General features: G+C 42.1%; 3 protein-coding genes across 3 annotated transcripts; 2 read left to right on the top strand and 1 right to left on the bottom strand.

Moving 5' to 3' along the window:
* Nucleotides 1-53,297: 53,297 nt before the first annotated feature.
* rnaseh2b (ribonuclease H2, subunit B) lies at nucleotides 53,298-73,546 on the top strand. Its single transcript, XM_034186961.1, has 11 exons — nucleotides 53,298-53,507; nucleotides 55,419-55,484; nucleotides 56,325-56,432; nucleotides 67,510-67,586; nucleotides 70,174-70,288; nucleotides 70,377-70,441; nucleotides 70,545-70,650; nucleotides 72,473-72,554; nucleotides 72,650-72,695; nucleotides 72,949-73,026; nucleotides 73,361-73,546. Exons 1-11 carry the CDS (start codon nucleotides 53,444-53,446, stop codon nucleotides 73,469-73,471), a joined length of 918 nt encoding a protein of 305 aa, XP_034042852.1. The 5' UTR covers nucleotides 53,298-53,443; the 3' UTR covers nucleotides 73,472-73,546.
* A 9,185-nt stretch (nucleotides 73,547-82,731) lies between these two features.
* Nucleotides 82,732-102,067, bottom strand: LOC117525261 (uncharacterized protein C13orf42). The gene is made up of 5 exons (XM_034187102.1): nucleotides 102,057-102,067; nucleotides 100,231-100,233; nucleotides 84,618-85,084; nucleotides 84,407-84,542; nucleotides 82,732-82,964 (listed from the first exon to the last, which is right to left on the bottom strand). Exons 3-5 carry the CDS (start codon nucleotides 85,026-85,028, stop codon nucleotides 82,738-82,740), a joined length of 774 nt encoding a protein of 257 aa, XP_034042993.1. The 5' UTR covers nucleotides 85,029-85,084; nucleotides 100,231-100,233; nucleotides 102,057-102,067; the 3' UTR covers nucleotides 82,732-82,737.
* LOC117525260 (protein CXorf21) lies at nucleotides 88,502-89,528 on the top strand. The gene has a single exon (XM_034187101.1). The coding sequence runs from the start codon at nucleotides 88,529-88,531 to the stop codon at nucleotides 89,435-89,437; it is 909 nt and encodes a 302-aa protein (XP_034042992.1). The 5' UTR covers nucleotides 88,502-88,528; the 3' UTR covers nucleotides 89,438-89,528.
* Nucleotides 102,068-144,179: the final 42,112 nt, after the last annotated feature.

The following is a 144,179-nucleotide window of genomic DNA, read 5'->3' as shown; positions in this document are numbered from 1 at the left end:
AGGAAGGTCGGCAAAAATGGATGTGATTGTACCAGGTGTGGACATGCCAAATAAGAAATAGTCTTTGTAAATGGGACGAGATGGGACGTCAAGCAGAAATGTTTGTTATTGGATTGTTTGTGTGATACTGTCATGGTCATTTCTACCTTTGAGTACCACAATAGCCGCTCTGACTATTCTGTTATCACATGGTATTATAATCATTCCTGTGTGTGTGTGTGTGTGTGTGTGTGTGTGTGTGTGTGTGTGTGTGTGTGTGTCTGTGACTGAGTTGTACAGAAAGACTTTAAAAGTTTACACATGGTGTCAGTGAGATCGATGCCAGATTCAGATTTATTTAACATATTGACCTCTGTGTGTGACTTTTCACCTTTGACTGGAAGAGATTAAACAAGTAAACATCCTCCCGGCTCGTTACCCCGCAAACAGGCAAAAGCAACAATATTATTTCAAGTGTGTCTGTGCGACTGTGGACAAGATAACTCAAAAATGGCTGGATGGATTTCCTTCAAACGTGGTGGGAATGTTTGTTAGATGGATACCAAGAGGTGATTAGGTTTTGGAGTAGTTTGGTCAAAGGGCACAGGTCAAAGTTGTTTTTTTTTTTTTTTGTATCTCAGCAACCAAGAAGCCTATGGTTGGCATGGTTACCTCCACTCCACCCCTTAGTGGTGATGTTATAAAAATAGGGGTCATCCTTTCACTGCTATCAGCCAATGATCTGGACTAAATGACTCAACTGGCTCATTTTCACAGGCATCCTATTAAGTGTGTTATATTGACTTTACAAAGAGTTGCTTTGTGTTTTTTGAGCAGGTGATAAATGTGGCGACAGCACTGCACTGTGTGCAACACGTTTTGGACCTGGTGTTTTTATTCCACTGCAGCTGTATATTATGTTGTGTGTGCTGCTTCGCTGACATCTGCACTTTTGCAGTGTTTTTTTAAAAGTCAGGGATGGGAAACCATGCAGGCTTTTTTTTTTTTAGATAAATTGAGCACAACCAAAAGTAGCTTAAGTAAATGCAGAGAAAGAGGAAGTAACCACTAAACTCATCTGCTTCCCCTTCTGTGTTGTAAGTATGTTTTCAGTTTAGTTTAGTGTATCTGATTACACTAAAAGCAAACTTTTTCGAGAAATGAGACAAGAAAATGTGTGCAGGCTGAGCAGGCATCACATGGAGAGATGTAGGTCCGTGTGATTTCACAGGTTCATCTTTATTACCCTGCACGCTGGTGAAGCAGCAATAGAAGAGTATTATTTGTACTGGTCTGTGTGTGTGTGTGTGTGTGTGTGTGTGTGTGTGTGTGTGTGTGTGTGTGTGTGTGTGTGTGTGTGTGTGTGTGTGTGTGTGTGTGTGTGTGTGTGTGTGTGTGTGTGTGTGTGTGTGTGTGTGAGTTTGTGAACAAGACAACTCAAAAAGCACTGGATGGATTTCCTTCAAAAAAAAAAAAAAAAGTAAGGCCCTTCGGCTGCTCACTGGTTTTACACTCTGGGTCTCTACAGCAAATCCGAGGTGGATCTACATGTTGATTTGGCATCAGTTTTACGCCGGATGGTCTTCCTGACGCAACTCCACATTAGATGGAGAAATGTAGCAGGGGTGGGGTTTGAACTGGGAACCTTCCGCATTGAAACCAAGTGCACCAACCACATGGCCACCACCCCTGTCAACTCAGTAGAAAAATTACTTGGACAGATATCTATCTATAGGTGATTACATTTGGGAGTAGTTTGTCCAATGCTCAAACTTTTATTTATTTCTATATCTCAACAACCAAGAAGTTGAGATGGATCAAACTAGATGGGAATATTACTTCAATAGATATTTGGAGGAGATTAGAGTTTGGAGCAGTTTGATCAAAAGTCAAGATGAAGGAAAACATGGTATATCCCAATAACCAAGAAGCTTAGATGGATGATTTCAAGCAAATATTGATCATCAAAATATTTGTTCTTGATTGGTATGAATGATTTTACAATGACGTCATTGCCCATGGTATATGGCTACAAAAACACCATTACAGACCTATGTGCATTTACTTGTATATTTATATTATATAAACTGGACACAAAGCTGCTGCTGGCCTTCTACCACTCCTTGGTGGAGAGGGTACTGTCATACTGTCTGGGTGTGTGGTACCCAAGCTCCACAGCTGAGGACAGAAAGGCAGTGCAGAGGTTCATCAACACTGTCCTAAAGCTCATCGGCTGTCCTCTGCCCTGCCTGGAAACCATCCCCACATCTGGCTGCCTTAGGAAAACCAAGCCATCACAGGAGACCCCTCACACCCTGCCCACCTCCTGTTTACCCTGTTGCCCTCTGGGAGATGCTACAGGTCAACAAAGTCCCACACTAGCAGGGTAACAAACAGCTTCTTCTCCTGGGCAATACATACTGCAAACACCCATGGATATACACCCCCTCCACACACACAGAACCTTAACCCCCCCCCCCCCCCCCCCCCCCCCCGGACAACAACCAACCCAATCTACCTCCACCTCACTGCCTTAAATGTTTACAGCCACATTTTAAACTATATTATTCATATGTTTACTCATTATATATATATATATATATATATATATATATATATATATATATATATATATATATATATATATATAACATGTTATGTTATACATAGCATACTTATACATGAATTGAAATGTAATTGAATATTGAAGTGTATGTCTGTGATGATATGTAGTGTGTTGTGAATTTGTGTATATGTTGTTATGACTGTTAGAATTGTTGGACTCATTCTTGCAGGGGTGGGCGTTGATAAGCTTTGCTTCTGCCCACACCCTTTCGGACTCACAGGCTTGTTTATATAACATTCATATTATTGGTATGTTTCTGTTCTTTCGGATTTGTGTGTGTGCCGAATAAATCCATTCATTCATTCATTCATTCATAAATGGGAAAAAAAATCCTTTTGTACAAGATATTACTGTTGCATATGATAATATATTCACACAGTTCATAATAATGACTGACATGGTGCATTTGGATGTAACAATAAATAAACAAGAATATAAAATTTAAAAAAATAATAAAATAAAATAAAAAAAATCACAGAGAAATTCTAGTAATTATAATGGGCTGATAAAATATTTCCATATTTATGTCAAATTGGGTGACAGGTCTGGACTGCAGGCAGGCCAGTCTAGTACCTGCACTCTTTTACTATGAAGCCACGCTGTTGTAACATGTGCAGAATGTGGCTTGGCATTGTCTTGCTGAAATAAGCAGGGACGTCCCTGAAAAAGACGTTGCTTGGATGGCAGCATGTGTTGCTCCAAAACCTGGATGTACCTTTCAGCATTGATGGTGCCATCACAGATGTGTAAGCTGCCCATGTCATGGGCACTAACACACGCCCATACCATCACAGATGCTGGCTTTTGAACTTTGCACTGGTAATAATCTGGATGGTCTTTTTCCTCTTTTGTCCAGAGGACACAACATCCATAATTTCCAAAAACAATTTGAAATGTGGGCTCATCAGACCACAGCACACTTTTCCAATTTGTGTCTGTCCATTTCAAATGAACTCGGGCCCAGAGAAGGTGGCGGTGTTTCTGGATGTTGTTGATGTATGGCTTTCGCTTTGCATGGTAGAGTTTTAACTTGCACTTGTAGATGTAGTGATGAACTGCGTTAACTGACAATGGTTTTCTGAAGTGTTCTTGAGCCCACACTGTAAGATCCTTTACCCTTTACACAATGATGTTGGTTTTTAATGCAGTGCTGCCTGAGGGATCGAAGGTCACGGGCATTCAGTGTTGGTTTTTGGCCTTGCCACTTACGTGTAGAAAGTTCTCTAGCTTCTCTGAATCTTCTGATTATATTATGGACTGTAGATGATGGAATCCCTAAATTCCTTGCAATTGAACATTGAGAAACTGTTCTTAAACTGTTGGAATATTTCTTCATGCAATTGTTCACAAAGTGGTGATCCTCGCCCCATCTTTGCTTGTGAACGGCTGAGCCTTTTGGGGATGCTCCTTTTATACCCAATCATGACACTCACCTGTTTCCAATTAACCTGTTCACCTGTGGAATGTTCCAAACAGGTGTTTTTTGAGCATTCATCAACTTTCCCAGTCTTTTGTTGCCACTGTCCCAGCTTTTTTGAAATCTGTTGCAGGCATCCATTTCAAAATGAGCAAATATTTGCACAAAAACAATAATCATATCAGTTATCATTATCAGTTTGAACATTTAATATTTTGTCTTTGTGGTGTATTCACTTGATTATAGGTTGAAGAGGATTTGCAAATCATTGTATTCTGTATTCTTTACATTTCACACAACGTCCCAACTTCACTGGAATTGGGGTTGTGTGTGTGTGTGTGTGTGTGTGTATATATATATATATATTATACATTTATATGGTGTATATATATATTTACACCATTTTTGTGGTGTATAAGATGTGTTGTTTTGCACAGTACACTGTACAATAACAATAAAAACTATTCTGTTCTATTCTATATTGCGGTGTGTAGAACATGCAAGTTATGCATCAGCCTTCTGATGCCTTTCATTTTGTTTGTTTGTTTCTTTCTCCACTGTGCAGATTCCCGCCCTCACATCACGACCATCTGTCCCCGCATCCTCTGTCCCACACTTCATGCCTCTCCGTTTATATAGTTGAGTCAGTTTGCCGCTGACAGCAGGAAGTGATATAGAGCTGAATCATCTCATATTAGAAACACCAGCTTTCATCTATCAATACGCTGCAGTCTATCACAAAAAAAAAAAAAAAAAAAAAAAAATGCTGCTTACTGCAAAGAAAAGTTGATGCATTGCAAATTTGCAGTTGTGGAGATGAATCACACACATGGGCAAGCTTTTGCAGCGTGCACATCAGCGCGTGTGCAGAGTGGAATACCCTGAGCAGATGCTGGTCCAGAGGTGTCTGCTTTCAGGCGGCAAGCATGCTGGGAGCATGCTGTGGAGCACAGCGCAGCCAAGTGGATGACAATGGAAGCACGCAGAGACACAGGTGTTGCTCCAGCAGCCTATTGTCTGTGCAGATGTGCTCCTGCACATCTGTCCATTCACATATAGGTATTTAGAATGTGTCAGCGTGGTAGGTGCAGCTCGGAAATGTATGCTGCAGTGTCAGAGAGAGACAGAGAGAGAGAGAGAGAGATCCCTGACAATTGGTTTATTGTGTGTGTGATGTGTTTGTTTGCATTAAGTCACTGGTATTGATTCACTTGCACTCTGACTGCACTTTAGCTGCACTCATGCATGCTTCCCTCAGGATTCTAACACCTGCAAATGGAAATGAAGCAAGTAATCCTAAAAGGAAAGAGCTGTGCGGAGGCTGTGAGAGCATGAAATGTTCAAAGAAAAGAAAAACAAAGGATGGAAACACAGATCACACATGGTGTCCACTCTCTCCGCTCCTTTCTCCTCTTCTTTTGCCCCCCCCCCCCCTCTCTTTCCATCTCCTTCTCTCTCTAACTCACTGGAGGATGCCAGCCCATCAGGTCCCTTGGCTCCCATCCACCCGATGATGTCATTTAGGATGACATCACCATGCAGTGTATGTGTGCATGTGTTTGTGCATATGTGTGTACATGTCTTCCCCACCCACTCACACACACACACACACACACACACACACACACACACACACACACACACACACACACACACACACACACACACACACACACCTCCTCCTACAGCCCTCCCTCCACTTTTTGCTCTGAGGGGAAGGCGCTGTTTGACACGCAGCCGCTACACTCAGACCATAGGCCAAACTTCCGTGTTAGCACAAGTATTCCAATGCAGGCGGACGCGGACTGACAGACAGACAGACAGACAGACAGACAAACAGAAGAACCGCATTTCAAGTACTTTCATTTGAGTTTGGATCTCGTAAGGAAAACACAAACAAACAAAAAACAAAAACAAAACACAAACAACAACTGATGCAAAGTTCAAATAAATGCACCAAGAAGGGCACTCAGTTCTGCCGAAGCGCAAAGTACTGGGTTTCTACTCCAGCAAGTTTCATAAAAAAAGCAGTTGTCATGAAAAAACAGACTTTCCCCTTTTTTTTTTTTACAGATTTGTTCCAAATTAGGTTTATTGTTTTGCTTTAAATGGCTCATTGAACAAATGTGCTTTTTTGCATTTAAGACAAAGGGGATGAGAGGTGGAGATGGATCATTTGTCTGTCTGGGTGGTTGCCATCCAGGACCTGGTGGATGTGATGACAGTAACGCATGCTCTCGGAGGTGACTTGGCTGACAACTTGGTTGACTCTTTAAATGCCAGTTAAATGCCACTTGTGTACACAAATGGTTGTGGCGACAGCTGTACGAGGCGTTTGAGGCAGCTCCGATTTTTCACATGTGGCATGCAATTCCTCCTTCATGCGCCAGTCAGTTTCAATAGTGTTATGGGTCAAGAGGCCCTAAACACTGTCTGCTGTGTGCTTGCTGTAGGGGTTGGTAAGGTTTTAAATCTTACTTGTGTGAAGCGCCTCGTGACAGCTTTTTTGTGATTTGGCGCTATATAAATTAAATAAATTGAAAATTGAATTGAACATATGGGCAAAACACACTTAAACCTACACTCAGTATAGCGTTCCTGTTTGTTTTTGGATTGTGGGATTATGGCAGAGATTTAAACCCTGAACCTTCCTGCTGTGATGTTTTACATCTACAGTACAGCTGCACCAGATCAGATCAGGTTGTGTTTGTGGACCTGATGAGCGTGTGCTGTTATGTGCAGACGCGAGTTGAGGAGCGGACCAGCGTCTGACTAAACCCAGCGCTAAATAACCAGAAAGCGGTTCCAAAAACAAAACAAATTTATTTCCCTTCAGTGCAATAATTGTGTACAACATAAATATGCGGTTGTCTGGCGAGGTGAAGGACGGCGCGCTCTCCAGTGCCCAAATGGATCGAAGCCCAACGCTTCTGGACCCAGACTCACCGCCGAACACCCCCCAGGTGGACACGACAAACTGACTCTGTGAAGGATGGAAAAGGTGAGGTAAGTCAACAGCTACAACAAATATCCTAGGCACACACTATCAGCAACACATTCAGGTCTGAATTTAAGCTTTATGTAAATGAGCATCTTCTCACAACAGGTGGAGGATCATCATTCCGTACGCCACGGCAGTGAGAAGCGAGCTGCACAATTCTCATCAATGTTCAAATATACTGCGTAACAAAATGCCAAATTACTATTAACGATCATTCAGACAATAATCACCTCTGATGTGTGCTGACAGCATGTGTCCCTCACCCGTTCTCCTTCACAGGCACGATGTGTCAAACCCTGGTGCGGTCCTCAGCGTCTCACAAACGAACGTCACAAGGTCGAGTTCCCGGCAATTCTGCTTGAACCACTCATGGCTTAAATGCAGAACGCCATCTCATTATCTGCTTCAGCTGAAAGTCTTTAAGTTTACACGTGAGCATCATCCACAGGTGCTGCGAGTCATTAGGCCTGCACGTGAGCATCATCCACAGGTGCTGCGAGTCAGTAGGCCTGCACGTGAACATCCTCCACAGGTGCAGCTAATAATGCTGATGAGGGTGAAGGACTCTTCTGCCAGCACCTTCTCCACAGACAAAAACCAGTTTGCATACCACCTGGAGAGCAAAGAAAAGAAAACAACACAAAAACATCCAGCCAAACCCCCCAACACACAACATGTGCAGAACGACGACACTGCTTGCCACAGTGCTGTGCATTGTTGCATTGACTGTTCTGGTCTGGTTTGATCACAGAGATGAGCCTTTTGACCACTTCACCAATGTCTTCGCTAATTTGTATTGGCAGCTACACAGCAGGACAGCAAGACAGCTTTGTGGTTAACACTGTTGCCTCACAGCAAGAAGGTCCTAGGTTTGCTTCCACTCTGGTGCTTTCTGTGTGGAGTTGGTATGTTCACCCCAGGAGCTCCGGCCTCCTCCCATATCCAAAGACATGTACGTGAGGGGAATTGGTGACTCTAAATTGAAGGTGAGAGTAAGAATGAGTTTGTCTGTCTTTATGTGTTGGTCCTGTGATGGACTGGCGTCCTTGTCCAGGGTGTATCCCAACTCTTACCCAATGACCGCTGGGAGGGGCTCCACCTCCCCCGTCACCCTTAACAGGAGTAAGCGGGTATAAGAAATGAACAACACAGGAAAATCCAGTCTATATCCACTTACTCCAGTAAAGGGTGACACGGGGGGGGGGAAGCCTATCCCAGCAGTCATAGGGTGTGAGGTGGGGCAGGTTCACCCTGGACAGGATGCCAGTCAATTGCAGGCCCACATATCAACCCAGTCTGATGTTTTTTTTTTTGTTTTTTTTTTTAAATGAGTCATATTTTCATAACGGTTATTTTTTTTTTAACTCACTATTACTAACCCTACTCCTTCCCCCAACCCTAACCATAAACCCCCCCGCTTCACTTTTAATTTCGTGCAGCCATCACGGAATGAATTAGAATGAATTCGTGCTGCTGTGACGAAAATGAAGCGCTTTTCGTCACAATATCACAAACCAATAGATTAATGTATATTTTGTGCTGCTGAATCACGACTTGCCATGAGACCAGGTTGTATATATAGACAGACAAGCACATTCACACCTGCATGCATATCTACGTTCAATTCAAAGATTACAGCAAAATCACCAGTTAAATTAGCACAAAATTAATTAACGCTAAATCAAATGAAATGAATTACATTAAATTAACACTTTTCTAATTTTAAAACTAGAGACTGTTAAATGAATGCTGTGCAGTGCCTATATTTGTGAACACTTCAAATTTTAGTTAGACACTAGCATGTTAAATTACCAGTGTTAATGAAATTAATGAATTAATTAACAGTGTTAATTTAACACAGAGGGCAGTGTTAAATTAACAGTGTTAAACTAACAGTGTTAAATTAATAATAATAATAATAATAATAATAATAATAATGATTAGGATTTATAGAGCGCTTTTCAAGACACCCAAAGCTTCATTATTCATTCACTCGCACATTCATACACCCTGGTGGTGGTAGTAGGCGACTAGTGTAGCCACAGCTGCCCTGGGGCAAACTGACATGGGTGCCCACTTGGCTGCCATTCTGCGCCTACAGCCCCTCCGACCACCACCTCATTCATACACAGGCAAAGTGGGTTAAGTGTCTTGCCCAAGGACACAATGGCAACATGCAGATTTTTTTGATTGGCTGGGAGCTGCTTCGGTCACAAGACGGCTTGCTCTACCAACTGAGCTATTGCCGCCCCAAATTAAAACTAGATCATGTTAAATTTAACAATTTTAATAAATAACACCAAACATTTGAACCATAGCTGGTAAAAACAAACAAACAAAAACTTTGCAATTAAATTGGAAATGTCTTATAAATAGGTCTCCGTATTTTTCTCTCCACGTGGGCTTTTCTGCAGGAAGGAGTCAGCCTATGATGGACTGATCAGATCTGTTCTTTCTCCACTGTTCTCTTCCATAGATTGAGAATGCACAGATGCAGGATTTTGAATATAAATAGGTTCCCCACCTTGTGATTATTTTTGGAGATTGATTTGTGGTGACTAGTACTGGTAATTAATGTAATGTAAATGTAATTAATGCCTGACAAGCATGTTATAAGACCAGAACTCCTCACTGAGAAAAAAAAAAGTTTCTGAAAAGGTTAATAATAAGGGACATACTGATTTCTCACTGCACCATAAAAAAAACAAAAAACAAAAAACTTTCTAACTAGCATTCTGTGGCCTAGAAGGGTGGAAGTGAGAGTCAGGACTTCGAATGTTGGCAGTATGACTGGTAAAGGGAGAGAGCTGGCTGATATGATGGAGAGGAGAAAGGTAGACATACTGTGTGTGCAAGAGACAAAGTTGAAGGGAAATAAGAACAGGAGCATAGGCAGTGGGTTCAAGTTGTTGTCTCATGGTGTGAATAGGAAGACAAATGGTGTTGGGGTAATTTTAAAGGAAGAGTATGTTAAGAGTGTGCTGGAGGTTAAGCGAGTTTTTGACAGGGTGACGAGTGTGAAGTTGTAAATTGAAGGGGTGATGATGAATATCATCAGTACATATCCCCCAATGGTAGGTTGTGAGATTGAAGGAGAAAGAAGATTTCTGGAGTGAGTTAGATGAGGGGGCAGTACGGTGGCTTGGTGGTTAGCACTGTTGCCTCATAGCAAGAAGGTCATGGGTTAGATTCCCACCTGTGGCCTTTCTGTGTGGAGTTTGCATGTTCTCCCCATGTTTGCGTGGGTTCTCTCCGGGTGCTCCGGCTTCCTCCCACTTCCAAAGACATGCAGGTTAGGTGGATTGGATACTTTAAATTGTCCATAGGTGTGACTGTGAATGTGTTTGTTTGTCTATATGTGGCCCTGTGACAGACTGGCATCCTGTCCAGGGTGTACTCTGCCTGAGGGTCTTTGGCTGCTGGGATAGGCTCCAGCTCCCTGTGATCCTTAATTGGAGAAAGCACTTGAAGATGAGTGGATGAGATAGATGAGGTGGTGGAGAGTGTGCCCAAGCATGAAAGAGTGGTGATAGGAGCGGACTTCAATGGGCATGTTGGCAAAGGGAACAGAGGTGATGAGGAAGTAATGGGTAGATATGGTATCAAGGATAGGAATGTGGAAGGACAGATGGTAGTTGATTTTGCAAAAAGGATGGAAATGGCTGTGGTGAAGACCCACTATAAGAAAAGGGAGGAGGACAGGGTGACATAGAGTGGAGGAAGGTCCACACAGGTCGACTACATTCTTTGTAGGAGATCCAAGCTACAAGAAATTGAACACTGTAAGAAAGTTGCAGGAGAGAGTGTGGCCAGACAGCATAGGATGGTGGTTTGTAGGATGACTTTAGAGGTGAAGAAGAGGAGAGTGAGAGCTCAACAAAGGATCAGATGGTGGAAGCTGAAGGAGGAAGTCGGTTGTGTTAAATACAGTGAGAAGGTGAGAGAAGCACTGGATGAAGACAGCTACAAAAGTTACTGGGTGTGACATCTGGAGAGTGGAAGGAAGACAAGGAGACTTGGTGGTGGAACAAAGATGTCCAGGGAAACATAAGGAGAAAGAGGTTGGTGAAAAAGTTTTGGCATAGTCGGAGAGATGAAGAAAGTAGACAGGAGTACAAGGAGATGTGGCATAAGGCAAAAAGAGCAGTGGCAAAAGCTAAAGAAAAGGCATATTGCGAGCTGTACAAGAAGTTGAATAGTAAGGAAGGAGAAAAGGACTTGTACCGATTGGCCAGACAAAGGGACAGACCTGGAAAGGATGTTCAGCAGGTTAGGGTGGTAAAAGATGCACATGGAAATGTGCTGAGAAGTGAGGAGAGTGTGTTGAGAAGGTGGAGGGAATATTTTGAGGAGTTCATGAAGAAAATGAGAGAGTGAAAAGGCTGGATAATGTGATGAGAGTAAATCAGGAAGTACAAGAGATGAGAGTCCTTTCTTGTTTGCAGTGGTGATGAACAGGTTGACAGATGACATCAGACAGGAGTCTCCATGGACTATGATGTTTGCAGATGACATTGTGATCTGTAGTGAGAGTAGACAGCAGGTTCAGTGTAGCCTGGAGAGGTGGAGGTATGCTCTGGAAAGAAGGGGAAAGAAAGTCAGTAGGAGCAAGACTGAGTTCATGTTTGTGAATGGGAGGGAGCCCAGTGGAATAGTGCAGTTACAAGGAGTAGAGGTGGTGAAAGGAGATGAATTTAAATACTTGGAGTCAGCTGACAAGAGTAATGGAGAGTGTGGTAGAGAGGTGAAGAAGAGAGTGCAGACAGGGTGGAGTGAGAGGAGAAAGGTGGCAGGAGTGATTTGTGACCGAAGAATATCAGCAAGAGTGAAGGGGAAAATTTACAAGACAGTCGTGAGACCAGCTATGTTGTACAGCTTAGAGATGGTGGCACTAACAAAAAGACAGGAGGCAGAGCTGAAGATGTTGAGATTCTCTTTGGGAGTGATGAGGATGGACAGGATTAAGAATTAACATATCAGAGGGACAGCTCAGGTTGGGTGGTTTGGAGACAAAGTCAGAGAGGCGAGATTGAGATGGTTTGGACATGTGCAGCGGAGGGACCTGGGGTATATAGGGAGAAGGATGCTGAGGATGGAGCCACCAGGCAGGAGGAGAAGAGGGAGACCAAAGAGGAGGTTTATGGATGTGATGAGGGAGGAAATGCAGGTGGTTGTTGAGACAGAGGAAGATTCAGAGGACAGGGTGAGATGGTGCTGTGGTGACCCCCTAACGGGAACAGCCGAAAGAAAGAGAAGAAGAAGAAATAATTGGAAGCAACGTGATCGTGAAGTCATTACACTCTGTGAGGGCTCAGGGAGGATATTGGGACTGGGCCTGTGCCTTATGGTCACAAGCTCATCTCTCAAACCTTCCAGCTATCACATGTGTCACATGTACCCCCCCCCCCCCCCACCTTACTAACCAAATTCAAATAAAACCTTCTTCATTTATGCAGATAAATGTCCCCTAAAATGTAATTGCTTCTGTTCTCATTTTTCTCCAAATCACTTTCTTACTTTTTGCAGGTTACACTTTGGTGAGGGTAAGAGCAGCATATATTTATTTGCTTTTTTCTTTTCACAAATATGTCCGATTGCCAGTAATTGTAGGTACAGGGCAAAACACTAGTCTTACCTCGTATTTAGGCAACCCAGCAATCTGTGACTTTTTCACCACCAGTCTGTGGATGCTGGCCAAACCGCCAAATATAAAAAAAAAAAGAAGAAAAAAACCCCCAGCAGTTTACACGAACAACTGAGCTGTGGGACACCAGCATTAATTAGAGCCTGATACCAGATCTTTGGGAAGGAAACACCTCCTCTGTGGCTGTCATTAAAAATACAGCCCACTTCCAGAAGTGGCACCTGTTTGCTTTCTGGACTTGACCCAGTAACGTTTGTACGTGAATCCGTTATCCTGGTACAACAAACGGCAGGGGCGCCGCCAGGGATTTTGAGGCCCATGAAAAGAAATCTTACTGGGCCACCCCATATTATTTTGTCAGTATTATAATTGTATTAGGGGCCTCTCTGGGCCCCTGTCAATCATGGGCCCCTAGACTCCTTCTCCTTATTCTCCCTTTTCGGCACCCCTGCACAGATATTCAGTTTGTTGGGGGGTTCTTCACAACCAAAACGGGCATGACGTCAGAGCGGAGGCGCGGCGGAGGCCTCTGCAGCCACCGTAACACCGCAGAGGAAGGCACACACTGTCATTAAGATGAAAACCAGCACATGGGCCGGTGCCACAAATTTTGGCTTTATTGTCTCTTCCATTCAAGGCTCCACGTGAGAAATCATGATAAGAAAAAAATGCGTGTGAAATTAGTGACCGCACCACCAGGCCACCTGAGCTCCCAGACTGCGGGGGGGGGAACAAACCATGTAAGTGTAAAAGAGTCCATTTATTTTAGAATTATCCGGTGGGCTGCTCCACTCTCACAGTTTGTGCCATGACTAATTCGGTGCAGAGATCTTCTCGCTCACATCCTTCATGCGTGTCTCAGTGCAGCAGAGGCACTCCCACACTCAAACACGCCTGTGAGCTTTATTGAGCATGGGGCTGGCACGAGCCGAGCGATGATGTCATCCCAGCAAACGGTCCAACAACGCGGGGATCAGCAACTTTCAGAGATGGCATGAAATGTAGGCGAAAGTCAGCATGTGTCGGAGTCGATGTCAGATTTATTTTGGCAAGGGGCGAACCTGCACTAATTTGATGTTCTTTGTTTCTTTAGCGGAACAAGCGTCTGAGGCTGCGCGCCCACAAAAAGCTGCTCTCAAATTGCACGTTACAAGTCTCAAAATATTGAAGTCAGACTGGAGGTTTTCATATGGTGGTGCTGAAGCGTTTTGAGAAGTGGTTTTTACACCAAACAGAGTTTGGCAGGGGGAGAACTGTTGCACACTGTCGTTTGTTTCTGCAATATTTTAAAAAAGCAAACAAACGTCACATGGGATTTTTCATCACTCATCATTGGATAAATGAGGATGCTACTGAAGTTCGAGCTCATACTGTTGCTTTCCACTAGCTTTCTTTTTGCTTCACTGGAGATAATCAGGAACAATGTTACTGCTCTATCTTTTGAAAACACACACACACACACACACACACACACACACACACACACACACACACACACACACACACACACACACACACACACACACACACACACACACACAAATTACTCAAACATCTTTGGATAATTTATAATGCAGCTGAAGTTCAAGGCCATTGTTGTTTTATCCTTTCTTTTTGCATGCTCAAAGGTCCCCAGGAAAAATGTCACTGCTCTATCTTTTGAAAAAAAAAGCACACAAATTACTCAAACATCTTTGGATAATTTATAATGCAACTGAAGATCGAGACCATTGTTGTTTTATCTTTTCTTTTTGCATGCTCAAAGGTCCCCAGGAAAAATGTCACTGCTCTATCTTTTGAAAAAAAAAGCACACAAATTACTCAAACATCTTTGGATAATTTATAATGCAACTGAAGATCGAGACCATTGTTGTTTTATCTTTTCTTTTTGCATGCTCAAAGGTCCCCAGGAAAAATGTCACTGCTCTATCTTTTGAAAAAAAAAGCACACAAATTACTCAAACATCTTTGGATAATTTATAATGCAACTGAAGATCGAGACCATTGTTGTTTTATCTTTTCTTTTTGCATGCTCAAAGGTCCCCAGGAAAAATGTCACTGCTCTATCTTTTGAAAAAAAAAAGCACACAAATTACTCAAACATCTTTGGATAATTTATAATGCAACTGAAGATCGAGACCATTGTTGTTTTATCTTTTCTTTTTGCATGCTCAAAGGTCCCCAGGAAAAATGTCACTGCTCTATCTTTTGAAAATAATATTTCACTTTTCATCATTCATGGTTAATCAGTGCTGGATACATGAAGACATTACATAAGTTCAAGATCATACTGCTGCTTCTCACTTACTTTTTACTTCAAAGATAACTGAAAGCAATTTCACTGCTCTGTATTTTGAAAAAAAAAAAGCACACAAATTACTCAAACATCTTTGGATAATTTATAATGGAACTGAAGATTGAGACTGTTTTTATGCTTTCTTTTATCCATTCAGCAATGGATTCAGCAATGGATAAATGACAACATTAGAGAAGTTCACGATAATATTCTCCCTTTTCACTTATTTTTTTTACTTCATTAAAGATAACTGGGAACAATATCACTGCTCTGTCTTTTGAAAAGAATACTCCACTCTTCATCAGTTTTGTTTAATCGCCACTGCATAAATGAAGACAATGACATTCCAGATAGCACTGCTGCATTTCACTTCGTTACAGATAATTGGAAGCAATGTCACTGCTCTCTCTTTTGAAAAGATACACAAATTAGTAATTTAAACATTGTTGGATCATTTATGATGCAGTTGAAGATTCAGCAGGAAAAATGTCACAGCTCTATCTTTTGAAAATATTATTCTGCTCTTCATCATTCATGTTTAAACAGCAATGGATAAATGATGGCATTTAACAAGTTCAAGATAATAGTGTTCCTTTTTGCTTACGTTTTACTTCATTAAAGGTAACTGGGAACAATGTCACTGCTCTATCTTTTGAAAACACACACAAATTACTCATTTAAACATTTCTGGATAATTTATGATGCATTTGAAGGTCAAGGCTGATGTTGATAGTTAAACTTTGTTTTTGATCGTTCAAAGATTTCCAGGAAAATGCCATTGTGCTAGACTTTGAAAATAACATTCATTAGTAATGTTTAATCAACATTATAAAAATGCATACATTAGCACAATTCACAATCACAGTGTTGATGATGACTTACTTTTTGCTCAGTCAGTGGTAACTTGGTACAGTCTCCCAATCTCTAGAATCTCGTTTGACTTTTTTGCTAGCTCAAAGGTTGCAAGAAAAAAACGTTACTGCTCAGTCTTTTGAAAACAGTATCCTACACTTCTTCACTTGTGTTTAACTTGTGTTAGATAACTGAAGACTTTACCAAAGTTCAAGTTCATACTGCTGATTTTGACTTGGTTTGTCGCTGCTTCAAAGGTAACTTGAAACAATGTCATTGCTCCAGCGTTTGAAAGGAAAAAAAAAGCCTCTACTTTTTTATTTTCTGATGTTTAAGTATATTTGGATAAGTAAGGATGCTATTAAAATTCAAAGCCATACTGTTGTTTCAGACCAAATATTGGCTAGTTCTATCATTTGCAAAACTAGGCCATGTGATTTTTAAACACACATGTTTAAGCATGTTTGGATAAATTAGGCTGCTATTGAAGCTCAAGATCACGCTAGGTCACTGGGTCACTTGGCTGGAACATGTTACAGCTGCATGAAAAGAAATATATAAAAAAAATCATGCAACACTATAATACAGAAAATCAATGTGGTTTTGCTGAATTTACGAGTATATGAGCTTTTTCCAGAGCAAACGGAATAATGTCAATGCTTCAAATTTTGAAAACCCTACCCTTCTTAAAACACTAATGTTTAACTGTCTTTGCATAAATCATGACAAGCTGATAAGACTGTTTATGAGTTTTTACTTAAGTCACATGCCATGTTAAATCTCTTTCTTTGGAAAAGGAAATCACACATTACCTTGAACCACAAAATGTTTAAACCCTGTAACAAACAGCACAAAACACCATTATAAACAACACCTCTAATGTTTTCAGAGTCTGTCAGTGAAATTTGTGGTATTACTACCCTATCCTACTACTTATCAAGGCATGGACACTCATATTTAGGGGCGGCATGTGATGAAGGTGGCAATGTCACCATCGCATTTCCAGTTAGATGAGGTCTGGGGCTTTGGTCGTGCCGCTCACCCATCTGTCTCTTGAGTAAAGGCCAGGGCCCCCGTCACCTCAACCTGCTCCAGCCCCAGAAGGGGCCGCGGCTAATTTTACACCAACAAGGAAGCTTGTGTGCGGACACAAACAGGAGAGAGATCCTCCAGACTGCTGGAAAACTGGAGCCCTTATTGGTTGTGATCATAAATTACATTTTAAGACCATATTTTCAACATTTTACCTCATGGAATGCCGGAGGTGGTGGGGGGATCTGAACTGCAGCCAGTGATGATCTCTTACATTAAATAATGCGAGCATGGTGTTGGTTTGCTGACTGCAACTGTAATTATTGTGCAAATCATTTAATATAGCCCTACTTTACAGATCCTGTCATCTCCTGAATGTGGTTTAAATTGTTCTGTCGGTGAGGTTTAAGTACCTGTCTAATGTACACACACTACACTTGCAGAAAAGCTTGCTTTATTACAACCCCAATTTTCAATGAAGTTGGGACGTTGTGTGAAATGTAAATAAAAACAGAATACAATGATTTCCAAATCCTCTTCAACCTATATTCAATTGAATACACCACAAAGACAAGATATTTAATGTTCAAACTGGTAAACTTTATTGTTTTTGTGCAAATATTTGCTCATTTCCTGCATGGAATGGATGCTCCTTTTATACCCAGTCATGACACTCACAATTAGTGTCCTCAATTCCCAAATGCTTATTGAGTGTTGTTAGAAGGAAAGGTGATGTAACACAGTGGTAAACATACCACTGTCCCAGCTTTTTTGAAGCGTGTTGCAGGCATCCATTTCAAAATGAGCAAATATTTGCATAAAAACAATAAGTTTATCAGTTTGAACATTAAATATCTTGTCTTTGTGGTGTATTCAATTGAATATAGGTTGAAGAGGATTTGCAAATCATTGTATTCTGTTTTTATTTACATTTCACACAACGTCCCAACTTCATTGGAATTGGGGTTCTATTATATATATATATATATATATATATATATATATATATATATATATATATATATATATATATATATATACATACACACACACACACAGGGTGGTCCAAAGGATCATCCAAAGAGATCTAGTACCAAAGACAATCACCATCTTATGCCACTGGTTAGTGTCCAAGTTTCACATCCATACAGTTTTACTATCATCAGCACAAAGGCTGTAAAAAAGTTCATTTTTACTTTAAAGAGGCTGTCTAACCTTCACCACCTTAAAAATCCACCCTCCCCAAACAATTCCCCACCCCCTGGGCCCTAACATTGACATGTTTTGGGTCATTTCGTCTGATGGGGTCTCCTGGGAGGAATTATCATGTGCAAGAGTAAAGTCCACACTTTTAAAAGCTCAGTGTTTCCAATTTGCTGCCACATGCTTCAAATTAGCCACAATTTTTCTAAGGTCAGGCAATAGGCAAGGAGCCCTTCAGGGGGGGGGGGGGGGGGGGGGGGGGGGAGAGAGAGGGAGAGGTAATTATAGTTAGTATGATTGTAATCCAATGCTGCCACCATCATATCACAGCAGTTGTTCGGTCCGTCTGTATTACCATCAAAAGAAAAACAAAACAAAGAAATAGAAAAAAAAAACAAAACAATTCAAAACAGATAATACTTATTGGATTTAGGGGAATTTATACTTTGGTGGTGGTGGATGGTGGAGGTATTTCTGGGTAAGTGTGCATCAGACATATATTAAAGATAATTCATTTTTGTGGCATTACTGTAAAAAAAAAAAATCTTAATATTATCCCTCAAAACATTCTTTAAGACAAATGTGTACATGTTTATTCCTGTCAAAACATACTCAAATTTTATTCAAACATAATCTTCCATATTCATGTAGAATGTAAGTTGAAAGTAAATACATTTAAAATCCTAAAAGATGGATAATGTTGGACTGTAATGAGTGCCTTTTTAGTTTAACTTGTTATAAAAAGAATAGGGGGAAGAGACAAAGCCATCTGAAAAATAGGACTCCAACTGAAAATTTCCTAATTTTCTTAAGTAATCTTTAAAAAACAAACAAACAAGCAAACAAACAAACAAAACTGTGAAATAGCTGTTTCAAAATTAAACAAGTAGGGTAAAACCTCAGACGTCAGTAAAACTGTTCCACAGATAGACGCGTATAAAACCTGATGGTAAAAGACTCATGTTTAAAAGATTATTCCTGTAACTTTACAAGAAAATTCAGAAAACAGTAACACCTGTTCAAACTGTTATTTCCATCTATCAAATTGGTCACCGCTGAGCTCTGGTGACCTGTGGGTTCATTACCAATTACACCCAGTTAGACGTCAAGGTGTGACCTCACCCAAACATCCACACGTGCCAAAGTCACCCTGCAGAAATGACATCATGGACAATGATGTCATCCCTGCTATCCAGAGCACCCCCCCACCCCCCAATCTCCCGTCCCGCTTAAATGCTTTTTAGGCTGTGCTGCACCATGCACGCATGTGCACGGGGCATGTGCACACTCGTACACGGACACACACACATGCACGGGTGGTGGTACAAACAAAGCAAACGCACAACAGATCCGATAAGGATGTCACTCTGCCTCAGAACAAATAAAGCAAGTCTCCAGAACTAAACCCGCCTAATAATAAGCTCGTAAAGCATCAGCTTTCTGACAGAAGCCAGACCACAGCTTCTCATATTCTGGGTTGCCAGGAAAAAACCTCCAAAAAAACAAAAAGAAACTACCCCACTCAAAATGTAATCACTTTGGAACTACTTTAAAATGGCTAAAAATAGTATTGTGGGCCATTGTGTTAATTTTCTTAGGCGTGCATACAGAGTTCCTCACCAAAAAAAAAAAAAAAGCAGTGAAGAAGGACCTTGCCCCAAATGTGAAAGAGCCATATGGGCTGAGCGCAACTGGCAGAGTCTCTGGTCTTCTGAGTAAGCATTAGTGAATTTTCACATCAAGCACACGGCAGCTTTTATTTCTTAGCAAGAACACAGTTTGGTGGAGAGGTGGAAAAGATTTTGTAGAAGTGTATATAAAATCACTGATTATTAAGCATCTTTAGATATATCTGGACAGTTTAGAAGCTCAAGGTCTTGCTGCTGCTGTTGCCCAAGTTCAATCAAGGTCAAAGGTCACAGGAAATTATATTACAATTTTCAATTAAAACAAAACCTGCACATGCGCATATTGTGCAAAACCATGCAGTTTTCAAATTGCTTATATTTAAGAATCTGCAGAAAAATAAGGCTTATTCTGAAGGCTTATTACGACTGCTTTTTGTCTTTCTACTTTGGTCCAGGTCAAAGGGAAAATTTAAATGATGTTAGCTGCACATGCTTACTGTATTTTCTGGAGGTGCAAGTGTAAAAAAAAAAGAAGACAAATCTAAAAACCATATATACCGTTTCAACACATCAGAGAGCTGTGAGATATTCTGCCTGAAAAGAGGGCGTGGGCCGATACATGAGTTCGGCCGAACAGGTGTTCGTCGGAACACCTGTTTCAATAAAATGTGTTGTGGTCAACCTTTGCCCTTGCCCTGTCTGTCCTTTTGTGTGTTGTTTGTCTGTTTTCCCTCCAGGTGGCGCGCTGCTTCAGGTGCACCTGAAACTCATCTCCTCGCACCAGAGATTCATGAGCTCCTGATCATGAGCGGGTTACTTAAACCCCGACTTTGCCAGATTCTTCCATGAGTGCCAGATTCTATACCTCATCATACCAGGCTTCCATGGCGATGCTTCCATGCACTCTGACTTCTGAGAGATTTCCCAGAGACGCCCTGTGTACGACTCTGAGCGTTCCACAGCTCCTCTCAAAGGTAACTTGGCCTCTCTATTTTCCCCAGTAGAGTACTTTGGCTGTTGGTGTTTCCAGACACCTTCCCGTGCAGCTTCGAAGCTGTGACGTCTCCTGTGTTGTTTGGGCCGCCAGAAGAGGAGGTACTGCTGGCCCACCACCAGAGGGCGCCCTGCCTGAAGTGCGGGCTTCAGGCACGAGAGGGCGCTGCCGCCAGGGACACAGCCGGGAGTGACAGCTGTTACTCATTACTTCCTGACAGCTGTCACTCATTCTTCATCACCTCACTCCATAAAACCCAGACGTCATCTCCACCTCATCGCCGAGATATCGTACTTCATTGAAGGTAATATCCTCAGCCGTTTTGTGTTACAATATATCTGTATATTGTGAGTGTTTGTAGGAGTACCGGTTCCTCTATCTGTGGAAGGTGAGTGAGTGCAGGACGGCACTCTTTTCCCCTGAGGAATCACTGCGGTACTCATCACATATTGAGTGAGAGGTGGAGGTGGCATTCCCACCGTTGTTGTTACTGGGTGTACACACACCCACACTTGACTGTCTTTGTTCTCGCCAGCAGTACCAGATCCGACAGTCGGAGACGGTGATCACCTGGGAATTCGGGACTTGGCAGCTCCAGTATTCACCAGGTTCGGTGGTGGCAGAAATCGTGTGGTTCCGGCCCTTCTCAGGACAGACGTCTTCTATCCTCGAGCCTGCCCACACGTCACCTTTGTAATTTGACTTTAATCATATTCTGAGATTGTCTGTATATTCGTTGTGCACATTTCACAACATTAAATTGTTACTTTTTGGCTCATCTATTGACCGTTCATTTGCGCCCCCTGTTGTGGGTCCGTGTCACTACACTTTCACAACATCCTGGCTTCCACGCTGCACTACAGCGTCACTTTGGAACTTGCAGCTGTGCCGCTGCTCATCTGCACTCAGCCTCAGAGCATGCTGCTCTGCACCATTCAGCTAAGCTCCTGCCATCTCTGACTTTGTGAGATTCCACCTCTAATTCTGCTCTTGCCAGTGACTGTGCATGTCCATGAACTGTATGAACTGTTCTGCAGAACTACTGAGAACTTCCAAGCCCTTTCTGAAGCCAAGTCAACCTTAATTGAACTGCGTCATAAGACGTGCTGCTGCTGACCTCTGTGAACAATTCCTGAACTGTGAATGTTCCTGCTTTAAGCCTCCTGTGAACATTCTGTTGTCCAAGGCTTCCAGTGTTAGGAGTGCATTCTCTCACCTTTGTCTCCTCATCTTCTCAGAGCGTTCCTCCGTCCTCAGCTCTGTATGTTCCACCTGGCTCCGGTTCCTGTCCCATCTATCCTGGATTTCAACTCTGTCTCTGTTTCCCAAGCCTGTCTCCGGTTGCACTGCAGCTCCCGACTTTCCACCACTACAAGTGTGCCCTGTCTCGGCTCTGCAGGCACCATCTCCAGCTTCAGCACATTTAATCCTTTGTTATCCATTATTGTAAATAAATCTCCTTCCATTCACACCTGTTCTCATTATTGCTCCCAGCATTTGAGTCCATCGCCTGAACCAGTCCAGTCCCATCCGGACCTCTAATCCTAACAAAATGCCTGATTTAATCACAATTAAAAAATAAATCACAAATAGCTCACCCGTTTGTGTCCGTTCTTGTCCTGTATGAATCCTTTTTTCATTCATTAAATGTGTTCCTTGTCAGCTGATGTGAAAAAGAAGAGGAAAAACATTGCGAAAACTAATTCTTTTTTTGCATTTTTCAATGTGTTGGGGCTATGAAATGATTACATTTTGGGTGTGTATTTAATTAACGTCAATAAAAATCTATTTAATATTTGGTGGGTGTTTAAGTTTTTGTTAAAAAAGGGGATGGATACTGGTAAGCAAGGTTGGGTAGGATTACTTTGAAATGTAATCCAAAAGTAATCAGATTACAAGTAATCCAGATGTATGTACATACATACATGTAATCCACATGTATTCTTTCAAAGTAAACCTACACAACCTTGCTGGTAAGCAGCACCAGAGTATAAGTCACACTATTTTCCTGTATTATCAGCTCTTCACTTTGGGGTATTTGTGCATTGTTGTAGTGTAGTTGTTTTTATTTCTTTCATTACTGGAGTTAATTTTGTTTAGTGCTTTGATTCCTGTGAATGTCCTTCATAAACAGTCATTATAACAGTCATTATAATTACTACTATTATGATTTTATACTGTAAGTCACACCAGAGTATAAGTCGCAGGACCTCCCTAACTAGTAAAAAAACAACAACAAACAAACAAACAAAAACAACATACAAACAAACAAACACACACACAAAAAGTGAAAAAACAAAACAAAAACTAAGCCACAACTTACACATCTGAAATACTGTGTATTATGTGAAAACATACAGTTTTCAAATCACTTATGTTTTCAAATCTGCAGAAAAATGAGGTTTATTCTGAAGTTAAAGGTCTTGTTGTTTTTTTTTACCTACTTTGTTCCAGGTCAAAGGTCGTAGAAACGTTAATACTACTTTCTACTGAAAAGAAAGCTGCACATTCGTATATTTTTTTGAGAGCATACAGTTTTCAAGTTGCCGATATTTGTAGATAAATGAGGGTGTTGTTGAATCTCAAGGTCTTGCTGCTGTTTCTGATTCCATGGACAAATGTCACTGCTTTCTTTTGAAAAAAAAAGCCTGAAATTTGCTATTATGACTTATGTTTAAATATCTTTGAATAGATGCTCCATCTTAAGGTCATACAATTGTTTTTCTCATGCTAACGAATTTTGATTACATTAAGATCTTAATTAAAGCTCTGTGTCATTTCTCCAACTATGTGATGAATGCAAAAAGAAATGTATGAATTAATAAGATCATGCATCAACATTCTGCATTATTTTATGGCATTTTTAATGGTCTGCATTTCTACAGCGCCTTTAAATCTGATGACGAGGCTCAAAGTGCTTTCACACATTTGTGTGAATGTAATAGCCTTTTCCTGATGAATGAACGTGATCACGATGCAGTTTAACTCATTATTAAAAAATTTACAGGTGTTGCTTATTGTTTCTTGAATTCCATTCAAAGACTTTTCTTCTTTTGCAGCCCTGAGCCCAGCATCTAAATAGCATCCGATCCAGGGTGGGTCGGAGCCTCTCATCAGCATCATGAAAAAACTGGACAGATGCTCAAACTATTTTATAGTTTATATGTAATATATAACATTTCCACTTTCTAAAATAACTGATTAAAAAAAACTATTGAGCTTTTTCACAAAATTCAAATTTTTGGAGATGCATCTGTGTATGTGGCATCATGATGATGTCACCAACGGACACAATGTGACATTAAATGGTTAAAAACATCACATTTTTCACAATAACCTCAATACAAAGAAAGCTTGAAGAGTGATTTCAAGTGCAAATGAATCAGCAAACAAAATACCGCCTGCAAATCTATATGTGACATTATGGTGACATCACCAAATGATGCCACATGGCATTAAATGATTAAAAACATTTTTTTCGCAATAACTTTGAAAGCAGGAGCAAGCAGGATGATTTCAAGAACACACAATTCAGTAAGAAGATTGCCTTATATTGATCTACATATACCATTATGATGTCACCAAATGTCATGTGACATTAAATGGTAAATAAAAAAACCTTTTTTGACATATCTTTGAAACAAATGGAGCTAAAAGAATGATTTCAAGAACATACAATTCAGTAAACAGATTGCCTTATATTGAGCTACATATGGCATTATGATGATGTCACCAAATGTTGCCATGTGACATTAAATGGTAAAAAATAATAACTTTTTTGCCATATCTTTGAAACAAATAGAGCTAAAAGGATAATTTCAAGAATATACAATTCAGTAAGCATATTTCTTTATATTGATGTATACTTGGCATTCTCTTGACATCACCAGATATTTTGTATGTGATGTCATCATGTTGTCACATACAAATTTATACGTGTGGGGAGATGGGTTAGGGCAAGACGAGGAGTTCTCTGAATGCTTGTTTTTGTTTTTTGATGTCTGCTGATCGTGTTATAAAAGCTGTAAAATATGACCCCATTAAAGATATAATTTACTTACAGTGGCTGTCAACAACCAAAAATTGGGCTCTCGGTTCGTACTGAGTTTTATACTAACAAAGAGCACAGAAGAAACTTCGACCTCAAAGAGGAGTTGGCGTGTTAGTGGAAAATAGGCTGCAAGTAAAGAGATTGTGGTTCGTGCACACCACAAACTGTAAAATGTGGAAATAGAATGACTGAATGTTTGCTCACTCTGACTCAGTGGTTTTACACTAAAACTCATGCGATGAGTGATGTTGCTCCATTGTGCTTTTCTTTGCTTCGTGAGACACTGGTGGAGAAACAGCAAGAGGTCAACGGAATCATGGAAAATAAATCAAACAGATGTAATACTTCAAGTAAAAGTAGGAACAGAATGTCACCCAAGCCTCTTCAGACAGATGCTTATGAACCTTCTGAGGAACATCACGATTACTTGAATGCTGCTACACCGAAGGCAACATTTCTTTCTTTTTTTTTTTTTACTCAAAATTTCTAAGGGTATAAATGGATTCTCCAAAGTTCCAAGTTCAGTACTTGAGCAAAATAAAGTGAATTTTCTACTTTTAAATTTTTTTGGAGCCCCAACCTCGAGTGTTGAAAAAGGAAGCCAACAATGAAATGCCAAATTTTGCAGTTCCTTGAAAGCCACTGGCTCCAAAAGCGAGTCACTCATCACAGAACCCCATGTTAAAGATCTCCAAGTTTCCAGCAGAATTAAACGCGTACAGCCCGTTACAAAAATGGTTTTGATCTGTTTTGCTACTTTCTCTGCTCACAACAGCTGCGTGTAGGGAATGGGAGGCGATTTAAAAAACAAACTAACTAATCACTCTAAGCTATTTTAAGTCATAAAGTTATGAATAGTTAGAAGCCTACTCGCTTTGAGTGACACCTGTGCACTGCCAAGATGAGTCCAAGGCCCTGCTAGCACCAGACGCTAGCTGCTGTGGACTCAACAGCATCTGCCTTTCTAAGTATTTTGTTACAAATATGTGTGAAAATATTGCTTCTTTTGCAGCTATTTGTACAAACAGACCATCTAAGAAATCTGTGCTCCAGTATTTCTGTTAAGTGACATTTTAGCATTATTTAATTTCCATATTTTTTATTTATATTTGAATATTTAATTTCAATATTTAGCATGAATGAGCAGGTATCAAGGGCTTGGTGAGGTTATCCGCACGGTTACTGAGGGAATATGCTAATCATAATTTTAATACCCGACCAGTGAGAAGTTATAAATATAATGCAAGGCTAAAATACCCTCGGCCATATGAGTATTGTCTTCTTTATAATTTACAGTTGTTTATTTGGTATCCCAGTGCAAAGTGTGTGTATATATATATATATATATATATATACATACATATACATATATACATGAGGTCTGTTAGAAAAGTATCCGACCTTTTTATTTTTTCAAAAACCATATGGATTTGAATCACGTGTGATTGCATCAGCCAAGCTTGAACCTTCGTGCGCATGCGTGAGTTTTTTCACGCCTGTCGGTTGCGTCATTCGCCTGTGAGCAGGCTTTGAGTGAGGTGTGGTCCACCCCTCTCGTCTATTTTTTATTGTGAATAAATGTCTGAACGATTTGGAGCTTTGCTGCATCAATTTTTTTCCAGAAACTGTGAGAGACCTCCAGGTGGACACCGTTCAGAACATTAATATGGCTTTCAGGGACGATTTTATGGGGATTACACAGATTAAGGAGTGATCCAGCCGGTTTAAAGACCGCCCACAGCTGCTGAGAGTGCGCCGTGCTCCGAGCGCCGATCGACAGGCTGACACCCCGCTGAAACAACCAGATCATTTCCAACATGAAGGCTTTGTTGATCCGGGACGTCGTCTGACTTTCACAAAAAGGCAGAAGGCGTAGATATCAGCACTTTTTTGGCACATTCCACTGTTACAGGAGTTTTTTTCATGGAAAGAAAAGCGGAGGGACGCGCCATGGAGCCATTCATTACGCGGCACAAAATCACCTCCGTGTTGGTCTCACAGGATGGCTTAAAGGTGGATTTCAGACGGCTGTCGGTTGCTTTTCAGTCGTGTGATTATCCGAGAAATTGAGCATGAGCTGGAGTGATCCAGACGGTTTAAAGACCGCCCACAACTGCTGAGAGCATGGTGCGCTCCCAGCCCCCATCGACAGGCTGACACCCCGCTGGAACAACCAGATCATTTCCAACGTGAAGGCTTTGTTGATCCGGGACCTCATCTGACTTTCACAAAAAAGGCTGAAGATGTGGACATCAGTACTTTTTCGGTACATTCCACCGTTACAGGAGTTTTTTTCATGGAAAGAAAAGCGGAGGGACGTGCCACGGAGCCATTCATTACGCGGCACAAAATCACCTCCGTGTTGGTCTCACAGGACGGCTTAAAGGTGGATTTCAGACGGCTGTCGGTTGCTTTTCAGTCGTGTGATTATCCGAGAAATTGAGCATGAGCTGGAGTGATCCAGACGGTTTAAAGACCGCCCACAACTGCTGAGAGCATGGTGCGCTCCCAGACCCCATCGACAGGCTGACACCCCGCTGGAACAACCAGATCATTTCCAACGTGAAGGCTTTGTTGATCCGGGACCTCGTCTGACTTTCACAAAAAGGCTGAAGATGTGGACATCAGTACTTTTTCGGTACATTCCACCGTTACAGGAGTTTTTTTCATGGAAAGAAAAGCGGAGGGACGTGCCACGGAGCCGTTCATTACGCGGGACAAAACCACCTCGGTGTTGGTCTCAAAGGACGGCTTAAAGGTGGATTTCAGATGGATTCCGGTTGCTTTTCAGTCATGTGATTATCCGATTGTGATTGTGCATGAGCTGGACCTGCCCCAACATGTCCTGGACGGCTTCATCACGGCATTGCTTTGCGCCATGCAGCTCCACCGCGACGCGCGGAATTCCTCCGCACGTCTGTGTCAATGTGCCGAAAAAATGCTGATGTCCACTCTTTTCACAATTCCTGTGCTAGTCAGACGACATACCGGATCAAGACAGCGTCCAGTTTAGAAATGAACGGCACATTTCACTGTTACATGAGTTTTTGTCAGAACAGAATGGAACAGAATGTGACATTTTAACCCCTTAAAATACCTCTTAAAACAGATCAAGGTTATCCATCTCTGAACTTGTCCAAGGTCTGTGTCCCAAGAATGTTTCCTGTGAATTTGAAGACTCTGGCATTAATAGGACTGGACCTATGCTGAGCACAGAGAGACAGACAGACAAACGGATGCAAAGACTTTGCAAAACTTGATGGCTGTATTTAATGGCCTCGGTTAAAAACCACCACCAGCCCTCAAAAAATACACTTTAATCAAACACAGAGCCAAGGTTAGCCTGTTAGCTTTAGTGTATTTAACTCCAATGCCATGTTAGCAATTCATTCATCACACCCAGGTCTTGCCTAGGCTCCACCATTTTTCCCATTTATGGGTTTGCAGGGAGTTCAGTGGAATCAGGCAGTACCAAGATGGTCACATTTGGAATCGCTCCATTTGAGCTTCAGCCCCATTGCTCAGAAAACCTGTGAGTGATGTCATAAAGAGTGTGTCCAGAATATATTCAGTCTACCCTCCTACTTTTCACCTGGATCCAGCTATTCTTCGACAAGACGCGGGTTATGACGACACCCAACCAAGTCAGTTGGGTCCCCAACTTGTCCCCTCTGTGGGCGGGGCTGAGGTTATTTATGAGCAATGAGTTCGAAACCCAGAACTTTTCCCATCTATCCTCTTTGCTTGTGGAGCTCATGTTCTCTAGGTCATTTCCCTCACCTCCCCCAACTTCACTCGATTTTTCAGTCGATAAACTATCAGGTAATCAATGCATGAACATGGGAGTTCTCTCTCGTGCACGCTCTGATAGCTCAACGCAGGCCGTCTATTCTCATTAGCACCCTGTCGCGGCCAGATGACAGCAAATGCAGCGTGTGCCAAAGCTGTAAACCTACACACACCCTCACGCCATTACTTCATAATTATGATATCACACAACTGTCACATACTGATGACATCACGTCGCCAGATTCATGAGCTTGCCTTTTGGATTACATCATACTTGGCCCATTTGCACCAAAACTCCATGAAAAGACAAGGACAAAAGCCAGGCTGAGACACGTCTGGTCAGGAGAGTGATTACTCATTTTATTACGGAGATGGTCGCTTTTGGGTACGGCTGAGATGACTTTGTGGAAAATGAGCGGTTGCATAGGGAGACTCGGATGAGGTGTACTAAGTACATTGTCAGGGAAGGACAGCTGCAGTGCTGCAGCCATACTGCCCGCTTCCTTGAGCAGCTGGAAAAGAACAAGGGCACGCCCACATTTCACCTGGCTGCAGCAGACAGAGCAGCTTTCTGCTTGAGTGGTCACCAAATCGGTCCCAGGGCAGTGGCGTAGGCATAGACAGTGCGACACGTGCCATCGCACTGGACCTACAGTGCCCAGGACATACAGGAGGCTGTGAATTTGTCTGAATTAATTTACATTAACTCAGCAAATTAAATGTAGTGTGTAACGAAGGCCAGCAGGTGTCGCTGTGCAGATATAGTTAGTAAACCTCACTCCCAACAGCTCAAAAGGATTCTCTGGTCACAAGGCCAGAGCCCTGGGTTTTGGCCTTCTGGTTAGAGAGTCCAACTCCCATGCCGGAGATCGTGAGTTTGAGTCCCGAGGGGAGTGAATGGGCGTAGTCATAACAACACAATGCAGAGTGCAACCGCTACATATGTATACTATATATACAGTAATGGATTGGTAAAACAGTTGCATTTTCATTCCTTCTTTTGAGTTAGATAATGTATCTGTAAAGTTATGTTTATTATAGATGTAACATCTCGTCATAATATCAATTTCAAGTTCAGATGCACCGTGCGCAATGACATGCAGTGGCATGCAATGACATGCAGTGTTTCTGAAAAGAGAGCACAATGTTCACGACTAGTTCACAAAATTAATGCGTGTCAGAAGTTGTGAAGATTTCAAAAATGTTTTTGCACACTAGCATGCAAAGAATACTTATGTACATGTGATTGCTGTTTTTATTTTTAATATAGTTGCAAAAAAAACTTTTTTCATGTTTTCATTATGGGGTGTTGTGAGTAGAATTTTGAAGAAAACAATTAGTTTACTCCATATTGGAATAAGGCTGTAACATAACAAAATGTGGAAAAAGTGAAGTGCTGTGAATTGTTTCTGGATGCACTGTATGGTAAATCTGGCTAGACCATGCAGTTCTACCAGAAAGCCTCAGAAAGCAAGATGAAGTTGAATATATCATACATTAAGAAAATGTAAATACTGTTGTAGGGTGTGTAGGACTCCATATCAGTAGAAAGTCCTGGTATGATGATCTCAGATCCCGTCATTGGAAAAGGCAGAGGCAGAGCCTACCCCCAGGCAGTGGACAGGGAGCAAATGGTGGTGGTGGTGTGGAAGAATTAGCATCTGGTCAGCGAGCTGTAAACAGCTAGAGGTAGGTTAAAATGTTAATGTTTTAAAATACGAGCCTATTTCTAACAGAGTTGATTACTAACAGGGATTACAGCTGTGCTAATTAACTGATTCTGAATGAATATTTAAATTTAAGTGTTCTGGTAGAAATGATGCTGTGCTGCATTTTTCAAAAATTGAGTAACTGTTCAAGAATGAGACTAATGATGAAAACCACCAACACAGTCATGACAATTGTGAAGCAGTTCTGGGTTTCTGTGGCTGTGATGGGAAAGAGTGAGCATAAAGCACTTTTCCTTTGTTGTGCCACCTGTGTAGAGCAGGTAGCTGAGTGGATAAGAAGTCAGCGTGCTAATATGTAGACCTAGATTCAAATCCCACTCCCTCTCTGTTTCCTTCAACGACAAACATTTCCTGCATTGTCTCAGTCCACCCAGGTGGAAATGGGTACCAACCTTGGCTAGGGAAGTAACCTGCTGGTGTCCCATCAAGGGGGGAGTTATAGACTCTCCTCTGTGCAAGAAGGAGACTAGTGAGGGAAGCCACCAAGACACCCATTATATGAAAATGGAGAGACTGAGTTGAGTAATGTCTGTAATTCCTAAATGGTGAATACTATATATTTTTTAAACCTCTCAAATTAAAGCTGAAAGTTTTCATGACAAGCACATCTTGATAGTTTCTTTTCAGCTCCATTGTCTTGATGTACAGACACAAATTTACAAAGATACTGTCACTGTTCAAATACCTATGGACCTGTCTGTATTTGCAGAAAGTAAAAACCATGCATACCGTCACAGATAACAGCGTTGCCTGTAGATTAGTAAATGTGTCAAAACGTGTATGTCACACAAAACACTTTTATTGTGTTTCTGCTCACGAATGATGAAGTCATCAGTAAACCCCCCCCCCCCCCCCCCACACACACACACACACACTGCTGTTCTGTTCATTTCGGTGTCTGTGTGAACACTACATAAACCCCAATCATGCATGACTTCAAAATGTTTAAAATGCCAATGTGTTTATTGAATACTTCCATTGGGTCAATAAGGAACTCTAAACTGCTTTGATGTTAAGATCGTCACGGCACATGAAGTCACATCAAGTTGTTTTAGTTTGGAGGAAAAATGACAGTAGCAACATAAAAGCATAGATCCATCATGAGACCAATTTTGCTAAAAGTCCGACTGGTTATTTTATGAAAGTGTCAGATCAATCTGTCTTCTGAGGTAAGTTAAAGGGTGTACAGAGTGCTTGCGGCTATCAGTACACACCACTGCCATGTTTGCATGCAACCTGTCATGTGTTAACTACACTGTCTGCTCTCATCCTCAGGGATGATCAGAATATAACTGAGATGATTTCACAGAAGAAAAAAAGGAAAAGCATCAGATACGGTAGTTCAAATGCAAAGATGATTAGAAACACTCATGACTCTCCAAAACATCGTAGTCACACGGTTCGACATTCTGGATAAGAGATACTATATAACGGCTGAATCATTTGACTGGTGTTTTGTATGTAACATGACATGGATTATTTGTCCCATTTGTGTTGCATTGTGTGTAGAGTGCAATTTGGTTCCATTTAGAGTGCAAATTTGGTTCCATACATTTGATACCATTCCGCTCTGCACACACACATGCGCGCGCACACACGCACAAACACAACACGTGCGCGCACGCCCACACAAAACAAATCCACTGCGCTGTCTGGAGACTGTTAGCAGGAAGTTAGAATGAAAAGCTGGACTAATTTCTGACGTGATTTTTTTTTCGCTGCGCTGAGGACGTACACAGTGTTTTTTTTTTGTAGTACACGCGTGCTCAAGCGCCGACTCGGTTGTGTGAACGTGTGCATGCACACGTGCGGGACAATGACACAAACAAGACGACGATTTGATTGAGCTTACTGACGGTGCTAATTCTTGTAACACACACACACAGATACACACAAAATCCACTCCGCTGTAAGCTGTCTGGATGTATGGAGAGCTGTTCAGATGAAAAGCTGACATGATTTTTGGCTGGACGGAGGAACTACACAAAGTCTTTTTTTTATGGAAGTCTGAAGTCAGTGCACAGCATCACCGGACTACACGTCACAATTTGGACTTTAGCAGCAGTGGAACACTGAAATGTAAGGCCCTTTTCTGTTGTTTATAAATTAATAAAATATCAAATGACACGGATCTATCTTCCAGCTCTTTTTGTATCTATTTACTTTCGACTGCAAATTCTCTGTCAGGGCTGCCAGTTCTTTTTTAAAGTTTTTGTCCAGGTCTTCCATCTGTTTGTGGTAAATTTGCTCCCTTGATTGAAAATTCTGTTCCTGGGCTGATCGCTCATTTTTATACTTGTTGTTTCAGCTCTTTTTGATAGCTGCCTTCCTTTGACTTTAAATTTTCTTTCAGGTCTCACCATTATGTTTTGAATCTCTATCCAGATCTTCTCACTCTTTTTGATATGATTTCTCCTTAAATAATAATAATAATAATAATTCTTCCTGGATTGAGAGTTCTTTTTTATATTTGTACTCCAGGTCTTCCAGCTATTTTTGATGTAAGCCCTCATTAAATTGGAAATTCTCTTCTTGAGTTTGTAATTCCTTTTTGAATTTTTGGTACAGGTCTTCCAGCTGTTTTTGGTGAGCGTCCACCTTAAATAGAATACTCTGTTTTTGGGATGCCAGTACGTCTTTAAACTTTCTCTCCTGGTTTTGCAGCTCTTTAGTAAAACATTCTTTCAGGTCTCCCATCTGTTTCTAGCGTTGAGCCCCTTAAATCAAAAACTCTCCTCCTGGACTGCCAGAGATTTTTTTTGTAACAGCCACTCTGGTCTTTCAGCTGCTTGTTGAAGTTGAACTTCATGGTTTCCATCTGCTCTCTAAAACACACGAGCATCTCATCCAGGTCCTTCTGAGCAGATTGTTGTTGCTCAGACTGGTGGAACCACTGCACACTTTGACCGCTCTTGCTGTTCCTTGCTGAACATTTTCCCCTCCGCCTTCAGCATGTCTTTCAGATGAGTGATTTTCTTTAGAATCTGCTCCTCTTTGTCCTGATAAACAGCTCTGTTGTAGTGCTGTAATATTAATTACAAGAAATTACATTTAGCTACCATCAAGTGTGATTAATCAAGATCATTTTTGATGTTTAATCAGTTCTAAATTGATTAATCTAAATGAATGTGTTTTTTTTGACAGCCATAGCAATTAATCATCTTTTGGACAATTTTGAAAACTTTGATATAAAATACAGGACATAAAAAAACATGTTGAAGAACCAAATGCTGACAAAAACCTTACTGCCTTCATGTTTTCCTGTATCATTCTGACTGATAAATTTTCTTGGATTTGTCACAGTGTGATGTTTGCTGCTCACAGCCACCGGAAGAATAACATTGTGACCTCTGCACACGCTTGTATTTACACTTTATGATGATTAAGGATCATGAAATCAAAGAGTACTTTGATCTCTGATGGAACTTTGTGATATCACATGTCCACTTCCTTCCAGTGGTGTAACAAAGTAATCATACTTTGTGACATACGTTGTATTTCATATAATTTTTCTGAGCAGCTATATTGAAGTTTTAATATGAATCTTTTTCCACTTTTTACATGCCACATGCACAAAATATCATAGCTGACATTACCTCACAATGTAAGTGGTGTGCCTCGTCCGGGATTTTCTAATTACTCATTATTCCAGTGTAAACCCAAGGATCCTCTGAAGACACATCCAGTTTTCCTTAGATCACACTGTGGTAGCCGGGATAAGCCCTGACATCAGTTATATACCCTTTTCATGTGTAGATGTACAAGATGATGTCATTTGTTTTTGAGTTATTGTGTTAACAAAGTAGAGGGGAGGAGATTTGTTTATTCACTTACTGCACTTTACAAAGCTTTGCCAAAAGCATTTTCTAAAGCCCAGAAACTTGCAGTTGAACAAAAGATAATCAGGTTACATTATTTAAACACAATTTTATATTTTGAAGCAGTTAATTAGAAATTTTGTGGGAATGTATTTTAAAATAAGCCTCCTAATCCCGATGACCAGCTTAATCAAAAATCATTTCATTAAGTTTGTGAGATACACTGCATAATGTTCCTTTTTTCAATTTCTTTCTTTCCGCTTCAGAAATGTGATATTTCCACAAAGTCTTGTGCACGTCAGCTCTAACATGCACATGTCCGGTTTAAGTTAAGGCTCGTTTCCCAGCGTGTCCCCGTCCACCTTGTAGATTTATATGGAAACACGTAATGACTTTGCACCCATATTATCCCAGTATGCCAGTGAAAGATCAACATAATCTCCTAACGGTCCGAGTTGTCAACCCTCTCAGACTGCAGCTCATAAATCTGGGAGTGGTGGAACACCCCCACTGGTCCCCTTAGACTCTTTTGTGCTTGAAACTGAATCCATTCGATGTGAAATGCGAGAAGAACTGCTGTCAGCAAAGAAGATGAAGTAGTGGATTTGATGATTTGTGAAAGTTCCAAAAGTCTGAGGAACTACTTTGTGAAGGTTCTTGCAGCTGAGAACAGAAAACGTCAAGTTTTAAAAAGAACAATACACTCTAAGCAATGACACACAGGGGTTTTAAATATAATTAATACTATTATTTTCAATATACTTGCAAGTGTTAATTTTACAGATTTAAGTAATAATGTTTCATTTGATTTAATTAATTTGAACGACAACATTGTTTTACACTTAACTGACAATGTTATGTGGAAAAAGTTACCTTCACTTTATCACTTAAATTCAACATTTTATTTCTTAGAGTGTAGATCAATAGAGCACTTTACTGTTCCACATTTTGTTACGTTACAGCCTTATTCCAAAATGAATTCATTTTTCCCCTCAAAATTCTACTGACAACACCCCATAATGACAACATGAAAAAAGTTATTTTGAAATTTTTGCAAATTTATTAAAAATAAAAACTAAGAAATCTCAACACGAAGGTGTTGTGTGTTGGGGGGTGTGGCTGGATATTTTGGTGTTCTTTTCTTTTCTTTGCTCTTCAGGTGGCATGGAAACTGATTTGTCTGTGAAGAAGGTGCTGGCTGAAGAGTCCTCACCCTCATCAACATCATGTGTAGCACCTGTGACTGGTGCTCACATGCAACCTTAAAGACTTTCAGCTGAAGCAGATAATTGGATGGCGTTCTGCATTTAAGTCATGTGTGATTCAAGCAGAACTGCCGGGAACTCGACCTTGTGATGTTCGTTTGTGAGACGCTGAGGACCGCGCCTGGGTTTGACACATCAAGCCCGTGAAGCAGGAAGGGTGAGGACACATGCTGTCAGCACACATTAAAGGTAATTAAGTGTTTGATTAATTGTTGATAGTAACTTGGTGTTTTGTTACACAGTATACTTGAATTGTGATGAGAATTGTGCAGCTTGCTTATCACTGCTGTGGCGTGCGGATAAGTGATCCTCCACTTGTTGTGAGAAGCTGCTCCTTTGCATAAAGTTAAAAAAGATACAGACCTGAATGTGTTGCTGATAGCGTGTGTCTTTTGAAAGATATTGTTGAACTGCTGACTTACCTCACCTCTTCTTTGCTTCACAGAGAGTCAGTTTGTCGTGTCCACCTGGGGGGTGTTTGGCGGTGGTAGTGGGTCCAGGAGCGTTGGGCTTTGATCCTTGCGGGCGCTGGAGAGCGTGCCAACAGTCACTCCACCAGAAGGACGCTATTTTTGTTTTTACACTTTTTATGCAGCGGGTGAAATAAATATATTGTTTTTGGAACCGCTTTTCTGGTTATTTGTAGCGCTGGGTTCCGTCTGACGCAGGTCCGCTCCTCAACCCGCGTCGACACATAACAGAAGGAGCAGCAGCTCTACTCCAAGCGCTCCACGGATGACCGAGCTTCTCACCCTGTCTCTAAGGGAGACCCCAGCCACCCTCCTGAGGAAACACCATTTCAGCTGCTTGTACCCTTTGATCGAGTTCTTTCAGTTATGACTCAACCCTCATGACCACAGGTGAGAGTATGAAGGAAGACTGACCAGTAGATCGAGAGTGAATGCAATACCGCCCCTGTTGCACCGATCCTCCGGCCAATCTCACGCCCCATTGTTCCCTCACTTGTGAACAAGACCCGAGGTACTTGAACTCCTTCACTTTGGACAAGACCTCATTCCCTACCTGGAGTAGGCAATCCATCGGTTTCCTGCTGAGCATGGCCTCAGATTTAGAGGCGCTGATTCTCATCCCAACCACTTCACATTCAGCTGCGAAACCGATCCAGTGAGTGTTGGAGGCCACAGGCCGATGATGCCAACAGGTCCACAGCATGTGCAAAAAGCAGTGATGAAACCCTGAGCCCACCAAACTGAAGACCCTCCTCCCCCGACTATGCTTTGATATCCTGAATATCACAGACAGGATTGGTGACCAGCCGCATCCCTGGCAGAGGCCAACCCCCACCAGAAACGAGTCTGACTTAACTGCCGGGACATGAACACAGATCTCACTTTGTGATTACAGATTGGATTGGAGGCTGGATGGCCCTGAGAAGGGACCCCCTCACTCCATACTCCTGCAGCACCTCCCACAGTATCTCCGGGTGTACCCGATCATACGCCTTCTCCAAGTCCACAAAACACATGTAGACTGGATGGGCATACTCCCAGGCACCCTCCAGGATCCTTGTGAGAGTGAACAGCTGGTTGGTTGTTCCACAGCCAGGACGGAACCCGCATTGTTCCTCTTTAATCAGAGGTTCAACGATCGTCTGAACCTTCATTTCCAGCACTGTGAAGTAGACTTTACCAGGGAGACTGAGTAGTGTGATGCCCCTGTCATTGGTACACACACTCTCTGGTCCCCCTTTTAAAATATTGGGACACACCCAGAACCTTCAGCACTTCTGGACGGATCTCATCAACCCCTGGTTCTTCACCACTGCAGAGTTGTTTGACTACCTCAGTGACTATCACCAGGGAAATTGATGATGATCCACCATCAGCTTCCAGCTCTGCCCCTACTATAGCGGGCACTCCAGTCTGATGCAGGAGTTCCTCAAAGTGCTCCTTCCTGCAACCGATTACCTCCTCAGTGGGGGTCAACAGAGTCCCATCATTACTGTATACAGCTTGGATGGTTCCCCATTTTCATCTCCAGAGGTGCCGCACAGTCCTCCAAAAGCACATTGGTGCAGACTGAAAGTCCTTCTCTATGGTTACTCTGAATTCCTCCCACATCTGCTGCTTTGCCTCTCCCACCGCACAGGCTGCCATCCTTCGGGCCTGTCGTTACTTTGCAACTGTCTCTGGAGTCCTCCGAGATAACATATCCTGGACGGACTCCTTCTTCAGTAGGATGGCTTCCCTGACCACCTGCCCATTCTGGTTCAATACCCCCAGCTGCCACAGGGATGCCAGAAAAACAATGCTGGAGCTGTGAGTTAAAGATCTGTCAGACAGTGGACTCCTCCATATGTTCCCAGGTCACCCACACTATCCATTTGGGCTAACCAGGTCTGTCCACATTCTCCGCCACCCTCTGATCCCGCTCACCACCAGATGGTGATCAATTGACAGCTCTTCCCCTCTCTTCACCTGACTGTCCACAACATGCAACCTCAGATCAGATGATACAATCACAAAATTGGTCATCAACCTTTGACCTAGTGTGCTCTGGTACCATGTACACTTATGAGCCTCCTTATGTTCGAACATAGTGTTCGTTATGGACAGTCCATAACTAGCACTGAAATCCAATAACAAACTACTGCTTGGGTTTAGATCAGGGAGGCCATTCCTCTCAATCACGCCTCTCCAGGTGGCTCTGTCATTGGCCATGTGTGCATTGAAGTCTCACAGCAGAACAATGAGTCCCCCACTGGAGCCCCATGCAGGACTCCAGTCAGGGACTCCAAGAAGGCCGAAATACTGTTGTTTGATTCAACATCAGACTTCAACATGGATCAAGCTTGGATCAAAGCCATTTACACCTTCCAAATATCACCAATACAATAACTATCACCTAATATGTATAAGACCAACACTGAACTTATGCCGACGTTGTCGTACGTAGAGCGGCTCTCCTGACCTGACCCGACCTTAGATAGTCAAAGCAAAGAGTAGTGGAATTCTGGGGTCTCATAAATAAACAAATAAACACATTTCATACACAGGGTACTTATTCTAATTACAGCCCTGGACATGTGCTGTGCAGTCTTTAATTTCTCTGCAAGCAGAGAGACTTGCGGAGCCGTCTGTGGCAGACCAGCAGTCGGCAGATGTAATTACCACATCATCTCTGGTTCCTCGTACGCTGTGAGTGAGAGATGGAGAGAGAGAGAGGGAGAGAGATCCTAGTAAACAATAATTAGGGTTGGGGATGATCTATTGTGGGACGTCTTCTCAGAGAGGAGTGGAGACATGGCGGGAACATGAACAAATAAACTAATGTGACTGGCAACCCCCATGAAATGCCCCAACTTTAAAGTTTAATTTGACCCCTGAACCCCATAAGAATTCAGAAGAAAATATTGATTGGTGCATCAATACACATAACAATGTCACCACAGATGCTTCGATCCTGGTGAATCTTAGTTTCACTGCTCGTGACCTGATATTTTGGCTCTGCATTGGTCCAATATTGAAGAAAATGGCTGGATCTTATGTCGGAAACTTAAAAAAAAAAAAAAAATCTGATCTGCACATCTAAGTTATGTATATTTTCTTTTAGTGGAGCAGAATATTTGTGCCACAGTTTGTGCTGGTGTTTTGTTAGATTGGCAAAGTACATACAGACAAGTGCATTTATTATTAGATTAGTTAAGATGGGAAAAAAGGTATCAGATTGGTTTCAGTATCTGCAGATACTTAAGGCTCCAGTACCAGTACCAGTATCAGTATCGTATCTGACATGAAATGCCATCCTACTCCTGATTGAGTAGCTCCCTTCAGAAGCAGCGCCCTCTAGAGGTTAAATGACACCAAATTGTTGGTGCTTTTTCACAAGGAGGTTATGAGCCTGCATATAGAGTTTGTTTTGGATACATCAAAGTGTTGTGAAGTTGCACCAGAAAGAGCATCTGGCGTGAAACTTTGCTGAAGCGACCCCGAGTGAAACAAGGGAAAAGCCAAAGGTACTTATGTAATATCCCCCAACTGTGAATTTAAAAAAAAATCATCAAGAAGAGACATGGAAGCAAGAGCTGAAACGTTGTAGTTTCAGGAAGTCTCTGTGACATTTACTTTATTTTTTATTAGCAAAAATATGATGAAAAATACACTTAGACGCACCGGTGCGTCTATTGACCCCACCTGGCCTAACTGATATCCACTGAGTGTGTGAGGTCACCATACGAGTACAGTAAGACTTAAAAAATCAAAACTCCGAAGACTTGAACCTTAGTCATCCTGCAGAAATATCAGAACCACCTGAAGCCCAGTACAGGAACTCCATGACTTTCCATGACACAGATTCTTTCCAGATGTGTCTGGACCTCATAGCTGAGCTTCTGAAAGCATAACTGCCACCACCCTTAACAATGACCTGAGCCAGTCCTGTTAATCAGACAAAAAAAAAAATGGTTTTAATCATGAATGTCAAAAGCACCAAGAAAGTAGTCTTGGTCAGCTCATGTAGACTTCTTACCTTGCGTGTTAGCAAAGTGGAGATGCATGGTATTGTTTTCACTGGCGTATGCTTGTGCCTGTGGGCAAGATAATTCAATAAAAGGCTGGACAGATTTCCTTCAGACATGGTGGGAATATTACTTGGATAAATATCTAGACGTGATTAGGTTTTGGTGTAGCTTGCTCAAAGGTCAAGTAAGGGACACATGATTCAAAAAACACATTTATTGTATATCTCAATAACCAAGAAGCCTAGATGGATGATCTAATGCATATATTGATCTGTAAACTATTTGTGATTGATTGGTATGAATTGTGAAATCACACAGAAGTCATATATAGTTAAAAACACTATTACAGACATATGTATTTTTACTTGTACATTTATATCATGGTGTGTAGCATGCACAGAGTATGCATCAGCCCTCGGATGCCTTTTATTTGGTACTTAATTGATACTCTGCTGGTTACTTCCAACCTGTGCACCTTATTTTATGAGCTTATTGCACCTTTTCCATGTGTATCATACACCCATTTAAATCAAGGACTCTGCTGTGGAGATTGTGCAGCAATCAAAATTCCTGGAGGTTCATGTCTCCGACAACCTGACCTAGACTTTGCACATATCCTCTCTGGTTAAAAAGGCAACCAGAGTCTACACTTTCTCTGCAGGTTAAAGAGTGCCCATCTGAGTTCGGCTGTCCTCATCTCCTTCTAAAGAGGAACAATAGAGAGTGTACTAACCAGTAGTATCTCTCTGTGGCATGAAAATAGAAGCCTTGCAGACAGGAAGGAACTGGGGAGGATTGTGAGGGCAGTAGAGAAGATGATTAGGGCCAGGCTGCCAACCATTGGCAAACTGGCAGAACAGCGCTGCTTCTCCAGGGCAAGAAGGATAATCAAGGACACTTCACATCCCTTTTACAATCTGGTTTCCCTCCTGCCCTCAGGTAGATGGTACTATAGCCTGAGTTGTAAAACAAGCAGATTCAGAGACAGCTTTTACCCAAATGCCATAAGACAGTTAAATACAAATCAACAGAAACACCTGTGCAATATAGAATGTAGGACATACACTGTAGCATCTGGTAGCAATTTTATCCTTGTAGCATCTTCATACGTGCAATATCCCTTGTCCTTTATTTTGTTTGTTGTATGTTGTATATATACAGAGACAGTTATCAACAGCTTTTTTCATGTATTTATCACTATCACACACCTTGAACTGGTATTCTATGCTTTTATGTATTTGTGCAGTGCATTGATATTTCGTTCTGTGAAAGCATCTGTGATTTTTTTTTTACTGAATGACAATAAAAATGAGGCTAAATCCAAGTCTAAATGTATTTGATATTTGTAAAGTCACCGGGAATACCTCAAAAAGTATGACTAACTTATTCAAGTTAGAAAGTAAATTAACTTGGATTCACCAAATAGGCAGCAAGTGGTAGTAATGTGAATTTGTGCTTTCAAGTAAGAGATGAATACCACAAAGCAGAAGACTCACACGGGGGGGCTAATTCTGGGAATCAGGAGTCACCATCCGGGAGTGTGGGTGGGAGCAGACTTTACGGGAAGTGCATAAGCATGTGCACGTCGGGACACACGTGAATCTGCGCTGGCTCAGATTTTTCAAATATGCATTAGGTAACAGCATTCCAGTGCTTTTTGCATTCCCGGCATTCCTTCCTGAGTATTTCCCGGCAGTGTAAGGCTTTGACATCATGAGGGGGGTTCCACTCTGCTTTCTGCTTTCCACTCTTGCACAATCCCACCCATATTTGGAAGCGAGAGGAAGGGAATCCCACATGATGACTCAAAGGCTTGTGCTGCCAGGGGGAACACTCTCCACATCTGTTTCCAGGAGTATGGGTGTGCACATGTGTGTATGTGTGTGTGTGAGCATATCTGTTAAAAGTGCATCACTGTGCACATCACTGCCTCCTCCATTTTTCAGATAAACGCGTTTCAAGATGGGATTGTGGCGTTCACAGCTACAGAAAATAACAGGCTGTCTGCAGCTATATTGAAGAAAGTCGTGTTGTCTTTCTATTTATAACCTGCTTCACGTGGCGGCTGCGATGGCTATAAACACTTTGGTGAATGATGTTTACTAGTACTGTCCACTCATGGTTTGGTCAGCTATATGACACAGACCTCACGGTTTGGATTCCTTTGGTCTCTGCCTCCCTCTCTGGAGGTCTCTGGTCTGGGCTCCGTTGATGTCTGTTTCCACATGAATACTCACTCCGTTGGCGTTTGCATCAAATCCTCTTCCACTCCTGTGGATGTAGATTTTCTGGGTCTTTTGTGTTCCTCTCTGGGAATTACTCCAGTGCTGCTACTCACCATTATGACCCTGGTCCTCTCTGAGGATGAAGACGTTTGGACCTAGACCTTGGCATATGGGTCTTGAGTAGAATCAGTACCTCCATGCTCTCTTCCCAGGTGTGGCCCTTCCAGCAGGACACCTCTGCTTTTCCTCTGAGTGGCTCCACTGCCATTGGAGATCATGCCATTGTTCACCATGCCCCAGCATCGGGATTCATCGACACCTTAGAGTTTTAATTGAACAGTATTTTGGCACAGAAGGCACAAAAACTGCTTTCAAACTGTCTTCATACTGTTTGCACCTTTTGGAACCATTGGGTTTGTGGTCTGCTTAAATGTTCAAGGTCTCCAGGCTTTAAAGCAAACAGCATATTTTGTCTATTTAAATAAAGGATGATATAGGCTTGCTAAGTCCTATATAGGCCTTGATGCTCGTTGGTGCCAGTGCTTATCCCCAGATCCCAAAGCGTGAAACAGCTGAAAGTTTACGATTCTTCAATCACAGGTCACCAGTCCAGTGGAGGTTAAACACAGGGCACCAGACCAAGTTACAATCCCAGCCAAGGCCCGTACCAATTCACAGCCAGGTGGATTGAGAGAATGCACATGAAGTGTCTTGTTCATGGACACAGGCAGGTATTATGAGTGGGAATCGAACCCAGGTCAACATATTGATATCCCAACACATGTATCTGACACTGGTTGAACAACTGTCACTAATCTGCAAGACAGCTGAGTTTTGCAGATTATAGAGTCCACCACTGTGGTGTAGGTGCAACAGAAATGGACTGTCCATATGTAGTACATGTGTGCATCTAACAGTCTATAAACCCACCCTAGAGTTTCTTCTAGCAAGCCAGTACCAACAGGTGTTATATGTTCCAGTGATATTTACTGCTGCTTTTGCACTCTACAATTATATTCAAGCCATTTCTCCAAGTCCTACAAATTGGAGAAATGTATTTCCAAGATATTGTGCATTTAAGGAGTTGAGGCAGAGTTGTTGGCCATTGTGGAAGGTTCCCGCTTCAAATCCCACACCTGCCCATTCTCCATGTTATGTGGAGTTGTGTCATAAAAGGCATCTGGTGTAAAACCTTTGCCAAATCAACCCAGACACTGAAACAAGCCGAAGAGACTTACTATGCATTTGAGACGTTCGCCATGTGATTACCCAACACTAACAGCAGATCCAAGATATTCTCATCAACGGGCACTGACCTTGACCTGATCTTTGAGATTTAAATTTTATCACGTGCCTGAACACCTGTTGCTCTACTCTACAATACCAGTTCATCAAGAGCTACCAGACCTTTCTTCATCCTGTCTTACAATCAGGTCTAATATTTTGGACAGTGACACAGTTTTCTATTTGTGCCCCTGTACACAGCCACAATAGAGATGAAATGAAACAATCAAGGTGTGACTGTATTAATAATAATAAAAATATTCTTAAAATAATAATAATAATAATAATGCACTAGAGATTGAGGAATTACACCCATTTTCATCCACAGTACCTCTAATTTCAGGCACCATTAGTAAATGGATGAATGAAACATTATTAACCCTCATAGCCCAAAGAGTATTTTCTCAATTTTACCATACCTTAAGATATTTCCATTTCAAGGTGCATTCTTTTAGCATAATGCCATGTGTTGCATATCAAAATGTTCAGAACACTCCCCTCCGTTTAAATGCCAGACAGATATTTGTCAAGAACACTGCATAAAGATATGATCTATTAATATATCTCTGGAGGTGGCGGAGAGGAGGGTGTTAACCAAGTTCAAATCCATCGTGGACAACTCCTCTCACCCTCTGCACCGGACTGTAGTGGAGCTGAGCAGCTTCTTCAGTGACAGACTGAGGCACCCTCAGTGCAAGAAGGAACAATACCGCAGGTCATTCCTCCCTGCTGCTGTCAGACTGTACAATAACACTGTGAAATAACCATATGCAATAATATGTCCACAAATCATGATATTAATATGTCCACAAATCATGTGCAATAACAACTTGTTTACAAATCCCAGCACTAGTGTCACCTTATCACATCTAAATTCCACTTCACATACGAGGTCTGTCAATAAAGTATAGGTCCTTTTTATTTTTTTCAAAAACTATATGGATTTCATTCATATGTTTTTACGTCAGACTTGCTTGAACCCTCGTGCGCATGCGTGAGTTTTTCCACGCCTGTCGGTGACGTCATTCGCCTGTGAGCACTCCTTGTGGGAGGAGTCATCCAGCCCCTCGTCGGAATTCCTTTGTCTGAGAAGTTGCTGAGAGACTGGCGCTTTGTTTGATCAAAATTTTTTCTAAACCTGAGAGACACATCGAAGTGGACACGGTTCGAAAAATTAAGCTGGTTTTCAGTGAAAATTTTAACGGCTGATGAGAGATTTTGAGGTGATACTGTCGCTTTAAGGACTTCCCACGGTGCGGGACGTCACGCAGCGCTCCCAGGCGCCGTCGTCAGCCTGTTTCAAGCTGAAAACCTCCACATTTCAGGCTCTATTGATCCAGGACGTCGTGAGAGAACAGAGAAGTTTCAGAAGAAGTCGGTTTCAGCATTTTATCCGGATATTCCACTGTTAAAGGAGATTTTTTTAATGAAAGACGTGCGGGCGGATTGCAGCGTCGGCTCGCAGCCGCTGCGACGCTCCACCACAGGAAAAACACCTCCGTTGGAAGCCTTAAGGACAAGTTGGAAAATGTCCAGCTGTTAAACAATTTCTCATATTTCTCATAACAATTTCTCATCATTTTCCACTGAAAGCCATCAAAAGCCGCCTGGATTTTACAAATGTTATCAACACGGAGGTGTTTTTCCTGTGGCGCCGCACCGCGCCGGCTGCGTCCCGACTCGCGGACCCATCCGCACGTCTTTCATTGCCATTGTATATATATATATATATATATTCATTCTATTTCTACCTAATTTTCTTATTTTATTGTATTGTTACAAGTATTATTATTATTGCTTATCTTTGCACATGCTGTTTGATGCACATTTTCCTCTACTCGCACTCATCTTGTGTGTTTTTAAGAGCTGACGTAACGTGAATTTCTCCACTGTGAGATCAATAAAGTCTTATCTTATCTCTTATATATATGTTAAAAAGTTGTCCAGGATGCAGGATAGCATCATTAGGGCTCATACAAATCGTTGCTTTTACAGCCCAATTTGTTTAGACATCACAGGGTGCATACATGAACATTTTCAAGTGACTGAATGCATCTTGAACTTCATTTATATCAATCATTAAAGCTGCTGTGTGTAGGATTAAAGCGTCATCTAGCTGTGAGTTTGTTTAAATTAAGCTATTGCTGCTCACCATTTTGTTTTCCTTTATGGTGATTGGTGATAGAGATACTCCCTTGACTTCTTTTGTGATAATTCAATATGTATGACCCTCCATTTTACAAAAGTTTCCTGCACAAGCAACTAGTAGGCAGTGCATAGAACAAGTATTGACTCCTCCACTTTTTTCTTCAGTTTTTCAATCACACTGAAAAATGTGAAAGGTGGAGTACGTACGTATGTCCCTGTCAGCTGTGCAGGGTATATGCCCTATTTTATGTATAAAGATTAACTTTAAAGTTGGCTTTGGTTGCTCATGTGACGGTGACAAACATATATTCGACAAGCAAACACTTCATCTTGGGCATCTGTGTCGATACAGATGAGTAATACGTTAGCGGATGTCAGTTAGCAGTAGGTATTTTGCCAGCAATGAGGTATGAAAGTGTTTCACCAGGGGCAGATCTGGATTTCTTAGAAGGGAGGGGGGTTGTCTAGGGAGGTGCAGGGGCTTGCCCCCTTGGAATATTTTGAAATGAACCATTTTTGCCCCACTGGCAACAATTGTTGCTGAAGTGTATCACTGTCATTTTCTACTCACAATAAAAAAATCTCAAAGGTACTAATGCAACTTTTTCCACTTTAAAAAAATCGGGGCATAAACGGGTTAAGGGTGCATTTTCCTGCAAGCTCAGGTTATTCAAGCATGTATTTTGGACATTTGGAACAAGTAATTGCTGTAACTGCATTAACAAGTTGAGATGGTCCCACCAGGGACAGACTAAAATACCAAAACTGCCTCCAGGTGGACAACAGGAGCAGTGACACTCCTCTTGTGGGTCAGGACTGTGTTCACTCTGTCTTGATGGGAATTGTTTTTTAGTGGCACAAATAATTTGTGTGGCATCTTATTGTTTTGTAAATAGTTGAACAAAAATACCTGAAGCATTTCCTGCATTTTATTGTAAATGTATATAACTTTGTTGTTTGCTACATTCAGTGGTGGGCACAGTTTAGCTAATCTGATAACAGATAATTATCAAAGCTAATGTTTTTGCTAGCAGATTAGCTTTTCAGATAAATTTTAAAGCCATCATCGGACCAATTATCTTCGGATAAATTTAGTTCTGATAACTTTCAGTCCAATAGCATTTTTTTGCTGGTAAAGTGAGCAAAGTTTAATGGTCAAAACATTTGTAAACCCTAAAATCAAACATTTTAGTCCATCTGTTGTATGTTTGTAGCAGACTGGCTGCCTTTCGCTTGCTGGTGACATCATCATTAAGCGCAAAACATTACTGGCCGGTCGACGCAGAGAGCATTGTGGGTAGTGTAGTTCAGGTTCACTTTGGACGTTACAGTGAGTGAGTCTGCTTGACACAAAAACAAAACGGACTAATTTTAACATTATTTTATTTTATTTCTTTGTGGCTGTAATTAATCGCCAAGACTCGGTGGGGGAGAGGAGCTCTCACTGAGCAGCTGTGTGTACAGAGGGACTTTTCTTCATGTTTAGACACTGTTTTGGATTTTTTTTAAAAAAAGGATGCTTTATGTGGATTATTTATTCAGATGAATCCCACTGAAACTAACAGGTAAGAATTTATATTTACTATGTGTATTTTACTTTGCCAATCAATGCATTAATGGATGTTGCTTAAGCCACATGGTTAAAAGCGTGTGAAAAAAGCATCAGCTTTTTAGTTCGTAAATAAGGTATATCTAATACTGAGATAAACTGTGACTTCTAATACTGTGTTTTACTGCTTTTGAAAGATGATGACAGTGTTTGTGGTTTTATTTTTTATTAATTCCTTTTTCATGCGTTCTTATCTGTTTGTGATCCTTGAATTTACCAGGAACAGCGAAAAGTGAAACTGGTTTATCAGAAGCCGACAGTGTAATCTGAAGTGACTGCGTCCGAACCAGTACTAAAAGCTATCGGTTATCTGTAATAAAGATTTATTTATTTTTTAGCAGTTTTTCATTTTGCGTCATAAAAGACAACTTTTTAGTTATCAGATTAATGGTTATCGAAGCTAACTTTTTGGTTAGCTGTGCCCACCACTGGCTAGATTTGTACATGTTTTTGAAATTTACAATTTATATTTGCATTCTGTTAAAAAACAAAGGTTTGTTAAACATGTTTCTGGTTTTCACAGTAAAAAAACAAAACCTTTTTTCTATTCGGGTTTTTTGTTTTTGTGTGAATTTAGGTTCACCGTGTTAATGCAGTATGTCAGAATGAAAGAAAAACTTGTAAAGTTACACAGATGAGGTTGTGCTGGAAAAAATGAACCCAAACAAGGCAAAGTAAACAGATTTTTAAAGCAGACCTGCATTGAAATAAATGTGGTCAGATCTCAGAAAGAAATAGCTGATATGTATTTATAAGACCCTTATGAATGCAGTAAAGTAAATCCGCAAACCCAAATTTGTAGTTCAGTGGAGAAATCTTTGTTTAAAAATGACAAATTTCCAGCTAAAATTTGGCCCTCCGCGAAAACTGTTTGTACATCCGGGACATTGCCATGACGCAAGGGAGAAGACAGAGCACTAGCGCCTTCAGTCCAATCCGGCGCGTTGAGTGAATGCAATACTAGCTATTTCTCAGTTGAAATTGATTTTATCTGTTAGTAATGTTACTGTTATACACATCCTGGTTTCAACATCCAAAAGTAAGCTGCAATGAATGTGAGATACAGCTCTGCATGCTCAGATCAGCGGCATCGACAGCGGGCGACGTTCTTCCCCGACTTGCTCTCACTGCCTCCGATGTGCTTACCGAGTTTGCGGGCTCGGTAAACGCCGCAGCGGGCCACTCACACTGCCCCCGTGTCTGCTGTGCAGAGCTGCGGCCAACTCCGGCACCACCTCCCTGTCTACTGAATGGAGGTGCGCCCAACTTGGCAACAAGTCCAGAGACTACGCTCGCTGTTTTGATGCGGAGCGCTCCTGCAGCCCAAAAGGATAGACTTCTTGCGTAAAAATCTGCAGCACCACACGGTCTCGGTAACCGCAGCTGCAGAGCTCTGTGGCTACTGAGAGAGGTTTGTATCTTTTTAATGACTTGGATTCTTTGTGGGTCCTGCATCCGTACCCCGCAACGGTAACACCGGAGGCAGTGTGAACGCTGCACCAGCCCGCTCACTAGCGCAGCATGCGAGCGGGTTGTCGCGGTAACCCCGACCCCAGCCCTGCCCTGTGAGAAAATATTGGCTTGCATGGAGTGCCTCTGTCCGTTCACTCATACTGCAGCTGCATTGATTATGCAGATCCTACTTACATTGCAAAAAGTCCTGAAAATATTTTTATGCAGTCCACAAACATTCAGTCTTAGAGCAAGATAATATAAAACTCACTAATAATTGTTTTTTACAGGGAAATATGATTGAATATAGATCTAGTCTAAAGGCAAAACAATCATAAACAACCTCGAAACATCGGTAGGCTAAAGACAGTAGATTTTCAATGCGACACCACTCAATCAAATGGGCGTATGGAAAAAATCCCAAAAAATAATTTTCAGGCAAAAATAAAAGAAATGTATGAGGTACGAGGACAAGTTGGGACAAGCCTATCTCGGCTTTCAGAGCTTACCAGTCGAGAGAGTATAAGAGAAATTGTGGAGAGCTGGACATGTCCCAACTTGTCCTCTAACACTCCGAAACGGAGGTGTTCCTTTGTCTCGCTTCATCAGCGAATCAGTCATGACGCGCAAAGCCTCCGTGCGGCTTTCCATGACAAAGTCTCTTGTTAAAAGTGAAATCTGCCGGAAAATGGCTGATGTCCAGCTCTTGTGATAACTAGAGAAATTGCACACGATGGTCCCGGCTCCACACAGCCATCCGTTTAGAAATGATGTGGTCGTTTCTGCCTCTTGATGGCAGCTCGGAGTGCGGCGCGCCCTGCGCCATTGTGGGGCATCCTTAAAGATGTAGTAACACTCTTTATTCTCTGTGAAGCCCGTAAAATTTTCACCGAAAGCCAGATAAATTTTTCGAATGGTTTCCAGCTGCCTGTCTCTAACAGTTTCTGAAAAAATTCTGATGGAAAAAAAGCCCAAATCATTCCGCCATTTCCTCGCAATGAAACAACGACGAGAGGGGTGGACCAGTGCTCACTCAAAGCCTGCCCACAGGCGAATGACGCAACCGACAGGCGTGGAAAAACTCACGCATGCGCACAAAGGTTCAAGCTTGGCTGACGTAAAAACATATGAATCAAATCCATATATTTTTTGCATAAAATAAAAAGGTTGGATACTTTTCTCACAGACCTCGTATACTCACCAAATGTACCGCAAGACAATATGAAGTTTTAACAAAAGTCGATCCTTCCGTATAAGACAATAAAAAGGTGCTTTTGTAAGAGATGCAAACTGACGTAAATCCACAAATTCCAGTTGGCGCACGCAATGCATGCTGGGATAGTGTCTTCTCTCAGATGTCTCGGCAACATCCTGGATGTGATGACAGTTTTGCAGAGGGCCACATTTTAGCTGTAAATTTGTCATTTTTTAAACGAAGATTTCTCCGTTGAATGACAGATCTGAGCTTGCAGATTTACTTTACGACATTCAGAAGGATCTTATGTGTAAATATAAGTCATTTTTTGGTCCAAAGATCTGACTGCATTTATTTCATTGCAGGTCTACTTTAAGGTAAATTATGAAGGTAAAACCAAAAGTAGTAAAAAAAAAAAAAAAAAACCAAAAAAAAAAACAAAAACGAAAAACAGCCAATTATACCATGGGCCCCAGAGGGTTAAGCTTTTTGCTGGCAAGTTGTAACATAGCCATTTAATTTTTGCCGCAGCTCGGGGGGGTTAAACCCCCTAACACTCCCCCTCCCCTTAGATCCGCTAACGTTCACTGAAGTGTCTAAGCCTCTGCACAGGTGCTAGTGTGTGCTTGCACTTGCTGCCAAAGAATGCAGGAAGTGTTGGCATTGGTCAATACTGGACAGAAACATACATTAATTTATACATAGGCTGAACATTGTTTCGATATAACAAAACTGTCACATGTGCAACTAACTGGACACGTCTATTTCCACCAGACCACTACTGGCAGTAAATCCGGACTGCGGCACTGTGCAGGTTACTATTGCAATGTGAATGCAACCACAAGGGCGTTGATAAAGTGCCACAATCTGATGCCTTTAGGATGAGGCCTGAGTGTTTGGACACGTTGGTGGAAATATGAAATTTCAGCCAACAATTACAGAATAAAAAAAAAATGGTTTAAATTAGAAAACCTGCAACCTGAGATTAGACTTAACAAATTTAGGCCACATTAGAGGCTCACGTTTCCCCTCAGCAGCGTGCCGCTCCCCACAGGGGCGCCGAATGGTGGTGCTTCAGAGCTCAGTCATCCGCTGCACAAACCCTTCCTTTCCTCATTAGCAAAACAAGCTAATTACAAACTACCAAATGACTGTGGTGTGAGAGTCAGTGGAAAAAACAACAGACTAAAGCTGCACAAACACATCAGAGGGACTCCTGGACGCTGAAACAATCTGACGACAAAGTCAGAGTCATCGAACCCTTCAATGAGAAGGAACATGCACACACACAGAGAGGGAGAGCATGCACGGAGGGACAAATAAGTGACTCACTGAAGACCAACTGGGACACATTGTCATATCCTGCATGAGACAACCACGGCGTGCATGATGGGAGAGAAAAACAGAGAGAGACAGAGAGAGCGAGAGATACCCTCCTCTTATTGAAGGACAGATGGGTTTTCCAATCTGTTGAGTCCCTGCGTGCCAAAAGACAACTGGTCACCATCATCCTGCACCTCATAGCACAACCACCATACTTTAAAATAATAATCATAAACTGCTGTGAAAACAAATTTCATGAGGAAAACCGCATAGTAGAGAATGCATCAGTCGCATACATGTGAGAATCTGAACAACAATCATTAATAATAAAAATTAACTGCTCTTTCAATGTTCAGCAATGAAGTGCTTAAAGGTGTAGTCCCTTTTAATTATTATTATTATTTTTTTTTTACCATTTATGTTCTAAATATAACGCAATGCTAAAATATCCTCGGCCGTATGATCACGTAATCATTGAATGAGTGTGTAGAAAGAATGTGACCTTTTGACCCCTTAGAATAGGTCAAAGTTAGCCATCTTTGAACTTGTGCAAGGTCTGTGTCCCAGGAATGCTGTCTGTGAATATGAAGACCCTGTCAGTAATAGGGCTGGACTTATGCTGATCACAGAAAGATGGATGGACAGACAGACAGACAGATGGGCGAATGGATGGACACATCTTCGCAATACCCGATGGCCATATTTTGGCCTTGGGTAAAAATTATTTTCTTTGTCACTATCATAAATTTATTCTTTAGTATTCAAATAAAGGATTTAGACTCTTTGATCAAAAGGTGATGTGGAAAAATCTACTAATCAAAGTTCTTGAAATAGAGCAATATCTCCACCTGGTGGACATTTATAATTAATGCAAGAACAGTATAGTTTTGCCAGGAGTTGCAGCAATTTATGATTGTGATGGTTTCTGTAATGACAGCATACATGATGTGGGCAGCTTTTATAACCCTCTAATGGAAAATATGTTCAGCGTCAGCATCAAAGAGCTGACAAAATGCAGTATACTTTCAAATGTTACTAAAAGTTAAAACTTAACAAAAAAATTAAATAAAAACAAAACAACACAAAAGTGTAACATTAGAAGCAGAAACAAAGCAATGGGCTCAGTTAGTAAACATAAGTAACCAGAGAATCTATTATGGAACTTATTTCACCCCAAGGTTTTGCTGGATATCTGCTGGACAGGGGATGCAAAACTCACACAGGTCTACTATCTTCTCAATGTGTCATTGAGGAGACTTAACATTTTATCATAGCTTTATTAGTCTCTATATCCATGTTCTTTTCCAAGTGGGAAGGCACAGATTGAGTTCCCAGATTCTATGAAAGCAACATAAAACTTCAATATTCATGTAGTCTGCACAACAACAACAACAATAATAACAAATTTGGTCAAATGAGATACAACACAGGGGAAATTTGTGAGTTTATAACATGGTCTGCCAGAATGCAATCCACACCCACACCAGATAATTTTATTAGTTTTTAATGCATCAAACTGATAAAACTGCATGCATAATTCAATGCTAGATCAGCACCCAACCAGGATTATAACCAAACTCTGATAATCTCCAATATATTTAAATTAGGTTTCTTTGCTTTATTTATTAATTTATCTTCGAAATAAACAGCGAAATTATTGTTGCGTTGCCCCGAGTAGCAAAAACAAAACAAAACAAAAAAACACACGCACTGAGCGACCTCTAGTGTTCATACGTCAAAAGTGCACCTGGAGATGACGTCATCTCAGAAAAAAAGAGTGAAAAAAATCGTATCAAAATGCGCTCCAACATTATCTTGACTTATATCAGACTCTTTACACTCAAATAACGATCGCTGTAACGTAAAAAAGCTCGTTTTACTACATGCTGCATACTGAAGAAAGATATAATGACGGCGCAAATGTAAAAATACAAGAATGCAGGAAGTTCCGAGAGAGGCGCCAAAGAGTCTTTATGCGTGATTAAAATAGTTCACTCAATTTAAAAAGCCGATCGAAGCATGTTGAAGGAGGGTAACAAAAGTTGATCACGGATTTTAGTGTGATTACTTGTATACATGTACTTTTGCAGTTAGTCTTGATTCCCAACTCTGTAAAACATGAAGACGTCTCTCTTACCTTTCCTTCTGCAGTTCGCCGAGTATTTGGACATTCCACCCGTCCACCCTCCAGTTCACTTGTGGGCGGTAATGTACCAATAAGCAAGAAGGACAGTTAGAGGAAGGAAGTAGGTCAGAGTGAGTTCTCTTGTTTCCTTTTGGTTCAGAGTCACTGGAGGCGCGTTTTCTGAGCTGCGCTCTGTTATGTCTCGCACTGAAAAGTAGTATTTCACTCTTTTTCGTTCCAAAAGTATAATAATTTTTCAACAGCGTAATTTTAAAGCATGGCTACTAAGAAGAAACGCGCACCTAATGGTGAAAATGACAGTTGGGTTGCCATGGTTGCAGGTAGGTTAGCTCATCATGGCTTAAAATGTAAGATAATTAGCATGTATCTTGTTCTGGATTCTCTTCCTTCGAAATAAGGACTTATACATGCATGTTTTTTTTACATACTGCGCATGATAAGTGTACAGTCACTTACCAAAGTTTCTTCCTTGATGTCACCTCGGATTATGTAGCGCCCTCTAGAGGTGAAAGAAGACAATTTAATCCCAAGTACCAAGTTTGGTTTTGATGCATCAAGTGCTGATGATATATAAACTCACTTACTATTTGGCGGCTTCGCCACTGATTTATCCTAATTCATTGTGACGGATAAAGACTTTTAAAAATCCAGAAGACTCATAGATAGAATTGTGAGGTTTGGTCTGAAGAACAACTGGGGCCAATTTTTGTGAATTTTCCAAATGTTTGGGTTTTGAAAAATTGTTCATACTGTTTTAACAGCATGATGGAATATCTAATAGGGCTGGCTGCAGTGAACTTGGCTTGATCCAAGGATTCCAGTGGTACATCTGATTAAAAAAAATAAAGTATTTCTCAAAACATGCATGCATATCCACACACCTCCAAATTTGAGCTATTGGTGGGCGAGATCACCAGACGTGCAGATAGAAAACTTGGTGAAAAGAATAACAGGACTGTCCCCATTACATTTGCTAAATTTCACAAATTTTTCCGTACTGTCACAGTGTTACAAATAGGTATGGGGTTTGATGAAATTTGGGACCATAGCAGCTTGTCTGAGACTGAGTCTTTACACCCAAAGCGATCAAAGGGAATAATGTAATTATTAACCATCAGATGACAAGATAAAACCTCTTAAATAATTCTAAAGTCAGTTTGAAGTAGAAATGAGGCTGTTTTAAGCAGAAACAAGGCAATAATCGGTGAGTAGCTACTGATGCTTTGAAATGACAGCGGCACAGTGAAGGCAGTAGCAGCAGCTCATCTGGCTGCTGCGCTCTGATCACTTCCTCCATCTGTTATTATGAAATAATGCTGAATTTATGTAGAAATGAGTGTGGTACAAAAGCTTCAGATACCTGTCGCCGAGATAGAGGATGAATGGAGTGCAGTTTTAAGCAGAAACGAGGTGATAATCGGTGAACCGCGGCTGATGCACAGAAATGACATATGCGCAGTGAAGGCAGGGCGGACTGTTTTTTAGGGGGGACTGTTCGGTGGGCGACACAGGTTCTCCATTCCCATCCCCAAGTTATTAAACCTGAAGGATGCTTTCACTGATGTATGGACCTTGCGGTGGAATGATTAGCTAGATCCATGATATGATACATATCTCAATGCACCTATTGCAATTTGATACATATCTCTGTCCATAATTACATCACTGTTCACACTACGTATGTAGAAAGTAATCTGTAGTCAATGTTTATTTTCAATTAAACAAATTATTCTGAAGTATAAATCATAATCCTTGATGTTATCTGTTACTTGTTTGCATATTTTATAAATCATTTATGATTCTTGTGCAAGAGATCATTATTTCTTCTATGCAGTAGTTACAATGGCATCATGAGACTCATTAAAGACGATACGATTCGATACAGGCCCCATGATACGCTATCCTTCCAGCCTTACAAGGAGCACGTGTTTATTTTTCTCATCCTGTGCCTGGCTGGGAACAAAAAACAAAAACTTGATTGATCATTTGAGACATGCTACAGTGAGACAAGGACAGATAAGCAGTACTGCTGAAAACCTGCTGTTGAATGAAGTGAAATCTAAAGAACAGTACAAATGATGTTGCTAAGTGAAACTTTAAAATCGATATTGGCCGGTTTTGCAGGTACAATCCATGAACAAGTTCCAAAAGACTCATCTTTTACTTCATGAGAAATAAGTAGTGGTCATATTTTAAGAATGATTTTTGACATTTGTTTTTGGTGTCCACAGACTCCGTCATTGACACACAGAACAGCGGTGACCCAACTTTTGTCAGATTAAAGAATCCATCGACAGGTCTGAGTTTTAGTATTTTATATACACATAGTTTAAGTATGAAAATGAAAAGATATGTTGCTGCTTTCAGGGACTTTTTCAGATAATTAAAATTCTTTAAGTCTTTCCCATATTAAAAACAAGACTGTTGATAGAGGAAACAAAAAAAAAAAAAAGTACAAGGTGTTTCAAACAATTTAATACAATTTGAGATGTAAATATCTGAGTAACTATACAGTTTAGCCAAATTAAACAAAACAGTCTTAATGTTCAGCACAGTAAGATTTATTCACCCAAATCTGAATGAGGAATTAATTCAAAGGTATGTGGATTTCATGAACGATTTCACAAGTTTTCAGTATGCGCACCGCCTGTGATATAGCACACCTTCCTCTTTGAACTTTTTGTGCCGTGCCCAAACTTGCGTTGCAGTTGGTGCATTGTTAGTGAGTTCTTTCACAAATGCATGCTGCACAGTCTTGTTTGACTGTGTTTGAGCATACTCTAACACACAAAACGCTTTTTCTTTTCCATAATCATAAAACATTAAACATAGAATTTTGAGTTGTTTTTACACATGCTATTAAAATTTGAGATAATTTTAACAAAAATTGGTCAAGTTATTAGATTACAAAATGCTATCATCTATCAGTTTTTCTGAAACACCCTGTGTTGTCATGTTCCTACCAAAAGTTACACAATGTTGATGTGTAAAATAAAATAAAAAGTCTATTTTACCTAACAGACAAAGTGAATGTTGTTCAACTGTCGACCTTGTGTTTTTATGCTGGCACAGTTCTCTATATTGGGATTTTTGTAGATGTGGTAGTGAAAGTGACTGTTCCTCATCTTGTCTTGCAGACACAGCTTCCCTGTACATGCTGGGTAAAGGTGACCTACAGCTGTATGAGGTCAAAGCGTTTGAAGAAGAATTTCACTCTTGGTTTATTGGTCAGACCGTACAAAGAGGTGTGTCTTCAGATCACAACTGCTCAAATCAGAGCTGTAGTGTCAGACATGAAAGTTTTCTGGTCATTCCCGGCCAAACTAATATAATTCTCTGAGAAAAGGATATGTCTGAAACTAAGTGGGGGTTTGTTTGACCAAGCGACAGACGACCCAACCTGAAATTCAGCCAGTTCAATTTCTAAAGCTGGTCAGGACTGTAATGTTCGGTATGCGTGTAGAATAAAAGGTCTCCCCAACACGCTAAAAGGTCATTTCCTTTCTGTCATGGAATTTTGGGCTTTGTTAAAAATCTGGAGTCATTGTGTCATGTTGGCTAAGCTAATCTTGTAGCTGTCCGCTTCAACATCTAGACATTGTGATAATAAAATTTGAAGCAATGTTGACAAATGTTGCAGTATCCAATGCAGTTTTCACTATTATAAATTTAACAGCAAACAGACACCGGTTTCTTGATAAGTTAGCATGTCGTTAGCGACACGTTATTTGAACTTTAATGCTGATAAGGAAACCTGGACAGGAGTGTCGCAGCACAACGACAAAGCAAAAAAAAAAAAGAAAAGAAAAAGTAACAGTGCTGCATTGAAAATGTTATTTAAGCAAAACTGCAAACATATTAGTATCAAAATATACTTATAACAAAGTACTAATTTTGTAGATTGGCCCGTTTCAGTATTATATATTATTTTATTGGGTTATATTTCTGATATTACTCTTTATTTTCATATGATGTTATACCATGTGAATAAATCTAATAATGCTATTTATATACTGTTTCATATTTATCTCTTTTGGTATAATTTCTGACTTTCTGTTGATCCGAAACCAGACTGGATTTGACTGTTAGCGTGCACCAGAATGCATCTCAGTGCATGTAGAATTTCAACATTTTGCTGGGGTTCCCTTTAACCCCCTTCACTGGCTTCATGCCTTCATCCACTTTGTGGCCATCCCTTCGGTCTCACCAACTCACCATAAAAAAAGTGTGTGTTTTTTTTCCTCAACTCACTTTCATCACTGTAGTGCCTTGATGGCAGCCTTTGACCTGAAGGTATCCATCTTTATCCAGGCCTTGGCCTTGAGGGTCTGAGCCTTCATTACAACACAAGCTCAAACATTAAGGCGTCTTCACGGCAAACACCTCTGGCTCGGGCTGCAGAGTGTGAGGAAAATATCTAATATCCCATTGCTATGGCAGACAAGGCCATATGGCAAAGAATTGTTCAGGAGATCACGGCCGCAAGATGATGGTGATGAGTCAGGGTTTGCACTGACGCCGTCCTGAAAACCATCAAGACTGGAGGCAAGATATAAAATGTACCATGCCCATGGGATGCACATTCCGGGAGTGAGGTCCTGCACATTGAAAAATAAACTGTATAATGACATTTAAACTGTATAATTACTGCAGAAAGATTGCAGTTGTGGTAGATAGACTGTCAGACGGTTTGAAAACACTCCAATTTGACTGCTGTAGTGTATATATTTTCACTAAGACCAGCGGTGTACCACAGAAAAAGCATATATTAAGAAACACAAGCCGATGATTTTTGTTTTATGTGTAAAATGAATTATTATCAATAACACTCACTAAATGTTAAGAAAAAAAAATCTGTCACACATGAAATAGTTAAGTGTTCACAAAGCACCTAATGTGCAAGCTTTTATACTCCTCAAAGCGCTGTATGTAAACTATTAGATTGTGTGGAAATTAGGGGCGTCAGGCTACACAAAAGTCACGGTTCGGTTCATATTTGTGTTTAGATGTCACGGTTTAGTCCAAGTTTGGTTCAGTATCTTTAATCTGAACAGGACAGAGCTGCTGTCAGACCCATTAGCACTGAGAGACAAAATGCAAATGTAAACTCTCTTTTTTCATTAAATGTGTATGAATTGATTACATCTCTTGTCATTTGCATTGGGATGATTTTACTGTGCGGCACGTGTTTTGTTTTTTGTCCGATGTGGAGCCAGACTCCCTTCACTATTTTGTCCGCTTTAAGTTTGTTTTACTTTTGCACAAATGATGGCATCTCATAAAACCTCACTCTATACCGATTTGAAAGCATTCATCCGGGGACAATGATTCAATACAAATACATGTCAATTCACTTTCAGGTTCATTTTTTGGAAGAATAAAGGTAAATTAACCAATTATGTTTATGGTTTCAACGTTTCTGTTTGGAATAATCAGTTCACTCGCTTTAACTGCCTGGTTCGCTGTTTCCTCTTGTCACCTCAGAAACAGACAGCAGACTCGGGTGTGGCCACACCCGTCGCACTGAGGGTCTGACCACGCCTCCTGCACAGAGCATGGAACTAGAGTGACAGTCTGTGGAAATGAGATGAGATGTCAGTGACTTACGGAAACAAATTGTCCGTGTGTATTGTACCATGTATTCTGCGTGCAGTTCTGTGAACCGAACTGTTGCGTGTATTCCGTACGGTTCAGTACAAATACGAGGTCTGTCCATAAAGTATCGTACCTTTTTATTTTTTTCAAAAACTATATGGATTTCATTCATATGTTTTTACGTCAGACATGCTTGAACCCTCGTGCGCATGCGTGAGTTTTTCCACGCCTGTCGGTGACGTCATTCGCCTGTGAGCACGCCTTGTGGAAGGAGTGGTCCCGCCCCCTCGTCGGATTTTCATTGTCTGGAAATGGCAGAATGAAAAGGACTTTTTTTCCATCAGAATTTTTTCAGAAGCTGTTAGAGACTGGCACCTGGAAACCATTCGAAAAATTTATCTGGCTTTCAGTGAAAATTTTACGGGCTTCACAGAGAATAAGGACTTTAACTACAGGTTTAAGGACCCCTTTAAAGGACAGTCGGTGCGCCGCGCTGCGAGCTGCGACGATGCGGCACAAACCACTGGATCATTTCTAAGCTGATGGCTCTGTGGATACGAGACCGTCGTGTGCTCTTTCTCTGGTTATCACAAGACCTGGACATCAGCCATTTTCCGGCAGATTTCACTTTTAACAAGAGATTTTGTCATGGAAAGCCACGCGGAGGCTTCCCGCGTCACGACCGATTCGCTGATGAAGCGAGACAAAGGAACACCTCCGTTTCGGAGTGTTAGAGGACAAGTTGGGACATGTCCAGCTCTCCATAAGTTCTTTTATACTCGCTCGACTGGTAAGCACTGAAAGCCGAGATAGACATGTCCCAACTTGTCCTCTAACACTCCGAAACGGAGGTGTTCCTTTGTCTCGCTTCATCAGCGAATCGGTCGTGACGCGCGAAGCCTCCGCGCGGCTTTCCGTGACAAAATCTCTTGTTAAAAGTGAAATCTGCCGGAAAATGGCTGATGTCCAGGTCTTGTGATAACCCGAGAAAGAGCACATGACGGTCTCGTATCCACAGAGCCATCAGCTTAGAAATGATCCAGTGGTTTGTGCTGCATCGTCGCAGCTCGCAGCGCGGCGCACCGACTGTCCTTTAAAGTGGTCCTTAAACCTGTAGTTAAAGTCCTTATTCTCTGTGAAGCCCGTAAAATTTTCACTGAAAGCCAGATAAATTTTTCGAATGGTTTCCAGGTGCCAGTCTCTAACAGCTTCTGAAAAAATTCTGATGGAAAAAAAGTCCTTTTCATTCCGCCATTTCCAGACAATGAAAATCCGACGAGGGGGCGGGACCACTCCTTCCACAAGGCGTGCTCACAGGCGAATGACGTCACCGACAGGCGTGGAAAAACTCACGCATGCGCACGAGGGTTCAAGCATGTCTGACGTAAAAACATATGAATGAAATCCATATAGTTTTTGAAAAAAATAAAAAGGTATGATACTTTACGGACAGACCTCGTACACCCCTAGTGGAAATACATTATTTAAAAAAATTACGTCAAACAAAACTTTAAAACATAAGTGTGTCTTTAATCGTGAAGAAACTTGTTTTTTAAAATAAAGCATCAAAACAACATAGAAAGTATTTGTGTAAGGGAAATCCACACTGCTATAATAAAATTGTATGATCTGACATGAACTGTACTGCATGCCCTGTGGCAGAGGGGGTTTAGACCGGTTTGAACAGGTCTGATCTTGAATTGTCACATAACCACACGGCAGGTGTGTGGCCTTCAGTCTTTCTACCAGTGAATTGCTACACGCGTAGCCTTGAGAGATTGGCACATAACCACACCGCAGGTGTGTGGCCTTGAGAAATTTTACTCAGCAACTGTGTTCTACAATGCAGGGGTGGTGGCCAAGTGGTTAGTGTGCTTGATTTCAGTGTGTAAAGTTCTTGGTTCAAGCCCCTGCCACATTTCGCCATGTAATGTGGAGTTGCGTCAGGAAGGGCATCCGGTGTAAAACTTGTTGTTGTGTGGGCCGCCAGAAGAGGAGGTACTGCTGGCTCACCACCAGAGGGCGCCCTGCCTGAAGTGCGGGCTTTAGGCACGAGAGGGCGCTGCCGCCACGGACACAGCCGGGGGTGACAGCTGTCACTCATTATCTCTTGACAGCTGTCACCCATCCATGCTTCATCATCTCACTCCATAAAACCCGGATGTCATCTCCACCTCATTGTCGAGATATCGTCGAACCGTTAAGGTAACGTTCTCAGCCTTGATCTTTGTCATATTAACTTTGTTTAGTGAACTCGTTTTTGCAGCTGTTTTCCTGCGGAGTGTTATCTGGGGATTGGCGTGACCGGCGACAGCTTCGCTTTACTTCCCCACCAGATAAGTACTGAGGCAGGAGCTGCACGAGTGTGTGTTAGAGGTGGAGGTGGACTCTCCATCGTTGTTGTTACTGGGTGTGCACACACCCATATCTTATTGTCTCTGCTCCCTGCCAGCAGTACCAGATCCGACCTTCGAAGACGGTGGCCACCTGGGGACTCGGGACTTGGCGGCTCCAGTATTCTCCGGGTTCGGTGGCGGAGGAAATCGTGTGGTTCCGGTTCATCTCAGGACAGACGTCTTCTATCCTTGAGCCTACCCACACGTCACCCTTGTGATTGACTGTTTGCAAAATTTCACATTCCTCTGTGTTGTGGTTGTGCTCATTCACAACAGTAAAGTGTTCATATTCGACTCTTTCATTGTCCGTTCATTTACGCCCCCTGTTGTGGGTCCGTGTCACTACACTTCCCCAACAGGATATCTCGGCCAGCGTCATGGATCCCGAGGGGCGTCACCCATCTGTTGGACAGCCAATGGAAGAGCAGGGTGCACAGGCGTCTGCAGGAGGCGTGCTCAGTGAGTTGCAGAAAATCCTCACCGCCTTTACCGCTCGGCTGGATTTGATGACAGAGCAAAACGTCATCCTTAATCGCAGGATGGAGGCTCTCACCGCACAGGTGGAAGCGTGCGATCAGAGCGCTGCTGCGGCTCCTCCTCCTGCTGACCCGGTGCCGGATATAAACGTTCCACTGGTCATTCAACGAACCCCCCCCACCATCCCCTGAAGCATACATAAGTCCCCCAGAGCCGTACGGGGGTTGTGTGGAGACGTGCGCGGACTTTCTGATGCAGTGTTCGCTCGTCTTTGCACAACGACCCGTGATGTACGCGTCTGACGCCAGCAGGGTGGCTTATGTAATTAACTTGCTTCGTGGTGAGGCACGCGCTTGGGCTACAGTGCTTTGGGAGCAAAACTCACGGCTCCTTACCACTTACACTGGGTTTGTGAGGGAGTTCAGAACAGTGTTTGATCACCCTAACAGAGGAGAGACTGCTTCAACAGTGCTGCTGTCAATGCGACAGGGGCACCGGAGCGCAGCCGAATATGCAGTCGACATCCGCATTGCGGCTGCGAGGTCCGGCTGGAATAACGTTGCGCTCCACGCCGCCTTCATAAACGGACTGTCGTCGGTCCTGAAGGAGCACCTGGTAGCTAAGGAAGAACCGCGGGATTTAGATGGGCTTATCGATCTCGTTATACGGTTAGACAATCGGTTGGAGGAACGCCGTCGGGAGCGAGACGAAGGACCTGGCCGGGCACGCGCCGTCCCTCTCCCTTCCGGGTTCGAAAAGGTTCTGCCCTCCCCACGCTCCACAGCCTCAATGCTCCGTGTGGCTACAGCTCCCCCTGCTGACGAAGCTATGGACACGAGCAGGGCCACATTTAGACCACCTATCAGACAGCGGAGGCTGGCCCGCGGGGAGTGTTTTATCTGCAGTTCAAATGAGCACATGCAGAGAGACTGCCCCAAGCGGTTACACACCAACGCCCGCCCCTAGAAACTGGGCTAAGGGTGGGCCAAGACATTCACGTGGGACATACACATATTTCCACACGACTCCCAGTTACAATTCTAAGCGGGGATTTAACCCTTCAAGCCCCAGCACTGGTGGACACGGGGTCACAAGGGAATCTGCTGGACAGCAGATGGGCAAGGGAGGTAGGGTTCCCTCTGGTGGCGCTCCCTTCGCCATTGCAGGTGCGGGCACTAGATGGCACCCTTCTCCCTTTAATCACACACAAGACACAACCAGTAACTCTGGTGGTGTCTGGAAATCATCGGGAGGAGATCGAGTTTTTTGTGACTCCTTCTACCTCCCGAGTGATTTTGGGCTTCCCGTGGATGTTGAAACACAATCCCCGGATTGATTGGCCGTCTGGGGTGGTGGTTCAGTGGAGCGAAACCTGCCATCGGGTGTGTTTAGGATCCTCGGTTCCTCCCGGTTTACATGCTAAGGAGGAGGTCAAAGTCCCTCCTAATCTGACGGCGGTGCCGGTTGAGTACCACGATCTTGCTGACGTCTTCAGCAAGGATCTGGCACTCATCCTTCCCCCGCACCGTCCGTACGATTGTGCCATTGATTTGATTCCAGGCGTTGACTTCCCGTCCAGCAGGCTGTACAACCTCTCACGACCTGAGCGCGAATCAATGGAGACCTACATCCGGGACTCATTAGCTGCCGGGCTGATCCGGAACTCCACCTCCCCGATGGGTGCAGGTTTCTTTTTTGTGGGCAAGAAAGATGGCGGACTCCGTCCATGCATTGATTACAGGGGGCTGAACGAGATTACGGTTCGCAACCGATACCCGTTGCCGTTGTTAGATTCCGTGTTCACCCCCCTGCATGGAGCCAAAATCTTTACTAAGCTGGATCTTAGGAATGCGTATCACCTGGTTCGGACGAGTGGAAGACGGCATTTAACACCCCGATAGGTCACTTTGAGTACCTGGTCATGCCGTTCGGCCTCACCAACGCCCCCACGACGTTCCAAGCCTTGGTTAACGACGTCTTGCGGGACTTCCTGCACCGATTCGTCTTCGTATATCTGAACGATATTCTCATCTTTTCTCCGGATTCCGAGACTCATGTCCAGCATGTACATCAGGTCCTGCAACGGTTGTTGGAGAACCGGTTGTTTGTGAAGTGCGAGTTTCACCGCACTTCTTTGTCCTTCCTGGGGTTTATCATCTCCTCTAACTCCGTCGCCCCTGATCCGGCCAAGGTTGCGGCGGTGAGAGATTGGTCCCAACCAACAAGCCGTAGGAAGCTGCAACAGTTCCTCGGCTTCGCTAATTTCTATAGGAGGTTCATTAAGGGCTACAGTCAGGTAGTTAGCCCCCTGACAGCCCTGACCTCTCCAAAAGTCCCCTTCACCTGGTCGGATCGGTGTGAAGCCGCGTTCAAGGAGTTGAAACGACAGTTCTCTACTGCGCCAGTTTTGGTGCAGCCCGACCCTAGCCGCCAGTTTGTGGTTGAAGTGGACGCCTCTGACTCAGGGATAGGAGCCGTGCTATCCCAGAGCGGAGAGACCGATAAGGTTCTTCACCTGTGTGCCTACTTTTCTCGCAGGTTGACCCCGGCTGTACGGAACTATGACGTCGGCAATCGAGAACTCCTTGCGGTGAAAGAGGCTCTTGAGGAGTGGAGACACCTGTTGGAGGGAGCGTCTGTGCCGTTCACGGTTTTCACTGACCATCGGAACCTGGAGTATATCAGGACCGCCAAGCGGCTGAACCCCAGGCAAGCCCGCTGGTCACTGTTCTTCGGGCGTTTTGACTTCCGGATCACCTATCACCCCGGGACCAAGAACCAGAGATCGGATGCCTTGTCCCGGGTACACGAAGACGAGGTCAAAACTGCGCTGTCGGATCCACCGGAGCCCATCCTTCCAGAGTCCACTATCGTGGCCACCCTCACCTGGGACATGGAGAAGACCGTCCGGGAGGCCCTGGCACGGAGCCCGGACCCGGGAACTGGACCAAAGGACAGACTATACGTCCCACCAGAGGCCAGGGCTGCGGTCCTAGACTTCTGTCACGGTTCCAAGCTCTCCTGTCATCCGGGGGTGCGAAGGACCGTGGCAGTTGTCCGGCAGCGCTTCTGGTGGGAGTCTATGGAGGCCGACGTCCAGGAGTACATCCAGGCCTGCACCACCTGCGCCAGGGGCAAGGCTGACCACAGGAAGTCCCAAGGACTGCTCCAACTGCTTCCTGTGCCTCATCGCCCCTGGTCCCACATCGGCCTGGATTTTGTCACAGGCCTCCCACCGTCCCAGGGCAACACCAACATCCTCACGATAGTGGACTGCTTCTCCAAGGCGGCCCACTTCGTGGCCCTCCCGAAGCTCCCTACGGCCCAGGAGACAGCGGACCTCCTGGTCCACCACGTCGTCCGTCTGCATGGGATACCTACTGACGTCGCGGATCGTGGTCCCCAGTTTTCCTCTTAAGTCTGGAGGAGTTTCTGCAGGGAACTCGGGGCCACCGTGAGCCTCTCGTCCGGGTACCACCCACAGATGAACGGACAGGCAGAACGTGCCAACCAGGAGTTGGAACAGACCCTCTGCTGTGTGACATCCGCGCACCCGACGGCCTGGAGCAACCACCTGGCCCGGATCAAGTATGCACATAACAGCCAGGTGTCTTCTGCCACCGGCCTCTCCCCGTTTGAGGTGTGTTTGGGGTACCAGCCCCCATTATTTCCTGTGGTTGAGGGAGAGGTCGGTGTGCCCTCGGTCCGGGCCCACCTTCGGAGGTGCCATCGGGTGTGGCGCACCGCCCGTTCTGCCTTGTTGAAGGCCCAGACGAGGGCCAAGACCCATGCAGACCGCCGGCAGTCCCCAGCCCCTGCATACCAGCCCGGGCAGGAGGTGTGGCTATTGACGAAGGACATCCCGCTTCAGGTGGAATCACCGAAACTGATGGACAGGTTCATCGGACCCTTCAGAATCCTCAAGGTCCTCAGCCCTGCCGCAGTGAAGCTCCAACTCCCAGCTTCACTGCGGATCCACCCGGTATTCCACATCTCCAGGATCAAACCACACCACACCTCACCCCTCTGTGCTCCCGGTCCGGCGCCACCTCCTGCCCGGATCATTGACGGGAAGCCGGCCTGGACAGTGCGCCAGCTCCTGGACGTCCGTCGAATGGGCCGGGGGTTCCAATATCTGGTGGACTGGGAGGGGTATGGACCCGAAGAACGCTCCTGGGTGAAGAGGAGCTTCATCCTGGATCCGGCCCTCCTGGCCGATTTCTACCGTCGACACCCCGATAAACCTGGTCGAGCGCCAAGAGGCGCCCGTTGAGGGGGGGGTCCTGTTTTGTGGGCCGCCAGAAGAGGAGGTACTGCTGGCCCACCACCAGAGGGCGCCCTGCCTGAAGTGCGGGCTTCAGGCACGAGAGGGCGCTGCCGCCACGGACACAGCCGGGGGTGACAGCTGTCACTCATTATCTCTTGACAGCTGTCACCCATCCATGCTTCATCATCTCACTCCATAAAACCCAGACGTCATCTCCACCTCATTGCCGAGATATCGTCGAACCGTTAAGGTAACGTTCTCAGCCTTGATCTTTGTCATATTAACTTTGTTTAGTGAACTCGTTTTTGCAGCTGTTTTCCTGTGGAGTGTTATCTGGGGATTGGCGTGACCGGTGACAGCTTCGCTTTACTTCCCCACCAGATAAGTACTGAGACAGGAGCTGCACGAGTGTGTGTTAGAGGTGGAGGTGGACTCTCCATCGTTGTTGTTACTGGGTGTGCACACACCCATATCTTATTGTCTCTGCTCCCTGCCAGCAGTACCAGATCCGACCTTCGAAGACGGTGGCCACCTGGGGACTTGGGACTTGGCGGCTCCAGTATTCTCCGGGTTCGGTGGCGGAGGAAATCTTGTGGTTCCGGTTCATCTCAGGACAGACATCTTCTATCCTCGAGCCTGCCCACACGTCACCCTTGTGATTGAGTGTTTGCAAAATTTCACATTCCTCTGTGTTGTGGTTGTGCTCATTCACAACAGTAAAGTGTTCATATTTGACTCTTTCATTGTCCGTTCATTTACGCCCCCTGTTGTGGGTCCGTGTCACTACACTTCCCCAACACTTGTGCCAATTCAAGCAGATCCACCTAGAATCTGCTGTGGCGATCCCGAGTGAAAATAAGGGTGCAGCTGAAGGGACTTTCTTTAACTGTGTTCCACAGTGCTTAGAGGCTGTTAGTCATGGCCCCAGAATAGTATAAAAGATGAGCACACATTGTCATACGTTTAGAGCACACTAAAGTTCAGAGAATTTTTTCTTGGTTTGAACTCGGTTCTCCTTGTTGCCAGTGTCGCGGACCGAACGTGCCCTTTAAAAATTGGTCCGCCTTGCCTTTACTGCGCATGTGTCATTTCGGCACATCAGCAGTGATTTTTCTGCTTAAAACTGTACTCCAGTACTCATCTATCTCAGCTTTTGTACAACAATCAGTTCCACATAAATTCAGCATTATTTCATAATAAAAGACTGGGGAGTGATCGGAGCGCAACAGCAGCACATCTGAGTCTGACTGTCTGAGTCTGACTCTCTACACCCAAAGCGATCAAAGGGAATAGTGTGAGGTTCTCCATCTTTTGCATTCTGAGAAACCAACATTTCTGGAGAACGTGTAAAGTTTTGACTCAGTGGGTGCAATGTTGAGAAATGTTGGTTTCTCAGAATGCAAAAGATAGAGAACCACGCCCTACTTTTCCTGGGTCAGGCTCAGAACTTCTCAAATACCCCTCGTGTATGGAATGTCTTATTTCAGCGTATGTCATCATAATATTGAAAGTGATTTTTTTTTTTTTATTTCTTTGTAGGTTAAACCTTGTTCCTGTCTTTCTGATTGTCCTTCTTTTCTTGAACAGATGGAAAGCTTCTCTTTATAACGCAGATGGATCCACTCTATCTTATTTTGCCTTATTTGGTCAAATCTGGTAAAGAGGTAAGAAACTGATGTTTTTATGCAGGTCAGTGCAGCTTCTCTGCAACTCCAGCAACTTTGCTATGAGTAGGCTTGGGTATCGAAAACCAGTTCTTTTCAAGAATCGTTAAGAAATGATTTGATTCACTGACATCACTAGCCTTTTTGCTTAACGATTCCCTTATCAATCCTTCAGACGGCCATTGTTTTTGAGGGTATTTATTCGGAAAATGATCATTTGTATACGTTGATTGCAGACCCTGCAGCGGGTCTGCACTTCTGAAGCAGCTCTGCTTGAAGCTTGAACCAACTAAGCATTGCTCCGATCCGCTGCTTCGTTAGTTCTCTGCTTCGCTGCTTTTCAGAAGCGGAAAGTCCGCTTCTTTATGGCCCAGTCACACGGCACACGACGATTCCTGAACGAAGGGGAAAAAGTAAAAAAGTCACAATTCGTTGAGAAAAGGTGGACGAAAGAGCTTTATCACCGAACAGTCTGCGAAGCAAGAGCGCAAAAGGGACGAAAGAGGAAATTAACAAAACCGAAGCTCACGACCTCGACGAAATGCACCTGCAGCCACAGCTGGAGCAGTGTGTGTCTGCATCTCTGAGTTCCAGGACTCGGCGCTGGGACGGCGCTCATAGCGCCGAGTCCTGGAGAAACTTCAAACAGAAGCTCTGGAGATCTGTGTGCATGTCGGTGGACCACCTGCTCTGGTTCCTCGTCCAGAACAAAAGAGGAATCATCTCCATAATTATCAGAATCCACACTGTCTGTTGACACGCTGCACGCCCAGTCTTCCTCCTAAAAAAAAAGTGTGCTGTGGTCACTGCTGTATCACTGTATGACGTTACTAAGCCATATATATTTATTTATAACAGAAAACTGTCAAAAGGGAGAATAAATATAAATATAAGTGTAAAGATGATTGAATATATCAGAGCAGTAAATTAATCAGCGCGCATTGACTCACGTGCAGTTATTCCACCAGATGATCACTGATCCACAATGTGATTTCTGCCTTCCAGAACAGCTCTATATAATCATTTTGATTCATCTACCTGTTGCCACATGTACAGAAGGACTGGATTATCATTCCTACACTCATATTGTTACATTTAATACAAAATAATAAGCGAACGCAGCAGCTGCTCCTGCCGCTAATGCTGCATTGAAGTACCATCGGAAATTACACAAATGTTTTGTTGTTTCAAATTCAACAGTTGCTTGTGGCAAAATAATTAATTATATCCACACAAAAGATTCATTCTGGCCTATGTAAGGTGCCTGAGCCCATTGAAGCTGCCCACACACGCAGATAAAAAAAAAATCCAAGCAAGCAGGCTGAGTTTGCCCTGTAATTTCCGACGGTACATGAAGCAGCAGCAGCCTCCGCGCTCACAAACCGGCTTCTGCAACGTTCAGCTGCTCCAACAAAGTCAAATTAAACAATAACGTGAGAAAAACTAAACAAACGATTAAAAAACCGTCAAGAACGACAGTAAAACGAGACAGACGAATTGAGGTTTTCGTTGCCCTTCGTTCAAATTTTTCAACAGTTTAAAAATCCTGACGTAGCGCCAGCTGCAGGAACGAGGCTGCGTGAAAGTTAAATGATGTCGACAGTCAACGAAAGTCCAGATTTCTTGTTTCATCAGGGCTTCGTCACCCTTTGTTAAGTGCCGTGTGACTGGCCCTTAACCCCTCTCAAAGCCATTTAAAGATGTCAGTCATGAGTCAGTTTTGTGTGGCTTAAAGTCACTAATTGGGAAATTTGCCTTGTTGCTGGCAAGAAACGAGAATCGTCCTCTGTTCCGTTCACACCGCGCCGCCCTCTGCCGAGACCGGTTGGAATTAACTTCAAAGCAAATCACCATTTAAATCAAATGACACCTCTTTCCAAACGTTGTAATACAGACAACAAACCAAAACGGGGTTTTTTTTCTCCCAAAATAAGACGTCCTGCGTTCTTTATGAATTACATCCTGACGTTCAACTCAGCCAGATGCAAGAATTCAGCTTGGAGGTATGGCGTTACATTTGTGCCATTAATATCTGAAAGGAAATGCATTTGACAAAATCTAGGATCTAGGATCCACCATGCACACCATTTATTTATGTCCAGAGATCAAGGATCCAGGATCAAGGATCCATTGACCAATCCCATATTGATTTACTCAATATGGGATTGACTCAATAAACATAGAAAACCTGTAAAGCCTACTTTTAGTACACAGAAAATTCAGGAGGTATTGATAAGGGAATCGATAAGAATCGGATCGATAAGCGGAATTGATAATGGCATCGATATCGATAAAATCTTATCAGTACCCATCCCTAGCTATGAGTCACACAAAATTTAGATTAATTTGAATTAATAATTTGAAATATACATTGAGGTGCAGTATTGGGATGTTATTGTAAACTATGTTTCTGCTTAAAAGACTTTTAAAACAAAGGTGTATCCATACATGAAACCATGACATGAGGAAAGCAGATTATTTTTCTTTTATTTTTTGCATTATTTCACCTGAGCAGTTGACAAGCTGATATTTTCCATCTCATGTAGTCTGTATATCTCAGTTTTAACTGATCTCATCTGTTGCTCAGGGGAAGTTTCAGCCTGTCAGTCAGCTGCTTATGGATGAGGAATTTCCAGCTTGTTCAAGGCTGCTTAGCTGCACGAGTTCGTCAGCGTCACTGCACCATGTTACAGATGAAAAAGGTTATAAAGATTCCTGTCCAAGCTGATATCACTGAAGTTAAAGGTTACAGATCTGCTTTAATAAAATGTTGTGTCTGTTTCATTCCAGAGGTGGGAAGCCTGAAGTTTCATCGATACAGCCAAGAGAAGACGATGAACTGGTTAAAGAAAAAGGTACCGAGCTTGTACGCTTTGAACAGTCGTGGACTGTTGTGGGTTAAAATTGCAACTTTTTGTGTCTGTGGAGTTTATCTGGTTTTGCAACATGTTACTGTAGGTGGACCGGACAGTCGTTGCCCTTAAGAAGAGAAATATCTCTGTGGGGGGAGGTGTCAAATCATCGACATACATCAGAGTGAAGTCTGAGTCACACTGCAGTGAGGGTACGTCACCGTTAGCAGCTTCAGCTTTTTACTGATTATTTTTTGTATTTAAGCAGTCAGATTCGGGTTTGTGGTTTTTAAGAAACTGATGAATTAAAGGGGATTGCTGTATTTTGAAGAGGAAATGTCACAGATTTGTTTTGCTATTTTTATTTATTTATTTTTATTTTTCAGTAAATGCACAGAATTCCTGCACATTTACTGCTCTTCTCTTATTTGTAGTTCGCTTTGTTTCATAAATATCCAGTGTTGAGCAGTTGAAATAATTTCATGGATGTAGTTCTTCAGCACAAAAAACAATTGAAGTCTTACTATCTTAAGTTATTTCAAATGGTTGAGTAGGTTATTATATATTTGTTGAAATTAATTATAGAATTTATATACACCCCCCCCCCCCCAATCCATTGTTAGTTATGCTGTCAAGTAACAAAATAAAGAAACTGTTGGAGAATAATAAAAAAAGAAATACCATCCCAATTTTTCAGAAGCTGAGCTGATGTCTTTTGATGTCTAGTATTGTGTGATCTAATGTCAGAAAATTACATTTTTTTAATTTATTGTAACAAACAGAACAATCAACAAACTCGCTCACAGTTGAAAATTCAGAGAATATCAGATTTTGCTTTGAAAAATAATTAGAAAATAGATTATTTTCTATTGTTTGACCACTTCATTATGGAAACAATAATTACTGGTTTAACCCTTTTATTTCGGTGAATATTTAAATTAGGAGTAGATTTGTTGACCACTGGGTGGTGCTGTTTGCTTGTTACTCTGCCGTCACAAAACGTTGAAACAATATTTCTCAACTTTTCAGTTTTAATATTTAAATCCCTTAAACTTGAACTACATGATCCATGAGGTAAATTGGGATTTTCATTTTGGTAACTGATTGTTCAAAATAGCTGAGAGACTTTTTCTTTTCAAGGGGTGGCTTAATGCTTATATAAGCATTTTTTAAAGTGTGATTTAAAGTCAGATTTTTTAAATTGTTCTTGAAAGGAAGAAAATGAGACTTTCAGTTGCCTGATGTATAATGTAAATAAAGGAATTCCAATTTAAAGAATGAAGAAGGCTGACTTGAGGGTAATTCTCCTGTAACTGAATTATAATCGGAGTACATTTTTAATAGTAAGGTTAAATATAGAAAGATTTTGTTGTCATTGTAATTCAATCACTGTAGAATTGCCCATGTATTACATCATTTTCCCACATAAAGATTTCCAGAGAGGGGATCCATCTACCAGGAAGCAAACCATAGTCAAACATTAACATTAAAAATTAATTGAAACTGTGCAGAAGAATGTCAGGGTTTTTTTTTCTTTACATTGCCTGCAAAATATGCAAGCTTATGTTTTAGGCAGCACGTTGGCCTTTTGTGGATCAGATTGACATAATCAGACAGCTGTCCAGGATTGATCAGCTGTCTTGGTTTCTTAAGAAATAATATATCAGAATTCCCAAGATTTATGTTGAGAAACTTTTAACAAGATGTCATGCTATTAAGAATGGTTGGTACTGGTTGACTTTGCAAAAAGTCAGGGGCTTTAGGTTGCTGGGTCCTGGTTTTGGCATCCAGAAGTACCACCTTTGGACATGGTCCTCTAATACCAGTGGTGTTGCCAAGGAGATTGATCATGTTCTCGTAGGAAAACGCTGGAGAACTCTGCAGAACTGTAGGGTCTGTAGAAGTGCCCTGTTTTTACATTCTGACTACAGCCATCTGACCAAAATGAGTTAGTTTGCATTTATTTCTCAATATATTTTAAATACTGTACATAACAGTTTCAGTATGTTAATAATTCTCCTCTCCGTGACACAGAGGATTACTTGCGCTACGCCCATGGCCTGATATCGGAGTACATCAGTGACGACCTGAGCAAAGCTCTGCTCACACACCTGCAGTATGTTCACTCAGTTCAAAAATGACGATGATAAAGTTAAAAGTGCTGCTATGTGATTAATAACGGGGCGTCGCCGCTGTCATCGCACCCCACAGGTTACCAGAGCTCACCAGCCCAAAGGAGGCGGAGCCCCCTTCAAAGGTACGTCGGCTTCCCTCTTCTGCTCTCAGCTGCTGCACGCTCTTCCCACTCCTGCAAGCTCCTCCCACTCCTGAATGCTGTCAGAACCCCAGTGCACATGTTGTTTCATCCAGCTCGCTGTGCATGTGTCTGTCCTCGCACCCATCCTCCCTGTTTGTGTGTGTGTGCGCTGGTTTTCATTTGGGGTGTTGTTCTTTGCTAGGAGTTTTGATGTTTTCTCATGGAAAGCATTTCTTACTTCCTCATTTGGCAGAAGCGGAAAATTTCCGACCAGCCCGTGGAGGCCGGAGAGGACTACAGCAAATTCAACAGTGCAGACTTTGCACGGAAAGTGAGTGAATACGGAGCAGTCTGCCTGAAAAGACCAAACATTGACTGGATTCATTTAATCAGAATTATAGCTCACTTTATATAGCCTAAGTCTCTGATTGGCTATGAAGCTGTTTCCTTTGGAGAGCGTTAGCGGGTGTTGACTGTGGGCCACGTCCTCCTTTATCTCCTTGTAGACTGCAGAGGATCCTAATGAGTCAAAGGGCCTCACCTTGGGGAAGCTTTTTCTTGCTCATTCTAAAGCCAAGTTTACGATGCAGGATAAATTCTCCACCGTCTTTGTGCAAGGTTGTCCAGTTATACATTTTTTTTTTTTATCCTCTTTCTTATTCCAGCCGCCCAAAAAGATGACTGCTGCTCAGAAAACCCTGGCCAAGGTGGACAAATCTGGCATGAAGCCCATGTCATCCTTCTTCAACCCCAAGGTCAAAGCAGAAAAGAAGTGAACAATGTCGCTGGATTGTATTTTAGATGAGTGCGTATGTGATAATTTTGTAATAAAGACAACAAAATATGTTTCATAATCATTTTAACACATAAATGAGTTAATATAGCTGCTTGCTGTGCGTGAGCAAGATGGAACGTGGGTCAGACTAGTCTGGATACAGTGACAATATCAATTATTGCGGACTTTGCAAAAATGCAACGTTGACAACGTCACTAATCTACTAATGTAAGCAACAGGTTGGTCATCATTGGCGGTTTCCCACAGCAGCCTATATTCAAGGTTCTTGAAATGCAGCAATATCTCCACCTGGTGGACATATAAAATTAATGCTGGAGCAATAGTTTCACCAAGAGCGCTAGTATATAAAAGTGCAAATATATCACAGACAAAAGTAAATGATTAGTTACAAGTAATGCAGTGGCATTTCTAATATTCCTGTTTCAACAGTGAGGACACTGTGATTGTAGTTACAACCCCTGACAAAAATTATGGAATCACCGGCCTCGGAGGATGTTCATTCAGTTGTTTTGTTTTGTAGAAAAAAAGCAGATCACAGACATGACACAAAACTAAAGTCATTTCAAATGCCAACTTTCTGGCTTTAAGAAATACTATAAGAAATCAGGAAAAAAAATTGTGGCAGTCAGTAACGGTTACTTTTTTAGACCAAGCAGAGGGAAAAAATATGGAATCACTCAATTCTGAGGAACAATTATGGAACATGAAAAACAAAAGAAAGCTCCAACACATCACTAGTATTTTGTTGCACCACCTCTGGCTTTTATAACAGCTTGCAGTCTCTGAGGCATGGATTTAATGAGTGACAAACAGTACTCTTCATCAATCTGGCTCCAACTTTCTCTGATTGCTGTTGCCAGATCAGCTTTGCAGGTTGGAGCCTTGTCATGGACCATTTTCTTCAACTTCCACCAAAGATTTTCAATTGGATTAAGATCCGGACTATTTGCAGGCCATGACATTGACCCTATGTGTCTTTTTGCAGGGAATGTTTTCACAGTTTTTGCTCTATGGCAAGATGCATTATCATCTTGAAAAATGATTTCATCATCCCCAAACATCCTTTCAATTGATGGGATAAGAAAAGTGTCTAAAATATCAACGTAAACCTGTGCATTTATTGATGATGTAATGACAGCCATCCCCAGTGCCTTTACCTGACATGCAGCCCCATATCATCAGTGACTGTGGAAATTTACATGTTCTCTTCAGGCAGTCATCTTTATAAATCTCATTGGAACAGCACCAAACAAAAGTTCCAGCATCATCACCTTGCCCAATGCAGATTCGAGATTCATCACTGAATATGACTTTCATCCAGTCATCCACAGTCCACGATTGCTTTTCCTTAGCCCATTGTAACCTTGTTTATTTCTGTTTAGGTGTTAATGATGGCTTTCATTTAGCTTTTCTGTATGTAAATCCCATTTCCTTTAGGCAGTTTCTTACAGTTCGGTCACATACGTTGACTCCAGTTTCCTCCCATTCGTTCCTCATTTGTTTTGTTGTGCATTTTCGATTTTTGGGACATATTGCTTTAAGTTTTCTGTCTTGACGCTTTGATGTCTTCCTTGGCCTACCAGTATGTTTGCCTTTAACAACCTTCCCATGTTGTTTGTATTTGGTGCAGAGTTTAGACACAGCTGACTGTGAACAACCAACATCTTTTGCAACATTGCGTAATGATTTACCCTCTTTTAAGAGTTTGATAATCCTCTCCTTTGTTTCAGTTGACATCTCTCGTGTTGGAGCCATGATTCATGTCAGTCTACTTGGTGCAACAGCTCTCCAAGGTGTGATCACTCCTTTTTAGATGCAGACTAACGAGCAGATCTGATTTGATGCAGGTGTTAGTTTTGGGGATGAAAATTTACAGGGTGATTGCATAACTTATTCCTCAGAATTGAGTGAGTCCATATTTTTTCCCTCTGCTTGGTCTAAAGAAGTAACTGTTACTGACTGCCACAATTTTTTTTCTTGATTTCTTATAGTGTTTCTTAAAGCCAGAAAGTTGCCATTTGAAATGACTTTAGTTTTGTGTCATGTCTGTGATCTGCATTTTTTCTACAAAATTAAACAACTGAATGAACATCCTCCGAGGCCGGTGATTCCATAATTTTTGCCAGGGGTTGTATTACATCAAGTTAGATAAATCAGAACGCTGCATTTCCGCTAGTTTCAGACCAGAACAAAAAAAATATCCGACCATACACAAAAATAGGTTTTACCTGAGGTAGAGTTCATAATTTCTAAGTTTACTACATGCCATGAATGTAGCGCTGTTCTTTATGTATGAGCCATATGAGCGAGCTGTGGCTTAGATATTGCTTGAAGGTGGCTCAAGTGATATTTGCATAGCCACCTTCACCCAAGGTGTCTCAAGTGAACTGGAAGCTAAGCTTATGTTTTGAATTGCGAACAGGCTGCTAGCTTCACCAGCCTGAAGCTTTCTGTGTCTGTGGTCGTGTCACACAGACTGCCGACCTTCTCAGGAGGAGTTCCTAACAACAGACATGATGCCACCTGTGGAGATGTTCTCCAACTGGCTTCTGCTTTGATCTGGATTCATAAGAACTGCTGTTCTGAAATGAGGAATCGTTTAGATCCTCTTAGCTTCTGTTGTTTGTCTTTGGTTGTTCATGCTCATTTGGTTGCTGCATTTTCAAGAGCCTTGTGAGTTTTTAGTGTGCGGGCTAAAGATACGCAGGTGAGAACCTATGAATACACACACACACACAAAAAAGATGCTGTCAAAATCATGAAAAGCTCCCTAAATATTAAACCTTTTTTTTCTTTTTTCTTTTTTCTTTCTCATCATGATAATATAAATCATTAATGAGGAAAAATAGCATGGGCCCAAAATTTAGCTGTAAAACTTGGTTGTTTTGGATGAGTTCCAATTCCATAGTTTTAAAAGAGCATGAACAAAATATCTTTTTTTTTTTTAAAGAGTTGATGGATTTTCACCAGAGTTGGTGGGAATATTGTGTTCGTATCTCTTGATAATTAACTTGTGGAACAGATTGGTCACAGGTCAAGCAAAAAAAAAAAAAAAAAAAAAAAATATATATATATATATTTCTTAACCATAATATCTGTCTGGCAAGAGATTTGATCAAAAGCTCATTGGTCAATACAATATTTGTGTTTGGTATAAGTGACTTCAAAATGAAGTCAGAAAAAAGTCATATGAAGTTATTTACAGGGAAAATATGTGTGTGGTCCCTTGAAGCTCACTGCATGTATTGCTCACAGTAAGTATTCAGAATTCATAGTATAACCTTAAAGCTCAGTGTGCAGGACTCACAGTGTTAACATCAGCTTTCAATGCCTATCATTATCCGGTGTTTTTATGCTTGTGGAATCATGATTTCTGCTGTAAATCAATAAAAGTCTTTTTTTTTTTTATTAGAAATGGAAATTAATATACTACATTTTATGAATAGACAAAATTCTCTAACATTTGAGACACATATGCCATTTTCAATAGTCTGACATTTTAATAAGGAACTATTAAAACTCATTTCTCTAGAAACACTCAGGTGTTTCAGATTTTTGGACAGTACTTTCCCTAAAATCTTTTTGGGCTTAAATTGTGCATGCAGCAGATGCGTTTCTACATGTCGTATGGTAATCTCCCATTGCCTTTTTTTTCATACCAGATTGTCTTAAATTTTTGCCACTAGGTGAATAAATAAAATCACATGGCCAATCAAAGCATGAAAATGTCTATAATCTGTGATAAAAGTTTTGCACAATATTGAGAATTTGGGAAAGTTTTAAAGGTGTTTACAAAAAATTGTAACATCTGGATAATTTGAGATCCAAAAAGAATAATCTGATGATCTGTAAAAGAAAGTGAAAGTGGACGAGTGGGTGCAATATGCAGTAATTGAGACCTACCATGCTGTGAGCAGAGGCCTCCTTCTGATCTTCCTCCACAACATGAAACCGCTCTCTTCAACAGAAGATAGTGTTTGGGGTTTTACCAGAAAAAAAAAAACAGTAGCATGTTGTGGAATGCACAAAAAGAATTGTGTAATGAGAATTGCACATTCCTCAGCTATATTCAGCAATAATCTGTTACACCCGTATGTAAACAAATATAAAATAATAGTTAATATGAATTGGATTACTTTGAGAAGAAAATAGATGACATTAGGTTGAACATATCCCAGCATGCCTTAAGCCAGCCACTACACCCTGCTAATGAGGTGGGTGCCACTACTGAGGTATTACCTAGATTTACAGAATTTGCTAGTATCTCTCTAGGCATGCTGACAAAACTTGTAACCAACAAAAAGCACAACCTGTTTGTTTAATCCTATACCAACAAAATTTTAAGGACCTGTGGTGTTGTGAAAGTGTAGGAACACGGACCCACAACAGGGGGCGTAAAAACGGGCAATGGATAAGCCAAACAGTAACAATTTAATGTTGTAAATTGTGCACAACGGAATACAGACAACAACCAGTTTGGAACTACAGTCAGTTACACGTTGGGTGACGTGTGGGCAGGCTTGAGGATAATCCAGAACCGAGCCGGATCCCACACGGCCCTCACCGCCAACGGATCTGAAGAACACCGGAGCCGCCAAGTCCTGGGTCCCTAGGTGGTCACCGTCTCCAGCTGTCAGACCTGGCACTGCTGGCAGAGAACAGAAACAGCACAGGTGAGTGTGAGTACGCACACTCAGTAATCCCACAGTCTGTGTTCTTTTGGGAGGGAGCACCTCCACCTCCACACACTCGTGCAGCTCCTGTCTAACCACTTATCTGGTTGGGGTGTGAAGCGAAGCCGTCGCTGATCACACCAAATGCATTTTGGGATTACCTTTCACTGCTATGCAGATGACACTCAGTTATATATACCGATAACTGCTGGTAATCTCGTTCATATAAAATACTTGAAATGATGAAATGACTGAAATGATGGTTCTTGGTCCAGTGAGACATCTGCATCAATTTGACCAGTTAACACTCAGCCTAGGCTCGTGTGTCATACATCTCACTGACAAAGTGAGGAACCTTGGGGTAATTTTTGATTTTTCGTTGTCCTTTGGCCTCCATATTAGAACTATTACTAGGACTGCTTTCTTCCACCTGCAAAATATAGCAAAGATTCGTCCCATCCTGTCTATGGCTGATGCTGAGACTCTGATCCATGTGTTCATCTCTTCTAGATTGGACTACTGAAATGTTCTATTTTCTGGTTTACCGCAGTCTAGCATTAGGGCTCTCCAATTGGTTCAAAATGCTGCAGCCAGACTTTTGACACAAAGCAGAAAGTTCGACCACATTACACCCATTTTGGCGTCTCTTTACTGGCTTCCTGTCCCAGTGAGATCAGATTTTAAGGTTCTGCTACTAACCTATAAAATTATTCATGGACTGGCACCTCCCTACCTAGCAGACCTAATTAAACCTTACGTACCGTCCCAGGCTTTACGTTGTCAGGGTGCAGGACTACTTTGTGTCCCTAGGGTGAATAAGAAGTCTGCGGGTCACAGAGCTTTCTCTTATCGTGCCCCTGTTCTGTGGAATGGTCTCGTCAATAAAACACTCAGATTCTGTGGAGACTTTCAAGTCTAGACTTAAGACGCACTTCTTTTCCCTTTCATATGGCTAGCATACTGGTACAGTTTTGTTTTACGCTTTTTTACTCTTTTAATTCATGTTATTAGTAACTGGAGCGGGCCGTGGCCTCAACTTTACCTAAATTCTGGGTCTTTTAGTGAAGCTTAGGGCTAGCGGCTGGCGATCACCTTAGTATTTCTTCTGTTTTTCTTGTTGAATTGAATAATTCTGGCAAATTATACAGTATTTTTTGTCTTTCTGATGCCTGATTCTGTTTTTTCTCTGTTTAAGGTGCAGCTCCATCCAGAGATGGGAGTTGTATTTGTCTTGGCCACCCACCTGTCCTTTGCACCAACAGCAATTCTTGTATATTCGTCCGTGAATTGTTCTGTGAATTGTTTCTGTAATTTATGTTTGTAGCATGGCCCAAGCAGAGGGTCACCCCTTTGAGTCTGGTCTGCTTGAGGTTTCTTCCTCAGAGGGAGTTTTTCCTTACCACTGTTGCTCTGGGGGTAGGTAAGGTTAGACCTTACCTGTGTGAAGCGCCTTGAGGCAACTCTGTTGTGATTTGGCGCTATATAAAGGAAAATAAATTGAAATTGAAATTGAAAAATGAATTTTGGCTGTTAATTAATCTCACGTGTTTTCCTCAATTTTACAATTGGGACAGGAATTGGGCCCAAAAATCAGCAAAGGGAGATAGATGGCTCTAACTAAAAAATGTAACATAGTTCTGACTGCTAGTTATGATTGTCAACAATCCTCAATTTGAAATAGGGATGGAAATTGGCACCAAAATACGGCAGTGGGAGATTGTCCTTAGAGTTGGAGAAGCTTGGAGTATGCATCATACAAAAAAAATTTGCACAAAATGACCCCATTTAAACAAGCTGAATAGACGTACTGTCTGACAAAATAATAATATACAGTGCCTTGCAAAATGATTCAGCCCCTTGGTATTTCACACATTTTAATTTATTTATGGCATTTCAAACACAAAAAGTAAATCAGGCATCTCAGTATAAAATTTTCTAAAATTATCTTCCTTAGACTCAAACTGAAAGTAAATCTGTACAGCTTGATATAAATTAATTAAAAATATAAAAGCCAAGATGATGGGTTGCACAAGTGATCAGCCCTTTTGGTATAATACCTATAAATAATCAGTTTAATTGCCAGTTTTCTTCAGACAAGTCCGGGGATGGATACATGAACATTTCCAAGTCACTGAATATGTCTTGAACTTTACATCAGTTATGAAGAAATACAAACAGTATGGCACTCTGTGGTAAATCTGTGTGGAGTAGACAGTTCTCAAAAACTGAGTGACTGTGCAAGAAGGAGAAGAGTGAGGAAAGCCACCAAGACACCCAGACAACCCAGAAGTTGTTACAGGCTTCTCTGGCTATGATTGGAGAAATTGTGCATAGTGCATGTTTTGCATTTTGTATCCCCACTTCTTCATCTTCATGATGAAGTGGTACAGAGGAGGGTTTTATTATAAAGAAGATTTGAAAGTTCAGCTACAATTTGTCAGAAGGTAGAGTAGTGTTCAGAATAATAGTAGTGCTATGTGACTAAAAAGATTAATCCAGGTTTGAGTATATTTCTTATTGTTACATGGGAAACAAGATACCAGTAGATTCAGTAGATTCTCACAAATCCAACAAGACCAAGCATTCATGATATGCACACTCTTAAGGCTATGAAATTGGGCTATTAGTAAAAAAAAGAAAAGGGGTGTTCACAATAATAGTAGTGTGGCATTCAGTCAGTGAGTTCATCAATTTTGTGGATCAAACAGGTGTGAATCAGGTGTCCGCTATTTAAGGATGAAGCCAGCACCTGTTGAACATGCTTTTCTCTTTGAAAGCCTGAGGAAAATGGGACGTTCAAGACATTGTTCAGAAGAACAGCGTAGTTTGATTAAAAAGTTGATTGGAGAGGGGAAAACTTAAAAAATTATAGGCTGTTCATCTACAATGGTCTCCAATGCTTTAAAATGGACAAAAAACCAGAGACGCGTGGAAGAAAATGGAAAACCATCAAAATGGATAGAATAACCAGAATGGCAAAGGCTCACACACTGATCAGCTCCAGGATGATCAAAGACAGTCTGGAGTTACCTGTAAGTGCTGTGACAGTTAGAAGACGCCTGTGTGAAGCTAATTAATTTGCAAGAATCCCCCGCAAAGTCCCTTTGTTAAATAAAAGACGTGCAGAAGAGGTTACAATTTGCCAAAGAACACATCAACTGGCCTAAAGAGAAATGGAGGAATATTTTGTGGACTGATGAGAGTAAAAATGTTCTTTTTGGGTCCAAGGGCCACAGACAGTTTGTGAGACGACCCCCAAACTCTGAATGCCACAGTTCACAGTGAAGACAGTGAAGCATGGTGGTGCAAGCATCATGATATGGGCATGTTTCTCCTACTATGGTGTCCTACTATATGTCGCATACTAGGTATCATGGATCAGTTTGGATATGTCAAAATACTTGAAGAGGTCATGTTGCCTTATGCTGAAGAGGACATGCCCTTGAAATGGGTGTTTCAACAAGACAATGACCCCAAGCACACTAGTAAACAAGCAAAATCTTGGTTCCAAACCAACAAAATTAATGCCTCAGAGATGTGAAGAAATCATGAAAAACTGTGGTTCTACAACTAAATACTAGTTTTGTGATTCACAGGATTGCTAAAAAGTAGTTTGAACATAATAGTTTTGAGTTTGTAGCGTCAACAGCAGATGCTACTATTATTGTGAACACCCCATTTTCTACTTTTTTTTTTTTTTTTTTACTAATAGCCCAATTTCATAGCCTTAAGAGTGTGCATATCATGAATGCTTGGTCTTGTTGGATTTGCGAGAATCTATTAAATCTACTGGTACCTTGTTTCCCATGTAACAATAAGAAATATACTCAAAACCTGGATTAATCTTTTTGGTCACATAGCACTACTGTTATTCTGAACACTACTGTACATCCAAGATGCAAGCCTAGATTTAATGTTTTGTGAAAGAAAAGGGGCTGATTACGTATGCAACCCATCATCTTGGCTTTTATATTTTTAATTAATTTATATCAAGTTGCAGAGATTTACTTTCATTTTGAGGAAGATAATTTTAGAAATGTTTATATTGAGAAGCCTGCTTTACTTTTTGTATTTAAAATGCCATAAACAAATTAAAATGTGTGAAATACCAAGGGGCTGAATATTTTTGCAAGCCACTAATAAAGGAATACTTGTGTTTTCCTTTCTGTATGTTTTCAAGTTTTCCTTTGTGGACATTTGTGCTTTTACAGAGATGTGCCAAATATGTGAAGTTACTGTGAACCTTCCGCTTCCACAGATCTGAATCATCTTGCACCTCTAACTGGCTTTGATGCCTCAAATGAAGTAGTTTGCAGTGAGTCTCTGCATCTCAACACGAACCATATTTACAGATTTCTTTTAATCAAAGGCAGAAACATGCTTAACACTTTCATCACAGGAGTCAGAAAGTCTTTAAAAAATGTTCTCATAGTGATGACAATCTCTAATATCAATTTTATTTCACCAATATTATCCTCTTTGTGTGTGTTTTAATCCACAACATAAAATGACTGAGCTCGACATCAGCAGTCTGACAGTTTTCACAGTCTGAAGCATCACAGCTTTGTGTTTTTCATTTGCGTTTGATGCGTAGTGTCTGGAATGCGCTCTGCACCACTTTGGGCAGGTGGATTGGGTTCCTCTGCAGCCTCATTCTGCTTTTTGTGGACCCGCTGTGGTTCTTCAGGGCGTGTTTATTGGCACCGACATTAACCTCACTGTCCTTGGAATCATCAGTGACCCGAGGAACTCGCAGAACCCAGTTGGAGTGGAGGTCATGCTCAGTGGAACTGGAGGCCACTGTGGAGGGAAGGAGCAGAGAAGAAGAAGCTGAAACTATCATATCATCTGCAAACATGGTGTCAGCAGGACTCCAGTTTTCATTCTTACTGCACAAATATGGTTATTATGATGAGTGCCATTGCCCAGGAATTAATATTTTTCCCACATCTATTGGTTTATTATTGGAATTACAGAGGGGGCACTGGGGCAGTCTGACAAAAATATCAGAATGACCAATTAAGAATCCCATCCATTTGTGCACATAATCCTTCCACTGAGAAAGAAAGAAAGAAAGAAAAAAAAATCAGGTACAGTTTGCCAGAAAACATGCAGTGCTTCTCTATATTAAAATTCCTAAAATATCCTTAAACTCAAAGCAAATCTCTACAACTTGATATAAATTAAATTAAAATATCAAAGCCAACATGATGGGTTGCATAAGTAATGGCGCCCTTTGGTATAATGCATGTAAATCATCAGTTTTATTGCCAGTTTTCTTTTGACAACTCAGGATGGATACATGAACATTTTCAAGTTACTGAATATGTCTTGGACTTTATTTACCTCAGTCATTAAAAAGTACAAACAGCGTGGTACTCAATGGTAAATCTGTGTGGACGATGTGGCTCTCACAATTCGTGTGACTGCAAAAAGGAGAATGATGAAGGAACCCACCATACTGTTTGTATTTCTTTATGGTAGATGTAAATGAAGTCCAAGACACATTTAGTGACTTTGAAATGTACGTACATGTATCCATCCCCTGACTTGTCTAAAGAATCTCACTGTAAAAGTGATGATGTACTTTGGTTACACTAAATAGTGCCATTACATCTTATGTTGGATATTTTTATTATATCAAGTTGGAGAGATTTGCTTTCAGTTTGAGTTTAAGGAGGATAATTATAGAAATTTTTATATGGAGAAGCCTGAACTACTCTTTGTGTTTGAAATGGCACAAACTAATTAAAATGTACAAGCCCAAAAGGGTAAATACACTGCATGTAGGCACTGTATTTGGCATGTTCACAGTACTCCTAAGAACACCGATCTGTCACGTGATGAAAAAGCGTTTCAGGTCAGTTCATCTGCAAATGTCAAGTGACCCAGTGTGCTGTATCTGATATCTGCAGATTAGACACACGCCACATGAGGGTGACCTGTCAAGATTCAAAAATAAATAAATTCAGGTCACTTCAACCACTAACGTGAACACAGACTTAGCGATTTCTACAAAATAATAATGATGATAAAGTTTGTTTCACTTTCAGTCAAAATATTTCAAAGTACTGTTTGTAGTAAAAATATCAGCATATTTTAATATGAAGATGAATTTTTAAAAAGCATAAAAGATGAATCAAAATTCCAACACCAAATTAAAAACATCCTGCAACAGAAAATAAATGTTTTAGGATGAACCTTAAAAGATATGATAGTACGTAGTGGACCTTCTACCTCACCTATGAAGTCCACGTCAGCGTGACCGTCATCTTTAAAGGGTTTGTGCATCAGCTCACTGTCACAGCTGGCGATGACATTATCAAAGAACTGTAACGTTTCCTCCTCAGAGGGGATGTCAGCGCCAGATGGTTTGATCTGCAAAATAACCCCCCCCCCCAAAAAAAAAAAGTCATTGATTTCTCTGTTTTCTTTGAGAGTTTTCATTCTTACCACTTGTTCCTTTGAGGGCGGAGGCGGCGTCGGCTTCTTTTTGGAGGAGGTGGTGACCTTGGGGTCACTACTCTTCAGATCTGTCACACTCTTCGTGTATTGTCGCCTCAAAGCCACGAGTGCCTCCAGGTACTCCAGACAGTTCTGCTTCTGAGAGTACAGCCAGATCCTGTCTTCTTGCCTGTGGTAGTAGTACAGAGTGGACTCGATGCTCACGGTGCTTTTGCTCCGTTTTAAAGTGGAGCTCAGGGATGTGTGGCTCTTCTCTCCCACCACGAGCATGGAGGTGCTGCGCACCAGCCTGATCGTGCAAGCGCTGTGGTAGTCCTGCTCGGTTCGGAGGCCTCCACCATCTCCTGTTTTGTGTCCATGATGGTTGGGACGGAAAACATTGTTGATCTTCTTGAACATTCCTCTAAATGGAATCTTTCAGAATGACCAAAGGTTCCTTAGATTCATCCATATTCCTCTGGAGGAGGTGGGAAAGGCCCAAAAAAGAACAGCCGCTGTTCAAGGTTCTGAAATGACTAATTCTGCTCTTTGCTTGCTGTAAGTTGCCCTTAGCAACAGGTTCGTAACTCTACACCCATCCTGCTGTCATTGTTGAGCAGCACGAGTGTGTCGGATGTCACCACTCAAACATACTGAGCAGCAGCCAAAGCATCCAGCAGGCTGCAGTGGATGGAGATCAGCTTCATTCAGAAATTCATGTTAGAAAGGACAGGATGTACAATTCACTGTGTACCTGAATATTGTGCCGTACAAACAGACCAGGTTACCGAGACTATACACCAGGAGTCTCATTTATAACCATTGTGCACGATCAAAACAAGACCTAAAACAGGTGCACAACAATTAAACACATGATTTATAAAAAGGGCAAATAGTGTGAGTCTGTACAGAAACTGACCTGTGCATACAAATATTTTAGAGATGATGAATTGAAGCCAGATTATTGGAAAAATATGAGTAGCAGCATTCCACATGATGATGTCCTGTGCTCCTGAGTCTGAACTTGTTCATTTAATTCCACTTAATAGTACATGTCATACGAGGGGATATCAAAACGTTTTGAGCCTCAAAAGAAAGAGCAAGATATTTGGATTTACAGTATAATGTTTTATTTTTTAACATAGTCCCCTTCCAACTCCATACACTTGTTCCATCTAGTTTGCCAGTCATTGATACTTGATTGGTAGAACTCAACATCTTGGTTCCCTAACCAGCTCATCATCATCCTCAAATCTCTGGCCCGGAAGGTATGTTTTCAGTCTGGGAAAGAGGTGGAAGTCGCTAGGGGCTAGGTCTGGAGAATAGGGTGGGTGAGGAAGAAGTTCATAGCCACACTCGTGCACAGCGTCTATGGGAACCCGGCTGGTGTGGAGTGGTGCATTGTGTGGTGAAACAGAATGCCACGACTGACACTGGAGGGTTTGTTTCTTCCACACAGTGTTATGACTCAACAATTGAAGTGAGCACTATGATCCTACATGAAATAAGTCGCTAAGGTATTGATGTCGATCAGGTGTGATGCATTGTAATATTCGACTGGGAAAAATGTGCAAGACTCAAAACTTTTTGACATCCCCTCGTATATATGTACAGTCACTGGCCACTTTATTAGGTACACCTGGCCAATTATTTGTTAAACACAAATAGCTAATCAACCAATTACATGGCAGCAACTCAATGCATTTAGGCATCTAGATCTGGTGAAGATGACTTGCTGAAGTTCAAAGTGAGCGTCTGAATAGGGAAGAAGGGGGATTTAAATGACTTTGAACGTGGCATGGTTATTGGTATCAGACAACTGGTCTGTGTATTTTAGAAACTGCTGATCTACTGGGATTTTCCACACACAACCATCTGGTACAAAAAAGAGAAGATATCCAGTAAGCAGCAGTTGTGTGGACAAAAATGCCTGATGTTAGAGGTCAGAGGTGAATGCGTGACTGCATGATGCCATCATGTCGATATAAACCAACATATCTGGGGACTGTTTCCAACACCTTGTTAAATCTATGCCATGAAGAATTAAGGCATTTCTGAAGTCAAAAGGGGGTCCAACCCCAGTACTGGCAAGGCATACCTAATAAAGTGGCCGTGACTGTAGACCACAGAGAACAGAATAGAGAGACTTTATTGTCATTGTAATAAACAATCACACTTCATTGGTGATAACCAGTCAGTAGCAGCAAAGATTAAATATAAAAAATAAAATATAAGGTGCAAGAGACAACAATAGACATGTTTACAGTGTAAACTAAGATGTAAAAATTGCAGAAGTGTGTGTGTATATATATATATATCACACACACACACACACACACACACACACACACACACACACACACACACACACACACACACACACACACACACACACACACACACACACACACACCACACACACACACACACACACAGCAGGGGTGGTGGCCAGGTGGTTAGTGCTCTTAGTTTTAGTGTGGAAGGTTCTCTGTTCAAACTCCACCCCTGCCACATTTCTCCATGTAATGTGGATTTGCGTCAAGAAGGGCATCCGGTGTAAAACTTGTGCCAAATCAAATTGTAATCTCTTCAGCATGTCCTTTTTTCCAACAAGGGGACTTTGCGGTGACTTCTTGCCCATAGCTCGGCTTCACATATTCGTCTTCTAACTGTTGCAGTCCTAAAAGGTAACTTTAGACATTCTCTGATCACCCTGGCGCTGAATACTGTCTGAGTCTTTGCCATTCTGCTTATTCCTCAATCCATTCAAATGGTATTTGTTTTCTTCCACGTCTTTTTGGTTTTGTTGCCATTTTTAAGCACTTGCAATCATTTTAGCTGAGCAGCCTATTATTTTCTGCACTTCTTGATGTGTTTTCCCCTCTCCAATCAACTTTTTAATAAAAGTACGCTGTTCTTCTGAACAAAGTCTGGAATGACCCATTTTACTCAAAGTTTCAGGAAGAAATGCAGAACAACATCTCCTGCCTCTGTCCTTAAATAAGGGCCACAGAATGAAAAAACTCTCATTTGTTTAAACAGCCTAATATTCTTTGTTCTTTACTTTCAGTAATTATAAGGATTTTGAGCTTTACTCACTCACACCACATACTTGTGACCTCCTTTTCAAATAGAAAAAAGTTTTCAAGGGAAAAATGACATAAAATGTTTAAGTTACTTCTATTAAGCTTTTGCGGTGCAGGATTTTTTTTTTCTTTTTTTTTTAAAGGCTTTTTGAAGGAGTTACGTTTTGAGAAGGAACTGATCATTTGTGTTTACATCACATTTTGAACACAATTTAGACAATAAAAGCAAAGCTAAAGCTACAAAACTCAGCAGCCATCATTTTAAAGTATATCTGTTATACTTCTGCTCGTCTCAGTGGGTGAATTTTGTGGTTCAACCTGCTAGGAAATGAGAAAAGGAACCAAAAATCCTCAGTTTCTGTTTTCGGCACATTAAATATGTCTGGTTTTTATGTCGACCTTAAAGCCAGCTGCGTCTTTAAAGGAGAAGCAGAGTTTTTGGGGTAATTCCTGTGAAGATCACACCGCCAGTCACACGTCTTTTTGACAAAAAGACTTTAAATCCTCTAAATGTAATTTCCTGGATTTCCATATAATATGGGCAGGTTAACCCAACTGCAACATTTACTTTGCACAAATGGAAAGAATGAAAACAGAATGTGGTATGCCCACTTCCTCTTGATGTGAAACAATCCTCTCACACATAACTCCAGCCTCGTGCACACGCAGCGATTTAAAGTCTGACAGCCTCCACAGGAAGACCCTCAAAGGACTCTTGGCCCTTGATACAAAAAGTGTGATTCCATTAAAAGGTAGAAAGTATTTTTGTGCTTCTTCTTTTAGATTCTTTGCGACAGTCATGTGGTTTTCACTCTTTTTCTTTTATTTGCAGCCATGCTTTGTGAAGGCAGACTGTTCAGTCTGATCTATGAACTGGAGGAACTGGATTCCTTTCCTGCTGCTCCTTTCCTGAGGTCCACCAGTCAGCCTCCACTCATCCGTCACATCTCTGCGGAGCAGACGGGGAGCACAGACAGCAGGTACGCTTCAGCCGAGACGCACATTTCCCCGCTGCAGTCCTTGGATCCCCGGCCAGCTGAGCCTGGCAGACAGTTCTCATCAGAGATCCAGATCCCAGCACAGGCGGGCTCAGGCGGCGAGTCCCCTTTCTTGGTTCCTTCGTTCTGTCAGAGCATCTGTCAGAACTACAGCGACCTCCTTATTGGCGGTGACCATGTTTTGCCTGTTTCGGGTAACGATGGTGAACTCCGGGTTGGTACTGACGCCCAGCCTGCCGGGCCCTTCCTCCAGTCCTGTGACGTCCATCCAGAAGTGGAGGATTCTTTCCCAGGACAGACATCTCAGGGGGGACTTCTGTGCCACCTGAGAGGAAATTCAACTCGATGGAAATTCAGCAGTGGTCGGGATCGCAGCGTTTTACTTCAGGGCCGCGAGGGGCCCTTTTCAAACTCACTTCTCAACTGCTATCTGGAACAGAAGCTCTTGGATCTTTATCAGCAGTATATGATGGAGAACATGGCTAAAGAAGGGCCCGTTGGTTGTGATTCTGCAGGAGCTATTTGTCCTCTGCTGGGCTCAGAACTGGTGATGACCAGCCTGGACCAGATCACTTTGCAGCTGAGTCGAGATGGAAATCTGGAGGCCGGAGTGGCAAAGGACATGGTCCTCAGCTGCCTGCTGCGGGTGGCAGGTGACATGCAGTCCAGCGAAATCAGCACGCCTTTTCTGCAAATCTCTAATGAGCCTTCCAGAGAAAAGCTTACAGAACACACAGAGAAATGACTCCAGGAACTTCTCACTCCTCCAGCCCAGCCTTTGGTCTCAAGCACAAAAAAGAAAGAAAAAAAAAAAAAAAAAATCAAGAACAAAAAAACCACTGCAGCTTTCTGAACGTACAATCTGCTGTATATCTTCTGTATTATTTTAATTTATGCAGCACACGACTTGAGTCTAATGTGTATTTTGTTTATAAATTTTGTAAGGGAAAATAAAGAAGTGAAAATAAAACCTGACAGTTTCCCCCTTTTTCCAAAAATAATTAATTTCCAGGAAATGGTCATCATAAGTGCTCAGCTGAACAAATGATTAGTTTCATGATGTGAAAATAAAAGAAGAACTAAAGTGTTTAAGTTATTAAAAATAAATGACTGAATGAAGCAAAGATTAAAAATAGTAATGCAAAATGGAATGAAAAAATGAATAAATGTGGAAATGAAAAGAGGAATAAAATAGATAAAATAATGCTTTTTGTAATTGTGATTATTTATATATAATAATAATATTATTATTCCCTGATATTAGTCCTTGATTATTTTCATATGATTTACTGTATTATTTAATTTTACAGTTTATTTCATTACATTTTTCCTTTTACTGTATTTATTTTTCCTGTTTCTACGACATGCTGTGTTTTGTTTTTCTGTAACTGCAGGTGGGGACTGCTGTTTAGCCACAACACACATAAGGAAATCAATGGAAGACAATAATATGAATATTAAATAGAAATTATTATTGCAAATTAATTTGTTTTTCCCTTTGTTGTTGTTGCTGTTGTTAATTTAATTCATTAATTAATGTTTTTGTTGCACTTTGAACAGCCTATATAATGTTCACTCTGGGAAACTCTTGGATATTTTTTCATTTTGTTCTGGTGATAATATAAATAAAAAAAAAATTAAAAGAATATTTAAATAATAATTTGTTGCAGCTCTAATAATCAAATTACAGTTTTGAGTTTTTGCACCATAAAGTATGATTGTTACCTTGACAATCATGATGTAATATAAGGGTTGAAAAAAAAAACTGAATTTTTTTTTTTAAATCAGCATGTCTGCCTCACTGTTGTTTAGTTCCAAAAGTTAAAGTGCCAGTTTGAAAATGATTTAAATTCCAGCAGCACCAACTTACTCAGCAACATGTAACTCCCTCCAATGAAACAGAATTCCAACAGTGTGTTAATAACCAGAAAGCGCTGTAGTGAAATGGAATTACACGTTTATTCATAAAGTTCCTGCAGTTTAATCACCAGTCACAAGGGGGGAAGCATTATTACCCCAGTTTATTAAAACCTGTGTTTTCTTTAAGTCCTCACAGGTCACACCTTGCATAACTCCTAAGCTAAAAAAGAAGCAATTTTATTATCCAGAATGAGATTTTGATATATTCATTAATTTTCTACACCCATTATTATATACACCCACTTATTCCAATTAAGGGTCACAGGAGAGCGGCCATTGGGTGAGAAGCAGATTACATGCTATTTGTCAGATCTAATTATCGATATTGACGAATGAGTTTTGACATGTAACTGAATGAAGGTGAACACAATCGCTCAGTTCAAAAAATTCAGTTTACATACACAGTGCCAAATCATAACATAAATCATCTCAGGGTGCTGAACATTAACCCATCCCTAGCAACAGTGTGAAAGAAAAATGCCCTCGGGCAGTTAAAAAAAAAAAAATTATATATATATATATATATATATATATATATATATATATATATATATATATATATATATATATATATATATATATATATATATATATATATATATATTTTTTTTTTTTTTTTTTTTAAATTACAGGAAGAAACGTCAAGCAGATCAGACTCAGTGAGGCAACCATCTGCTTTGGCCAAACTAACCAAACAAAAGCACAAACACAAGACTTCGTGATTCTTTGATCTGCCCTCACCTTCATAAAAGCAAGAAAGTCAGGTCCATGTCATCAGAGTTTAAAGGTCTAAACCTGTTCTGTCCTTTTCAGGGGAAAAGTTCAGCTATGTGGAATAGACACTTGCGGTACTGGAGTAATTTAAGGGCAGTCTCTCATTGCTGGTTTTTGGCCCCAATTTTGGGTCCACTTTTACAAAACAGGAGGCAAAATTCACATTACCCTTTTATATTTGTGGTGTTAGAGATTATTGTCGAATACACATGCGAGTCCCATTATATGATTGTTTCTGTGCATGTGCCAAACACTTATTTGTGGGTTTTTGCCACACTATTGCAAAAAGATAAAATGTCTGTTAACAAAAACTAGCTAAAAACTGTCTTCTGTTGAAGAGTGCCACATGCTTTTCATAGGTTTCATTTTGCGAAGGAGGATCAGAATGAGGCTCCTTCTCAGAGTCCCAGTTATTGCACGTACTCATCCCCTTTCACCTGCTTTTACACTAGATTACCACCACTCTGCACCAATCACATCTGACTGTGAAGGTTTTGTGGATCATGATTTAACAAAATGTCATAAATGTTCTTAAACATGTTTAAAACTTTTCTGATTTCTCACAGTGTTCCATCATGCTACTTTTACATCTGATTTCAGGCCCCAGTTAGGGATCTGATTTTCTTTTGTGCAAACACGCAGACAATCAGGTATTAAAATCACCAATGTGAGACCATCACACCTAACCTCTGTGGTTCCTGAGGTCTTAGTCGTTAGTGGTGTAATGTAGTTCCCACACGCCTCAATGTAATGAAGCACACATGCACTCCACCATTTTAATGGCATTCAGTGAGCCATGCACTGAGAAAATCCTCAGCAATGTGCAGAACATGCAACTCCCGGCCCACTGCTGAGAGCAGTAGTTTATATGTTTTTGCTACTTGCATTGCTGCCTATTTTAGGAAGATTTGCTACCTTCTCCTCCTGTTTATTCTTCTCCTGTCTTTTCTTCCGATTAATTTTCTGTTATCAACAACATGACGACTCATGGGCCTTACTATTTGTTTTTAGCTGTTGCTATGCTTGCATTTCTCAAAAAAGTTCTATCAAAAAAAGCTTGTATTTTACAAATAATGTAGCACCAAAATGAAAGACTGTCTGACTAACAGCTGCTGAGATATGATATAATGTGCACAGAAGCATGAACAGGTGGAATATAGTGCACGACTTGTAATAAAAAAACACAAATTCCTTAGTCAGTTTGGTGACTTAGTCAGGTCAGTGTGATGGTTTCGCTAACAGAAAGTTTAATTTTTCTGCCCGTTTCTTTGTGTCTCTCTTTTTGAAGGGGCCACCACTTTTTTTTCAGTGTGGCTGTGGCCTTCTGAGACACTGTTTGATCAGTTCTCTTCTTTCCTGTCCAAATAGAAAGCCACAGGAGGAAACAATGTTTACTGAGCCGAGCGCAGCAGTCGGAGCCCTGTGAAGGCTCAAGGCCACAGAGACAATCCAGGTAGAGTTTAAAAGGAACCAAAACTCAAAAATACACTTGAGTGCAAAATGGGATTCAGCCAAACCTCAACAAAGCGACATTATCCAAACCCCTTCAAAGACCTCAGGGAAAAATGAGACACAGATTTCTTGTTTCTCCAAATTCAAATAACTATCTAAAGAGGCTGAAGGTAAAGTGTCCTCTTATACGACTAGTCACAAACACACCAATGCATAATTAAAATGATGAAAAAACAAGAGAGTTCTGATTTTGGTGCACCCTGAGTATGTGGTCATCAATGTAGTAAAGTTTTTTTTTTTGTAAAATCTTTAACAGAAATGTGGAAAAAACAAGGTTTGAAGCTGAAGGAGAAACTATGTGCTGGATGTGAATGGCAGGTATAAACCCCCCCCCCCCCCCCCCCGAAAACAAAAATAACACTTCTGTCATGGAGGTTGGGGTGTTGGAGTGTCTTTCACAGGTTCATGAAGTAATTTCTTTTCCACAAAGCTTTTAACATGGAGGTCGTTCGAGGCAAGGACATAAGATTTCATATCAAACCCAAGGTCTGGCACAGACTCACACTATTGTTACTTTAATGCTGGAGCACTCTGTGGCTCGCCTTTATTCAAAAAGCTTTTAGTCTACAGACTAGTTAATTAGAGCGGCCATATGGGCTGTTGACATATGTTTACTTTGTTATTCAAAGAGCGCCGACTCAAAACTTCTGAAGGCTTATTGACACTGAAGATCTGCTCTGAATTCTTCTTTACATTCAATATGAATAAACATATACACTTGATGTTTATTTGTTGCTGCCACCAATGATCACTCGGTGGGTTTCCAGTACCTTCCAAATTGCGCAATTTGAAAGTATATTGAAATAAACTTGAGTATACATAAAAAAAATCTCACGTATCACACAAATATTTTCAAATGTTCTTTAAAAAAATGGCAACAGAAACATTTTTTGTGCTATTACGGGTCACATGATGGACAGAAAGAGTCATATGACATTCCAAAATACATGACACTCTACATGTGCAAGAAGTAAGAGATGGAGAACTTGACGCTACAAGAGATGATGTTGCGGAAGTATTGGATAAAATAAACAGTGACAAAATGTCAATATTTAGTGAGACTTACTCATCAATCGCCATGATGATTGGAATGTTATCAAGGGGCCATGCTAAAATATGAAATGGACAAAATGTAATGAAATGGGGCCTAAAATTATGGCACATTTCGTAAAGAGCAGGTCTTGGGAAAAAAAAGCATTTCTCTGTTCAAGAAATTAACTCTTTAGAATAGTGGAACATGGGCAAATTTAAAAGAACAAAATAAATCTGATCTGATAAATGGTGTACATGTTTTATGTACATATAAATGGGGCCATTGCTGGGTCAGTGGCTGAAGTTTCATCTCTTGCACACCAGATGGCACACTCACCCTGAGTACATGTACTGAGTGCATTTCCGCATTTCCATAATGGCACAAAAAAACCAACACCAAAATAAATAAATAAATAAATAAATATAAGTACAATCCCAATTCTCATGAAGTTGGGACGTTGTATGAAATGTAAATAAAAACAGAATACAATGATTGGCAAATCCTCTTCAACCTATACTAGGTCTATTAGAAAAGTATCCGACATTATTTTTTTCAAAAACCATATGGATTTGAATCACGTGTGATTGCGTCAGACAAGCTTGAACCCTTGTGCGCATGCGTGAGTTTTTCCATGCCTGTCGCTTGCGTCATTCGCCTGTGAGCAGGTTTTGAGTGAGGAGTGGTCCACCCCCTCGGCGGATTTTCATTGTCAGGAAATGGCGGAATGATTTGGGCTTTTTTTCCCATCAGAATTTCTTCAGAAACTGTTAGAGACTGGCAGCTGGAAACCATTCGAAAAATTTATCTGGCTTTCGGTGAAAATTTTACAGGCTTCACAGAGAATAAGGACTGTTACTACAGCTTTAAGGATGGCTTTAAGGACGCTCGCCGCGCCACGCTCCGTGCCGCCATTGAGAGCCACAAACCACCGGATCATGTCTAAATGGATGGCTCTGTGGAGCCGGACCGTCGTGTGCCATTTCTCTGGTTATCACAAGAGCTGGACATCAACAATTTTCCGGCAGATTTCACTTTTAACAAGAGATTTTGTCATGGAAAGCCGAGCGGAGGCTTTGCGCATCACGATGGATTCGCTCGCTACTGGAGCGAGACAAAACCACCTCCGTTTTGGTCTCACAGGACGGCTTTGAGATGGCGTTCAAACAGCTGTCGGTGGTTTTTCCATCGAGTGATTATCCAAGAAATTGTGGATGTGCCTGGACATGCCAGAACATGTCCCGTGAGGCTTCATCACGGCGCGGAATTCCTCTGCACATCTGTCTCAATGTGCCGAAAAAGTGCTGATGTCCATGTCTTTTCACAATTCCTGTGCTAGTCAGACAACGTCCCGGATAAAACACAGCGTCCAGTTTGGAAATGAACGGCACATTCCACTGTTACAGGAGTTTTTGTGATGGAAAGAGGAGCGGAGGCTTCGCGCGTCGCGGCAGTGCCGCATGGTGTACAGCAACGCTGTGATGAAGCCTCACGGGACATGTTCTGGCATGTCAAGGCACATCCACAATTTCTCGGATAATCACTCGATGGAAAAACCACCGACAGCTGTCTGAACGCCATCTCAAAGCCGTCCTGTGAGACCAAAACGGAGGTGGTTTTGTTTCGCTCCAGTAGCGAGCAAATCCATCGTGATGCGCGAAACCTCCGCTCGGCTTTCCATGACAAAATCTCTTGTTAAAGTGAAATCTGCCAGAAAATGGTTGATGTCCAGCTCTTGTGATAACCAGAGAAATGGCACACGATGGTCCCGGCTCCACAGAGCCATCCGTTTAGAAATGATCCGGTGGTTTGTGGTTCTCGATGGCGGCACAGAGCAAGGCACGCCGAGCGTTCTTAAAGCCGTCCTTAAAGCTGTAATAACAGTCCTTATTCTCTGTGAGGCCCGTAAAATTTTCACCATAAATTTTTCGAATGGTTTCCAGCTGCCAGTCTCTAACAGTTTCTGAAAAAATTCTGATGGGAAAAAAAGCCCAAATCATTCCGCCATTTCCTGACAATGAAAATCCGCCGAGGGGGTGGACCACTCCTCACTCAAAGCCTGCTCACAGGCGAATGACGCAACCGACAGGCGTGGAAAAACTCACGCATGCGCGCGAGGGTTCAAGCTTGTCTGACGCAATCACACGTGATTCAAATCCATATGGTTTTTGAAAAAAAATAATAAGGTCGGGTACTTTTCTAATAGACCTCGTATTCAATTGAATACACCACAAAGACAAAATATTTAATAAAAGAGAAAAAAAAATCTATCTGGTGCAACACAGAAATAAGTGCTGAAAAATTTTAAGGTGCTGAAAAAAAAATTCTAGCTGTATAATTTTGTTTTCAGCACCTTATTTAAAATTTTCAGCACTTATTTCTGTGTTGCACCAGGTATTTTTTCTCTTTTACAAATCAGTCCTGTCTGGCTGCACCAGACTTGTTTGTGCTATACAGAAGCACGTTGAACTCTTCTTTTTTGTTCTACAAGATATTTAATGTTCAAACTGATAGACTTTTTTGTTTTTGTGCAAATATTTGCTCATTTTGAAATGGATGCCTGCAACACATTTCAAAAAAGCTGAACAGGGGCAACAAAAGACTGGAAAAGTTGATGAATGGCCAAAGAACATGTGTCTGGAACATTCCACAGGTGAACAGGTTAATTGGAAACAGGTGAGTGTCGTGATTGTGTATAAAAGGAGCATCCCCAAAAGGCTCAGCTGTTAAGCAAAGATGGGGCGAGGATCACCACTTTGTGAACAACTGCGTGAAAATAAATAGTCCAACAGTTTAAGAACAATGTTTCTCAACGTTCATTTGCAAGGAATTTAAGGATTCCATCATCTACAGACCATAATATAATCAGAAGAGTAAGAGAATCTGGAGAATTTTCTACACGTAAGCAGCAAGGCTGAAAACTAACACTGAATGCCCGTGACCTTCAATCCCTCAGGCGGAACTGCATTAAAAATCGACATCATTGTGTAAAGGATCTTACTGCGTGAGCTCAGGAACACTTCAGAAAACCATTGTCAGTTAACACATTTCGTCACTACATCTACAAGTGCAAGTTAAAACTCTACCATACAAAGCGAAAACCACACATCAATAACATCCAGAAACGCCACCTTCTCTGGGCCTGAGCTCATTTGAAATGGACAGACGCAAAGTGGAAAAGTGTGCTGTGGTCTGATGAGTCCACATTTCAAATTCTTTTTGGAAATCATGGGCGCCGTGTCCTCTGGACAAAAGAGGAAAAAGACCATCCAGATCGTTATCAGCGTAAAGTTCAAAAGTCACCATCTGTGATTGTATGGGGGTGTGTTAGTGCCCATGGCAAGGACAACTTACACATCTGTGATGGCACCTTCAATGATGAAAAGTCGTGCACCCACTCTGTGGAACTGTCTTCCTGCAACCATGAGGCAGTCGGCATACCTGGACATTTTTAAGTCAAGACTTAAAACCAATTTTTATTCTCTTTCTTATGAATATTTTTTTTTATTTGTTTTATTCTTTTACTTCTGTTTTTAATTATGTATTTGATTTTTTTTTATTTTTATTTATTTATTTTAATTTTTATATTGAACTGTTCTGTGTGAAGCTCCTTGAGACAGCCTTTGTTGTGATTTGGTGCTTTATAAATGGATTAAATGAAATTGAATTGAATTGAAAGGTAGATCCAGGTTTTGGAGCAACACATGCTGCCATCCAAACAATGTCTTTTTCAGGGACGTCCCTGCTTATTTCAGTAAGACAATGCCAAGCCATATTCTGCACATGTTACAACAGCGTGGCTTCATAGTAAAAGAGTGTGGGTACTAGACTGGCCTGCCTGCAGTCCAGACCTGTTGCCCATTGAAAATGTGTGGCACATTATGAAGTGCAAATACGACAACGGAGGCCCCGGACTGTTGAACAACTGAAGTCATACATCAAGCAAGAATGGGAAAAAATTCCACCTACAAAGCTTCAAGGATGAGTGTCCTCAGTTCCCAAACGCTTATTGAGTGTTGTTAGAAGGAAAGGTGATGTAACACAGTGGTAAACATACCACTGTCCCAGCTTTTTTGAAATGTGTTGCAGGCATCCATTTCAAAATGAGGAAATATTTGCACAAAAACAAAAAAGTCTATCAGTTTGAACATTAAATGTCTTGTCTTTGTGGTGTATTCAATTGAATATAGGTTGAAGAGGATTTGCAAATCATTGTATTCTGTTTTTATTTACATTTTACACAATGTCCCAACTTGATTGGAATTGGGGTTGTACTTAATTTATTCATATTTGGAGTCAGTCTGGGTCAGTCCGCTCCATTTCGTTACATTTTACCCCATTATGTAATTATCAGTCCCCATTTCACTCCATTTCGTATTTTAGTATAGCCAGTTATTCGAGAAAGCCTCGCTAGAATGACAGTTATTGTGAAAGGCCAAAACCCAGTAATGGCATTCGATCACTTAAAGTAAATGGTGTCATTTCACAACTTTTTAAAATCAATATTCTGAAAATATTGTTAAGCTTTTGCACAAGTCTGTAATGGAATCTCAGTGAGTGTCTTCTGGTCATTTGAATGGAAGAAGCAGGTTGTCAAAACCTTACGATTCCATGAGCAGAAAAAACCCAAAACAAACAAGAAAACTAGGCAAACATTCCCTAAACTGCTCAACCTGCTGCCTCAGAAGCCGCTCATCAAGAAGATCTCTGGACTGCTTAGATAAAGGGTATGTTCACCTTTTTAAAAAAAAAAAAATCCAGTATTTGAGTGCACTACTCACAACTATTTTGTCTCTGAAAAATTATTTTTGGAAAAACTTAGTTGAGGAAGTGTCTATGATTATCACAATGCAATCAAATCCACACCAAAGTCAGAAGAAAGTTACCAAAGAAGTCAGGGCAGATCAGGGAACATATGGCACAGCATCAAACATGCAAACATGTCCTGGTTGGCAACCACCCTGGTAGCCAAATGATCAATCCCCACCTCTCAAAAAAAAACCAACTATCTCTGCTGCAGACAGGTGAAATTTAGGCTTTCCAGCCCCTGGAATCCTCAACACTGAGCAACCTCCATGCTGGATGACGCACAGAGAAATACACCACGTGGCCAAAACAAAGACTTGGACCTTCATTCTCTTGCACACTGCCATTGAACTCTCAAACTCAAACTCTCCATCTCTCCATCGCAAAGGCTAAGGACCCACAGACATGCTTGTCAGTGCCCAGATAAGTGAATGCTTCCACAAGTTCAACTCTTTCAATCCATTGCCAAGTCCAGGAAGTCACTGAAAGCCTGGATCTTAATCTTATACCAGAACAATTGGAAACCTGAAAGATGCAATCAGAGTACCCCTTGATTCCAAAATGATCACCTATCCAAGATTCAGCCTGGACAGGATGCCAGTTTGTTGCAGGGCCACATATAGACAAACACAAACATCCAAACTCCATCCATCCATCCTTTTTCTTCCACTTTATCCGGAGTCGGGTCACGGGGGCAGCAGCTCAAGCAAAGCCGTCCAGACCTCCCGATCCACACACACCTCCCCCAGCTCCTCCGGGGGAACCCCAAGGTGTTCCCAAGCCAGCCGAGAGATGTAATACTTCCAGCGTGTCCTGGGTCTTTCCCGGGGCCTCCTCCCAATGGGACGTGCCCGGAACACCTATCCAGCGAGGCGTCCAGGGGGCATCCGGAAAAGATGCCCAAGCCACCTCAACTGACTCCTTTCGATGTGGAGGAGCAGCGGCTCGACTCCGAGCTCCTCCCGAGTGACCGAGCTCCTCACCCTATCTCTAAGGGAGCGCCCAGCCACCCTGCGGAGGAAACTCATCTCGGCCGCTTGTACCCGCGATCTCGTTCTTTCGGTCATGAGCCAAATCTCATGACCATAGGTGAGGATCGGAACATAGATCGATCGGTAAATCGAGAGCTTTGCCCCCCTACTCAGCTCTCTCTTCACCACGACGGTCCGATACAGCGACCGCATCACTGCAGACGCTGCACCGATCCGTCTATCGATCTCATGCTCCATCCGTCCCTCACTCGTGAACAAGACCCCGAGATACTTAAACTCCTCCACCTGAGGCAAGGACACTCCACCGACCTGAAGAGGGCAAAGCACCTTTTTCCGGTCGAGAACCATGGCCTCGGATTTGGAGGTGCTGATTTTCATCCCGGACGCCTCACACTCGGCTGCAAACCGCCCCAGTGCACACTGAAGGTCCTGATTTGACGAAGCCAACAGAACCACATCGTCCGCAAACAGCAGAGACGAGATTCTGTGGTTCCCAAACCAGACCCCCTCTACACCCTGGCTGCGCCTAGAAATTCTGTCCATAAAAATAATGAACAGAACCGGTGACAAAGGGCAACCCTGGTGGAGGCCAACGTGCACTGGAAACAGGTTTGACTTACTACCGGCAATGCGAACCAAGCTCCTGCTGTGGTTGTACAGGGACCAGATAGCCCTTAGCAAAGGACCCCGGACCCCGTACTCCCGGAGCACTCCCCACAGGGTGCCCCGAGGGACACGTTCGAACGCCTTCTCCAGATCCACAAAACACATGTGGACTGGTTGGGCGAACTCCCATGAACCCTCGAGCACCCGATGGAGCATGTAGAGCTGGTCCAGTGTCCTGCGACCAGGACAAAAACCACACTGCTCCTCCTGAATCCGAGGTTCGACCATCGGTCGAATTCTCCTCTCCAGTACTCTGGAATAGACCTTACCGGGGAGGCTGAGGAGTGTGATCCCCCTATAGTTGGCACACACCCTCCAGTCCCCCTTCTTACCACCCCGGTCTGCCAATCCAGAGGCACTGTCCCCGATCGCCACGTGATGTTGCAGAGGCGTGTCAGCCAAGACAGTCCCACAACATCCAGAGACTTAAGGTACTCAGGACAGATTTCATCCACCCCAGGAGCCTTGCCACCGAGGAGCTTTCTAACCACCTCGGTGACTTCTGCATGGATAATGGATGAGTCCGCCTCTGGGTCCCCAGTCTCTGCCTCCTCTTTGGAAGACATGAGGATGGGATTGAGGAGATCCTCGAAGTACTCCTTCCACCGCCCAACAACATCCCCAGTCAGGGTCAACAGCTCCCCACCCGCACCGTAAACAGTGCCGGTGGAGAGCTGCTTCCGCCTCCTGAGGTGTCGGACGGTTTGCCAGAATCTCTTCGAGGCCGACCGATAGTCCTCCTCCATAGCCTCCCCGAACTCCTCCCAGACCCGAGTTTTTGCCTCTGCGACCGCACGGGCTGCGGCACACTTGGCCTGCCGGTACCTGTCAGCTGCCTCTGGGGTCCCACCTACCAACAAAGATAAGTAGGACTCCTCCTTCCGCTTGACGGCATCCCTTACTTCCGGTGTCCACCACCAGGTTCGGGGATTGCCACCGCGACAGGCACCAGAGACCCTGCGACCACAGCTACGAGCGGCCGCATCAACAATGGAGGTGGAGAACATGGTCCACTCGGACTCCATGTCTCCAACCTCCCCCGGGATCTGGGAGAAGCTCTCCCGGAGGTGGGAGTTGAAGACCTCCCTGACAGAGGGTTCCGCCAGTCGTTCCCAGCAGACCCTCACGATACATTTGGGCCTGCCAGGTCTGACCGGCTTCCTCCCCTCCCAGCGGATCCAACTCATCACCAGGTGGTGATCGGTTGACAGCTCTGCCCCTCTTTTTACTCGAGTGTCCAAGACACGTGGCTGAAGGTCAGATGATACGACTACAAAGTCGATCATCATCATCAGGTGAGAGACCTGTCCCCGAACCAAAAGGCGTAGGGACGCGACCCTCTCGTTCACCGGAGTGAACTCCAACACATGGCGACTGATCTGCGGAGCAATAAGCAATGCAACCCCAGCTCTCCGCCTCTCCCCGTGGGCAACGCCAGAAAAATGAAGCGTCCAGCCCCTCTCCAGGAGTTGGGTACCAGAGCCCATGCTGTGCGTGGAGGTGAGCCCGACTATCTCTAGTCGGTATCTCTCAACCTCCCGCACAAGCTCAGGCTCCTTGCCCCCCAGCGAGGTGACATTCCACGTCCCAACAGCCAGGGGCTGTGAGCATGGACTGGGCCACCGGGCCACCCGCCCTCGACCGCCACCCAATCCTCTCTGCACCCCATGGCCCCCTCTGCAGGTGGTGAACCCACAGGAGGGCGGGCCCACGTTGCTCCTTCGGGCTGATCCCGGCCGGGCCCCATGGGCTAAGGCCCGACCACCAGGCGCTCCTCACCTATTAATTTTAATTTAAAGTTTCAATTTAAAGTTTTCAGTTCACCTAATCTGCATGTCTTTGGAAGTGGGAGAAATCTGCCGCACCCAGAGGGAACCCATGCAAAAACAGGGAGAACATGCAAACTCCACACAGAAAGGACCAGACAGGAACTGATCCCATGACCTTCTTCCTGTGAGGCAACAGTGCTAACCACAAAGCTTATCAATGGGAGACGGAGTGTCCAAATACTTATGGACCTTCCAAATTACAAGTTTCTCTTCCTTCCTTCCCTCCCCAAATACTTCTATAAGTTATTTCAGCTTCTCCCTTTTTGCTTGGAGTCACTGCAGCAGATCTGATGTGGAAGTGTATCTTGATTTGGCACAAGATTTACACTGGATGCCCTTTCTGACATCAAAAAACAAGCATGGGGGGGAAGGGGGTCTTGAACCAGGAACCTTCTGGTCGGGAAGCAAGTTCACTAACCGCCTGGCCACATCACTGCTGAATGCCCAAAGACTGCTAATAACACCACGTGTTAAATACAGTCAATGAAAGTATTAATCAGTCAAGATCAAAGTTCAGTGAGGAGGATTAAAGTTCCCATTAGTCTTACTCAGCTCCGTCTTTGATGCTACTGATGGCTGTCAGAGGCGAAGCCGTGACAACTGCCAAAGGAATTTCACACCCAGGCATCACCCGGGCATCCTGCTAGTGATTTTAAATACATAAATAAGCAAATCAGTAAAACATCACTTTATTGTCTTTTGGAAAAAATGCTTTCTTGAAGCCTGTTGAAAAAGTTTATCCTAGTTTAAGCACTTTAATGCCAAAATGAATTGCAGTTTATTAGTTGCAGAGTCTGTGCGGTTTTTATTTGATTTGTTTGTGGCCTGCCGGCTGTGATGCCAAGCTGTGTGCTCACTCTGCTGCACACCAACCCAAAGCTTTTCACGCTGCAGTTCACATATTAAGGTGTGTAATTCTGGGAACATTTTTTCCGAAGCCTTGCTCTTTCTCTTAATTTTGTCGACAACCTTGAAGTCGAGTGTGTCTGTGGGATTACATCTGCTGCAGTGACCTGAAGCTGAAGTGGCAGCACAGCGGAACATTTAATGGCAGCTCCGTGCTCCGGTGATTGACACTCGGACACGGAGGTGGTGAAATGGCAGAACACACATTTCCCGGTCAGTTAGTCGCTCAAGGTTTCAGGGAGCCTGTGGCGGAAAGAGTGACCTTGGCTAAGCTGGAGCAGACAGAGAGAGACCTTGAGCAACGACAGGGCAACGGGCTCTGGTTCTCAAAGAGCCGCAAAACATTATGTGATAAATCAGAGCTGTACATCATGGCACACCCTGCACATGAATACAGATAATAAAGGAACACCCAGATAGTGTTTTTTTCCTATAGTAGGTTAATTCTAATTTACTCGTTGCGTAACATCAGTGTTCATCTCCATTAATGTCCCTCATGTAGACATGATAGGTCAGTACTGTGAGTCCTTCTCTCTGGAACTGAGACCTGGCTGCTAAAGTCAATCAATCAATCAATTTTTTTTTATATAGCGCCAAATCACAACAAACAGTTGCCCCAAGGCGCTTTATATTGTAAGGCAAGGCCATACAATAATTATGTAAAACCCCAACGGTCAAAACAACCCCCTGTGAGCAAGCACTTGGCTACAGTGGGAAGGAAAAACTCCCTTTTAACAGGAAGAAACCTCCAGCAGAACCAGGCTCAGGGAGGGGCAGTCTTCTGCTGGGACTGGTTGGGGCTGAGGGAGAGAACCAGGAAAAAGACATGCTGTGGAGGGGAGCAGAGATCAATCACTAATGATTAAATGCAGTGTTTAAAGTGTAGGTGACACAAAAAAAGTGCAAAAATAATCACTAAAAATGATGAAATGTTGATATTTTAAAAAATCCTGAACAATAAAAATCAATGATAAGTGCGCAGGTGAAGGATAAACTACAGCTGTCTGAAGCCTGCACTCTATTTAAGCCCTCAGTCGCAGCCATATTATTGCTACATCATCACCAGAACGGCACATGCTGATTCAAGTCCAAATCAATTGTAAACACAGCGGAAGTCGAGCTGTTTTTGGACGATTTTTTTTAAAAGCCCAGGCTGAAGGTTTTTCTTCCTTATGGTTTTGAGCATTATTTAGACCACAGTGATGGTTAAGAAACCTTGGAGGAAAACCTTCAGTCTGACAACAGTGACGATATTGGCAGAGTTCAGAACACAGAATGATTATAAAATAAATAAATAATGCAGGCAATTTTGACATGCAGGAGATGACCTTTTTTCCCCTCACAGCTATGTGGTCATAATCGACTGCTAAAATTTTTTTTAAAAACCTTTGTTTTACTATCCTTGACATCAGAAAAAAGTGATGATGAAGTGTGGATTTTTTATTTAGGTTTCTTTTTTGTTAGAAAAGGGTACATACATTTCAAATCTGAAAAATGACACGAGGGACTGAAAATATTAGTTGTTTTTAAAATAAATATTGTTTAATACAGTTAATGTACTGTACGGTAGTAGTGTAACACATTATTATTAAATATTAAAACCATTCACAGAAGGAGTAAATAACCTTACCTGTCTTACCTGTCCGTTTCAGTGAGACCATCTTTAAACTTATCCACCTTTACAAAACGACATCTGAAAATAATTTAATTCCTTCTGTCTTTGCTGAAGAAAAGTCCATTTGTCACAAGGGAGTTCGGTGCGAGGTTACAGCACCACCTGCAATCCGTTATTGCGGGTGATGGATCGAGTTTGTTGTTAACCAGACGCTTTGCACTGCAAGTTAAAAAACTCGCAGTCCCTCATCTGCTCATAACATCTCATGCGATGAAATTATGCCATGATCCACAAAATAAAATAATCTGAAAATACTCCGTTTTGCCTCCATGTCGAGTGGAAAAGCCGCAGACACCGTGCAAGTGCATGCTTGTCAATATAAGTGTTTCCACCTGCCAATCAAAAGGATTCTGCTGGCAAGAATTAAGTGTTGTCACACCAAAAACACGGTGCAGCTTCGACCCGAACCACATGGTGGAAATGGGGCTGTCGGTAGCCTGTAGAAATCCATAAATTAATGAGGCTATTAAGACAATGGTTCTGGCGTTGATGCCCATTTTGATTTATTTTCATTTATATAGTGCCAAATTACAACAAAGTTGCCTCAAGGTGCTTCACAAAAGTAAGGTCTAACCTTACCATGCCATTTCCTCTTTCCCGAGTTGCTCCCGGTGTGTAGTGAGTGCCTTGTATGGCAGCACCCTGACATTGGGGTGAATACGAGGCATTATTGTAAAGCGCTTTGAGCATCTGATGCAGATGGGAAAGTGCTATATAAATGCAATCCATTTACCATTTTACATTTTAAGTAAATAAGTAAAGTCCCACATTTACTCCATAAAATTTATATCTGAGAAAAAGGCGTGTTTTAGGTTTTTTTGTGATAAGACACATGACCCGGAAGTACATATCTTGATTCATGTTCGCGCTTACACTGTTCAGTTCTTGCATGGGCTGAGTGTTACGCACAGTTGTGGCAGCTTAAGTGACTTGTTGGAAATGACAAATTTGCAGTACAGACAAAAAGTTTTGGAATTGTTCCCAGCCACACGTTCAAGCCATTCTTTAAAGCCTGTTTTACTTCCTTGGTCTGTTGTAGGTTCCAAGCTTGGCCATGAGTGGGCTTTGATCGGGACCAGTCCAAGGAACACCTGTGCAATAATCATGCTGTTTAATCAGTATCTTGATATGGCACACATACCAGATGGATGGATTATTTTAGCAAAGGTGAAGTGCTCACTCACAGAATTTAAGACATTTATTCACAAAATTTGACAGAAATAAGCCTTTTGTGTGCAAAGAATAAACCTTATGTATTTTAGTTCAGTGTATTAAAAATAGGAATGAAAACAAAAGCTATTCTGTGTTTTTATTATTGTTGCATATATATTCTTGAGAAAATCAGAACAATCTCCAAATACAATGCCAGAACATCTTTCTGTACACACAGCCACTATGTATGGCTGTTGCTATTCATAGCATCCACAAAAAAACAAAAATCCTGATGAGATTTAACAACTAGTAAAATATGAATATATATATATATATATATATATATATATATATATATATATATATATATATATATATATATACACACACTCAACAAAAATATAAACGCAAAACGTTTGGTTTTGCTCCCATTTTGTATGAGATGAACTCAAATATCTAAAACTTTTTCCACATACACAATATCACCATTTCCCTCAAATATTGTTCACAAACCAGTCTAAATCTGTGATAGTGAGCACTTCTCCTTTGCTGAGATAATCCATCCCACCTCACAGGTGTGCCATACCAAGATGCTGATTAGACACCATGATTAGTGCACAGGTGTGCCTTAGACTGCCCACAATAAAAGGACACTCTGAAAGGTGCAGTTTTATCACACAGCACAATGCCACAGATGTCGCAAGATTTGAGGGAGTGTGCAATTGGCATGCTGACAGCAGGAATGTCAACCAGAGCTGTTGCTTGTGTATTGAATGTTCATTTCTCTACCATAAGCCGTCTCCAAAGGCGTTTCAGAGAATTTCGCAGTACATCCAACCAGCCTCACAACCGCAGACCACGTGTAACCACACCAGCCCAGGACCTCCACATCCAGCATGTTCACCTCCAAGATCGTCTGAGACCAGCCACTCGGACAGCTGCTGAAACAATCGGTTTGCATAACCAAAGAATTTCTGCACAAACTGTCAGAAACCATCTCAGGGAAGCTCATCTGCATGTTCATCGTCCTCATCGGGGTCTCGACCTGACTCCAGTTTGTCGTCGTAACCAACTTGAGTGGGCAAATGCTCACATTCGCTGGCGTTTGGCACGTTGGAGAGGTGTTCTCTTCACGGATGAATCCCGGTTCACACTGTCCAGGGCAGATGGCAGACAGCGTGTGTGGCGTCGTGTGGGTGAGCGGTTTTCTGATGTCAATGTTGTGGATCGAGTGGCCCATGGTGGCGGTGGGGTTATGGTATGGGCAGGCGTCTGTTATGGACGAAGAACACAGGTGCATTTTATTGATGGCATTTTGAATGCACAGAGATACAGTGACGAGATCCTGAGGCCCATTGTTGTGCCATACATCCAAGAACATCACCTCATGTTGCAGCAGGATAATGCATGGCCCCATGTTGCAAGGATCTGTACACAATTCTTGGAAGCTGAAAATGTCCCAGTTCTTGCATGGCCGGCATACTCACCGGACATGTCACCCATTGAGCATGTTTGGGATGCTCTGGACCGGCGTATACGACGGCGTGTACCAGTTCCTGCCAATATCCAGCAACTTCGCACAGCCATTGAAGAGGAGTGGACCAACATTCCACAGGCCACAATTGACAACCTGATCAACTCTATGCAAAGGAGATGTGTTGCACTGCATGAGGCAAATGGTGGTCACACCAGATACTGACTGGTATCCCCCCAAATAAAACAAAACTGCACCTTTCAGAGTGGCCTTTTACTGTGGGCAGTCTAAGGCACACCTGTGCACTAATCATGGTGTCTAATCAGCATCTTGGTATGGCACACCTATGAGGTGGGATGGATTATCTCAGCAAAGGAGAAGTGCTCATTATCACAGATTTAGACTGGTTTGTGAACAATATTTGAGGGAAATGGTGATATTGTGTAAGTGGAAAAAGTTTTAGATCTTTGAGTTCATCTCATACAAAATGGGAGCAAAACCAAAAGTGTTGCGTTTATATTTTTGTTGAGTATATATCTATCTATCTATCTATCTATCTATATATATATATATATATATATATATATATATATATATATATATATATATATATATATATATATATATATCTGTCTCTCCCGCACTTTTCTGCTCTGGGTGTGAAATGTTTAGCTATTCCTCGGCCTCCTTTAGCAGTAATGGTACTTGTAATAAGTGTAGCTTATTCGTAGCTCTGGAGGCCAGGTTGGGCAAATTGGAGACTCGGCTCCGCACCTTGGAAAATCCTACAGCTAGCCAGGCCCCTGTAGTCGGTGCAGACCAAGATAGCTTAGCCGCCATTAGTTCCCCTCCGGCATATCCCGAGCAGCCGGGAAAGCAGGCCGACTGGGTGACTGTGAGGAGGAAGCGTAGTTCTAAACAGAAGCCCCGTGTACACTGCCAACCCGTTCACATTTCTAACCGTTTTTCCCCACTCGGCGACACACCCGCCGAGGAACAAACTCTGATTATTGGCGACTCTGTTTTGAGAAATGTGAAGTTAGCGATACCAGCAACCATAGTCAATTGTCTTCCGGGGGCCAGAGCAGGCGACACTAAAGGAAATTTGAAACTGCTGGCTAAGGCTAAGCGTAAATTTGGTAAGATTGTAATTCACGTCGGCAGTAATGACGCCCGGTTACGCCAATCGGAGGTCACTAAAATTAACATTGAATCGGTGTGTAACTTTGCAAAAACAATGTCGGACTCTGTAGTTTTCTCTGGGCCCCTCCCCAATCGGACTGGGAGTGACATGTTTAGCCGCATGTTCTCCCTGAATTGCTGGCTGTCTGAGTGGTGTCCAAAAAATGAGGTGGGCTTCATAGATAATTGGCAAAGCTTCTGGGGAAAACCTGGTCTTGTTAGGAGAGACGGCATCCATCCCACTTTGGATGTAGGCAACTCTCATTTCTAGAAATCTGGCCAATTTTCTTAAATCCTCCAAACCATGACTATCCAGGGTTGGGACCAGGAAGCAGAGTTGTAGTCTTACACACCTCTCTGCAGCTTCTCTCCCCCTGCCATCCCCTCATTACCCCATCCCTGTAGAGACAGTGCCTGCTCCCAGACCACCAATAACCAGCAAAAATCTATTTAAGCATACAAATTCAATAATAATATAGCACCTTCAACTGCACCACAGACTAAAACAGTTAAATGTGGTCTATTAAACATTAGATCTCTCTCTTCTAAGTCCCTGTTAGTAAATGATATAATAATTGATCAACATATTGATTTATTCTGCCTTACAGAAACCTGGTTACAGCAGGATGAATATGTTAGTTTAAATGAGTCAACACCTCCGAGTCACACTAACTGTCAGAATGCTCGTAGCACGGGCCGAGGCGGAGGATTAGCAGCAATCTTCCACTCCAGCTTATTAATTAATCAAAAACCCAGACAGAGCTTTAATTCATTTGAAAGCTTGACTCTTAGTCTTGTCCATCCAAATTGGAAGTCCCAAAAACCAGTTTTATTTGTTGTTATCTATCGTCCACCTGGTCGTTACTGTGAGTTTCTCTGTGAATTTTCGGACCTTTTGTCTGACTTAGTGCTTAGCTCAGATAAGATAATTATAGTGGGCGATTTTAACATCCACACAGATGCTGAGAATGACAGCCTCAACACTGCATTTAATCTATTGTTAGACTTGATTGGCTTTGCTCAAAATGTAAATGAGTCCACCCACCACTTTAATCATACCTTAGATCTTGTTCTGACTTATGGTATGGAAATTGAAGACTTAACAGTATTCCCTGAAAAACCCCTTCTGTCTGATCATTTCTTAATAACATTTACATTTACTCTGATGGACTACCCAGCAGTGGGGAATACGTTTCATTACAGTAGAAGTCTTTCAGAAAGCGCTGTAACTAGGTTTAAGGATATGATTCCTTCTTCATGTTCTCCAATGCCATATATCAACACAGGGCAGAGTAGCTACCTAAACTCTGTGAGTGAGATAGATTATCTCGTCAATAGTTTTATATCCTCTTTGAAGACAACTTTGGATGCTGTAACTCCTCTGAAAAAGAGAACCTTAAATCGAAGTGCCTGACTCCGTGGTATAACTCACAAACTCGCAGCTTAAAGCAGAAAACCCGTAAGTTGGAGAGGAAATGGCGTCTCACTAATTTAGAAGATCTTCACTTAGCCTGGAAAAAGAGTCTGTTGCTCTATAAAAAAGCCCTCCGTAAAGCTAGGACATCTTACTACTCATCACTAATTGAAGAAAATAAGAACAACCCCAGGTTTCTTTTCAGCACTGTAGCCAGGCTGACAAAGACTCAGAGCTCTATTGAGCCGAGTATTCCTTTAACTTTAACTAGTAATGACTTCATGACTTTCTTTGCTAATAAAATTTTAACTATTAGAGAAAAATTACTCATAACCATCCCAAAGACATATCGTTATCTTTGGCTGCTTTCAGTGATGCCGGTATTTGGTTAGACTCTTTCTCTCCGATTGTTCTGTCTGAGTTATTTTCATTAGTTACTTCCTCCAAACCATCAACATGTCTATTAGACCCCATTCCTACCAGGCTGCTCAAGGAAGCCCTACCATTAATTAATGCTTCGGTCTTAAATATGATCAATCTATCTTTATTAGTTGGCTATGTACCACAGGCTGTTAAGGTGGCAGTAATTAAACCATTACTTAAAAAGCCATCACTTGACCCAGCTATCTTAGCTAATTATAGGCCAATCTCCAACCTTCCTTTTCTCTCAAAAATTCTTGAAAGGGTAGTTGTAAAACAGCTAACTGATCATCTGCAGAGGAATGGTCTATTTGAAGAGTTTTAGTCAGGGTTTAGAATTCATCATAGTACAGAAACAGCATTAGTGAAGGTTACAAATGATCTTCTTATGGCCTCAGACAGTGGACTCATCTCTGTGCTTGTTCTGTTAGACCTCAGTGCTGCTTTTGATACTGTTGACCATAAAATTTTATTACAGAGATTAGAGCATGCTATAGGTATTAAAGGCACTGCGCTGCAGTGGTTTGAATCATATTTATCTAATAGATTACAATTTGTTCATGTAAATGGGGAATCTTCTTCACAGACTAAGGTTAATTATGGAGTTCCACAAGGTTCTGTGCTAGGACCAATTGTATTCGCCAGACTTTCTCGAATGCCGAGAAAGACCGGCGTCTGGTGTACCTGGAGAACCGTGTTGCGGAGTTGGAACAGCACACAAGGATGAACGACGTTATTATTACAGGAATTCATATTAAACCTCGATCCTACGCACGGGCGGTGTCAGAAGACAGCGGAGGGGAGGCCAGCGAGCAGGACGCCAGCTCAGTGGATCAACAGGTGGCTGACTTCCTGCAATCTAAAGGTATTCAAATGGACTGTAATAACATTGAAGCGTGCCACCCCCTGCCCAGGAGAGAGGATGGAGACAAGCGAGCAGTTATAATGAGGTTTGTCAACAGAAGACATAAAATGGCATTGTTAAAACAGGGACGGAAACTCAAAGGAACAAGCGTATTCATCAATGAACATCTGACCAAAAGAAACGCAGACATCGCCAGGAAAGCTCGTTTCTTAAAAAAGCAGGGAAAAATTCAACAGACATGGACATCCAACTGCAAAACATTTATCAAATTGAATGGAACACCACAACAAGCGAAGGTTAGGGTAATCAGGAACATCGAGGAACTGGACAAATACGACCAATAAGGAATGAGGACACAAACACATCACAACACCATGACACAGACCAGAGGAACCTATTCATCTACTACATCATCTACATCTGGAGACAAGAAGGATATAACTCAAAGGATTGCTGATCATGGAAAAGTAGAACTGAGAACATTTAAATACACAGACCACAATGTACTGGACTTGGAGCACGATATAGACCCGGACAATAATTTCTTCTCAAATATCAATGACAGTTGTTGCTATTATACAGATGAACAGTTGAATCGGATCATTAAAACGGATAACAAATTATCAATAATCCATTTCAACAGCAGAAGTCTATATGCAAACTTTAACAACATTAAAGAATATTTAAGTCAATTTAAAAAAAATATTTAACATAATTGCTATATCAGAAACATGGATCAATGAAGATAAAGGAATGGATTTTGAACTGGATGGATATGAATTTAACTGTGTAAACAGAAAGAATAAGAGTGGAGGAGGAGTGGCTGTGTATGTGGATAAGAACATGGATTATAAAATAGTAGACAATATGACAACTGTGATTGATAACTTATTAGAATGTATAACTATTGAAATATGTGAAGAAAAAAGCAAAAATGTATTAGTCAGCTGTATATCTAGAGCACCAGGATCTAGTATTGAAACATTCACTGACTGTATGGAAAAAACGTTCTCAAAAACTAATCAAAAAACTGTGTTCATTTGTGGTGACTTAAATATTGATCTGCTCAATCCAAATAAGTATAAAATAACAGATGAATTTATCAATATAATGTACAGTATGAGTTTATATCCAAAAATCACCAGGCCAAGCAGAATTACATCCCATAGTGCTACCTTAATTGATAATATATTCAGCAATGATATTGAGAATAACACTGTGAGTGGATTATTAATCAATGACATTAGTGATCATCTACCAGTTTTCATCGTTTATAATAGAAACCATCGGCGGAATCAGCCAGAGGAGAAAATAAAATACAGGCGAGTGCGGACAGAGGAAAACATGAACACACTAAAGACGGATTTACAGGAGCAAAACTGGGAAAAGGTACACAGTGAAAGTGATGTTGATAGTGCATATGAAACTTTTTTTTACAAATATTTACATCATTATATGATAACATTTGTCCAATTAAACAAGACTACAGAAAACAAAAAATCCAAGACTGACCATGGATGACGAAAGGGTTACAAAATGCATGTAATAAGAAAAATACACTGTATAGAGAATTCATAAAACTAAAGACTAAAGAGGCAGAAAATAGATATAAGAAATACAAAAATAGATTAACTAATATTATACGGGTATGTAGGAAGGAATATTATAGTAACATATTATATAATAACAAAAACAATATTAAAGGAATATGGGATATATTAAATAGCATTATCAAAAATGGTAATAAAAAACAGAGTTACCCTCAGTATTTCATTGATAATAATGTCAAGAAGGAAAATAAGGATGAGGTAGTCAACGGTTTTAATAACTTTTTGGAAATATTGGACCAAGCTTGGCAGAAAAAATTCCAGATTCCCAACCTGAGGATTGGGATAATAATCTCATAGAAAGAAATCCCTGTTCAGTGTTCCTCACAGCAGTGGATGGAAAAGAAATTATAGACATTGTGAATAATTGTAAATATAAAACATCTACAGATTTAAATGAAATTGATATGGTGGTGGTAAAACAGGTCATTCAATGGATTGTAGAACCATTAACATACATCAGTAACTTATCATTTCAAACCGGTAAATTTCCCAATCAAATGAAAATAGCTAAGGTTGTGCCGCTGTATAAGACTGGGGATAGACACCACTTCACAAATTATAGACCTGTTTCTTTGCTTCCACAATTTTCCAAATTATTAGAAAGGTTATTCAATAACAGATTAGACAAATTCATAAATAAATATAAATTACTTACTGATAGTCAATATGGATTCAGAGCACATAGTTCAACATCACTTGCATTAGTAGAATCAGTTGAGGAGATTACAAACGCCATAGACCACAAATTACATTCAGTTGGAATATTTATAGACCTAAAAAAGGCTTTTGATACAATCAATCATGACATATTAATCAATAAACTTGAACAGTATGGGATTAGGGGGTTTGTGTTGCACTGGGTGAGAAGCTACTTAAGTAACAGAAAACAGTTTGTGAAGTTGGGGGAATATACATCATCATGCTTGGATAATGCTTGTGGCGTCCCACAGGGGTCAGTATTGGGTCCAAAACTGTTTCTAATTTATATAAATGATATTGTCAATGTTTCCAAAATATTAAAATTAGTATTATTTGCAGATGACACAAGCATTTTTTGTTCAGGGGGAGATTTGCAGAAGTTACTGAGGAGGATCAGTATAGAAATGGGAAAATTGAAAATATGGTTTGACAGAAACAAATTATCATTAAACTTAAGTAAAACAAAATACATGTTATTTGGCTATTGTAATACAGACATACAGGTTGAGTTACAAGTCGAGGGGGTAGATATTGAAAGACTACATGAAAATAAGTTTCTGGGGGTGATAATAGATGATAAGATAAACTGGAAGACTCATATAAAACATATACAAAGTAAACTGTCAAGAAGCATTTCAGTTCTAAACAAAGCGAAACATTCTGGACCACAACTCACTCCGCATTCTTTACTGGTCACTGGTTTTACCATATTTACAGTACTGTGCAGAGGTATGGGGTAATACTTATAAAGGTAAAATACAATCACTACCAGTAATGCAGAAAAGAGCTATAAGAATTATTCATAATACTGGCTATAGAGATCATACAAATCCACTATTTTTACATTCCAAATTCTTAAAATTCACAGACTTGGTTCATTTTCAAACAGTACAAATCGTGTATAAAGCAATAAACAATTTACTTCCAGCAAATATTAAAAATATGTTTTTTAACAGATCAGGGGATTGCAATCTGAGGGGGAAATTTAATTTAAAGCATCAGTGGGCACGAACAACATTAAAAGGTTTCTGTATTTCTGTCTGTGGGGTGAGGATGTGGAACAGATTGGGAGTGGGGCTCAAGCAATGTCCAAGCATGAAGCAGTTCAAACAGCGGTACAAAAATATGTTTTTTTTCTAGGTATAAGGAGGAGGAAGGGTAATGAGGGTTAGGGTGTTTTTGTTTTTTTGCTTCGGCTTGTAAATATATAGTATTTTGTATGTAAGTAGGTATGTGTAGGTGTATATTTGTTTGTGTATATCTATATATCTATATATATATATATATATATATATATATATATATATATATATATATATATATATATATATATATATTGATATCGGTTTAGGTGTGTAGGAATCTATGTGTATATGTGGCAAAGGGTATTACTGGTTGTGGGGAAGAAGGGGTAGGGAAAAATAAGCTGATGCTTCACCCTACCCCTTTTCGGACATGTTGGGTACACAGTAGGAACTTTTTTGTTGTTGTCTTCACTGATCTATCTTGTAATTGTTGTTGTATCAAATGTTCGAAATAAACAGTTTTCATTCATTCATTCACTTTATACATGCTTCCCTTAGGCAGTATTATTAGACAGCATTGCTTAAATTTTCATTGTTACGCAGATGATACCCAGCTTTATCTATCCATGAAGCCAGAGGACACACACCAATTAGCTAAACTGCAAGATTGTCTTACAGACATAAAGACATGGATGACCTCTAATTTCCTGCTTTTAAACTCAGATAAAACTGAAGTTATTGTACTTGGCCCCACAAATCTTAGAAACATGGTGTCTAACCAGATCCTTACTCTGGATGGCATTACCCTGACCTCTAGTAATACTGTGAGAAATCTTGGAGTCATTTTTGATCAGGATATGTCATTCAATGCGCATATTAAAGAAATATGTAGGACTGCTTTTTTGCATTTGCGCAATATCTCTAAAATTAGAAAGGTCTTGTCTCAGAGTGATGCTGAAAAACTAATTCATGCATTTATTTCCTCTAGGCTGGACTATTGTAATTCATTATTATCAGGTTGTCCTAAAAGTTCCCTGAAAAGCCTTCAGTTAATACAAAATGCTGCAGCTAGAGTACTGACAGGGACTAGAAGGAGAGAGCATATTTCACCCATATTGGCCTCTCTTCATTGGCTTCTTGTTAATTCTAGAATAGAATTTAAAATTCTTCTTCTTACTTATAAGGTTTTGAATAATCAGGTCCCATCTTATCTTAGGGACCTCATAGTACCATATCACCCCAATAGAGCGCTTCGCTCTCAGACTGCAGGCTTACTTGTAGTTCCTAGGGTTTGTAAGAGTAGAATGGGAGGCAGAGCCTTCAGCTTTCAGGCTCCTCTCCTCTGGAACCAGCTCCCAATTCGGATCAGGGAGACAGACACCCTCTCTACTTTTAAGATTAGGCTTAAAACTTTCCTTTTTGCTAAAGCTTATAGTTAGGGCTGGATCAGGTGACCCTGAACCATCCCTTAGTTATGCTGCTATAGACTTAGACTGCTGGGGGGTTCCCATGATGCACTGAGTGTTTCTTTCTCTTTTTGCTCTGTATGCACCACTCTGCATTTAATCATTAGTGATTGATCTCTGCTCCCCTCCACAGCATGTCTTTTTCCTGATTCTCTCCCTCAGCCCCAACCAGTCCCAGCAGAAGACTGCCCCTCCCTGAGCCTGGTTCTGCTGGAGGTTTCTTCCTGTTAAAAGGGAGTTTTTCCTTCCCACTGTCGCCAAGTGCTTGCTCACAGGGGGTCATTTTGACCGTTGGGGTTTTTCCGTAATTACTGTATGGCTTTGCCTTGCAATATAAAGCGCCTTGGGGCAACTGTTTGTTGTGATTTGGCGCTATATAAATAAAATTGATTTGATATATATATATATATATATATATATATATTGCAAAAAATATCGCTTGATAACACAAAATAAAGCAGCCAGTGTCACAGAATTTGCATATATATATATATATATATATATAGGTGTGAGATAATGTTTTAATGATAAGGAATGCAAGTTCTGTGACACTGGCTGCTTTATTTTGTGTTATCAAGCGATATTTTTTGTTTCCACTTCATCACATCAGGACTGACTGACTCTAAAAAAAAAAAAAAAAGATGAGTATGCATCTACTGAAAAATGTGTGGTTTGCATGTTCTTGTTATGGTTGTCCAAGGAACTGACTGATTGGACCCGAAATGCAGAGAGCAATAACAGGTTAAATAGGAAGTGACAAGAGTGGAAGAGATGATTGTACAAAGGAACAGATAAATTTCTATAATGAATGAAGGCCAGAAGGAGGCACCGAGGAACCACAGCACTGGAGGACTAGGGTACAAGGGGGGTGGAATACAACCAGCTGCAGTCTGCAAGGAACCAGGTGGCCACAATTAGACAACAAAATGATAAAGACAGAAATCTTCAAAGGAATGATAAAGATAATTCCCTGCAGGTAGTGTCCAGAGGAGGAGAAAAACTCAATCTGCAAAAACATCCATATTATACAACTTGGGTTAGAGAGAACCAAACAAAAGGGTGCACTAAAAATAACTTAATTCAAAGACAATAATACAGAGTTCAAACTGACACAAGGAGATTAGAAAAAGTATTCATGAGGAGACCAAAACATTACCACTTGAAATGATGGAAGATTGTGACAACAAAGATCTGCCCAACTCAGTCTTAAGTAGAGACTCTTCAAATGAGCCCCAGGTGTGTCACCTCAGCAGCTGGCTGACAGGAAACAGGGAAAAACTGGAAAGGGTCATGAAGAACCGGACTGCAGCCCAGAACACAACAGTTCTTCTTTGCTAAATACAAACTCGTGTTTAGAAAAAAGTGTACACTATGTTTTTGTGCACACACGTAGTAGGGAAGAAAACTAAAATAATGGTTCAGATTGTCAGACAAGCATCAAGCAATACTGCACATGTTCATCTGATGAACCACAAATTGAAAAAAAGAACTTTAGCCACCTGAAAATTCAATATGGCTGTCATTTTCAAGATGGCCACCATTCGCCCCATGGTTTTCCCCCGAGGCTAAAATAAGGCCTTGCGTCCATCCGTCCATACTCAGCATAAGTCCATTCCTATTTCTGCCTGGATCTTCAAATTCACAGGGAACATTCTTGGGACACAGACGTTGGACAAGTTCAAAGATGGTTAACCTTGACCTATTTTAAGAGGTTAAAATTCACATTCTGTTTCCTATTTTTATGCTCATACGGCCGAGGGTATTTTAGCATTGCGTTACATTGAACTTTGAATAGAATTGGTCATTTTTTATGACATTGGGATCAATTTATAATTTGACCCATCTGAATTGGATTTGGCCAACAAAAATCTAATGTGAAACATATATAAAGAATAGTCTTTGGGAACGATACAGCTCCAACTGCAAAAAGCAAAATTTCAGTTTATAGTGCAAATAACAAGAGATGCTAATCACAGGATAATACTTACCTAATATCATGCCAGTTTGAATCTCATCACAAATGCATCACCTGAGTCAAGTGAATATGGAAACTGCAAATCAATGAAGGAAGACAGCAAAGCAACAAAAGAACAAACATACACAACATACAAACATTGCGCAACGCAACAGGCATCAACCAGGATACCCGGCTCTCGAGAGCAAAATGCAAGAATCCACTCCAAATGCAATCAAAATACTTGAAGAGGTCATGTTGCCTTATGCTGAAGAGGACATGCCCTTGAAATGGGTGTTTCAACAAGACAATGACCCCAAGCACACTAGTAAACCAGCAAAATCTTGCTTCCAAACCAACAAAATTAATGCCTCGCAGATGTGAAGAAATCATGAAAAACTGTGGTTATACAACTAAATACTAGTTTAGTGATTCACAGGATTGCTAAAAAAAAGCAATTTGAACATAATAGTTTTGAGTTTGTAGCGTCAACAGCAGATGCTACTATTATTGTGAACACCCCCTTTTCTACTTTTTTTTTTACTAATAGCCCAATTTCATAGCCTTAAGAGTGTGCATATCATGAATGCTTGGTCTTGTTGGATTTGTGAGAATCTACTGAATCTACTGGTACCTTGTTTCCCATGTAAAAATAAGAACTATACTTAAAACCTGGATTAATCTTTTTAGTCACATACCACTACTATTATTCTGAACACTACTGTATGATGTACGGCTTGGAGATGGTGGCACTAACAAAAAGACAGGAGGCAGAGTTGAAGATGTTGAGATTCTCTTTGGGAGTGATGAGAATGAACAGGATTAGGAATGAACATATCAGAGGGACAGCCAGGTGGGACGGTTTGGAGACAAAGTCAGAGAGGAGCAATTGAGATGGTTTGGACATGTGGGAGAGGAGGGACCCAGGGTATATAGGGAGAAGGATGCTGAGGATGGAGCCACCAGGCAGGAGGAGAAGAGGGAGATCAAAAAGGAGGTTTATGGATGTGATGAGGGAGGACATGAAGATGGTTGGTGTGACAGAGGAAGACACAGAGGACAGGGTGAAATGGAAACAATTGATCTGCTGTGGTGACCCCTAACGGTAGCAGCCAAACGAAAAAGAAGATGTGTCTCTTTCTGTCCATCATGTGACCCATAATAGAGCAAAAACTGTTTCTGTTGCTGTTTTTTTGAAATAACATTTGAAAAACATTTTTGTGATAGCTGAGTGTTTTTTTTAATATGCATATTCACATCAAGTGTACTTTCAATATACTTAAAAAATGCACAGTTTGGAAGGTACTGGAAACCCACCGAGTGATCACTGGTGGCAGCAATAAATAAACATCAAGTGTACATGTTTATTCATATTGAATGTAAAGAAGAATTCGGAGCAGATCTTCAGTGTCAATAAGCCTTCAGAAGTTTTGAATAACAAAGTAAACATATGTCAACAGCCCATATGGCCGCTCTAATTAACTAGTCTGTAGACTAAAAGCTTTTTGAATGGAGGTGAAGAACAAGAAGAAAAAGTCCAGTGAACAGAACAAAGACAAACAGCAGTCAGAGAGCACAGAAGTCAAACAGCACAGTAAATATCAACGACTTAACTCATCTGTCTCATAGAATAAGAGTCGGATGGCAAACAAAACCAAGAAGTGTGACTGCAGAGTGTAAGCTTTCATGATGTCATAAAGCAAGAATGTTAGCGAACAAAGGAAAAAAATGCAGAAAATGTATTTTTCTTCTCAAGGGCAATCTATTATTACAAAATTTGGTTGAAATCCGCCTCCTACTTTTTGTGTACATAAAGACAGAAGCATTCACACAACCTCCTCCCCTGTGTTTTACACGCATGCTGATTTACTGCAAATTCAGTGTAGCAATAATTGTGTCATCGGTTCTTTTTTGTTGATATGTTTATTACATGACATGAAAGTATTTGTTGTTGTAGTTCAGGAGGTTTGGATGTTGTTTTAAACGGGTTCACTTCAGTTTGTTTCTGATGTATTTTAAATTCTGTACTCAGATTTTATGTCTACCAATACTGCTGACCTGCAGTGCATTTTGAGATGTCTCTGAACTATCACCAGCAGTGACTCACACGGTCCGCAGTGAGTCACACCGTCTGTCTGGTTGATTAAAGAAATCCGCAGCCTTGAACAGGCTTTTTACGTCTGCCAATGAAGTTGGAGGAGGTTATGTTACCGTCCAGTTTGTTTCTTTGTGAACAGCCTGGAGCCCATCATTTTTCATATATTGTTATGAAATTTATACTGAATATTCATATCCTGATAGGCAAGAAGTGATTCAGTTTTCAAGGTCATAAGTCAATGGGCAAGTCAGGAAAAATCCCTATCTTTAACACTGAATTAATTTTCAACTAGAGCACCGCGCTGGTGGAGCTCAAACCTCTGGCAAGACTAGTTTCCAATTCCACAAATTTTTACCTTGGAAAAAATTTCAAGTCCTTTTAGAAGTGGCTTTTCATAAGCTAAAAATATAGATCATAATATAAAATATAGATCAAAGGGGCTTTTCAATGTTAAAAAGAATCAAATATCTGCTAAATCTACGTTATGGATCAGATGCGGATCAAACTTAATCTATTCTTTGAAAGTACTATTTTTTTGTCACAAATGAGAGTGACTGAGGCACTTTTGATTGAGATATGATGCAAAATGTACATCAAATGGGCTTTTCAATAATAAATTCAAATGTCCTCAAAATCCACAATCCGGATCAGATCGGGGTCGAACTTTGTCAGGTGATAGTGAGTGTCAGTCTGCACTTCACTTTCAAATATGAGAGTGATTGGGGCATGTTTGATTAAGATATTATGTAAATATATATTAAATGGGGTTTTCAATGTTAAATTCAAATAGCCACAAAATGTGTAATCTGGATCAGACTTTGTCAGGTGATAGTGAGTGTCAGTCTGCACTTCACTTTCAAATATGAGAGTGAATGGGGCACTTTTGATTAAGATATTATGTACAGCAGTGTTCAGAATAATAGTAGTGCTATGTGACTAAAAAGATTAATCCAGGTTTTGAGTATATTTCTTATTGTTACATGGGAAACAAGGTACCAGTAGATTTAGTAGATTCTCACAAATCCACAAGACCAAGCATTCATGATATGCACACTCTTAAGGCTATGAAATTGGGCTATTAGTAAAAAAAAAACAAAGTAGAAAAGGGGGTGTTCACAATAATAGTAGCATCTGCTGTTGACGCTACAAACTCAAAACTATTATGTTCAAACTGCTTTTTTAGCAATCCTGTGAATCACTAAACTAGTATTTAGTTGTATAACCACAGTTTTTCATGATTTCTTCACATCTGCGAGGCATTAATTTTGTTGGTTTGGAAGCAAGATTTTGCTGGTTTACTAGTGTGCTTGGGGTCATTGTCTTGTTGAAACACCCATTTCAAGGGCATGTCCTCTTCAGCATAAGGCAACATGACCTCTTCAAGTATTTTGACATATCCAAACTGATCCATGATACCTGGTATGCGATATATAGGCCCAACACCATAGTAGGAGAAACATGCCCATATCATGATGCTTGCACCACCATGCTTCACTGTCTTCACTGTGAACTGTGGCTTGAATTCAGAGTTTGGGGGTCGTCTCACAAACTGTCTGCGGCCCTTGGACCCATAAAGAACAATTTACTCTCATCAGTCCACAAAATATTCCTCCATTTCTCTTTAGGCCAGTTGATGTGTTCTTTGGCAAATTGTAACCTCTTCTGCACATGTCTTTTATTTAACAGAGGGACTTTGTGGGGGATTCTTGCAAATAAATTAGCTTCACACAGGCATCTTCTAACTGTCAAAGCACTTACAGGTAACTCCAGACTGTCTTTGATCATCCTGGAGCTGATCAATGGGTGAGCCTTTGCCATTCTGGTTATTCTTCTATCCATTTTGATGGTTGTTTTCTGTTTTCTTCCACGCGTCTGTTTTTTTTTTTTTTTGTCCATTTTAAAGCATTGGAGATCATCTGACTGAATGCCACACTACTATTATTGTGAACACCCGCTTTTCTACTTTTTTTTACTAATAGCCCAATTTCATAGCCTTAAGAGTGTGCATATCATGAATGCTTGGTCTTGTTGGATTTGTGAGAATCTACTAAATCTACTGGTACCTTGTTTCCCATGTAACAATAAGAAATATACTCAAAACCTAATCTTTTTAGTCACATAGCACTACTATTATTCTGAACACTACTGTAAATATCCATTAAATGGGGTTTTCAATGTTAAACTGTAATGGCCAGGTTTCTCTCCATTAACCCTATAATGCCTGACCCACAAAATGCACACATCAAACATGATACGTATGACATTATAGGGTTAAAACATCAATCTGCTACAACCAGGTGGGTGTGCCTCAACAAAGACTCACCTGTGTACGGGTCATTCTGTGGAAAATGTGCCATTTGGCCGCAATGTCACAAAAGACACATCTCATGATGGCTTCAGCCAAGTCTGCAGAAGCGACTCATTTGACACAAAGATACACAAGAAATCTCACAAGAGACCAAGTTTGCAGCCTATTTTTCATCCAGGTCTCAGCCTATTTTTCATCCAGGTCTCAGTAAGACTGAAAACACTAGGATTTGGAAGAGCTGGACCTTCAGTTTGGACACCATTTCCCCAGCAGACAGTCTGCACTTTGAGCTCTTAAAGTGATCTGCTTTAACAAATTTCTTCTACTTTACATACAAGCCAGCCTGCTAACACAACAAGTTCACAAAGCTACTTTGTCAAGACACTAACCCACATTGACCTTCATCCTGGTGAGCTGGGTCATCTCTGAACAAACCAAAACATGTATTCATCTCTGTCAAACATGAGATTTTACATTATTAATAAAATATAGAATACTATACCACAGGTTCTCCAACTTGATTTCCTTTCTATAATTTTCAAGTTCATCCACTGGCCTTGCTTAGCTCGATAAATTGCTTTAGTGCATAATGCTGCCACCTCTTAATTTATCTGTACCTTTCTTCTCTCTTTTAAGGGTCTCGCTTTGTTCTGTGTAACTTTGTATTTGCTGAGGCCAAGGCCTGTGGTAAATGCAATTTGCGCTTGCTGAACTATCTTTTTCAGAGTCAGCTTTCTGTCAAAGCTGCTGAAAAATGCGTAATTAAGGCGGGCTGGCATGCAGCAAGCGGCAGTTTTGGCATCCTCAGGTTGCTGCTACAATATCAAGGCTTTTATGTGTTTATTTTTAAAAATAATCAGAGTGATGCCGTGATTGAGTGCTGCTAAGTCAAAATACAGTTGTTGTTTTTTTTTAATTCCTGCAACTTTGCATGGACCACTAATAGTCCTGTCAACTGTGATGGGACCAGCCCAGTCATGCCTTTTATTTTCATGCTCCCATCATGAAATGAATTCTATTTTTGTGACACCCTTATTTTTTTCTGATTTCTAACCTCACCATAACCTCCACAGACCCCCACCCACGTCACCCCACATTTCGTGATACCATCACGAAATGAATTTCTGCTCCATTTTCGTGACAGTATCACAAACTAATAGGTTGATTACCTCCATCAGTGAAGTTGGAGGAGGTTATGTTTTAACCCCTGTTTGTTTGTTTGTTTGTAAACAGTCTGGAGCCCACAATTTTTCAGATATCTTTATGAAAGTTTTACTGAAGATTTATATCCTGATAGGCAAGAACTGATTAAATTTTCAAGGTTAAAGTCAGGAAACATCCCTAGCTTTAACATTGAACAAATGTTAAAAAAAAATTCCTAATTCTGTCAAAAAAAGATCATACGAGTATTTATTTAATATTTGACAGCATTATGTAGGAAGGTATCGTTTATCGACTGAGAAAGTTTGATCCAGATCTGATCCAAATTACAGATTTGTGGCCATTTAAATGCAACATTGAAAACCCCATTTAATGTATATTTTACATTATATCTTAACCAAACATGCCCCAATCACTCCCATGTTTGAAAGTGAGGTGCAGACTGGCACTCACAATCACCTGACAAAGTTTGATCCAGATCTGATCAGGATTGTGTATTTTGTGGACATTTTGATTTCATATTGAAAAGCCCATTCGGTGTTTATTTTGCATGTTATCTCAATCAAAAAGTGCCTCAATCATTCATTTTTCTGTTATAGATTGGACCGAGGTTCCAATTTTATGCTTGTTTGTCTTCCATTTCTCAATTGGAAACCAAGTACCAAAAAGCAATGACAAATTGTGCAGAGCAGAGATAACCAGTATTCTGTGAAAATAATCTGAAAAATAATTCAGAAACCGAAAAAGTCAGGGCCGCTGCTAAGGTTTTGGAGGCCCTAAGCATAACTGGTCAGGGAGGCGCCCCCACCCCCCATACAAGAGAATCCCCCCCCCCCCCCCCCGTAAAACACTTCATTATATTATGTTATCTAGTATCCGGTGTATTCCATAATGATAGGAAAACTACATGAAACCATTATATTATATTAAATTATGGACACATAGAAAAATACCTAAATATTAAAATGCTCAGTACTACACATCAAGCAAAACAGTGGTGGCATTGTGAAACCATACACAAACCACAACAAATGCTAAAGTTACCAGCAGGTGTCACCCTTTCCTTATCCTAAGGGGGAATGGAGCACTCTACAGTACCCCCACCAACTAAACTGCCTTTGTTTTCCAGCATTCTGCTGACTGCACGCAGGGATGCATGTCTATTTTAAGCAGTGGATATGTAATTTACATACATGTGCCTTAAATAAAAGTTCTGAAATTATTCTCACTATTCTTGGTATATTTATCAGCCTGTCAAATTTATAGTTGCTATCTGATCATGTTGTCAGGCAGAATAGATTTGGACCTAAGTAGTGCACTGACGGCTAACTAGGACTTTGTTGACTTATAAGGCACTCAAAATCTTCAAACTACACTGCCCAACTATTTGCAAACGTGCCACATGCCTTGTAATATCCAGATTAGTTTTAGCGTTTAAGCTACATCAAATCAGCAAAGCCAACGCAACCTAGCACCACTGAACATTAAGTAATCAAACAATTTAAACCTTAACACGTACTTACCACAAGGGATGCACGACATCATCTTTTTGTTTCTTTTCCTCCTCCGTTTTTCAGCTCCAGACTCCTGCTGTCGCTTCATTGTTTAATTGTGGCATAGTGGCAACTTGTCGTCTCGTGTCAGAATTGAATGTGGGCTAGCAGTGCTACTTCAGTTAGGCGCAGGGTTGCCAGATTGGGTGTCTCAACTGATTTGTTTAGGGTAAAAATATGGCACTGGTCCTGGATGAGTTTTTGTATAGAATTGCCACACACATTTAAAAATCAGTTCAAATTGCGCAGGATTTAGTGCCTCCTTGCATTTTGAGCATTTATGGACTGGAAATCGTCACATTGGCAACCCTAGTTAGGCGACACAGCGAACAGAGAAAGACACAAACAGGGCTGTGCCATTTCAGGAATCGGGGCGGGGGTGGATGGGGGCTTTATATTAGGCAAAAAAAACTGTTAACTTGCCCCAATTAAGTAATGGGGTAGGGGCCTACACAATGTTAAAAGACAAAAACAATGGGCCTATTCATAAATAATTCATATTGATTTTGAAATGTAATAATGTAATAATTTCAACACATTTTTCAGTCAATTGGAGGCCCTGCAAACTAGTGCAACATGGTTGGTGCCCCACGCAGGCTGCGTAGTCCTGCTTATGCCGAACCGCGGCGCTGGAAAAAAGTAAATAAAAAAAACCCTGACAACACCACAAAAAACACTTTGATTCAAGTGCACGAACTAAATACATACTCCTGACATTTGATCACAACTAATGTAGCTCATGAAAAGCGTTGAATTGAAGGAGCTATTTTCCAAAACATGTTAGCTCACCAAGTTAGCTTTGTGGCACACAGCGCATGAGATCTCCTTGAAATCTGAAAGTTGACTTTTTTCAAGCATAGTTTGACAGTGTCAGTGTGCCACCATGCAAGAAGCACAACTGCACGCCAGGAGCAACTTGGGGACTAAGGACCTTTGCACAAGAAACCTTAGTGAATTTCCTGTTTGATGAAGAATTGAATCAATGGTCCTCTAGCAACAAGTCCAACTCTCAAAGAGGACAAATTGCAGGGAAGGACTTCAGTGAGTACTTTGTTATAGCTTTCACTGACACAACCAGGACATCATCCTGGTCAAAGATGCTTTTAGTCTGGACTGAGTGAATGAAGTGTCGAGGACAATACCAGGTGGTGGGCTTTGTCAAAATTTTATTACACAATTCTGTAACTCCACAGATTACAGAGAATTGTGCATTTTGTATGCCAGATGTCGCTTCTTTGAGTATTGTTGCGTCCTTTTTTTTTTTTTTTTTGTTACTTTCCCATGATGTACAATTCTGCCTCTGCTTCTAGCACCATCTTCACTATAATGCAAATACTGCAGTCGATTTCACCTGATGTAGCAAAACCTTTAGAATGGGTGATTTTAATCTGGTTTCTCTTAAATTTTAAGTGTCGAGCAGGTAGCTCAGTGGAATAAGGAGTTGGGCTGGGTTCCATATCCAGTCACACTACCATTTGTGTTCGTGGACAAGACACTTCATCTATGTGTGTCCAGGCTTCAGCTGGGGAATGAATCTGTGATGGACTAGTATCCTGTCCACTGGAACTGTAGACTCTCATCCACATGCATAACAACAGCCCCAGTGGGCCTCGGAGCCTATACAGAACCAACGACTGCTTCTTTTGCGATTAAAGACTTTTACCAATATGTTTTCTGTCCAAACAGGTGGAATTAGACATTAGATTTCTGTTATGGGTCAGTAAAGGATCCTTCTCACTTCCACTCCATCCACTGGTGCTCTATGGATCACAATAACTGTACATTTATTGCCCACATATAAAAACAGTTTTAAAGAGAGAACATACCCACAAAGGACATAAAGTTCTGGACAGAAGGATCTGTGCTCTGTCTGCAGGAATGTTATGACTGCAACTTATTTAAACAGTTGTGGTGATGATTTGGACAAATTTCCTGATGCAACATGCTCATCTGCTACCCTTCAAAGCGTAGCCTCTGATATGCACGCAGCTGTCAAGCAGATAAAAATAGAAAATCTTACAAGCAAAACATAAGTAGAAATGTGAACTGAAGTATACATCGATCAGTGGTATCAGTTCAGAAATACAGTTTGCTGTTGCTCATAACTGGCTTATACTTTCTAGTAATAAAATTTAGGAGCTGAGATCAAAACTTGAAGATAATTAACCCGTTTATGCCCAGATTTTTTTTTTTTTTTAATAAGTGGAAAAAGTTGCATTAGTACCTTTGAGATTTTTTTATTGTGAGCAGAAAATGACAGTGATACACTTTGGCAGCAATTGTTGCCAGTGGGGCAAAACAGGTTAATACTTGAATATTGAAGAAAAGGATATGGGAAAGAACTTCTTCTTGGTAAAAGTAAAACGAGTCATCAACCTCATAATACAGCTAATATCCCTTTACCTAAATATACATCACTAGTGTTAAAAAAGTCTTTACATGCAGTTAAGCGTTGGAATGATACTGTGGTTTACAAACGTTGCCCCAAAACTCTGATTTTTAGCCCAGTTGCTTTCATAAAATTTTAATGAAAAACCCTCAACCCTCTGGTTTCAATAGCTTGAAGTGGATGAAAGTCTCCAATCCCCACCCCAAATGGGACCCCTGACCATTGCATGTTACTCCTCAGCCAAAGCCAGGGAGCAGAAAAGGAACTGAACCCCGATCTTCAGGTTGATAGCTCAGATCCAAGAATATTTTTATTCTTTTTTTTACTAGTTTTGGAGATCTTGCAATTTCTATTTCATGTGACAGTTTATGTACAGCCTTTATGCCAAGTTCAACATATCTGTCTTTGCATGGTTGATAATTTCTTTACAGTACTTTGTTTATCTGAATTTTTGTTATTGGTAGTATGGTGAAAGCAGATGGTCCGCTCTCCGAGTCTGGTCTGCTTGAGATTTCTTCCTATAACTAAAAAACACCAGAAGGAGTTTTTCCTTTACCACTGTTGCCAACATGCTTGCTCTGGGACCATAGCTACCCTTCTGAATCACCTAGGGGTGACCTATGTTGAGATTAGGTGTTATTTAAATATGCTGAATTAAGTTGAAATGATTGTAGTGTTGGCAGCATGGTGGCTTAGTGGTTCGCACTGTTGGCTCACAGCAAGAAGGTCATGGGATCCTCCTATGGGCTTTATGTATGGAGTTTGCATGCTCTTCCCGTGTTTATGTGGGTTCCCTCCGGGTGCTCTGGCTTCCTTCCACATCTGAAGACATGCAGGTTAGGTGAACTGGAAAGTTCAGCTGAAATAGGCTCCAGACCCCCCACCCCCTTGACCCTTAATTGGAAAGCGGTTGAAGATGAGTGACTAATTGTAGTGTTTCCAAAATTTTGGGCCAGCAATCTGTCCAAATTTCATCAAATAACATTGAATATGTTGTCCAATGCACATTTATTTATCCATTGTGCTTGTTTTTGGAGTTTATATGTTCTTATGTGAAGTAACAGCCCAAGCTGTGGTGTGCACATGTGCTACATTGAGTTCCTATCTGTGGTTAAAACTGCCCCCAAGGAAAAAGTGAGTCATCTCATCACTCATCTTCAACCACTTTTCGGTGTTCGTGTTCGCGGGGGCAACAGCTCCAGCAGGGAACCCCAGACTTCCCTTCCCATGCCACATTAACCACCTCTGACTGTGGGATCCCGAGGTGTTCCCAGGCCATGTGGAGATATAATCTCTCCACCTAGTCCTGGGTTTTCCCCGGGGTCACCTCCCAGATGGACGTGCCTGGAACACCTCCCGAGGGAGGTGCCCAGGAGGCATCCTTACCAGATGCCCGAACCACCTCAGCTGGCTCCTTTCAATGCGAAGGAGCAGCGATTCTACTTCGAGCTCCCATGGATGACCGAAATTCTCACCCTATCGCTAAGGGAGACACCAGCCACCCTGCTGAGGAAGCCCATTTCAGCTGCTTGTACCAGCGATCTAGTTCTTTCGGTCATGACCCAACCCTCATGACCATAGGTGAGAGTAGGAATGAAGATTGGCCAGTAGATTGAGAGCTTTGCCTTTTGGCTCAGCTCCCTTTTCGTCACAACAGTACAGTAGAGCAAATGCAATACCGCCCCTGCTGCACCAATTCTCCGGCCGATCTCACGCTTCATTGTCCCTTCACTCATGAACAAGACCCAGAGGTACTTGAACTCCTTCACTTGGGGGCAAGGCTGTATTCCATACCCGGATTAGGCAATCCATCGGTTCCTGTTGAGAACAAAGTGAGTTCCAGATTTTAAAAAAAAAGGTCTGAGTTGTATATGGTATCCCCAGATTCCATAAGAATAGAATGTAATGCTTTCATTGTGTGATCATAACTAGATTCCAGATTAATGAAACTTTTGCATGCATTTACAGTCACAGTTGGTGTTTGATACAAGATGCTTGAAAGTTTGGATGCAGTAAGTATTTGTCAAAAATGGAGAAATCCAGCATTGTTGTAACATCAAATAGCTGCACAAGTATGATGACACTGCAGTTATATCAACAGTGTGCAAGTGAGCAGATGAATTTAACACTGGTAGAGAGCCTTGAACATGACACGAGGTCAGGTTGGCCTGAAATTGCCATCACAGAGGAAAACACTGTTCTGCACACAATGTTGTAAAATAACTGATAGGACTGCAATCTCCTGGGAGACTCAGAACTTTGAATGTTAAAGTTTTTTGCTTGGTAGGTGCCACCTGATCAAATGGGCACCAGGCTTGCCGGGCCAAAAGAGGATTTTTAAGCAGATCGGTCTAAAGTTACTGAAAGGACAATTGCTGGACCTATAATTGGTAACAAACAAGCTTTTTTTTTTTTTTTTTCTTTTTTAAGTTTGCGGTGATTGCCACCAGGGCCCAAAGTGCATGGTGGATACAGCTATGTATGGCACTAACACATGCCCCAACACCTGACGCAAATTAAGTTAACAAATGGATATAAAACTACTTAACTTAATTCACTTTAACATAATTCGTGTTCACCACCTCTGACTAGGGGATCCTGAGGTGTTCCCAGGCCAGTATGGCGATATAATGTCTCCACCTACTTCTGGGTCTTCCCTGGGTTCTCCTCCCAGCTGGACTGCCTGGAACACCTCCCTAGGGAGGGGGCCCAGGATGCATCCTTAACAGACGTCTGAACCACCTTAAGTGGCTCCTCTCAACTCAAAAGGAGCAGCGGCTCTACTCCAAGCTTCTCACGAATGACTGAGCTTCTCACCCTATCTCTAAGGGAGACACCAACCACCCTCCTAAGGTAACCCATTTTGGCCACTTGTACCCATGATCTAGTTCTTTCGGTCATGACCCACCCTCATGACCATAGGGTCCCAATCCAATCCAATCCAATCCCTTTATTTATATAGCACATTTAAACAACAGAACAGTTTTCCAAAGTGCTGCACATAAAAATAATTATACAAACTATACAAAACAATAAACCAACTCAGATACTAATAATAAACATAAAAACAATAAACAATAAATAAATAAAACACTGGGCCAAAGACAACAGAGGACCATATAACTCATGCAGAGCTAAAAGCCAGAGAATAAAAGTGGGTCTTCAGATGAGACTTAAAACACTCCACTGTGGGGGCTGTTCGAATGTGGAGAGGCAGAGCGTTCCAGAGTCTGGGCCCAGCCACAGAGAAGGCCCTGTTCCCCCTGGTCTTAAGTCTCGTCCTAGGCAACACAAGCTGGAGCTGGCCCTCGGACCTCAGAGCGCGCGCTGGGGAGTAAATTTGGAGGAGGTCTACAATATATTGTGGGGCCAGTCCGTTTAAGGCTTTAAAAACAAATAATAAAATTTTAAAATCAATTCTAAAATTAACAGGGAGCCAGTGCAAAGACGCGAGAATGGGTATAATATGTTCATGTTTTTTGCTCCCAATTAAGAGGCGTGCAGCAGCGTTCTGGACTAACTGCAATCTGTGAAGTGTATTTTGATTAATTCCAAAAAAAAGTGAATTGCAGTAGTCCAGGCGTGAAGAAATAAACGCATGCATGATGCGCTCCAAGTCAAAAAAGGATAAAATTGATTTAATTTTGGTTAAAAGACGAAGCTGATAAAAGCTGGATTTAACAACCGCCTTGACCTGCCTATCCAGTTTAAAATCGGAGTCCATGATGACGCCAAGGTTGGTGGCTGTGGGCTTCATGTGTTGACTGAGAGGGCCCAGGTCTAATCGAGCTGTGGAACCAACACTGGGCCCAAACACAATCACCTCGGTTTTGTTCTCATTTAAGCTAAGAAAATTTTGAGCCAACCAAGCCTTGACGTCTTCCAGGCACACAAGCAAGGGTGTCAGGGGGCTGCTAGAGTTCTTTTTAATAGGCAAGTAGATTTGAGTATCATCTGCATAAAGATGATAAGATATGCCATGTTTTCTAAACACCTGACCTAAAGGGAGAAGGTACAGGGTAAAGAGAACAGGCCCAAGAATAGGTGACAGTATGAAGGAAGATTGACCAGTAGATGGAGAGCTTCACCTTTCGACTCAGCTCTGTTTTTGTCACAACAGTATGGCAGAGCAAATGCAACACCGTCCCTGCTGCACTGATCCTCCAGCCAATCTCACGCTCCATTGTCTCCTCACTCACGAACAAGATCCCGAGGTACTTGAACTCCTTCACTTGGGGCAAGACCGCTTTCCCTACCCAAAATAGGCAGTGCATAGTTTTCCTGCTGAGAACCATGGCCTCAGATTTAGAGGTGCTAATCCTCATCCCAGCTGCTTCACACTCAGCTGCAAACCGATCCAGTGAGTGCTGGAGGTCACAGGCTGATGATGCTAACAGGACCACATCATCTGCAAAAAGCAGTGATGAGACCCTGAGCCCACCAAACTGAAGACCCTCCTCCCCCGACTACGCCTCGATATCCTGTCCATGAATATCACAAACAGGATTGGTGGCAAGATGCAGCCCTGGCAGAGGCCAACCCCCACCAGAAATGAGTCGACTTACTGCATAGGACCTGAACACAGATCTTGCTTTGTGAGTACAGAGATTGGATGGCCCTGAGACGAGACCCCTTCACTCCGTACTCCCGCAGCACCTCCCACAGTATCTCCGTGGGTACCCAATCATACGCCTTTTCCAAGTCCACAAAACACTTGTAGACTGGATGGACATACTGTTAGGCCACCTCCAGGGTCCTTGTGACATTGAAGAGCTGGCTGGTTGTTCCATGGCCAGGATGAAACCTGCATTTTTTTTCTCTTCAATCTGAGGTTTGACTATCGGTTGAACCCTCCTTTCCACCACCATGAAGTAAACTTTACCAGGGTGAGTAGAGTGATAGCCCGGTAGCTGGCACACACTCTCTGGTCCCCCTTTTTAAATATTGGGACCTCTACCCCAGTTTGCCACTCCTTTGGCACTGTCAAAGACCTCCATGCAATATTGAAGTGGCGTCTCATCTGAGATGGTCCATCCACACCCAGAGCCTTCAGCATTTCTGGACAGATCTCATCACCCCCTGGGGCTTTGCCACTGCAAAGTTGTTTGACTACCTCAGTAACTTCTACCAGGGACATTGATGATGATCCCCCATCAGCTTCCAGCTCTGCCTCTACTACAGAGGGTGCTCCAGTCTGATGCAGGAGATCTTTAAAGTGCTCCTTCCAGCAACTGATTAACTCCTCAGGTGAGGTCAACAGAGTCCCATCTCTACTGTAGACAGCTTGTATGATTCCTCATTTTCTTCTCCTGAGGTGCTGCATAGTCCTCCAGAAGCACATTGGTGCTGACCAATAGTCCTTCTCCCTTCAGGCCTGTCTCTCCCTTGTAACTGCCTCTGGAGTCCTCCGGGATAACATATCCTGGAAGGACTCCTTCAGTTGGATGACTTTCCTGACCACCAGTGTCCATCACAGTGTTTGAGGGTTATCACCGCTTGAGACACCCAAGACCTTCAGTCCACAGCTCCCTGCTGCAGCTTCAGCAATGGAAGCTTTGACCATTACCCATTCTCGTTCAATGCCCCCAACCTCCACAGGGACGCCAGAAAACTCAGCTAGAGGTGTGAGTTAAAGATCTCTCAGACAGTGGACTCCTCCAGATGTTCCAAGTTCATCCACACTATCCATTTCGGCTTACCAGGTCTGTCAAATGTCCTCCCCCATCCTCTGATACAACTCACCACCAGATGGTGATCAGTTGACAGCTCTGCCTCTCTCTTCACCTGAGTGTCCAGCACATGCAGCCTTAGATCAGATGATTCAATCACAAAATCGATCATTGACCTTTGGCCTAGGGTGCTCTGGTACCATGTACACTTATGAGCATCCATCCATCCATCCATTTTCTTCCGCTTTATCCGGAGTCGGGTCGCGGGGGCAGCAGCTCAAGCAAAGCCGCCCAGACCTCCCGATCTACACACACCTCCCCCAGCTCCTCCGGGGGAACCCCAAGGCGTTCCCAAGCCAGCCGAGAGATGTAGTCCCTCCAGCGTGTCCTGGGTCTTCCCCGGGGCCTCCTCCCAGTGGGACGTGCCCGGAACACCTCTTCAGCGAGGCGTCCAGGGGGCATCCGGAAAAGATGCCCGAGCCACCTCAACTGACTCCTTTCGACATGGAGGAGCAGCGGCTCGACTCCGAGCTCCTCCCGAGTGACCGAGCTCCTCACCCTATCTCTAAGGGAGCGCCCAGCCACCCTGCGGAGGAAACTCATCTTGGCCGCTTGTACTCGCGATCTCGATCTTTCAGTCGTGAGCCAAATCTCATGACCATAAGTGAGGATCAGAACGTAGATCGATCGGTAAATCGAGAGCTTTGCCCCCCTACTCAGCTCTCTCTTCACCACGACGGTCCAATACAGCGACCGCATCACTGCAGATGCTGCACTGATCCGTCTATCGATCTCACGCTCCATCCGTCCTTCACTCGTGAACAAGACCCCGAGATACTTAAACTCCTCCACTTGAGGCAAGGACACTCCACCGACCTGAAGAGGGCAAAGCACCTTTTTCCGGTCGAGAACCATGGCCTTGGATTTGGAGGTGCTGATTTTCATCCTGGACGCTTCACACTCAGCTGCAAACCGCCCCAGTGCACGCTGAAGGTCCTGATTTGACGAAGCCAACAGAACCACATCGTCCGCAAACAGCAGAGACAAGATTCTGTGGTTCCCAAACCAGACCCCTTCTACACCCTGGCTGCACCTAGAAATTCTGTCCATAAAAATAATGAACAGAACCGGTGACAAAGGGCAGCCCTGGCGGAGGCCAACGTGCACTGGAAACAGGTTTGACTTACTACCGGCAATGCGAACCAAGCTCCTGCTGCGGTCGTACAGGGACCGGACAGCCCTTAGCAAAGGACCCCGGACCCCGTACTCCCGGAGCACTCCCCACAGGGTGCCCCGAGGGACACGGTCGCATGCTTTCTCCAGATCCACAAAACACATGTGGACTGGTTGGGCAAACTCCCATGAACCCTCGAGCACCTGATGGAGTGTGTAGAGCTCATCCAGTGTGCCGCGACCAGGACGAAAACCACACTGCTCCTCCTGAATCCGAGGTTCGACCATCGGTCAAATTCTCCTCTCCAGTACTCTGGAATAAACCTTACCGGGGAGGCTGAGGAGTGTGATTCCCCTATAGTTGGAACACACCCTCCGGTCCCCCTTCTTAAACAGAGGGACCACCACCCCAGTCTGCCAATCCAGAGGCACTGTCCCCGATCGCCACGCGATGTTGCAGAGGCGTGTTAGCCAAGACAGCCCCACAACATCCAGAGACTTAAGGTACTCAGGACGGATTTCATCCACCCCAGGAGCCTTGCCACCGAGGAGCTTTCTAACCACCTCGGTGACTTCGGCCTGGGTAATGGATGAGTACGCCTCCAAGTCCCCAGTCTCTGCTTCCTCTTCGGAAGACGTGACGATGGGATTGAGGAGATCCTCGAAGTACTCCTTCCACCGCCCGACAACATCCCCAGTCAGGGTCAACAGCTCCCCACCCGCACCGTAAACAGTGCTGGTGGAGAGCTGCTTCCGCCTCCTGAGGCGCCGGATGGTTTGCCAGAATCTCTTCAAGGCCGACAGATAGTCCTCCTCCATAGCCTCCCCGAACTCCTCCCAGACCCGAGTTTTTGCCTCTGCGACCACACGGGCTCCGGCACACTTGGCCTGCCGGTGCCTGTCAGCTGCCTCTGGGGTCCCACCTACCAACAAAGATAAATAGGACTCCTTCTTCAGCTTGACGGCATCCCTTACTTCCGGTGTGTACCACCGGGTTCGGGGATTGCCGCCGCGACAGGCACCAGAGACCTTGCGACCACAGCTACGAGCAGCCACATCGACAATGGAGGTGGAGAACATGGTCCACTCGGACTCCATGTCTCCAACCTCCCCCGGGATCTGGGAGAAGCTCTCCCGGAGGTGGGAGTTGAAGACCTTGCTGACAGAGGGTTCCGCCAGTCGTTCCCAGCAGACCCTCACGATACGTTTGGGCCTGCCAGGTCTGACCGGCTTCCTCCCCTCCCAGCGGATCTAACTCACCACCAGGTGGTGATCAGTCGACAGCTCTGCTCCTCTCTTCACTCGAGTGTCCGAGACATGTGGCCGAAGGTCAGATGATACGACTACAAAGTCAATCATCGACCTCCGGCTCAGGGTGTCCTGGTGCCATGTGCACTTATGGACAGCCTTGTGCTCGAACATGGTGTTCGTGATGGACAAACTGTGACTAGCACAGAAGTCCAACAACTGAACACCACTCTGGTTCAGATCGGGGAGGCCGTGCTTCCCGATCACCCCCCTCCAGGTCTCACTGTCGCCGCCCATGTGGGCGTTGAAATCCCCCGGGAGAACAATGGAGTCCCCAGTCGGAGCGCTATCTAGTACCCCTCCCAGGGACTCCAGGAAGATCGGGTACGCTGCACTGCTGCTCGGCCCGTAGGCCGAGAAAACGGTGAGAGACCTGTCCCCGACCTGAAGGCGTAGGGACGCGACCCTCTCGTTCACCGGAGTAAACTCCAACACTTGGCGACTGAGCTGGGGAGCAATAAGCAATGTGACCCCAGCTCTCCGCCTCTCCCCATGGGCGACACCAGAAAAATGAAGCGTCCAGCCCCTCTCCAGGAGTTGGGTACCAGAGCCCAAGCTGTGCTTGGAGGTGAGCCCGACTATCTCTAGTCGGTATCTCTCAACCTCCCGCACAAGCTCAGGCTCCTTCCCCCCTAGCGAGGTGACATTCCACGTCCCAACAGCCAGGGGCTGTGAGCATGGACCGGGCCACCAGGCCACCCGCCCTCGACCGCCACCCAATCCTTTCTGCACACAACCCCCATGGCCCCCTCTGCAGGTGGTGAACCCACAGGAGGGCGGGCCCACCCATGGGCTAAGGCCTGACCACCAGGCACTCGCGCGCGAGCCCCAACCCCAGGCCTGGCTCCAGGGTGGGATCCCGGCTCCTCCATACTGGGCGACGTCATGGTCCTTGATCTTTTAGTGGTCATGGAGGATCTTATGAGCATCCTTATATTGGAACATGGTGTTTGGTATGGACAGTCCATGACCAGCACAGAAGTGTAATAACAAATGACTGTTGGGTTCAGATGAGGAAGGCTGTTCCTCCCAATGATGCCTCTCCAGGTGTCTGTCATTTCCCACATGTGCGTTGAAGTCCCCAAGCAGAACAGTGGATTCCCCCACTGGAGCCTCAATATCTTCAGAGGAAGTTTTTCCTAACCACTGTCACCTGTGTGCTTGCTCTAGGGGTTGGTAAGATTAGACCTGACTTGTGTGAAGTGCCTTGAGACAGCTTTGTTGTGATTTGGTGCTATATAAAATTAAATAAATTGAAATTGAGCCCCATGCAGGACCCCAGCCTGGAACTCTAAGAAAGCTGAATACTCTGAACTGCTATTCAGTGCATATGCATGAGCAACAGTCCCCCCCCCCCCCCCCCTCCAACCCTATGCGCAGGGAGGCAACCCCCACGTCTACTGGGGTAAACTCCAATGCAGCGGTGCTCAGTTGGGGGCTTGTGAGTATCCCCACACCTGCCCAGTGCCTCACACCCTGGGCAACTCCAGAGAAGAAAAAGGTCCAACCCCTATCAAGGAGAGTGGCTCCAGGGCCCAGGCCTACCAGATCTAACTGGTAGCGGTCCACCTCACACACAAGCTCCAATTCCTTCCCCCACAGCGAGGTGACATTCCACACCCCCAGAGCTAGCTTTTGCAGCTCTGGTCTGGTCTGTTTGTTGAGGTCATCGAGCAGGCTGCGGCCTCAACTTTACCTAAATTCTGGGTCTTTTAGTGAAGTTTAGGGCTAGTGGCCGGCGATCACCTTAGTATTTCTCTGTTTTTCTTGTTGTTTAATGCTGGCAAATTATACAGTATTTTTTGTCTTTCTGATGCCTGATTCTGTTTTTTCTCTCTGTTTAAGGTGCAGCTCCATCGCTGTCCTGTGTGCCAATAGCATTTCTTGTATATTTGTCTGTGAATTGTTCTGTAATTTATGTTTGTAGCATGGCCCAAGCAGAGGGTCACCCCTTTGAGTCTGGTCTGCTTGAGGTTTCTTCCTCAGAGGGAGTTTTTCCTTACCACTGTTGCTCTGGGGGTTGGTAAGGTTAGACCTTGCCTGTGTAAACCGCTTTGAGGCAACTCTGTTGTGATTTGGCGCTATATAAATGAAAATAAATTGAAATTGAAATGGACTTTCACTGAAACCCATGGGACAGCGCACCCAACCCCAGTGGTTCTTCCTGCAGATGGTGAGCCCACAGGGTGGAGATGGAAAGTCTATGAACCCGGCCGAGCTCTGTGGCAAGCCCGACCACCAGGCACTAGCTGATGGACCCTTTGTCTAGGCCTGGCTCCAGATGGGGGCCCCAGGAGTCCACTCGGCTGAGTCATGTTCCTTGTACCTGGTTTGTCCATGGAGTCTTTGTGAACCATTCTTATTCTGGCCCATTGCATGAGACCAATTTGCCGTTGGAGACCCTACCAGGAGCATGAAGGCTCCTGACAACACAGCTCTCAGGTTCATAGGGGCACACAAACCTCTCCACCACGATAAGGTGATGGTTCCTGGAGAGGTCCGAGGTGGTAAATGTGGCCCAGGAAAGAGAAGTTTGGGGTCCTCTACTGGAGCCCCTGCAACACCATCCCAGACAATCGGTTGACTGTCACCTCACCAACCTCCATATGTGAAAACCGCCAGCGACTGCCCACACTCCGGTTATTTACCACAATCCATCAACATGTGATAGTTTTCAATGTTAATTCCAAATAAGGCAGTAAATGTCCAACTGTAAATTATCCAGCTCCAACAAGAGGTTCTTCTTCTTTGGTGTTTTTACACCAGCTGGCATTCTTAAAGCTGCATTACTGCCTCCTTCTACACTGAATCAACCACTACAGTTTTTTTTCAAGTACTCAGGGTGCAGGACTACTTTGTGTCCCTAGGATGAATAAGAAGTCTGCAGGTCACAGAGCTTTCTCTTATCATGCCCTTGTTCTGTGGAATGATCTCCCTGCATCAATAAAACAGATTCTGTGGAGATTTTCAAGTCCAGACTTAAGACGCACTTATTTTCCCTTTCATATGGTCAGCATACTGGTATATTATAGTTCTACGCTTTTTACTCTTAATTCATTTTATTAGGAAATGGAGCGTGCCGTGGCCTCAACTTTTAGTGAAGCTTTAGGCTAGTGGCCGGCGATCACCTTAGTATTTCTCCTGTTTTTCTTGTTGTTTAATGCTGACAAATTATACTGTATTTCTTGTCTTTCTGATGCCGGTTGGATAATGACAGAAGATGAGTTCAGGGAAGCTGGGAGAAGTGAATACTAAAGCACAGTCGCCTGCATTTTGCATTCAATCACAATTAAAACAACAGGACCACATAATGTGACATTATAAAGAATTAATTTGCATGAATCGATGTCAAACATGTAAGGTGCAGGTTTTGCCCTCTTTTAGTGCCTTTTTGTAGTTTTATACAGATGTAGGCTGTGCTTATGTCTTTAGTATTTCTAACACCGGTGGGGTGTATTTATGTCATTGTGGTCCCACCAGCATCAGATATGCATCCTTACAAACATGAATGTGAACCATCACAGCAACAACACCAGATTTAAAATAAATTACAAAAATAAAAATAGAGCAGTAAGGCCTGGAAATTGAATTCCATTCATTTATCTGGACTTTTCTTTGACTTTGTTGTATTTTCTGTTTGCTGTTCATCCAAAGTCTTTGCGTTTTGATGATTTTCTTTTGCTTTTTTACTTGCATTTATGAAACAGGCAAAAGCATCATGACTTTGGTGCTGATAAATGTGAATCCCAGCATTGATGGAAACAAACAAGGCATAACCTCAACACATGAACACATGGGAAACAAACACTATTTCATGGCCACAGCTTGATAAAATGTGGGAGCAAAATCTTTAAGTCATGGTCACAGTGTCGTAACACATGGGAATGAGATAATTAGGAATTCAGATTTTATTTTATTTTATTTTATGAATGACATACCGTGCTCAGTGTCGACGATGTGTCATGAGCAGCTACATTTCCATCTGTGATGATAATGTATTTACCCTGAGGTATTTGCAGATACTATATAAGTCCCACACAGTGTTTGCTCCATTTGTCACAGTAAGTTGTTTTTTTTTTTATCTAAAGTTATATTTTAAATATTCTAAAAGTTATATAATATGTGGAGTACATAAGACATTAAGTGTATAAAGGATGGAGGATAGATAAGCAATATGCTATGATTTCATTTAATGATGTATTTGGTTTTTGATTTGTAATTTTGAAGCTGGGGCATGAAGCCATTGTTAGCCATCGGGAAAAATGTAAAGTTTATCTAAAAGTCATATGAAGGTGATTCATTATAATCTGCAATGTTTTCACAATGTAGAAAAAAATCTTCTGATAGTAAATTCTATTCTATTGTCATGGTCTGCCCTGGGCCTGAGGTTTTATCTTGGTTCTGTCTGTGTTCATGTCCCCTGTCTTTGATTTTCAGTTTAGGGTTACTTTAGTCACTGGTTTTATTTTGCATATTACCACTTACCACTATTGCTTGTAATTTCTGTTTGTTATGCTTTTGCCACATGTTAATTCTGTTTTAGTTTCAGCCCCAGCCTTTAATTCTCTTGTTGATCACTTTTCAGTTCTCACTTTTGTTTTCCTGAGTTTGTTCCTTTTCTCCTTCCAGGTGTAGGTTTTTCTTGCATTATTTTTTGGAACTCAACTTCCACTTCCTTTCTGCCTGCTTAGTGTTTACTTTTCTGCACTCTCTTGCACCTGTTCGCTTCATCTTTGTCTCTTTCTTCCACGCCTCTCTGTCTGCTTAGTGTTTGTTTTATTGCACTCTTTTGCTCTTGTTTGTCTCACCTTTGTCTGCTTCCTGAACTTTCTCACACACCTGTTTTCACTTTCCTTAATCACACCATGTTATTTAAGCCTTGCATTTTTCTCTGTTCTCAGCCAGTTCGTTTGACTTTGTCTACGTTACAGGTTAGTGTTGCTTTGTTAGTCCTTGACCATCTGCTTTTCTATGTATGACCTTGTTTTTTGCCTCTGCCTCTTGATTTTGGACTCACTGTGTTTTTGCACCTTGCTAGTTTTTTGGACTCAGATTTTGCCTCAGCTCTGACAACCTTGTTTCTCCTTGCCTCTGAACCCAGCTTGTTTTTGACATTTGCCTCTGCCTCACATCTGTTGATTACCTTTGCCACGCTGACTGATCACCTGTTTACCTAACCTGTGCCTGTTTTTCCATATAAAGCCTTTAAATATTCAACCTTCTGAGTCTGCATATTGTGTCCAACGTACTGTTCGTTCCACGCCATGAATCATGACATCTATTCAGTGTTCACCTGGATAAACACTCACTACTATTCTAATATTATGAACATATGATGACTTAAAATGTTATTTTCATGGGATTGGTGCCAGAAGTGTTTCTGATGTCCAAAGGAGGGTGTAATAGGGAAGATTCGGTTGCACCACTGCTTTAAAAAGTATCAATTCCACTGGAAACACAATCTCTTCACTTTGTGAAAATGGGTTTTATTTTTATACCTTATCTTCAAATGAGGAAAAAAGTATTATATTCACTTTTCACTTTGACATCATACCTCCTAGAATATGCTGTGAAGGGGTTTTCCTTCCCAGTCGAAGGTATTTTTTTGACTCACTTGCTAGTTTTATCTTCTTGACCTTTTAGATGTTCCTGAAATCACATGTGCTTCTTTGTTTCTAACAATTTATGAAAAATTATGTGGCTACATCTTGTGTGTGTGTTTTTATTAACCCTCTGATACACAGAACAACTTAGGGAAATCCCAGCCTGACCAGAAAAATCACTAAGGGTTCTTGGGCAAGGTCCTTAATCCCCTAGTTGCTCCTGGTGTGTAGTGTGTACCTTGTATGGCAGCACCCTGACATCGAGGTGAATTTCGGGCATTATTTGTAAAGCATTCTGAGTGTCTGATGCAGATGGAAAAGAGCTATATAAATGCAGTCCATTTACCAATATGTTGACCTGATTTTGATTGCCAGTCTTGCTACCTGCCTGTGTCCTTGGCTACCGCGTGCTGGGTAATTGGGAGAGTCAGGAGTTTTCCCGGTGGGCTGGTCCAACCTGGGGCCGTTGTGAGGGGGTGTTAATATATGCATACATATATGACCACCACTGTTAGGCTACACAGCAAGACACTTGGGCTGCTGTATCTTAAAGACAAGACATTAAGTGTTATAAATGTTTTACAATCATGAAAATAACTTAAAACTGCTTCTTTTGCAACGCTGTTATCTTTTCCAAAGCCTAAGGTAGGGACATACCCTTACATGTTTAACACCCCTATGCATTCATTACAGTTAGTTCAGCCCAACCAAGCCCTGTGCGCTCAGATGGGACTTGCGCTACTAGCAAGTATAGGAGGAGTGGCCCTTGAATGAAAAGATGGACAGAAAAAAGGCAGGTGGAGCTGAAAAAGCTAGATTAAGAAAAAGAAAAGCTTTGGAGGAAGATGCTGCCAAGTGTGCAAAGCTCACAGATATTTTTTCAAGAAGACAGAGCGAAGAGGGAAATGGTAAATAGGGCCGGGAATAACAGGCTACATGCCTGTTGATGCCCGGATGTCAGCCGTATCAACATTTGTAGTCCAGTACAACCTCTTCCAGCTCCTTACAGACTTCACTGACTTAAGCCGGGCATACACTGTACGATATTTTCAATCGTTGTACTTGGCTCCAGCTCAAACTGCGACAAAACCAAAACCGCAGGGTTTAAAAGTTCAGAGCGCACGATTCATGGTCTCACACTGTATGGCCCGATGCTCTGATGCAATCTGACTGCTCACATTGAACGTTCAAAAACCACACGTCGGGCTCCTGTTTCCAAAAGCAAAATGTAACAGAAGCTTTTTTCTTTTTTTTTTTTTATTATTTCATGCCTATCAGCACGCACAGTGAGTGAAATCAGGTGGGAGAGACTGAACGTATATGCGCACACACACAGCAGACAGCAACATGATTCACGAGAGGACGGTTAAAAAGAAAACAAACATTCATAACAGGTGCTGCTACTTACACTGTTGTATAAACTATATTTCATACGGAGTCTTAGAGCTGTGCTCATGTCGTAAATCCTGTTGTCTGCTGTGTGTGTGTGCGCGCATATATGTTCAGTCTCCCCCCACCTGATTCCACTCACTGTGCGCGCTGATAGGCATGAACTTTAATATGATATTAGGTTATTGTGAGGGAACACAAAAAAAAACACAAGACTTTACATGAGATCACTGTTTGCTCATGCACAGTGCGCGAGGTAATCGGTGCGTAGACGCTAGTAGCGCTGCTTCAACAGCGCGGAACCCTCACGAGTCACGACGACCAACCAAAATATCAAACAGGTTTGATTTTTATCCGACCATATGATTCCCCATCGGGAGATGGTCGTGAGATGTTAAACGCAGCTCGTTACCCCATGTAGACTGCACGACGCAGGACGCACGATTAAGCTGAAACTCGGCGCGATCCAAAAAATCAGCTGAAAAAGGGCCAAAAATCGCACAGTGTAAGCCCAGCCTTAGGTGGTGCACTGGTGAGTTAACAATACCGTTCTTGTTTTAACTAACTTTTACTTTCTACTATAAGCCACCCAATTTTCACAGTCAGTCAGCACATAAATGCTGGATTTAAATGCCACAGCAGAACTCTTATTATCCCTGTACGCTGGCGGTTTGTGGGCCGGTTGGATATGAAACTCCCGGGCTGAAAAATGGTCCCAGCACACCCCTGGTCCTTGGATACTGTAAACTGATACCGGCCTTGGCTGGGGTAGTAACTTGTAATGGATTGGTGTTCTGTCCAAGGAGAATTGTAGACTCTCATCTACTTCCGAAGGACTCCAGGACCTGTATACTTCAGTGGTAGTCAAAATTCTACCAGAAAGACGAGTAGACTGGGTGCTGGTCCCTATCACGGCAGAGAGTAGAGTTGAGAAGATCACAATTCCTGGCAGGGGAGAAGCCTCTGCAGCGGATGGGACCAACTGGTGGTGGTGGGCTGGAGGAGGGGATTGCTTGTCTGTGATCTGTAAACAGCGAGAGATGAGTGAGATGTTTTAAGGAATGTGCGGAGTTCCTATAGACTGAGAGCTGATGCCTAATAGGAAACACCTGCTTCATTTAGAGATGAAAACTAATTTTGAGAGTCTACTGAAAGATCTGAGTCTTCCTGTAGAACTTAGGGTGTGCAGCATTTCTTCGGGCTTCTTATTAATAGCGCCTGATTGTAGACATAACACTTCTAGTACCTTTGTCTACTTCTTTGTGAATGAAGGCATAACACTTCCTTTCTTTTGGCTTCATCATTTACCACAGCAGATCCTACATGGCCTGTCCTCCCCTCCATGAAATGTTCAGTTTTATCTCACAGCACAATGCCACAGATGTCGCACGTTTTGAGGGAGTGTGCAGTTGGCATGCTGACTGCAGGAATGTCCACCAGAGCTGTTGCCTGTGAATTGAATGTT

Source organism: Thalassophryne amazonica, chromosome 14 (genome assembly GCF_902500255.1).
Source record: "Thalassophryne amazonica chromosome 14, fThaAma1.1, whole genome shotgun sequence".
Taxonomy (NCBI): domain Eukaryota; kingdom Metazoa; phylum Chordata; class Actinopteri; order Batrachoidiformes; family Batrachoididae; genus Thalassophryne; species Thalassophryne amazonica.
The sequence above is the reverse complement of the archived record's forward strand: the minus strand, read 5'-3'. Positions and strand labels throughout refer to the sequence as shown.

Coding starts and splice junctions, on each gene's coding strand:
- rnaseh2b (XM_034186961.1), top strand. CDS start 53,444: ATGGCTACTAAGAAGAAACGCGCACCTAATGGTGAAAATGACAGTTGG. Junction 70,442..70,544: donor TGAACTGGTTAAAGAAAAAG/GTACCGAGCTTG, acceptor ATGTTACTGTAG/GTGGACCGGACAGTCGTTGC. Junction 73,027..73,360: donor GTGCAGACTTTGCACGGAAA/GTGAGTGAATAC, acceptor TTCTTATTCCAG/CCGCCCAAAAAGATGACTGC.
- LOC117525261 (XM_034187102.1), bottom strand. CDS start 85,028: ATGTTCAAGAAGATCAACAATGTTTTCCGTCCCAACCATCATGGACAC. Junction 84,543..84,617: donor CGCCCTCAAAGGAACAAGTG/GTAAGAATGAAA, acceptor GTTATTTTGCAG/ATCAAACCATCTGGCGCTGA. Junction 82,965..84,406: donor CGCTGACGTGGACTTCATAG/GTGAGGTAGAAG, acceptor TTCCCTCCACAG/TGGCCTCCAGTTCCACTGAG.
- LOC117525260 (XM_034187101.1), top strand. CDS start 88,529: ATGCTTTGTGAAGGCAGACTGTTCAGTCTGATCTATGAACTGGAGGAA.